Here is a 128,498-nt window from a genome sequence, read left to right as displayed (position 1 = left end):
TCCGACGTTCTACGAGCAAAAATGACGCATCTCATTTCTCAACCACCTATTACACTTTTGAAGGCCCTGGAGTACCAGGACAATGGAATTGCCCATAAAATTACCCCATTTTGGAAAGCAAACACCCCAACGTATAATCTGTGAGGCATAATGAGTCTTTTGAATGGTTAATTTTTTTCCAGAAGTTTTTGGAATATGTGGAAAAAAATTAAAACACATTTTTTTTTTACACAAAATTGTCAATTTATGAGATATTTCTAACACATAGCATGTATATAGCAAAAATTACAACCCAAAACACATTCTGCTACTCCTCCCGAGTATGGCGATACCACATGTGTAGGACTTTTACACAGCCTGGCCACATAGAGAGGCCGAACATTGAAGTAGTACGTTCAGGCGTTCTAGGAGCATAAATGACACATCTCATTTCATTCCTACCTATCACACTTTTGAAGGTCCTGGACCACCAGGACAGTGAAATTACCCACAAAATGACCCCATTTTGGAAAGCAAACATCCCAACGTATATTCTATGAGACATGGGCTGCAAATAGGTACTGGGGTACTCTGATGGGCTGGAGATAGGTACTCTGGTACTCTGATGGCCTGGTGACAGGTACTCGGGTACTCTGATGGCCTGGTGACAGGTACTCGGGTACTCTGATGGCCTGGTGACAGGTACTCGGGTACTCTGATGGCCTGGTGACAGGTACTCGGGTACTCTGATGGCCTGGTGACAGGTACTCTGATGGCTTGGTGACTGGTATTTGGGTACTCTGAAGGGCAGTGACAGGTACTCATATGGACTGTGACAGGTACTCGGGTACTGAGATGAACTGTGACGGGTACTCGGGTACTCAGATGAACTGTGACAGGTACTCGGGTACTCAGATGAACTGTGACAGGTACTCGGGTACTCAGATGAACTGTGACAGGTACTCAGGGACTCAAATGAACTGTGACAGGTACTCGGGTACTCAGATGGACTGGGACAGGTACTCGGGTACTCAGATGGGCTGTGACAGGTACTCGGGTACTCAGATGGGCTGTGACAGGTACTCGGGTACTCTGATGGGCTGTGACAGGTACTCGGGTACTCTGATGGGCTGTGACAGCTACTTGGGTACTTTGATGGGCTGTGACAGGTACTCGGGTACACTGTTGAACCGTGACAGATACTCGGGTACCATGATGGACTGTGACAGGTACTGGGGTACCCTGATGGACTGTGACAGGTACTCAGGTACTCTGATGGACCGTGACAGGTACTCGGGTACCCTGATGTGCCATGACAGGTACTCGGGTACCCTGATGTGCCGTGACAGGTACTCGGGTGCCCTGATGTGCCGTGACAGGTACTCGGGTACCCTGATGTTCCGTGACAGGTACTCGGGTACTCTGATGGGCCGTGATAGGTACTCGGGTACTCTGATGGGCCGTGACAGGTACTCGGGTACTCTGATGTGCCGTGACAGGTACTCGGGTACTCTGATGGGGCGTGACAGGTACTCGGGTACTCTGATGGGCTGGGACAGGTACTCGGGAACAACCCGGTAACATCTCGTTACCACGGTTTGTTTACATTTTAGTGATCGGCTGTGAAAGGATCACAGCCGATCACGTGGGTAAACAACCGGCCAGTGGCTGTTTACCAGCGTCGGTGACGAGCAGTGTTCCCGGGGAACACGCCACCACCGACGTGCACGCGCAGCGCGCTCGCGCGCATGCGCCGTGCACAGCCGGAGTGTGACCATCTGTGATCGCCCGTGACTTCATCACGGCCGATCACGTGGTAAACAGCCATAACCAATGGCTGTTCACCCCCTTCGGTGGCGAGCGGTGTCTCCGTGACACGCCGCCACCGAAGAAACAGGGATGCGCACGCAGGATCACGCGCATTCCCTGTTTAAACAGGAGGCTGTCATATGACGGCCTCCCGCCACAATAGGTGCGCAGCCTGGCCGTCATTTGACGGCCGGCGGTCAGCATCTAGTTAATTTATTGTTTTTCTTTTTTAATCTACAGGAGGTTGTTTGGTGTTGGTGCCCCTTGTTATTCATTTGACTTTGTATTTTTCAAATGTACCTGCCTACTCACAAATAAACTGTCCTTTTTGGAGTAAAACACATACGCAAGTATTTCTTCAACCAAAAAAAAACTTTATTTTGGTGTCAAACAAATAAACAGGAAGTCAACGCTGGAGAAACTGGTCAATTTGGCGAAGCCTTTGGCCCCCAGGGCAGACATGAACTAATTTGAAAATGCAAAATTTGTGGCCTGAGGAGTACATATCTCAGGGAGAGCAGTCTGGTCCAAAAGTCCTAGAGATCAGGAAGAGCAGATGCCATCTATGTCCCCAGGCTGTGGTCCTACAAAAGGCTGCATCTTCTGTCAGACCAGACTGAACCCAGGCCATCGTTCTCTAGTCTTCCTTGGGCACTTCCCTCCAGGCTGTGGCTCAGCTCCTGTAGTTGTGGCAGGAGGAGGAGGGCGATGGTCGACGTCCTGGCTACCACTTGCCACAGCCTCCTCCCGGCTGAGGTCTTCCTGTGTATGAAAATGGGACATAGTTTTAGTTTTAGTTTTTTGGTCATCAATCACACAATTTTGTGCTCATGACTGTTGCAAATTGAATGTTACCAAACATTTTTGGTCACTACTGTCTATTGATATGTAAACCACTTTGATAAATCACAACTTACTGATCAATAATAACATCTAGTTAACATCATTAAATGTACAACAAGAAATATGTTCAACAATGCTATCCCTGTCTCAAGCTGGGCCCCTCCACATGTTGCTTCCTGGAAGGCCCAGGTTGGACATCAGAAGCCTCAGCTGGGGTTGAAGGAAGCCTTGAAGGAAGACTGTAGAGTGGTGGCCTGGGTTCCCCCTGGTCTACCAGAAAATGCAGCCTCTCATAGTACACCATCCTGGGGACATAAATGGCATCTGGAACTCCTGATCTCAGGGAATCCTGGTGCTTCTTTCCCTCCCTGACATATGTACTCTTCAGGGCACCAATTTTAAACATCACATAGGTCATGTCTGCCGTGGGGACCATGATCTTCACCAAAGCAAGATGTTTCTCCAGCGCTGCCTTCCTCTTTCTTCGGTCATTATAAAAGGGGTTGTTCTTCTGCCACAGGCAGGGCACCTCCCTGGGCTGATCAATGAATAGCCCAATAAAATTGTAGTTCTTGAAAGGATCCATCTTGTCTGCAAGACACAACACAAGACAAACCCTAATAATAATAATGCTATGCTAAACTCTCCTAATCTTGTCCCAACATAGGCCTATATAGATGCAGTATAGGCTAGTGATGTACCAAGGTAAAAATTGTACCTTTGTTTGCACGATCAGCGCGTCAGCTCCTCAGTCTGCTCACAGATTGTAGGTACGACGCACGCGTGTTGCGTTTTATCTTCAGTGCGCATGCGTGAAACTCCGCCCACCCCCGATGTTCTTTCTAGACTATTCCCACGCCCCTTCTCTTTCGGCGCAGTGGGGAGAGCACATCGTGGAGAGAACGCAGGTGCGCAGAGTTCCACTAACGAGGAGGAGGATTAGGAAAGCCCGGAGCCTGAAACGTCCCGATCCTGGAGGAGAAGATTTAAGGCCTCAAATATGTATTTTGGAGAGATGTTGGGCATATTGAAGAGGACCGACTATGATGGGAAGTATGGACTTTACCCAAACCCAAATATCAGAAAGGCCAAGATCATGACTAAAGTTGTGAAGTCTTCAGAAGTATTTTGGGGTACAACGATCCAAGGATCAACTGAGAAAACGCTGGTCAGACCTAAAACTGGGGGAGCACAGAAGGATCAAGCGAGCTCTTCAAAAAAGTAAGTAGTTGTCGTGTGTTCATATTATTATTGATTGCATACTGCTCCATGTGCTTTGATTTAATGTTGTACAGTTTAAAATGGCCACTTTCAAGTTCATGGGTTCAATCGTTCGTAATAAACATCGTTCGTTAGCCCACTCCCAAAACTATGTTTTCCCAAATTACTCTTCACTACATTTGTTCACACTGCAGGTAAGTATTCCTGCTTTAGAAAGTGCCCAAAATAATGTTCTCACCTTTGAACTCGGCCAAAAAAATACAATTGTACCACACTTCCAAGCAATGTTTCATATTCCTATTTCTGCCCTCTGTGTGCTAAGTATTCCTTTTTTACATTCTCAAATTGTCACCACAACAGGTGAGTGTCGGAGACCACGTCTTCCGGTATGTATGTATGTCTGCATATTTATAATACATTGTGTGTTTATTTTTGTTTTTTAGGTGATGTGGAAGAACAATCACATTTTACCAGTGAAAATGCCCAGATCCTCATTGGGGAGATAATGCGATGCAATCGCGATTTAGAAAATATACAGAAAAACATCAATGATGTTCAACAGAAATTGAAGAACATCTTTGATGTATTATATATATATGTATATATATATATATTGTGAGGGGGTTCGCTCGGTAGCGGGTGTGTGTGACCCCCTGGATGGGTTCACAACACAAAGTCAGGCACAGCAGACAGCGGTGTAGGTGCAAAAAACAAAAGGTCCGGTTTATTTAGGCTACATGCAGTGATACATATAACAGCCAAACAAAATAAAACAAGAAAATAAATCCTGGTCAGCTTGACCTCTAACTACACACGTAGACTCCCTGTCTAACAACTGGGTGCAGCCTTGTGCTGCCCCAGTCCCTGTCTCTATTGTAGGGGTTTGCCACACAGGCGTTAACTCACCGCACAGAACAGATCTCAGACTCCCCAGTCTATACACACAAAACTGGTTCCAGGATGGAGCATCTCCCTATGCATGCTGGGGTTTTTTGTAGAGGTCTTAATGAGCCCACTTACTTCAGCTGGGCTCATTAACTCTTCCCCTCTAATTGTAAAAGTCTGCATAAAGCCTGAATCTAGGACACACATATTTCCCATCCTGAATACAACCAGGTGATTTTACCTGCGTGCTGCCACATACCCCCCCCTCTTGTTTCAACCTTGGGGTTGTAACACAAGCAGCCAGACACGCATGTATCCGAGACAAAGCATCCACATTCCCCATTTTAACACCAGGGCGATGCTTAACTGTAAAGTTAAATTCCTGTAGGGCCAGGAACCACCTATTTACCCTTCTATTGGTCTCCTTGTTTTGAGCCATCCACTTTAAAGGAGCGTGATCAGTCACCAGGTCAAAGTGCCTACCTAGCAGATAGTACCGAAGGGAATCTAGAGCCCACTTCACTGCTAAACATTCCTTCTCAATCGTGGAGTAATTTACCTCATGGGACTTCAACTTCCTGCTGAGGTAAATGACTGGGTGCTCTTCCCCGTTCCAGACCTGGGATAACACTGCTCCTAACCCAACGTCTGATGCATCAGTTTGTACAACAAAGTCCTTAGAGAAGTCTGGTGAGTACAACACTGGCTGGCTACATAAGGCTGTTTTTAAGGACTGAAATGCTTCCTCAGCCTCTGGGGACCATTTAACCATAACCGACTCTTTCCCTTTTGTCAGGTTGGTGAGGGGCACAGCCTGAGAAGCAAAATGGGGAATGAATCGTCGATAATAGCCAGCGATTCCCAGAAAGGCTCGTACCTGTTTCTTGCTGTTGGGACGTGGCCAACTCTGTATGGCCTCGACTTTATTGACTTGGGGTTTTATCACCCCCCTCCCAATAGTGTACCCAAGATATTTGGCCTCCTCCTGTCCAATGGTACACTTCTTTGGATTGGCCGTAAACCCAGCTTCCCGGATAGAGTCTAGGACGGCTTGTACTTTTGGCAAATGTGAGACCCAGTCTGTGCTATGGATAATCACATCATCCAGGTAAGCTGCAGCATATTTATGATGGGGCCTCAGAATCTTATCCATTTTCCGCTGGAATGTTGCCGGTGCATTCTGTAACCCAAACGGCATTCTCTTATATTGGAATGCCCCATCTGGGGTTACAAACACAGTTTTCTCCTTGGCCGACTCGGCCAGGGGAATTTTCCAATACCCTTTGGTGAGATCAAGAGTTGTCATATATCGGGCTGTTCCCAGCCGGTCAACCAACTCATCTATACGTGGCATGGGGTAGGTGTCAAATTTTGTAACTTTATTTAATTGTCTAAAATCGTTACAAAACCGCCAGCTCCCATCAGGTTTGGGCACTAGTACAATAGGACTGGACCAGTCACTCTGGGACTCCTCTATCACACCCAATTCCAGCATCCTTTGAACCTCCCCACGTATTGCCTCCCGTCGGGCCTCTGGTATTCTATAAGGTTTTAGTTTTACCCTTTCTCCTGGCGGGGTGATAATGTCATGCTCTACGCCAGATGTTTGTCCCGGAAGCTCAGAGAAAATCTCTTTGTTACGAAGTACAAACTCTTTAACCTCCTGTTGTTGGGGTTTCGATAAGGTGTCTGCTATTCCAACCTCAGGAACTAAGCAATCAGGCTGTACTTGTGACAAAGTCTCTGCGACTAGGGATTCCCTATCCCTCCAGGCTTTCAGCAGATTGACGTGATAGATCTGCTCCGGCTTTCGCCTTCCTGGCTGTCTAACCCTGTAGTTCACCTCACTAATTTTTTCAATTACTTCATATGGACCTTGCCATTTGGCCAGAAATTTGCTTTCAACCGTAGGGACTAGCACCAAGACCCTATCCCCCGGGGAAAAAGTATGTGTCTTGGCCCCACGGTTGTACACTCTCTGCTGTGCTAACTGCGCTTGGGTTAAATGTTTCTTTACAATTGGCATTACCTGTGCAATTCTATCTTGCATCAGGGCGACATGCTCAATCACACTCCTGTGAGGAGAACTCTCATTTTCCCAAGTTTCCTTGGCGATATCCAGCAGCCCTCTTGGGTGTCTCCCATAGAGCAACTCGAAGGGTGAGAAACCCGTAGAGGATTGGGGTACCTCCCTAATGGCAAACATCAGATAGGGTATTAGACAATCCCAATTCTTTCCATCTCTATCCACCACCTTCTTTAACATTTGTTTTAGGGTTTTGTTGAATCTTTCAACCAACCCATCTGTTTGGGGGTGATACACAGATGTACGCAATTGCTTCACTTTGTACAACTTGCATAATTCTTTCATAACCCGAGACATAAAGGGTGTACCTTGGTCCGTAAGCAGTTCCTTACAAATACCCACGCGGCTAAAAACAAGGGATAGCTCTTTGGCTATGGTTTTGGCCGAGGTATTTCGGAGAGGAATTGCTTCCGGATAACGGGTGGCATAGTCCAATATAACCAAAATGTACTGATGCCCCCTAGCAGACTTCATTATTGGACCTACCAAATCCATTGCGATCCTCTCAAAGGGGACCTCAATGATAGGAAGAGGTACCAGTGGGTTACGGAAATGTGGCATAGGTGCCGACTTCTGACACACAGGGCAGGAGGAACAATAATTTTCTATTTCCTTCATGACCCCAGGCCAATAGAATCTCTGCAATACCCTCTCTCTGGTTTTCTCTGTCCCCAGATGACCTCCCAGAATGTGTCCATGAGCCAATTCTAACACCAACTTCCTGTAAGGTTTGGGCACTACAAGTTGCTCAATGGTTTCTTCTGTCCTTTGAGCCACTCGATATAGCAGGTCCCTTTCCATAGTGAAGTAAGGATAAGGGCAAGTCTTATCTGGGTTCACTAACTCGCCATCTATTTTCACCACATTTTCCCGTGCCTTTATTAGGGTGGGGTCTTTTAACTGTTCTGTGGCAAAATTTTCCCTGTGAACCTCAAGATCCGAAAACTCCACAGACGGCATGTTTTCATCTGAGGATGTTGGCTCCTCCCCAGTTTCTCGAGTTTCCCCCGCCAATACCGACAAGGGAAATTCAGGAGAGTCCTCACCACTCCCAGAGGAATTCTGGTCATCTTCCTGGTTTATAGGGGCACCAATGGGGGCCTCAGGACAATCCCAGAGTTCCCAGAATTTTGGAAAATCCCTTCCCACAATAGCATCATGTGGTAACTGAGACACTAACCCCACCTGATGGGAGAGGTTACCTTTGGGGGTCTCAAAAAACACTGAAGTTACAGGATACTCTCGGGTGTCCCCATGCACACAAATAACAGCCACCCTGTTCTTCCCAGAGACCTCTGTAGTAACTAATTCAGCTTTTATCAATGTTACCAGGCTACCTGAATCCAGCAACACATCAACATTTCTACCATTAATACACATTTTACATAAATGTTTCTCAGGTCCCCGAATGGCAGTGCATGCAACTGTCGCAAACAGCGACTGACGTCTCTCCCTTATAAAGTCACATTGCATAGGCTCATCCACAACTGGGCAATTGGCTGCAATATGTCCCTCTTGCCGGCAGCAAATAATTTTTTTCGCTGCCTCTTGCAGCATGGGCTTCCTGGGCTGCTCCCGCCAGACCTTAGGTAGAACTCCCACCCTCTCACTCTCTCCACCCTCACCCCTTGGAGTCATCTTACCCGCCACTGGGGATGATCTGGTCTTAGGGGGGAAAGTCCGTGAGTCCCTGGAAGAGGTGGTCAAGTTCTCTGTAGCCAAGTACCTCTCAACCAGATCCACAAGTTTATCTGCATTTTCTGGGTCTCCATGGCTTACCCATTTTTGGATGGCAGTAGGAAGAGCTCTCAGGAAACGATCCATAACCACACGTTCCACAATGTTTGGTGCGGTCAAAATCTCTGGCTGCAGCCACTTCCTGCTCAGGTGAATGAGATCATACATTTGAGACCTGGGAGGTTTTCCAACCTGAAAAGTCCAGTTATGCACACGCTGAGCCCGGACTGCCAGGGTGACACCCAGCCGTGCCAATATTTCTGCTTTTAGCACCACATAGTCTTTTGCTTGGTCAGGCTCTAGGTCATAATAAGCTTTCTGCGATTCCCCAGTTAACAGAGGGGCCACCAGTCCAGCCCATTGCTCCTTAGGCCACTTTTCCCTATCAGCAGTCCTTTCAAATGTGGTCAAAAACACCTCCGGATCATCCTCTCCAGTCATTTTTGTCAGTAAACGGCTCACACCAAAGGTTGCGGTATTATTGTACCCACTTGCTTCATTGGTCTGCGAACGTTGCTGTATTAATGTCTCTATTTGCTGTTGAAAATTCTGCTCTTGCTTCTGCAACAGGTCTATGAAGCGGGCTTCAGATCGCTGCTGGGCTTGCTGCTGAGCTTCCAAACTCTGCTGCAAAGTTGCATTTGTCTGCTGCTGATTTGCATTTGCCTGCTGCTGGGCTTGTTGTTGAGCTGCAAGGCTCCTTTGTAAAGCTGCATTTGTTTGCTGCTGATTTGCATTTGCTTGCTGCTGGTTTGCATTTGCTAGAGCCAGCTGTCTCAGTATCTCCTCCATGCTGGCCTTAACAAAAAAAAAAAAAACTGCCAAAATTCTCCACCAACTGTGAGGGGGTTCGCTCGGTAGCGGGTGTGTGTGACCCCCTGGATGGGTTCACAACACAAAGTCAGGCACAGCAGACAGCGGTGTAGGTGCAAAAAACAAAAGGTCCGGTTTATTTAGGCTACATGCAGTGATACATATAACAGCCAAACAAAATAAAACAAGAAAATAAATCCTGGTCAGCTTGACCTCTAACTACACACGTAGACTCCCTGTCTAACAACTGGGTGCAGCCTTGTGCTGCCCCAGTCCCTGTCTCTATTGTAGGGGTTTGCCACACAGGCGTTAACTCACCGCACAGAACAGATCTCAGACTCCCCAGTCTATACACACAAAACTGGTTCCAGGATGGAGCATCTCCCTATGCATGCTGGGGTTTTTTGTAGAGGTCTTAATGAGCCCACTTACTTCAGCTGGGCTCATTAACTCTTCCCCTCTAATTGTAAAAGTCTGCATAAAGCCTGAATCTAGGACACACATATTTCCCATCCTGAATACAACCAGGTGATTTTACCTGCGTGCTGCCACAATATATATATATATATAACAGAACACACACACCCTGGAATGTTTGGCCTTGGTTTAGACACAGAAGGTGGCACACACAGGTTAAAATGGCAATTAAAGGTTAAGTATTTTAACCACTTAAGCCCCGGACCATGTGGCTGCCCAAAGACACTTTTTGCGATTCAGCACTGCATCGCTTTAGCGGTTGTGTGACTTGGCTCCCAAACAAAATTGACGTATTTTTTCCCCACATATAGAGCTTTCTTTTGGTGGTATTTGATCAGCTCTGTGGTTTTTATTTTTTGCGCTATAAACAAAAAAATAGCGACAATTTTGAAAAAACACATTATTTTTTACTTTTTGCTATAATAAATATCCCCAAAAAATATATTAAACAACTTTTTTTTCCCTCAGTTTAGGCCGATACGTATTCTTCTACATATTTTTTGTAAAAGAAAAAAAATCGCAATAAGCGATTATTGATTGGTTTGCCCGAAAATAGGATTTTTGTACTAACTGTAAAATCCTTTTCTCTGAAGTTCATTGACGGACACAGCTCCTTTAACCAGTTGCCAACCGCCGCACGACGATGTACGTCAACAGAATGGCACGGGCAGGCATATTGGCGTACAGGTACGTCCATGCCTTCCTGCGGGTGGGGGGCCTGATCGGGCCCCCCCGGTGCCAGCGGCGGTCGGATTCCATGCAGGAGCGATCCGGGATGAGGGAGCGGCTATTCATTCATGGCCACCCCCTCGCGATCGCTCCTGACGAATGAAATGGTAGCACTACATCACTTCCTCTCCTGTAATGTAAACACAGGCAGAGGAAGTGATGTAATCACTCCTCGTGTCGGTCTTTTTCGTTCCGGCACCGAGGAGAGAGGATCAGTGAGTTGCACCTAACACTACACTACACAGTAGAACACGCCAGCCACACTTTCAACCCCCCTTCACCCCCTGATCACCCCCCCAATCACCCCTGCACCCCCAGTCACAGTGACACCAATTGTATTTTTATTTATTTTTTTATTATTGCATTGGTGTCATTTGTGACTGCAATAACTGTTAGGGCAGTTAGGGTTAGCCCCCTTTAGCTTTAGGGTACCCCCCTAACCCCCCCAATAAAGGTTTAACCCCGTGATCACCCCCCGTCGCCAGTGTCACTAATAAGCGATCGTTTTTCTGATCGCTGTATTAGTGTCACAGGTGACGCTAGTTAGGCAGGTAGGTATTTAGGTTCGCCGCAGCTTTTTATAGCGTCAGGGACCCCCATATACTACCGCATAAAGCCCCCTGATTGCCCCCTAGTTAACCCTTTCACCAGTGATCACCATATAACTGTTACAGGTGATGCTGGTTGGTTAGTTATTTTTTTTATAGTTTCAGGGCACCCGTCATTTATTACCTAATAAAGGTTTAACCCCCTGATCACCCGGCGGGTGATATAAGTTTGAGGGCCAGATAAGGTCTGCGTCGCCCCAGGCAGCGTCAGGTTAGTGCCAGTACCGCTAACACCCACGCGCAAAGCATACACCTCCCTTAGTAATATAGTATCTGATCAGATCTATATTAGCGTCGCCAGCAGTTTAGGTTTCCCAAAACGCATTGTTAGCGGGATCAGCCCAGATACCTGCTAGCACCTGCAGTTTAGCCCCTCCGCCAAGTCCAGCCCAGCCCACCCAAGTGCAGTATTGATCGATCACTGTCACTTACAAAACACAACACACAAAACTGCAGCATTCGCAGAGTCAGGCCTGATCCCTGCGATCGCTAACAGTTTTTTTTGTAGAGTTTTGATACAGTTGCTGACAGCCTAGGTGCTTTTTTACCTGTGAGTCTCACTAGTGTACCCCTAAATTTAGAGCCCAAAATGGCAAAGCGAAGGTACACTAGTGAAGAGGCCTACACGTTTCTGAGCATGACAGATAGTGAAGAGGAAGTCACTCATCTGTCAGATTCAGGCTCAGAATACGATCCTGTAGAGGACAGCGGCTCCATGGCGACGGAGATGAGGTCCCTGTTAAGGGCAGGTGTACTCGATCCCGAATTTTTTCTGTTGTTCAGGTGCAGGAACCGCAGGTCCCTCGGATGGAGCAGAGACATACTAGAGCCGCTCATCCTTCTGGTGAACTGGCAAGCACCAGCGGCCTAGTACACCCTGGACGTACATCCAGCACTGCAGTAGCACGTGGTGACGTGGCGAGTCCCATAAGTGCAGTTCAAGCTGGCGAGGTGGCAAGCACAAGTAGTGTCCTGCTGCCACCAAGACAAAGACAGGCCCGTCGTACCCATAGTGCCCTTCCTGCAGAATTCGCCAATCCTGATTGGGTGCCCACCACTTCTGCAGAACCCGTACTTCCCCCATTCACTGGCCAACCTGGCATTAATGTGGAAACTGTTGATTTTACGACACTTGATTTTTACTCACTGTTTTTCACCGAAGATCTCTATAGATCTATTGTGGACCAAAGCAATTTGTACGCTGGTCAACACATCGCCACTGTTCCCCAGTCCGCCCTTGCCATACAATGGAAACCAATTACGGTTTCCGAATTTAAGATCTTTCTGGGCCTCTCCCTCAACATGGGCATAACCAAAAGAGTGAGTTGCGGTCACATTGGTCCACTGACCCAATTCGCCATATGCGCGTGTTCTCTGCTTCCATGTCCAGGGCACGATATGAGCAGATTTTGCGGTTCATGCACTTTAGCGACAATGAACTCTGTCGTCCTCGTGGAGACCCTGCATACGATCGGCTCTACAAAATTCGGCCCCTCATAAACCACTTCAACCAACGTTTTGCAGACTTGTTTACTCCCCATCAAGTTGTCTGCGTTGATGAGTCCCTGATTAAGTTTTCTGGTCGCTTGTCATTCAAACAATACATTCCCAACAAGCGTTCCAGATACGGGGTCAAGGTGTATAAGCTCTATGACAGGGCCACAGGCTATACACGTAGTTCTATGGTTTATGAGGGTAAAGATAGTCACGTAGAGCCGGAGAACTGCCCTGACTACATAGGAAGCACTGGCAAGATAGTGTGGGACATGGTGTCACCCTTTTTCGGAAAGGGGTACCATTTATATGTGGACAATTATTACACGAGCGTGCCACTGTTTAGTCACTTGTTTGATCAGCAGATTGGAGCATGTGGCACCGTGCGACTTAATCGCCGGGGCTTTCCCCAGCGGGTTGTAGAGTCTCGTCTTAGGCTGGGGGAAGAGAGCCTGCTTGCGGTGTAATAATTTGCTCGCTATGAAGTGGAGGGATAATAAGAATGTTTTTTCGTTCTTACCTCCCTTCATGCAGACACGACGGTCCAAATTCCTATGGTGACTGGTATTGTGGAGAAACCCCTCTGTGTCCACAAATATAACCAAAATATGGGAGGGGTGGACCTCAATGACCAGTTGTTGGCGCTGTATCTAGTTGCCCGTAAGGCCAGACGCTGGTACAAAAAAGTGTCTGTTTATTTATTCCAATTGGCTATGCTGAATGCTTATGTGCTACACAAAGCTTCAGGACGGACTGGATCCTTCCTTAAATTCCAGGAGGATATCGTCAGAGCCCTTCTGTATCCAGACCGTGCTCCACCTCACCTTCCCCAACCAAATGCAGTAAGCCGGCTGCATGAGAGGCATTATTCTTATGTCCTCCCGAGTACCCCTACCCAACGAGCCCCCCAAAGAAAATGTCATGTCTGCAGAAAGCGCGGATATAGACGTGACACCGTCATTATTGTCCCCGCTGTCCTGACAATCCTGGTCTTTGCATTGGTGAATGTTTTGAACGCTACCATGAACGTTGAGTATTAGCGTAGGGTACAGCATTGCACAGGCTAGGCAAACGTTCACAGGGTCTCCCAAGATGCCATCGCATTTTGAGAGACCCAAACCACTGGAAACGTTACAACAGAAGTGTTAAAGTTACATAAAAAAGTGTTTAAAAAACCAAAAAAATATATAAAATAAAAAAAACAAAAATAGTTGTCGTTTTATTGTTCTCTCTCTCTCTCTATTGTTCTGCTCCTTTGTACTGTATTCTATTCTGCAATGTTTTATTGTTAACCATTTTTTGTTTTCAGGTACGCCATTCAGCTGTAGCGTGGATTTATTTATCTTGACAGCAACAGCGTTTGCTCCCACGATACATAAAGCTGCGACTCCAGCACTGTCGGAGGTGATTTCACCACCACAGTTAAAAAAGAGCATATATGCCGAAGCATGGAGGCATAAGGGGTGGAGGAGCGATTTGCTCCTACCTTTTGCAGGAGGATGCCCCCATGCTTCGGCATATATATATTTTAGGCACAGATTGTGTTAAATGTGTTATTTTTTGCTATTTTTTTTTTTTTGTATTTGCTTTGCAGGTATGGTAAGTCCTACTGTTATACTGTAATGTTACTTTGTTTTATTGTTAACCATCATTTGCTTAGCAGGTACGCCATTCTGCTGCAGCGCGGATTTATTTATCTTGACAGCAACAGCGTTTTGCTCCCACGATACATAAAGCCGTGACTCCAGCACTGTCAGAGGTGATTTCACCACCACAGTTAAAAAAGAGCATATATGCCGAAGCATGGGGGCATAAGGGGTGGAGGAGCGATTTGCTCCTACCTTTTGCGGGAGGATGCCCCCATGCTTCGGCATAAATAAATGGTGCATGTGTGCCCACCATTAGAAGTGGGTGGATGAAGTGAGGTATTCTAATGGTGGGCATACTCACCGATCAATATTTTTTTTTCGTTCAGCCCACAGGCTGCATGAAAAAAAAATTACAATATATGCCCAACCAGTTCCAGCATCATACTGGTATGTTGCTGGACTTTGAGTGCTTATACCAGAATGATGCCTGCAGGTTTAGGTATCATCTTGGTATAATTCTTTTCAGCCAGCGGTCGGCTTTTATGTAAAAGCAATCCTAGCGGCTAATTAGCCTCTAGACTACTTTTACAAGCAGTGGGAGGGAATGTCCCCCCCCGCACCATCTTCCATGGTTTTCTCAGGCTCTCCTGTCCCAACAGGGAACCTGAGAATGCAGCCGGTGGTTCCGCCAGCTGACCATAGAGCTGATCAGAGACCAGAATGGCTCCAATCATCTCTATGGCCTAAGAAACCGGAAGCTACGAGCATTTCATGACTTCGATTTTGCGGGATGTAAACAGCGCCATTGGGAAAGCATTTTATCACACCGATCTTGGTGTGGTCAGATGCTTTGAGGACAGAGGAGAGATCTAGGGTCTGATAGACCCTAATTTTTTCAAAAAAAGAGTACCTGTCACTACCTATTGCAATCATAGGGGATATTTACATTCCCTGAGATAACAATAAAAATGATAAAAAAATATATATATAAATGAAAGGAACAGTTTAAAAATAAAATAAAAAAGCAAAATAAATAATAAAAAAAATAAAAAACACCCCTGCTAAGGTGCAACGTCGAACGCAAGCGTCGGTCTGGTGTCATATGTAAACAGCAATTGTACCATGCATGTGAGTTATCACCACGAAGGTCAGATCGAGGGTACTAATTTTAGCAGCAGACCTCCTCCGTAAATCTAAAGTGGTCACCTGTAAAGGCATTTAAAGGCTTTTAAAAATGTATGTAGTTTGTCGCCGCTGCACGTTTCTGCGCAATTTTAAAGCATGTCGTGTTTGGTATCCATGTACTCGGCCTAAGATCATATTTTTTATTTCATCAAACATTTGGGCAATATAGTGATTTTTAGTGCATTAAAATTTAAAAAAGTGTGTTTTTTCCCCAAAAAATGCATTTGAAAAATCGCTGCGCAAATACCGTGTGAAAAAAAAAAATGAAACACCCACCATTTTAATCTGTAGGGCCTTTGCTTTAAAAAAAATACTTCATGTTTGGGGGTTCAAAGTAATTTTCTTGCAAAGAAAAATATTTTTTCAAGTAAACAAAAAGTGTCAGAAAGGGCTTTTTCTTCAAGTGGTTAGAAGAGTGGGTGATGTGTGACATAAGCTTCTAAATGTTGTGCATAAAAGCCCAGGACAGTTCAAAACCTCCCCAAATGACCCCATTTTAGAAAGTAGACACCCCAAGCTATTTGCTGAGAGGCATGTCGAGTCCATGGAATATTTTATATTTTGACAAAAGTTGCGGAAAAAAGACATTATTATTTTTTTTTTTTTTTTTTTTGCACAAAATTGTCATTAAATGATATATTGCTCAAACATGCCATGGCTATATGGGAAATTACACCCCAAAATACATTCTGTTGCTTCTCCTGAGTACGGGGATACCACAAGTGTGAGACCTTTTGGGAGCCTAACCAAGTACGGTACCCCAAAATCCAAGCACCACCTTCAGGCTTTCTAAGGGTGTAAATTTTTGATTTCATTCCTCACTGCCTATCACAGTTTCGGAGGCCATGGAATGCCCAGATAGCACAAAATCCCCATTTTGGAAAGGAGACACCCCAAGCTAGGTAGAGGTATGGTGAGTATTTTGCAGACCTTCATTTTTGTCACAAAGTTTTGAAAATTTAAAAAAATATAAATTTTTCTTTTTTTTCTTCATTTTCAAAAACAAATGAGAGCTGCAAAATACTCGCCATGCCTCTCGGCAAATAGCTTGGGGTGTCTACTTTCTAAAATGGGGTCATTTGGGGGGGTTTTGTGCCATCTTGGCATTTTATGGCCTTCAAAACTGTAATAGGTGGTGAGGAGTGAAATCAAAAATTTACACCCTTAGAAAGCCTGAAGGTGGTTCTTGGCTTTCGGGGCCCCGTACGCAGCTAGGCTCATAAAAAATCCCACACATGTGGTATCCCCGTACTCAGGAGAAGCAGCAGAATTTATTTTGGGGTGTCATTTCACATATGCCCATAGCATGTGTGAGCAATATATCATTTAGTGACAACTTTGTGAAAAATAAATAAAGTTTGTAATTTTCCCGCAACTTGTGGCAAAATATAAAATATTCCATGGACTCAACATGCCTCTCAGCAAATAGCTTGGGGTGTCTACTTTCTAAAATGGGGTTATTTGTGGGGGTTTTGTGCCATCTTGGCATTTTATGACCTTCAAAACTGTGATAGGTAGTGAGGAGTGAAATTACAAATGTATGCCCTTAGAAATCCTGAAGGTGGTGCTTGGCTTTCGGGCCCCGGTACGCGGCTAGGCTTCCAAAAAGTCGACCACATGTGGTATCCCCGTACTCAGGAGAAGCAGCAGAATGAATTTTGGGGTACAATTCCACATATAACCATGGCATGTGTGAGCAATATATCATTTAGCGACAACTTTGTGTAAAAAAAAAAAAAAAAAAAGGCAAAAAAAAAAAATATTCAATGGGCTCAACATGCCTCTTATCAATTTCCTTAGGGTGTCTACTTTCCAAAATGGGGTCATTTGGGGGGGGGGGGGGTTTGTACTGCTCTGCCATTTTAGCACCTCAAGAAATGAGATAGGCAGTCATAAACTAAAAGCTGCGTAAATTCCAGAAAATGTACCTTAGTTTGTAGATGTGACAACTTTTGCGCAAACCAATAAATATACAGTTATTGACTTTTTTTTACCAAAGACATGTGGCTGAATACATTTTGGCCTAAATGTATAACTAAAATTGAGTTTATTGGATTTTTCTAATAACAAAAAGTAGAAAATATCATTTTTTTTTTCAAAATTTACGGTCTTTTTACGTTTATATCGCAAAAAATAAAAATCGCAGAGTCAGTCAAATACCTTTAAAAGAAAGCTCTATTTGTGGGAAAAAAAGGACGCAAATTTTGTTTGGGTACAACATTGCATGACCGCGCAATTACCAGTTAAAGCAGCGCAGTGCCAAATTGTAAAAAGACCTCTTGTCATTGACCAGCAAAATGGTCCGGTCTGAAAGTGGTTAAATCTTGTTATCATGCCACCTTCAGGAGAGGACTGGGTAGAACATGTAACACATGTAAAAACAGCAAGACTGCATAGCTCCACCCAGGGGGCAGTCCCTCTGGCTATAACCCCTCAGCCTGCTTCCTGCAGCTCAGTACTTCAACAAGCAGTACAATGTAAAATAGGAGGGGTGGATGCTGTGTCCGTCAATGAACTTCAGAGAAAAGGATTTTACGGTGCATACAAAAATCTTATTTTCTCTTTCGTTCATTGACAGACACAGCTCCGGTAAATCTTGACCATAGGGACATCCCCAAGCAGTGTCAAAACGAGGGGTGGAAACAGCAACAAATACCTTCACCCACAACCAGAGGAACGCCGCAATGGAGGAGTTGCCATCTGAAACGGTCGAACCAGAACTGCGACCAACGTATGCATCCAAAATGCGTTTACAACAAAAACGTAACTTTCTTTAAAAAAGCGCAAATTGCAACTTTACACAGCCGCCTGCAAAACTTGAGGCCAAAGAAACCATCTGAAGATGCGCTTACATCAACTTTGTAGAATTTTGTTAAAGTGTGAACGGTGTGAGTCGCCGCCTTACACACCGGGGAGACAGACGCTTGATGACGGAAATCCCAGGAGGTCCCAATTGCCCTGGTGGAATGGGCCGTGACAGGAAAGGGCAGCACTTGCCCCTTCAAGGCGTAAGCCTGGACCACGACCTGTCTGATCCACCGGGAAATGGTGGTCGATGAGACCGCCAAACTTTTTTTCACACCAGTCAGCGAAACAAACAGAATCTTACTTCCGGAAGGGAGCCGTAGTAGACAGATACACCCTCAGAGCCCGGACCACATCCAGGGAATATAGGGCAACTTCTTTTGGATGTGTCGGCTTAGGACAAAGGAATGGTAATACAATGTCCTCATTCAGATGGAATGCCGAAACCACTTTTGGAAGAAAAGAGGGTTGCGGACGTAGCACTGCCTTATCCCTGTGGATGCCAAATAGGGTGACTTGCAAGACAAGGCCGCCAACTCAGAAACCCTCCTGGCTAGGGATGAGCCGAACAACCCCCCGGTTCGGTTCGCACCAGAACTTATGAACGGATCGAAAATTCATGCAAACTTTAGAACCCCATTGAAGTCTATGGGACTCAAACGTTCAAAATAAAAGTGCTAATTTGAATGGCTAATATGCAAGATATTGTCCTAAAAAGGGTTTGGGGACCCAGCTCCTGCCCCAGTTGACATGGGTCAATGCCTAAAATTTTTTTTTAAATGGCAGTTTTTTCAGGAGCACTGATTTTAATGACGATTAAAGTGAAAAAAAAAGTGAAATATTCCATTAAATATCGTGCCTGGGGGGTGTCTATAGTATGCCTGTGAAGTGGCATGCGTTTCCTGTGTTTAGAACAGTCCCTGCACAAAATGACATTTAACAGAAAAAAAGTCATTTAAAACTGCTTGCGGTTTTAATGTAATATCTGGTTCCGGCAGTTCTGGTTCCTGCCCATGACCAGCCCCTTTGGGTCTTGTACGGATATTAAGGGGAACCCCGTACCCAAATTAAAAAAAAGGAAAGGCGTGGGGCCCCCAGGCCCTATATATTCAGAACAGCAGTGTACAGGCGGTGCAAACAAGACAGGGACTGTGTAGGTTTGTTGTGTTAAGTAGAATCTGTTTGTAATTTTGAACTTGTACATTTTTAAAGTGTAGCTCCAGTCAAAAAATCTATTTTTAAGCTTGGGCCATCCATCTGTTTTCATCTCACTTCCTGTTGTCTCCTTCCATTTGCAAGTAGGAGACATTTGTAAGTTGGATGTTTGAAAGTGCCTGTCCTATATGCTCTGCAGAAATGGGGGCCTAAGGTGTTGGTGTTGCCACAACACTGTAAGCCCTCAAAGTGACTCTTGGTGGGCGCTGGAGCGCCCTGCTGTGAACGATTATATCAAGAATTGTAATTACATGCCATTGTTGAACAGTGGTAGAAAAATTGGGCCTTTGGTGGTTGTGGTGCCACAACACTATAAGACCCCATTCACACCTGAGCGTTTTGTAGCTTGACGCCTGAAGCTACAAAACGCTGGAGGGGAAAAAATCCATTATTCTCAATGGAGATGGTTCACATCTCCACTCCAAGTCGCCTGAAGCCCTACGCCTGAAGCTCAAACAAGTTCCAGACCCTTTTTTGTCCCGCGAATCGGGCTGATTTGGGCGTTTTTCTTCTTTTAACATTGGTGAGCTTTTGCCCTGCACAAATTTGCGGCAAATCGCGGTAAAAAAACGCGGTAAAAATGCAGCGAATCGCGGTAAAAACGCAGCAAATCGCGGTAAAAACGCTGCAAAAAACGCTTGAAAACACTACGCTCAGGTGTGAATGCAGCCTAAGTCCTCACAGTTACTCTCGGTGGGTGCAGGAACGGGCCCTGCTGTAAAATATTATATCAAGAATTGTAATTACATGCCCCTGTTAAACAGAGGCTGAAAAATTGGGCCTTAGGCACTGCTTGCTGGTGCCACAACACTGCAACCTCTCCCAGATACTCTAGTTGGAGTGCAGAAATGAGCCCTGCTGCAAAGCATTGCATCAAAAATTGTAATTACATGCCCCTGTTAAACAGGGGCTGAAAAATTGGGCCTTAGGCACTGGTGCCACGACACTGCAACCTCTCCCATAAACTCTAGTTGGAGTGCAGGAATGAGCCCTGCTGCAAAGCATTGCATCAAACATTGTAATTACACGCCCCTGTTAAACAGGGGCTGAAAAATTGGGTTGGTGGCATCACCCAGAACCAAAAATGTTCTTCCAAAATATCAGCAGGATCATTGAGGAGGAAGAGGATAGTCAGTCAGCATAATAGGATAGTCACTCAGCATCAGCATAGGCAGTCTTGAAGGGATGTGACATTTCAAAAAAAATTATTCAGTTACATCAGCTTCAGGTGCTTGGTAGCTGGTGGTGAGCCAAGACTGATTCATCTTTATGAAGGTCAGTCGATCAACCGAGTCAGTGGACAGGCGCACCCTGTGATTGGTTACAAAGCCACCAGCAGCACTGAAGGTGTGTTCCAAAAGAACGCTGGATGCAGGACAGGCCAGTAGCTCAATTGCATACTGTGCAAGCTCTGGCCAGTGATCCATCCTCAAGACCCAGTAAGCCAGAGGATTTTCAGTGGGAAAGGTGTCCAAATCTGACCTTGCCCATAGGTATTCCTGCACCATGTAAATCAGATGCTGGTTGCTGGAACCGATCTGTCAGGTACTCACCAAAGCCGAAGTGCTGAGAGCGGCTTCCCTTGCAGCTGGGTGCACAGTACCCCTGAGGGTGGAACAGTGGGTACAGGGCACGGAGAGGCACGGGTTGCCAGCAGGTGACTTGTATGCAGCAGGTCTTCTGAAGGAAGAGATGCCCGTGCAGAAGATATTGGAACTGGTAGAAGTAAACGCCTGCCAGGGGTTCCAACACCTGGAGTGAAGGCCGAGGGTCAAACACAGGTACAGTCCGTGAGATAAAGAATATTCCAGAGGCAGGCCGAGGGTCAAGCACAGGTATCCGTCCGTAAGCCAGCAAGGCTAAGTGCAGAAAGTCCGTTTAAACAAGCCAGGGGTCAGATCAGGAGAGAATCAGAGTAGTCTTCAAACAAGCCGGGTCACAACAGGAAGTAGTCAACAGGAAACAGGAACCAGGAACCAGGAACACAGGTGAGCTGAGGAGACAAACCAGCAAATACACAGAGCACATTGATGCCTTTTATAGGACTGTCAGGCCAATCAGGTAAGGCCCATAGCCGTGTGCATAGGTTTGCACATGCGTGTACGACATTGTATCGTACGACGCATATGAATGCGTCATTGTGCAGCTCTTCCCCGCAGGCGCACGGGGAAATGCCGACGTTGAAGTCTGGTGATTCTCTGACAGTGCCCCCCCCAAGGGGCAGCCTCCGGATGCCCAATCTGGCTGGTAGCTTGGGGTGTCTCCGGTAGAAATCCCGTATCAGGCGAGGAGCGTGGATGTTACTGGAGGGTTCCCAAGAACTGTCTTCAGGGGGATACCCTTTCCATTTTACCAGGTATTTGGTCTGTCTTCCCCTTCTTCGACAGTCCATTATGGCTTCCACCTCGAATTCTTCCTCACCTTCGACTTTGACGGGTGGAGGTGGTGCCACTTGTCTTCCGGTGAAGGAGCTTGGAATCACTGGTTTTAATAGGGATGCATGGAACACCGGGTGAATTTTGTATGAACTAGGTAGCGCCAGTTCAAAAGCTACTGGGTTTACCACCCTTTTGATTTCAAAGGGGCCAATGAACTTGGGACCGAGCTTCCGAGACGGGTATGGCAATCTCAGGTTGGCAGAAGATAACCAAACCTTATCCCCGATCTTGAAACTTGGGCAACTCCTTCTTCCTCTATTATAGTACACCTCATAGTCTCTTTGAGCCTTCTTCATGGTCTCCTGAATCTGTAGGAAATTGTCCTGAATTGACTTTACCCGTTCTTGGACTGCAGGAGCGGAGACTTCAGGGACGGAATCTGGCAAGAAAGAAGGGTGGTAGCCATAGTTCGCCTAAAATGGAGTTTGGTTGGTAGCGGAATGTACAGAGTTATTATAAGCAAATTCCGCGCAGGGCAGGAGAGAAGACCAATCGTCTTGGGAGCAGGAGCAAAAGCAGCGGAGGTATTGCTCTAACATTTGATTCGTCCTTTCTGTTTGCCCATTGCTTTGCGGATGGTATGCGGAAGATAGAGAGGTCTTGATCTCCAGTGCCTTGCAGAGATTCTTCCAAAATTTGGAGGTGAATTGAATTCCTCTATCAGACACGATATTGGAGGGGACACCATGTAGCCTCACAACTTCCTTGATGAAAATATTTGCTGTAGCCGCAGCAGAGGGAGTGCCACACATGGGTAGGAAGTGTGCCATCTTCGAGAGGCGATCTACTACTACTAGGATCGTGGTAAACTTGTCTGAAGATGGCAGATCCACAATAAAATCCATAGAGATCTCTCTCCAGGGACGTTCGGGAACAGGTAAGGATCTCAAAAGTCCCCATGCTTTGGTGTTAGCCCCCTTATTTGGTTGGCAGGTAATACAAGACTGGACATAGTTCCTGCAATCCTTCCTCCAACCTGGCCACCAGAAAGAACGATAGATCAGATCAGCAGTCTTCTGGACCCCAAAATGTCCTGCCATCTTATGATCGTGAAAGGTCTGCAAAATCCGGAGCCTTACAGAGGGGGGAATGAATATCTTGTTGTGTGCCCATAGTAAACCCTCTTTCTTTTCTAGGGAGGATGCTGTCGTTTCGGAAATTTGACCGGTGGCTTGTTTAATGGCTGATTCTAGGTCTGGCTGAATGATTTGGAGGAAGTTGTGTGGAGACAGAATAGTTGCAGGTTCAGATGGCTCTTCTGCTTCTGGAAACATTCGGGAGAGTGCGTCCGCTTTTCCATTTTTGGAACCGGGGCGGTAGGTGATGTGGAAATTAAACCTGGAGAAAAAGAGGGCCCAGCGTGCTTGTCGGGGTCTGAGGCGTTTGGCAGCTCTAAGGTACTCCAGGTTCCTGTGGTCTGTGAAGATCATGATGGGTTGAGACGCACCCTCCAATAGATACCTCCACTCTTCCAGGGCGAATTTTATAGCGAGAAGTTCTCGGTCCCCGACATCGTAATTCCTCTCTGGAGGACTGAGTTTCCGGGAGGCGAAGGCAACTGGGTGAAGGAGGGCCTTCGGGCCACTCCTTTGGGAAAGAATCACCCCTGCTGCGGATTCGGAGGCGTCTACCTCCAATACATAAGAAAGACTTGGGTCGGGATGCCGGAGGATAGGTGCTGATGTGAAAAGTCTCTTTAGTTCATCAAAAGCTTCCTGAGCTTGCTGAGACCACTGGAATTTAACTTGCTGACGGGTTAGTTGAGTAATAGGGGAAATGATCGTGGAGAATCCCTGAATAAACCTGCGATAAAAGTTGGCGAAGCCAACAAATCGCTGAACAGATCTCTTGTCTGTGGGTGCTGGCCATTCTTGGATAGCTTTGACCTTTTGTGGGTCCATTGATATTCCCCCTGTGGTGATGATGAACCCGAGGAATTGGATAGTGTCTCTTTCAAACTCACATTTCTCTCCTTTTAGGTAGAGCCCGTGCTCTCTGAGGATGAGGAGGATCTTCCTGACGTGTGTTCGGTGTGTTTCTAGTGAGTTGGAGAAAATCAAAATATCGTCAAGATACACAATTACAAAGTTATCTAGATACTCACGGAAAATATCGTTGACGAGGTGTTAGAATGTGGCCGGGGCATTGCAGAGCCCGAAGGGCATCACTAGGTATTCAAAGTGTCCGAATCTAGACCTGAAAGCCGTTTTCCACTCATCTCCATCGCGGATTCGGACTAAATTATATGCTCCCCGCAGGTCTAGTTTAGTGAATACCTTAGCAGTTCTTAGGCGTTGGAAGAGTTCAGGGATGAGGGGAAGTGGATACCGATTCTTAATAGTAATTTTATTAAGTTCCCTGTAGTCCACACAGGGCCTGAGTGAACCATCCTTTTTCTCAACGAAAAAGATGCCTGCGCCAGCTGGAGAAGAGGATGGTCGGATAAATCCTTTTTCTAGGTTTTCATCAATGTAAGAACGCAGAGCTTCCAATTTAGTTTCCGATAATGGGAAGATCCGCCCGAATGGTATTTCGGAACCGGGTAGCAGATCAATCGGGCAGTCATAGGGCCGATGGGGCGGCAGAGTATCAGCTTTCTTTTTGTCAAAAATGTCCAAAAAGTCATGATAAGCTGAGGGGACATGCGGGAGATTATCAAGACTAGTCTGTATTGTCAAGCAAGAGGTGGACTTGTGGGAGGTTGGCCGGAGACAGTGCTGTGAACAGTAGGGAGAAGAAAAGCGTACTTCCTTCTTATTCCATTTAATCAGTGGGTCGTGGGCTTGTAACCAAGGAAACCCAAGGATGATCGGAAACATTGGAGAATGGATAATGTCGAAGCGAAGAAATTCGCGATGGCCAGAATCAGTGGATGTCAAGATTGGTACCGTTTCTTGGGTCACGGGACCAGAGCAGGGTAGGGAGCCGTCAGCCAGGTGGATTTGAAGATGTTGTTTCTTAGTGCAGAGAGGGATGTGCAGTTTCCGAGCTAAAGTTAAGTCCATGAAACAACTGCAGGCTCCTGAGTCAATGATGGCTCCCAGCCGAACCTCCTCTTCCGCCACCTGTAATGAAATCGGGAGGACAAGATGAGATTGGGTGAAACCTGAAATTTGAGAATTCACCGCAGCATGAGGTCAGCACTTACTGGGCCTTACAGGACAGCTGCGCAGAAAATGGCCCGATTCACCACAGTACAGACAAAGATTGACTTGACGCCGACGGAGTCTCTCATCAGGGGTGAGTGGAGCCCAGACTAGGCCCAGCTGCATGGGTTCACTGTCAGCAGAGGAGGAAGGGACTGGAGCAGGTATAGGCAAGGGGGGTACCCGGGGTAGCATCCACGTGGGTTTAGATGATTGAAAGCGCTCAGAGCGACGCTCCCGTAAACGTCGGTCAAGCTTGGTAGCCAACTGGACCAGGTCTTCTAAAGATGCAGGGGTATCTACCCGGGCCAGTTCGTCCTTTAGGGTCTCAGAGAGGCCTAGGCGGAATTGATATTTAAGGGCAGCCTCGTTCCAGTCAGTGTCCCCAGAGCATTTGCGAAACTCTACGATATAGTCCTCTACTGGTCTTTTTCCCTGGGTTAGGGAGTGCAGGATGGCTTCGGCCGTAGCGGTGCGTTGAGGGTCATCATACAATTGTGACATGGCTACAAAAAAGGACTCTACGGAATCGAGAAGGGAGCTCTTCTGCTCCAGGAGGTTATGGGCCCAGGACTGTGGTTCATCGGAAAGCAGGGAGATGATGAACCCCACCTTCACTGATTCAGAGTGGAAAGTCCGGGGCTGCAGGGCCAGGTACAGGAGGCATGCGTTTTTGAACGCCCTAAACTTCTTTCGGTTGCCTGAAAAACGCTCAGGAGTAGGGACCCTGGGTTCCGGAAAGTTCATGACTACTGCAGGTGTAGCACTGCCTTGAATCTGCGAAGCGGAAGAGCTGCTGGCTGTAGAAGGCGAAGGATCCGATGGATTGGGAGAGATCGCCAGGTGCTGTAGCCGGCCTTCAATCTGAAAGTAGCCATCCTGGAGTCGCTGCACTGCCTGAGTGAGGGCTGCAACCTGCTGGCAGAGAGCCTCAAGAGGTGAGCCAGCTCTGTCGGCTTCTGACATTTGGCTGGTTTGTACTGTCAGGTACTCACCAAAGCCGAAGTGCTGAGAGCGGCTTCCCTTGCAGCTGGGTGCACAGTACCCCTGAGGGTGGAACAGTGGGTACAGGGCACGGAGAGGCACGGGTTGCCAGCAGGTGACTTGTATGCAGCAGGTCTTCTGAAGGAAGAGATGCCCGTGCAGAAGATCTTGGAACTGGTAGAAGTAAACGCCTGCCAGTGAGTGAAGGCCGAGGGTCAAACACAGGTACAGTCCGTGAGATAAAGAATATTCCAGAGGCAGGCCGAGGGTCAAGCACAGGTATCCGTCCGTAAGCCAGCAAGGCTAAGTGCAGAAAGTCTGTTTAAACAAGCCAGGGGTCAGATCAGGAGAGAATCAGAGTAGTCTTCAAACAAGCCGGGTCACAACAGGAAGTAGTCAACAGGAAACAGGAACACAGGTGAGCTGAGGAGACAAACCAGCAAATACACAGAGCACATTGATGCCTTTTATAGGACTGTCAGGCCAATCAGGTAAGGCCCATAGCCGTGTGCATAGGTTTGCACATGCGTGTACGACATTGTATCTTACGACGCATATGCATGCGTCGTTGTGCAGCTCTTCCCCGCAGGCGCACGGGGAAATGCCGACGTTGAAGTCTGGTGATTCTCTGACACGATCATACCTTGGGGCTGCGGACTAAAAAATTGTCTGAATCCATTGGTCAGACGGCCACCGCTCCTTCTGTGACTGACCGAAGACTCAACAAAACGTTGTCCAGGACCAGGAGTTTGTAACCTCCCAGTCTCTGGGAACGCATTGCACAGATCTTTCTGAAAGGCCTCCTGGAGATGTCTCATCCTCTGCTCCCTCTGCGATGGCAAGATAAGCTCCGCAACCTTACCCTTGTACCGTGGATCAAGGAAAGTGGCCAGCCAGTAATGGTCCCTCTCCTTGATCCGAAGAATACAAGGATCCTTCTGCAGGCTTTGCAGGATCAGGGAGTGCATGCAGCGTAGGTTAGCTGAGGCATTCAGTCCGGAGTCCTCTGGGTCACTAAGGACAACATGATCCGCAGCCACCTCCTCTCAGCCACGTACAAGTCCACGGGTTTCTTGGGACTGTAAATCATCCCTAAAAGACTGCTGCTGCTGAGTGCCAGGCTCCACCTCCATGCTGACACAAGCCTCCTCCTCCGCCTCGTCCTTTTCCTATTTGATGGGTGGGACAGCAGGAACACTGTCTGGATAAAGGGGGCCTTGTGAGGCAAGGAAGTCCTCCTCTTCCTGCCTCTGTTCTGCCTCAAGTGCCCTGTCCATTATTCACGCAGCGTATGCTCCAACAGGTGGACAAGAGGTGCAGTGTCACTGATGCATGCACTGTCACTATCCTCGTGGCCTCCTCAAATGGTGACAGGACAGTGCATGCCCTACTGGCGTGGTGAAAAAAAACTGAGCTCCCCTGACCCTGTCCTGTTGCTGTAGTCGCACAGGTACTAATTGATGGCCCTCTGCTGCGTGGCCAACGATGAGTTCCACCTGGTGGGCATGTCACATATAAGGCGGTTCTTGGGCAGGTTCAACTCCCTTTGGAACTCAGCCAGCCAAGCACTGGCATTAAATGATAGGTGGAACAGACTTTCCTGGCCTGCTTCAGGACATCCTGTAAGCCCGGGTACCTGCCCAAGAACCGCTCCACCACCAGGTTAAGGACGTGAGCCACACAGGGCACATGGGTCAGTTGTCCCTGTCGGAGGGCGGAGAGGAGGTTGGTGCCATTGTCGCAAACCGCCATTCCTGGCTTAAGCTGGCGTGGCGTCAACCACCTCTCGGCTTGCCCCTGCAGAGCTGACAAAATATCTGCCTCAGTGTGGCTCCTGTCTCCCAAACAAACTAGCGCAAGCACGGCATGGCATGGCATCTTTTTGCCTGCATAGCCCCTTGAACGCCTACGGAGCACCGCTGGTTCCGAGGACAGAGCACTGGAAGAGGCCATGGAGGAAGAAGAGGAGGGGGTGGAGGGGAGAGGCGTGTCACAACCAGTAGTAGCATTTTGGAGGCGTGGTGGCGGAACAACCTCCAACACTACTGCACATTGTCCTGCATCCTTCCCAGCTGCCAGAAGAGTGACCCAATGGGCCGTGAAAGATAGGCAAGGTCCCTGTCCATGCCTGCTGGACCATGAGTCAGCGGTAATATGCACCTTACCGCTCTGTCCAGCGAGGCATGGACGTTGCCTTCCACATGCAGGTAGAGAGCCGGAATCGCCGGAAGGGGGCAGAGTCTACCAACTGAAAAGGCAGCAGTTGAAGTGCTAGCAATTTAGCCAAGCTAGCATTCAACCACTGGGCATGTGGATGGCTGGGAGTGAACTTCTTTCAACGGTCCAGCAGCTGGGGCAGGGAAATTTGCCTGCTACAATCAGACGTGGGTGTACTGCTAGCAGAGTGCCCGCAAGTACTTGTCTGTGACACACCTAATTCTACACCTTCATTCCTCTCAGTGCAGGTTTTAGAGAGGACTGAAGGTCTAGCGGGGTTGGAAATCCCAGCTGATGAGGAGCAAGGAGAGGTCCGCTTTGTTCTTTGGTGTGGGTCTTTAAGGTATGCTTGCCAACAAGCTGCATGGCAGGTCAACATATGTCTGGACAAGCATGTGGTGCCCAAGCGGCTGATGATTTGGCCACCGGAGATACGCTTGAGACATATGTTGCAAATAGCAGCGGTGCGATCTGATGCACTGGTCTCAAAAAAGGCCCACACTAAAGAACTTTTGTAATAACGCGCAGAGGCAGCGCCCTGCACAGGCAGAGCTCTGCAGTGTGATTCAGTCGGTGTCCTACCCCTAAGCTGGCCCCCGGAGGACATCCTGCCTCGTTGGAGATGTGCCTCCTCCTCCTATCAGGCACCCACGTGGAGTCAGTGACCTCATCATCCCCTCCCTCTTCATCACTGGAGCAAAACTGGCAGTATGCTGCAGCTGGTGGAACATGACTGCCAGATTGCTGTCCTTCTTGAGCATCCCCTCTCTCTGTGCTCAAGCTACTGCCTTCCTCTAACTGGGTATCATCATCAGAGCCTTCAAAACGCTGGGCATCCTCCTGGAGCATGTACCCAACACTGTGCTCAAACAGTTCAGGGGACTCCTCAGGAGAACATGGTGGATCTAGGGAAGGAGTGACTGATGACATTGAGACAAGGGAAGAGGACACGTTGGCAGCTGCTTTGCTAGTACCCTAAGCCTGGGTGAGAGAGGATGAGGAGGATGAAGAGGGCTTGGTCATCCACTCTACCAAGTCTTAGTCATGATGTGGCTCAACACGTCCAGCTGCCGAAAATAAGGACAAGCGTGTCCCATGGCCACGTGCTGATGACAGTGCACCGCGTTCATGACCAGCACTGTTGTCTCTAGACACAGAGCCTGCTTGCCCTCTTTTATTGGCTCGTGACTGTCTGCCTCTCCTTGTTGGCCTTCCAGACATAGTAATGGCCTGCAGGGAGATGGGAAAACCAGCAATTGGGCAGTGTATATTGTGCTGGAAGCACACAACTCCCACTGTAAAGGCTGCAGATGCCTGTATTAGAGAAAACCAGCAAAAAAGGGTAGATACAGGTTTATATTGTGCTGAAGGCACACAACACCCACTTTAACTCCTGCAGATGCCTGTATTAGAGAACACCAGCAATAAAGGGTAGATACAGGTGTATACTGTGCTGTGCTGGAGGCACACAACACCCACTAACTCCTGCAGCAGCCTGTATTAGGGAACACCAGCAATAAAGGGTAGATACAGGTGTATACTGTGCTGGAGGCGAACAAAGCCCACTTTAACTCCTGCAGATGCCTGAGAAAAGAACACACTGTCCCTGCCTATCTTGCTCTTTCCCTGCATGCCGGAACACACTACACAAGGCTGCCGTGCTGGCGGCCTTATATAGTGTGGGACGTGTACTAAACCCCCTGAGCTATAATTGGATTATGGCTCTCTTCACTGCCGGCGCTGTGATTGGCCAAGCATGCAGGGTCACAGTGTCACAGTGCATGCTTGGCCAATCATGAGCCAGCAATGCACTGCGATGATCGAGTCTGCGGGATCCGCGACCGGATTCACGGGGGGTCCCCGACCGGCGTGCGAGGGCGCCGCCGGCGGCACGCTCGCGATGGCAGGGCAGCATTGAAGATTGGACATACCTGTTCACCAATATGCCTGCCGGTGCCATTCTGCCGACGTACATCTGCGTGCGCTGGTCGGGACCGGTTAAGGCACGTTTCTGATCCACTCCTCCCTGTAAAAACAGCAGGATTCTGGAAACCGAATAAGTGAGTTTGGAGATGTAGATCTTCCACGTACGATTGTAAATCTTCAGAGAAGAAGATTTCCGTGCCCTCAGCATAGTGGAAATTACCAAGTCCAACAGACCTCGGTCCTTTAGTACCTGGTTTTCAACAGCCATGCCGTTAAAACCAGTGACGGTAAAGCAGGATGGAGTATCGGACCTTACGATAGGAGGTCTTCTCGCATCGGCAACCGCCAAGGAGCATCCGCCACCAGGCGTACTATGTCGGCGTACCAGGGACGTTGCGGCCAATCAGTAATACTGGAATCCCCTTGGCTTCCACTCTGTGTAGCAGACGTGGTAACAGTTTGAGCAGGGAAAAGGCATAAATCAGCCGATACTGCCCCTATGGAGCCACCAACGCATCTGAAACGTCCGCCCAGGAGTCTCTTGTCCTGGACACAAACCTCTGCACCTTTCGATTGAGCTGAGAGGCCAAGAGATCCATGTCTGGTGTGCCCCACCGCAGGAAAAGAAGCCTGAATACCTCCGGATGCAATGACCATTTTCCTGGGTCCAGCATCTGGTGACTTAGGTAGTCCGCCTGCCAGTTTTCTACGCCCGGGATTTAAATGACCGACAGGGCCGGAACGTGTCGCTCTGTCCACTGGAGGATGTAAGTGACCTCCCGTGCTGCAGCTGAGCTCCTTGTTCCTCCTTGACGGTTGACATATACGACTGGATCCTGATCGGACGCCCCTGTAGCCTCGTTGAACATGTGGAGAGGCATAGCCTGATCGCCCGAAGTTTGAGCACATTAATCGGCAGCTGGGATTCTTCCTGTGACCAAAGGCCCTGGGTCGACTGTACCCCCAGCACTTCACCCCAACCGGTCAGGCTGGCGTCTGTTGTGATCACTGTCCAATGGAGAGGAAGGAACGATCTCCCAGTCCTAAGGGCCGGAGACCTTAGCCGCCAGAGAAGAGAATCCCTGACTAACTGGCTCACCCGAATCAGACAATCGAGGGATAACGGAGATTTGTCCCATTTGGACAGGATCTCCTTCTGCAAGACTCGAGTGTGAAATTGGGCATACAGTACTGCCTCGAAGGAGGCTACCATGAGGCCCAGAACTCACATGCAGAAGCGCAGCGACGACCACCTGCGGTTCATCAACTTCATCATGTCTTGGAGAGTCTGCAGCTTGTCTGAAAGGAGAAAAACTTTCCCTTCCACTGAGTCCAGCAATAAGCCCAGGTACTCCAGGCATTGAGTCGGCACGAGCAACGACTTTTTTAGGTTCAGAACCCAACCAAACTCCTGTAGAATTTGCATGGTGATCGCCACATCCTCCCTTAATTCTGAAGCAGAAGCTGCTCTCAAAAGGAGGTCGTCTAGGTAACCCACGATTGCGATCCCACGTTGCCTTAACAGCGCCAGAATTGGAGCTAACACTTTGGTAAAGACTCGGGGTGCTGACGCCAGGCCAAAAGGGAGAGCTACATATTGGTAGTGCTCTTCCCCAACTGCAAATCGCAGAAACCTCTGATGCCTGAGGCATATGGGTATATGCAAGTACACGTCCTGGATATCCAGAGATGCCAGGAAGTCCCCCTGATGGAGCGCAGTGACCACGGAGCGAACTGATTCCATTCTGAACCTTTGCACTTTCACAAAGCAATTGAGGGCTTTCAGGTCCAGGATTGGACGTACCCCTTCCTTTTTGGGGACTACAAACAGATTGGAGTAGAGTCCCTGAAACCTTTCCAGCTGCGGAACAGGCACTATCACCCTGCCTATGAGCAGGTCCTTTACTGCCCCTAACAGGGCTTCCCGGCGAGCTAAGGTATGTTGGAGGGAAAAAATCTGTTTGGTAGACAAGAAAGAAACTCTATCTTGTTGCCCAATGAAACCAGTTTGCAGACCTATTGGTCGGACAGCAGTGAGGTCCACCGAGCTGCAAACTCCCAAAGGCGACCCGCTTGCTCGCAGGCTTACAAAACCAGGGGCGCTTTTGTCCTTCAGCAGACGCCCTGTTGGACTGGGAGCGCTTACCTGTCGTGACGTGCGGGCAAAAAAGCAGTTTCTGAGCGGAAAAGGAGAGCCCTTGCCTACGGCGTGGCTCATTACCCTTCCTGGACTGTGGGAGTAACGTGCTCTTCCCACCTGTAACATTCTTAATAATGTCGTCCAGCAAAGTCCAAATAACCTCTCACCAAGGAAGGGCAAATCTGCCAGAGCTTTTTTAGATGCCTGGTATGCAGACCAGCACTTTAGCCAAATCAGGCGCCGTAGCACCACTGCTGATACTGATGCTCTAGAGAGCAGGGGGACTGTATCCAGGGCCGCATCACAGACATACTTGAGGCCATACACTAACTGGTCTGCTAATTCTACGCAGACCGGGGGAAATTGTTGCTTCTCCAATTCACGGTGCAATAACTTTGTCCACTCAGTAAGCATCTGCAACACCAAGGCCGTGGCCAGTACAGGTCGTAACGCTGACCCCACTACCGTAAACATGGACCAGGCCACTGCCTCGGCTCTGCTGTCAGTAGGGTCCTTAATTGCAGTAGTCCCTTCTACCAGAATCGTGGTTAATTTATTTAACCTGGATACTGGGGGGTCAACGACAGGAGGAGCCGTCAATTTTTTAAGGAGCCTCTCCTCAAAGGGGTAACGCACTGCCATTCTCCTTGGGACTGAAAAGGCCCGTTGCGGGCTTCCCCATTCCTTGTAGATGAAATCAAAAACAGGAAGAAGATCTGGACAGCCTCACTCAAGAACCTTTTTTTGCCTTTTATTCAAAAATTCTTGTGAATAAAAATACAAGCCACAGCAGGAACAGATAGGAACTAACGCAATTCACACTTCGATGTAGTGCTTAGTCATAGCTACTATTCACAGAAATTAACATAGTATAAATACTTTTTCATTGTGTACCATGTGATTAGAACTTAACCAATTAACATTCATTGGTTAATCAGCCAATTAAACTTGATTGGTCACCTGAAATCTACACACATTGTGTGTAACACAAAACAACTGTGAATAATTGATGTGCCCATAAAGAAAATCTAAAATGCATATATATGTGACAAGGGAAAATAAAGTGATGTAAAATAAAATGTAATAAAGTACTAAACCTTTATAAGGCTAGTACTGAACAATTAATAGTGAAAGCGAAATGTGAAAAGTGTGATAGGGGTAAAATATATATAAACATGTATGTGAATACATTGCATTATATATTCAAAAATATAAAAAAAAATTTTTTTAATTAAATCTGAATTGTTGAATTAATGTGTCAAAAGCAATATGTGCATAAAATGTATAAAACAATGTATAAAATGTAAACACGTGTGAATATAGAAAGGAAAGGTCTATATTGTGAAAATTATTAATTATATATTGATATATGTACTATGTGAAATAAGTACAACCATTACCCATATATAGTGCATAAAAGTAATAATAATCTTAAAAATCCCAATCCTATTTGATGTGCAAAAATATAAATATAGATAAAGGTGAGTTTTAAGATTATTATTACTTGTATGCACTATATATGGGTAATGGTTGTACTTATTTCACATAGTACATATATATCAATATATAATTCATTATTTTCACAGTATAGACCTTTCCTTTATATATTCACGTGTTTACATGTTTTTTATACATTTTATGCACATATTGCTTTTGACACATTATTTCAATTCAAATGTAATTAAAAACATTTGTTTTACATTTTTGTATATGTAATGCAATGTATGCACATACACGTTTATATATATATATATATATATATATATATTACCCCATCACACTTTTCACATCTCGCTTTTCACTATTAATTGTTCAGTACTAGCCTTATAAAGGTTTAATACTTTATTACATTTTATTTTACATCACTTTATTTTCCCTTGTCACATATTAATGCATTTTAGATTTGCTTTATGGGCACATAAATTATTCACAGTTGTTTTGTGTTATATACAATGTGTGTAGATTTCAGGTGACCAATCAAGTTTAATTGGTTAATTAACCAATTAAAGTTCATTTTCTAATCACGTGGTAAACAATGAAAAAGTATTTACACTATGTTAATTTCTGTGAATAGTAGCTATGACTAAGCACTACATTGAAGTGTGAAACGCATTAGCTCCTGTCTGTTCCTGCTGTGGCTTGTATTTTTGTTCACAAGAATTTTTGAATAAAAGGCAAAAAAAGTTTTTTTGAGTGAGGCTGTCCAGATCTTCTTCCTTGTTTTGATTGCTATATGCATTGCCAGCACCTGGGCTTCCAAGCTGGATGAGGTTTTCTACTGTCGCTTGACCTACCTGGAGCGGTTATCTCTCTCGCTCTCTTCCTTGTAGATGAACTTAAATAAGTCAAATACGGGAACACCTTAGGTGCATGGCTCAGTTTACGGGACCCAAAAGGGACCGACACCTCAGCAGAAGATCCTGCTGCATCCTGTATTTTCAGGATATCCCGCACAGCGGTGATAAGTGCTCCTACTAGCGCTTTTTCCTGCACTGACCTGGAATCATCCTCACTGTCCGAACGGTCCTGGACTGCATCCTCTGACACATCAGAACAGGGTCCACCAGTCACCGCAGGGCCCGAGTCTGAATCAGAGCTTTTTCCAAAGGACAGGGGGGCAAGGGACGTTTTTTACCCTCCTTGCGCCCACATGCCGCCTCCACCCTAGCAACGTTTCCAGGACTGCCGACAAAGCATCCATAGGCACTGCATTGTTTTCAGGTGAGCCGGTTGCAATTACAGGGATATCTGGGGAAGAAGCGCTAGCTTCTGACACCATGCTGACCCACCTTGCCTGCCACACTTGGGGACCTAGGGCAAGGTACACAATCCCATCCTCCTAGCTGTTCACAGACTGAGCCCAACCACAGGACTCACCGCCGTGACCGAGTGCTGCCGCTGTGTTCTGTGTCCAGTCACAGGTGCCCAGAGTGAAAAAACGCGCTGTTCTGAGGTAAAACGAGCCTGCACTGGAGGTAAAACTGCACTGAAGCTACAAGAAAAAGGCCGCCGGTCATTTTTGCATAGAAAACACCAAGAAAATGGCCGTCAGACCTCTAGAAAATGGCTGATAGCTATGCTCTGCATAGAAACTACAGGAAAATGGCGCCAGCACATTCTGAGGAAAATTTTACACAGGCACCTCACACACAGCAAAAAGGGACAAAATGACAACGAACTGACCCAAACAGCCAGCGCTACCCCTGCCAAGGTACAGAGCCCCCCCCGGAGGACCCTCGGCCCAGGTACATACATCGCACCTCATGCCCAGTCATGCAGTGGCTCCCGTAGGGGGAGGAGGGAAAAAGGGAGGGAAGAGAGAAAAGGGAGAGCGAGAAACCCCCTAATCGACCTCCCAGGGAATGCAAAGCTGCTCTATCCTGCTGAAGCAGGGAGAGCTGTACTTACCCATCCGGTTGGAATAGCTGGATGCATTCCATCGCAGACCCATCACAAAAGCAGTACGGGGTGGCAGCAGCAGCCTGGTCATATGTGTGCCCCGGAACATATACCCTATTTCCCAGAAAATAAGACCTAGCGTGATTGTTGGTGATGGCTTCAATATAAGCCCTAACCTGTTTCCCCCGAAAATAAGATCTACAAGGTCTTTAACTAGGGCTTATTTCGGGGGTAGGGCTTATATTTCAGCAATCACCGACAATCACACTAGGTCTTATTTTCGAGGAAACAGGGTAGCTCATCAGCCACCCCAGGAGCAAAAGGGGCATGCCGTGGCCAACCCAGTGCGTAACTAGGGTCTGCTCATGCACAATGGCCAGGCTGGGGAGACAAGGATCTACATTATCCAGCCTGTCACCCAGCTGGCTATTGATAGTAGATCACAGGATCAAAATCTTGTGGAGCCTAGGTCCTTCTCCTTCACTATGCAGAATAAAACTGAGCTGCAGGAAGCAGGCTGAGGGGTTATAGCCAGAGGGACAGCCCCCTGGGCAGAGCTATGCAGTCTTGCTGTTTTTACATGTTCTGCCTAGTCCTCTCCTGAAGGTGGCTTGATAACCCTACGGTCAAGATTTAAAGGAGCTGTGTCCATCAATGAACGAAAGATAAAGTTATAGCGTCTAAAAAATAGGGGATAGTTTTGACATTTGTATTAATAATTTTTTTTTACTAGTAATGGCGGCGATCAGTGATTTTTATCGTGACTGCGACATTATGGTGGACACATCAGACACTTGGCACGATTTTGGGACCATTCACATTTATACAGCGATCGGTGCAATTAAAAATGCATTGATTACTGTGTGATTGGCAGTGAATCCGTTAACCCCTAGGTGGCGCCGTAGGGGTTAAGTGTGTCCTAGGGAGTGATTCTAACTGGGGGGGGGCAATGTGTGACCTGACACTGATCACCACTCCCGATTACAGGGAGCTGTGACCAGTATCACTAGGCAGAATAGGGAAATGCTTGTTTACATCAGCATTTCCCCATTCTTCGTCTCCATGAGATGATCGCGACCCGCGATCACACTCACGGAAGTCGCGGCAGGCTTGCGCGCAAACCGCTTCTTAAAGGACAACATACAGGTACGTTAATCTGCCTGTACGTGCCCTTCTGCTGACGTATATCAGCGTGAGCCGGTCGGCAAGCGGTTAAATCACAATTAGTGTGTGTATAAATAGTCAATGAGTTTGTTAGCTCTCACATGGATGCACTAAGCCGGCTAGACACTGAGCAATTCAACTATACCTGAACAAAAAAAGAGCTGCATGGTTGAGCTGCCAGAAGGACATCTTTAATGCGCCAATGCTACAAAAAAGCCAATGAGGCATGTCAAAGTGTTGTTGGGCATATTGTAACCAGGCTTTTTTGTGGAACTTGTACAGTAAAGGCTTCTTTATGGCAACTGCATCATGCAACTCTTTTTTTCTTTTTTATCAAGTATCATCGTATTGGGCTTCTTAAAAACAACCACACCATCTTTTGTTACCTGTGGTTTTTTTTTTGTATCCCGAACAGTTCCTGTGGCAGTTGTGACTGAAATCTTTCTTGATCTACCTGGCCTTGGCTAGGTATCAAGAGATCCCCACATTTTCCACTTCCTATTAAGTGATTGAACAGTGCTGACTTGCATATTTAAGGCTTTGGATATCTTTTTAGATCCTTTTCCATCTTTGTAATGTTACATTACCTTGTTACGCAGGTCTTTTGACTGTTCTTTTCTACCTCCTCATTGCTCAGTGTCTAGCCTGCTTAGTGCATCCACGTGAGTGCTAACAAACTCATTGACTATTTATACATAGACACTAATTGTGATTTAAAAAGCCACAAATGTGGGAAATTAACCTTTAATTGCCATTTTAACCTGTGTGCCACCTTGTGTCTGTACCAAGAACAAACATTCCAGGGTATGTACACTTTTGATCAGGGTCATTTCTGTTGTGATTATGATTTAAAAATAGTAAACACAGTTGACTGATGATAAATGGCTTCAGCCAAACACTAATAGCGAGTGAAAGAAATGTTTTTTGTGTTATCATTCATAGTCTCTGAAAAATGGACAAGAAATCATAAATTCTGTGAGGGTGTGTAAACTTATGAGCACAACTGTATGTATTATGTATGCTATTTTTTTTAAACAATCTATTGGGGAGCAACTAGTATGCCCCCATTTTATTTTTTAAATGAAATCAAAGCAATGTGTTTTATAAAAACTTGATGTGTCCTGGCACCAATAAAATCCCCTTTTCTTGTCTTCTTCCTAAAAATACTATTTCTCTGGTATGAAGGTGACTTTGATCTATGGATCTAAGTGATGTGTTCAAATTGAATTCCCCATAGGTGTTCGATTGGGTTCAGATTAGGAGATATACTTTGCCACTGAATAACTTTGACCCTGTTCTTCTTCAGAAAGGCAACAGTGGCCTTAGATGCTTATTTTGGATCATTGACATGTTGGAAAAATGCACGACCACCAAGGGCACGAAGTGATGGTAGCATCTTCTCTTTCAATATAGAGCAGTACACATCTGTGAATTAATGATACCATCAATGAAATGCAGCTCCCTGACAACAGCAGCATTCATGCAGCCACACAGAAGGGCGCAGCCACCATCATGTTTTACTGTAGGCACCATGCATTTTTCTTTGTACTCCTCCCCTTTGCAACACCATATAGCTTTGAAGCCATAAGTATCAAAAACCTTTTATCTTGGTCTCATCACTCCAGAGTACAGAGTCCCAGTAGTCTTCTTTTTCAGTATGGGCCTTGGAAAATTCTAGGCAGACTTTAGGAGAGGCTTCCTTCGTGGACAACACCCATGCATGCCATTTCTCTGCAGTGTACTCCATATTGTGTCACGAAAAACAATCACCCCAGAATAGCTTTCTACTTCTTTAGCTAACTGCAGTAAACTTGCATGGTGATTTTTGTCAACCCTTCTCATCAGAGGATGCTCCTGTCGAGGTGTTAACCTCCATGGACAGCCTGGACATCTCTGTGAGATGGTTGCAGTTCCATCTTTGTTAATTTTTTTTATCACTTTTGCTACAGTATTCTGACAAGTAAAGCTTTCCTGGTCTTCTTTTAGCCTTCACCTTTCTTCTGTAAAAAAATTATTTTCTTTCTCAGGCCTTGCGACTTTTTTTCTTCCATGCTGTGTCATTAATAACAGAATAAAATGGGAGGGATTTTCTTTGGTAAGTAGCGCCCTTTTATAATCAACTGTCCGCTGGACACCTGTTTAATGAATTACACTCACCTGTAGTTGAATTTTTGTTCATTAGGATTTTGTTGTCTAAAATTTAGCTTTGTTTCTAATGCCGGCCATACATGGTTCGAATTTCAAAAGTATCTTCTTTCAAAAATCGTATCTAAGAATTTTAGTAGGAATTTCGTACCATTAATGGGCTGCAGCAATGGCCGATTTTCGTGTGGCAATCAAATTTGAGGAATTGGACATGTTGGAAACTTTTTGAAAAACAAACAATTTTCTAATCAATGATGAATCGTGAAAGAAATGTAATAAGAAAAAAAAATGCGCATGTGCAAGAAAAAAAAATTACGGAGAAAAAAGAATATTCCCATCCACTGTAGCAACATGCGGTGAAACTGAAGGCTTGGTCGGCCAAATTTCGAAAATCAATGGTGGCATCATCGGAATACAAAAAAAAAAAATTCTGATTTTTAAATAAATTCTTCTAAATTCCACGCGGTGAAACTGAAGGCTTGGTTGGCCAAATTTCGAAAATCAATGGTGGCATCATCGGAATACAAAAAAAAAAATTCTGATTTTTAAATAAATTCTTCTAAATTCCACCATTTATGTCCTGCTTAAGACTTTCATTGGGGTGTATTCATTTTTGCACCATGGTCTTGAATGAATTTGTTATAAAAAAAATGTGTGAAAATCAACAAATCTTGGTTGTAATCAATGGCACACGTTTGTGGGAGTATTTTCTAGTATCGTGTCTCATAGAAAATGTTGATTCTGAAAGGAAAGTAAAGGTTTTCTGACAAATCTGTTAGCGTGTACCCATTTACGCTGAGCACCATATATGCGTAAGGGAGGTAAAGATTTTTAGATTCCATGTTACGAATCTGAACGCAGTGAATGTTTATGCAAGCATGGGAATGATTTAATTGAAAATAGTGCTACTGTGCTCAGATTTGCAAAAAATGATAAAAAAAAAAACTTGTAAAAGCAATTTTTTTACAGCCGCGTGAGTGAGGCCCTGTTTACATCTGGTGATTTTAGATCGCGGTCAGAATCACCACATTTCGAAATCGCACTGCAGCAGTGGCAAAACTCACTAAATGTTTTGATGACATTCATTTAATTTTTCATGGCACCTGGAACGAGCAGTTTTGCTGTGATAAATCATAAAGCAATCACATTGTAGAAAGCTGGTCTCCCAAAAAGGAGCTTCTCTTCTGTGAAAAGCTTTGCAAGATACAGCTTGCCGTGATTGCTGCATGACAATCAAGGCAAAAATGCACAGTGTGTAGGTGTCATTAACCACTTGCCTACTGGCCACTTTTACCCCCTTCCTGACCAGGCCAATTTTCAACGATGTCACACTTTGAATGACAATTGCGCAGTCATGCAACACTGTACCCATGTGACATTTTTATATTTTTTTTCCCAACACAAATAGAGGTTTATTTTGCTGGTATTTAATCATCACTGGGATTTTAGATTTTTTGCTAAACAAACTAAAAAAAGACAGAAAATGTTGAAAAACAAAAACATTTTTCATAGTTTGTTATAAGATTTTGTAAAGAGGTACATTTTCTCCTTCACTGATGTGCGCTTATGAGTAAGGATGAGCTCAAGCGTGTTTGCAAAACCGCACGTGTGCCCACCAGGATGTCAGCGCTGCGGATCGCTAATCACAAGCAGTGAGACATTGTCCTGATGTGCGGCAGAGATCGGGAAATGTCTCACTGCTTGTGATTAGGGCTGTGCAGTGCCGACTTCCTGAGGGGCTCTGCACGTGTGGTTTGCGAACATGCCTGAGCTCATCCTTACTTATGAGGCTGCATGAGAGAATGTCCATGTACGCCCTCCTGGTGTTTCGTCAGATTAGGCGACCCATTTGAATTTGTAATGGAAGTGACGTTGCGTCATGGCCATCTTGCTATACCCCATACTCAGCCGCAGTAAGGATACACTGAGAAGGTGGCAGGCGGACATATTTGTACACCCACCAGGGTCTTGCAATTCAGTTATTTTTACCAGTAAACTGAGCTTATATAGTGAAATACAGTATCTAGCAATCTGTCTGACTGTTTAGATATCGAATAGTAAAAGCATCGGTGTTCTGTAGGGTTGCAACTAACAATTATTTTCATAATTGATTAGGTGGCCAATTATTGTTTAGATGAATCGATTAGTATCCTTAAAACAAGTGTTGTGTATAATTTAGCTAATATGTAAAGTCTAAAAAAAATTGCAATTTATTCATAAATATCTCCATGCAGTGGTAAATATAAATAACCAACTATATGGTTAGGGAACAAAATCTCTAATCCACTCTGAGAAAAACAGGAGATATACTGTATATACTATTATATTAGGTTGAATCTGGTTAATATCAGATTCAGAGATAATTTTTTTTTTATTTAAAGAAAAAAAAGTTAAAGAGGAGCTGCACCTAAAAAAAAAATATTAAAAGCCAGCAGCTACTAATATTGCAGCTGCTGACTTTTAATAAAATCACACTTACCTGTCCCAGGTTCCAGCGATGTCGGCGGCAGATGACGAGCGATCGCTCGTCTCGCTGCTGCCACCGCCGCCATCCTCTGTCAGGGAATCGGGAAGTGAAGCATGACGGCTTCACTGCCCGGTTCCCTACTGCGCATGCGCGAGTCGCGCTGCGCGTCTCTTATGGTCCCCCGCTGTGTCTCTGGGAACTGTGTGTTTCCCAGAACACAACGGGGGAGGGAGCGTCTGCGGGGGTCTGGCTGGAAGTGGGTGCAGTTACCTGGATTATCCAGGTAACTGCACCCCCTCCCCCCTGAAAGGTGCCGATTGTGGCACCGGAGGGGGGGAGGGATCAGATTAGCGGAACTTCCCCTTTAGGGTGAAGAACCGCTTTAAAGACTGTTTTGCAGATTTTCAAACAGCACTGTAATATATTATATGCTGGCCATTCAAAAACAATTTCTTTCTTCCAAAAATATGTCATTTCTTGATCATACATCACGGAACACAGGAGCTTATTACATAGTGGGTTATATAGTCACCTCTGGTGATTGGACACTGGTTAACCCCAATTAAGGAGAATTCCTCCCCTATATAACCCCTCACATATGGGAGGCACCTTCGTTTTTTTGCCAGTGTCTTTGGTGGTTGGTCACGTAAAACGTGCTATGAAGAAAGCCCTGTGCAGGTCCCTGCGGGGGCCTAAGGGCTACAACAAACCAGATCCATATCTCAGGCCGATATTTGACTCCCAAGATGGTATGGTACAAGGGCCTCGTCAGCCGAAGAAACAAGGTTTGGCCTGTAAGTCCTCTCCTATTGGAAGACTGGGCTCTGGGAAAACCAGACTTGGTGTACTGTTTACACAGAGTGCACGAAAGTTTCTGGCAGAGTCTTTTACAAGGTCCAGGTAGGAGGCTCTTCTGAGAAAGAGCCCCAGATAAACCTGAAGGTTGGTTAACACTGCTCGCCGTGATGGGTGAAGGCTGGAATTGGTCTGTTTCAGCAATTCCTGCGGCAAGGACAGGTAAGGGAAGTTAATCCTATATTATATATATATATATATATATAATTATATGATGGATTTCTACATTTTGAGTAGTTGTATGTCTTACCTGGTTTCCACCACTAGAGGGAGTAAGAGCAGCCTGATGCATACTTACATGCCTTTCAGTACACACGCTCAGTGAAGCCTGGTTCTCCAGAGGTCTCACGTCTCCACTGCAGTCCCTGCCACAACAAGGTAATACAGGGGTCCCTCATAGTCGGGGGGTCCCACGCAGCTCTGATGAGACTCCTTTCCCCCCCCCCCCCTGGATTCCGGCGGTCCTCGTGCACGCTCCCGAGCTAATGGAGGAGGGGGGAATGTGGTTGTGAGCCGTGCACGTTGGTGTGCACAGCGCTGTACTGCGCAGGCGCCAGTTTTTAAAAGCCCAGAGCGTCAGGGGACTGTAAGTGAGAAACACAGGAGCTGTGGGCAGTAAGCATCCCAGGGGATTGGATCCAGGCAAACCTAGACACCTACTCAGCATCAGGTTGTGCAGTATTAAGCATATATATGTTATTGTGAGACTTTTAGCACAACAGTGATTGCACTTTGTACTAGTACCTCTGCTTTGTAGCTTAGGACTATGTCTCCTCGTAAGAGGGTCTCAGGGGGAGGTAACAAGGGCACTGGTAAATCACCGCCTAGGTCCAGGGGTTCTAAAAATGCCTGTAAGTTACCATCCCCCCCTGCAAGACTGGAGCCAGCCTCACAGGACAAGTCAGTGCCCCTGTCAGATTTTGCAGCCTCTCCTAATGTCCCAGCCCCAGTATATGTCGCTGAGGACTCCCTTAGGGCTACATTGGAGGGTTTTGAAGGGAATCATGGATTTTATTTCTGCTTCCCTGAAAGATAGCAGGAAAAGGGGTAGATCCCCTCCCTCTGCTGAGATTCCTCTCTCAGATGATTCTTCTGACAATGAGGAGAGATCCCTATCTTGGGACAGAGATCTTGAGCAGTCGGAGGAATCGGAGGAAGAGGAGAGAATCCCCTCCTCCCAGGCGCTCAGAAAACAGGTGCAGTATTATACTGAATTGGTGCGTACCACATTCAGAATGCCTGCTGCTGAAGTCGCTACGTCCTCTGTTTCTTCCCTAGGAGTCAGGAAAGCCCCACAGACTGCCTATTCCTTTCCAATTCATCCCTTAATGGATAAATTGATGTATGAGGATTGGGGACATCCCGATAAACTGTTTTCTCCTCCTAAAAGGTTTTCTATGTATTATCCTCTGGAGGAAAGTTTCACCAAGAAATGGGGGGGTCCCATCTGTCGATGCGGCCGTTTCTTGTGTGAATAAAAACATGACCTGTCCGTTGGATAATGCTCAGGTATTTAAAGATCCAACTGATAAGAGGTTGGAAACATTATTAAAAGCCTCCTTTTCCATGACTGGCGCTGTAGTGCAACCTACAGTCGCAGCCGTGGGGTTGTGTCAGTTCCTCAAGGAACAGGTTAAGCAGATGCTTGGCCTCCTTTCCAGTGAGGAAGTGGAGAATTATGCAGAAATACCTGATTGATGCGATTTTGGATTCTGTCCAACAAGCATCTCGTTTATCTCTCCTGTTAGTACACATGCAAAGGGCCCTATGGCTAAAGAATTGGGCAGCTGAGCTATCGTGCAAGAAGCATTTGATTGGGTTCCCGTTTAAAGAGGAACGTCTGTTTGAAGAAGAATTAGACAAATTCGTCCAAAAAATTTCAGGGGGTAAATCTACTCTCCTTCCAGTCAAAAAGAGCAAACGTCCATCATTTAGGCGTTCTCTCTCTCCCGGAGCATCAAGCTCTAAGCAGTGGCGACGGACTTCTCAACCCTCTACAGGAAAGGCTCAGGGCTGGGCCCAAGGGCAGAGAAAGACTTGGGGGCGGAAGCCTGCCAAGCAGAGCCCAAAAGCTTCCTTGTGAAGGGGCGCCCCCCGCTCGGCCGTTTGCGGAAGCCTAGCGGGAAGAGATCCGGGACAAGTGGGTGATCTCTTCGATATCTCTGGGTTACAAGCTAGAGTTTCAGGAGATTCCACCTTCTCGCTTTCTAAGGTCAAGGATTCCCAGGGATCCAGTAAAGCAAAAAACGCTATTTCTGGCCTCAGATCACTTACTATCCCAAGGGGTGATAGTAGAAGTGGACCCAAAAGAGCAGGGTTTAGGGTTTTACTCGAATCTCTTCACCGTCCCGAAGCCAAATGGAAGTGTCAGACCTATCCTGGATCTGAACCAGTTTTTACGCATCCGGTCCTTCCGAATGCAGTCAATTTGCACTGTGGTCACCTCCCTGCAAGGGGGAGAGTTTATGGCATCAATAGACATCAAGGATGCATATCTCCATGTGCCAATTTTTCCCGCACACCAAAGGTATCTAAGGTTCGCGGTAGAGCGGCGCCATTTTCAATTTGTGGCCTTGCCGTTCGGGCTCGCTACGGCCCCTGGAGTCTTCACAAAGATTCTGGACCCTCTCTTGGCAAACCTAAGAGCTCAGGGTATAGCCATAATGGCTTATCTAGATGACTTGCTTCTCATGGAGAAAACAGTAGCGTTCCTGAACTACAGTGTTTCCAGAACACTAGAACACCTGGAACGCCTAGGTTGGATTATAAACCTAGAGAAGTTGTCCCTACAGCCTGCTACCAGGTTGGAATACCTGGATATGTTTATCGACACCGCTCAGGGCAAGGTGTTTCTTCCAAGGCCAAAAGCCTTGGCCATCGGGGATCTGGTGTGCCTAATTCTGGGCAGGAGATCTTCCCCCATTCGGTTATGCATGAGACTGTTAGGGAAAATGGTCGCCTCCTTCGAGGCCGTTCCATTTGCCCAGTTCCACTCAAGGCCTCTGCAAGGATGCATCCTTGCGGCCTGGAACAGGAAGCCCCAATCCTTGGATCTTCCTATGCGTCTATCCCCAGGGACACGCAGGAGTCTCGTCTGGTGGTTACAAACCGAGAATTTGCTGAAAGGCAAAACCTTTCTTCCTCTTCTATGGAAGATTATTACGACAGATGCCAGCCTGACAGGCTGGGGAGCAGTGTTAGAGGAGACATGCTCGCAGGGAAAATGGTCTGCGATCGAGAAGCTATTGCCCATAAATGTCTTGGAGATCCGGGCAGTTTATATGGCTCTCATAAGGTGGTCTTCCAGACTACGGGGTCTCCCTGTTCGGGTTCAGTCCGACAATGCCACAGCAGTGGCCTATATCAATCACCAGGGCGGTACCAGGAGTCTGGTAGCACAAAAAGAGGTGAATCGCATACTTGTCTGGGCAGAAAAGCATGTTCCATGCCTTTCTGCAGTCTTCATTTCAGGAGTGGAAAATTGGCAGATGAATTTTCTGAGCCGCCAGCAGTTGTGCCCAGGAAAATGGGCTCTGCACCCCAATGTGTTTTTGGACATATGTTGCAGGTGGGGTACTCCAGACGTAGATCTGTTTGCATCCAGATTCAACAGAAAACTGGACAAATTTGTGTCGAGAACAAGAGATACACTTGCTCAGGGGTCAGATGCTCTGACAGCTCCCTGGGATCAGTACAATCTGATTTATGCTTTCCCCCCGTGCCCGCTTCTGTTGCGGTTCCTGGGAAGAGTCAAGAGGGAAACGAAGTCGGTCCTTTTGGTAGCCCCGGCTTGGCCCAGGTGACCGCGGTACACAGAGATCATGAAGTTGGCCGTAGGCAGGCCATGGATCCTCCCTCTCCGGCCAGATCTGCTCTCACAGGGTCCAATCTACCATCCTGCTTTACACAGTCTGAATTTGACGGTTTGGGTGCTGAGACCCACTTTCTGAAAGACCGTGGGCTTTCGGGGCCAGTCCTTTCTACTCTGGTTAATGCCAGAAAGCCGGCCTCCAGGCTTGTTTACTACAAAATCTGGAGGGCATATGTTTCCTGGTGTGAACTTGGGATGGCATCCTAGAAAGTATGCATTAGCAGGATCTTGGCCTTTCTCCAGTCAGGCCTAGAAATGAATTTGGCCGTAAGCACTATCAAGGTGCAGATTTCGCCCTTGTCAGTATTTTTTCAGAAGCCACTTGCATAGCATTCCCTGGTGCGGGCTTTCATCCAGGGGGCTATGCGGATAAGGCCGCCAGTCAAACCTCCGGTATGCCCATGGGATCTAAACTTGGTTCTCTCGGCTTTGCAGGGGCAACCTTTTGAACCTTTGCATCTGGCTTCATTCGTTTTTTTGACAAAAAAAATCGATTTTCTTGGTAGCCATTTCCACGGCTAGAAGAGTGTCAGAACTAGCAGCTCTCTCCAGCAAAGAGCCGTATCCAATTGTTCATAAGGACCGGGTGGTCATGCGCCCCAACAGGTCCTTTCTACCTAAGGTGGTTTCGGGATTCCATTTGAATCAAGATGTAATCCTACCATCCTTTTTTCCGGAACCACAGTCCGCAGAAGAAGAATCCTTGCACACTTTGGATGTGGTTAGGGCAATCAGTATCTATCTTCAAGCAACGGCTCAGATAAGGAAAACTGATTGCTTATTTATTTTGCCGGAAGGCCCTAGGAAGGGCCAGTAGGCATCAAAATCCACTCTCTCAAGGTGGATCAGACAGATTATTTCTCAGGCCTATAGTGTTAGAGGAAAAATCCCTCCTTTTCAAGTGAAAGCGCACTCTACTAGGGCTGTAGGTGCTTCTTGGGCAGTGCATCACCAGGCCTCCCTGGCTCAGATCTGTAAGGCTGCAACTTGGTCATAAGTCCACACATTCACCAGATTCTATCAGGTTGATGTCAGAGGGCAAGAGGATATCGCCTTTGGGCGCAGTGTACTGCAGGCTGCAGTTTAGGTCCTCCGGCCCATGGCGGTCTATAATTATGATCTGTGTCTCCCTTCCCTCAATCTGAGCATTGCTTTGGGACATCCCACTATGTAATAAGCTCCTGTGTCCCGTGATGTATGATCAAGAAAATAGGATTTTTATATACAGCTTACCTGTAAAATCCTTTTCTTGAGAGTACATCACGGGACACAGGGCTCCCGCCCCTCTTGGGTTTTACGTGGTTTCCTATTGCTTTGCTACAAAACGGAGGTGCCTCCCATATGGGAGGGGTTATATAGGGGAGAAATTCTGCTTAATTGGGGTTAACCAGTGTCCATTCACCAGAGGTGACTATATAACCCACTATGTAATGAGCTCCTGTGTCCCGTGATGTACTCTCAAGAAAAGGATTTTACAGGTAAGCTGTATATAAAAATCCTATTTTTAAGAACGTTCGTTCGATTTTCTAATCGTTAGTGGGGTCAAATCGACAGTTGTTTTCAACCACAGTGAAGGGAAAATTTTTAAATAATAGAAAACTTCTTAGTAAAGGGCCTTTTCAGACAATGTATGTGGTTTTCATTCAGAAATTACATTAATTTTAAAACAGAATGTGAAAAAATTCAAACAACATTCTTTCATTCAGCGAATGTACAAAGATTTTTTCATCTGAAAATGGATCCATGTGACCAGAATAAGGCTCAGTACACACCTATGCAGTTTGCTTTTTTTGCAGTTCTTTTTGCTGTGCGTTCTGATTCTTGCGCATGTGATTTTGCTGCGATTTGTGTTTTTCATTTTTTTTGGCCAATTTGTTAGGAAGATTAAGAAACACAAATTGCTTCAAAAAAACATTACATGCTTTTCTTCAGCTTCTCCATTGAAGTATATTGAACCAAAAAAGCATTGTTTTGCTTTGAAAAAAAGTCCTCGACTCTTTCCAAATTACACTGAATTAATGCTGAAAAAAAGCATAGATGTGAACGTGTCCCATAGGAAACCATGTTAAATGAACTATAGTGTTTCTGCAAAAAGCACCAAAAATCACATAGGTGTGAACCAGGCTTAAGAAGTTTAGTAACATACTGGGGTTACAAAAAAAAAAAAATGTAGCCCTTTATAGCACAAAAAGAGCAAATAATCCCTACTGTATGGGGTTCATTTTTTTTTTTTTTTACTGTGGAACCATGAAAGTAATATTGACAGTAGTGGTTATTTTTTCTTTTTTGTACTATAAGGCCCTTTTCACATGGACGGCTGTTCTGCCGCAGTTAAAAGCGTATCATTTGTTCTATGAAATTCAAGACTTCAGGCACTGCGATCAGCTGCATTTGTACAGTGTGATTACATGTGGTTGCATTTAGCTGCAGTAGTAATTCCCATAGCAACCCTTTTTTTATTGTTTTTTCTTGGGTCCCTTGAATATACCCATGATGCATTTCGGTCCTCGGCATTTCAAACCATCTATATCTAAACCCTCTATATATTTTTTTTCTCACGCTGCTATCCTCAGGTGAAATTGTACAGTGCAATTACCTGCGGTTATGTGCAGATAGTTGTGCTAAATCGCTCCTGGACAGTCAATTCTATTTTTCTATCCGCACAAAACCACATGTAACTAAATCGCAGCTAAACGCAGTGTGTGAATGGAGCCATAGGAAAGCATAGTGTGCTTTTAGCTGCGATAGAAAACTATAAAATCCGCAGCTAAAAGCACAATTCTATCGGCCCCTGTGAAAGGGGCCTAAAGGGCTAATTTTTGTTTTTTAAATCCAAATATGTTACTGGTCGATTAACCGATTATGAAAATAGTAATCGATTAATTTCATACTCCATTAGTTGTCGATTAATTGATTAGTTGGTTCAGCCCTGGTGTTCTGTCAAATTAGCAAACCTGTGAGATCAGCAGGCTGCTTTTACAATTCAATATCAAAACCGTTCCAAATATTGTTATTTCTCTATATAAGCTCAGTTTGCTGAAAAAAACTTGTGAAATGTAAGGGCCCTTTCACACTGTCGGACCGTTCAGGTCCGCCTGTCAGTTTTGACAGTGGACCTGAACGGGCGACCCATGCTGGTCTATGGAGCGACCGATGTCAGCAGTGACATGTCTGCTGACATCCGACCCGGTCCGATCCGCCAAAAGCAGACGGTTGGCCCTACGTCCGGATCCATCGCTGGCGGATCAGGGTGGGATCTGATGAAAACATGCTGTCCGTATTCATCCAATCTCTCTATAAAAACAAGCGGCGCTCGACAAGCCCCTCCCTGCTCAGTGAGCAGAGAGGGTCCCGTCATCCGCTGGCTCAGCGGAGATCTCCCGCTGAGCCGGCGGACTACGTGCAAGCAGATCCGCCTTGTGAGAATGAGGACTAAGACTCCTGTGGGTGTACACATATGTCCGTTTGCCGCCTTCTCGCGACCGAGTGCGGGGTGTACCAAGATAGCCACAAAGAACCGTCAATTCCATTACAAAATCTGACAAAACACTGGCAAAGCGTCACCTAAACACACATTTTGCCACTGCTGCAGGCAATTTGGAAACGCAGAGATGCTGCCTGTGATCCTAAATCGCCAAACGTGGACAGGGCCCCAAGAAGCTGTATGGCCTTTTGTATCCACATGTGGCCATAACGTGCAGAACCGAGACAGGAATGGGGGGAATGTTGTGGGCTCAGGGGTGTTGAGGTGGTAAAATCCCAAGGACCTGACCCCTCATAAGAATACCATTGTGAACAATATACACGCCCTCAGAATATATAAAGTGAGCTAGCGGCTGAGAGAAGACCGTGTGTCCGGGAAACATTATCCCCGGTTTACGTTGCTCGGCCGTTACCACAGAACTGGTAACACCACCAACCCTCCGCCATGTACGGAGTTCCCTCAACCTCACCACAACAAAGACCACAACTCCCGGCATTCCAAGCGCTCCTCAGCCGCCAACGTCACTCCTGACCTCACGAGCAAACGTCACCAGGGGTCGCCATGGTGACGAGATGACGTAGGAGCTAGTGACAGTGGTGTTCTGAACCGGCATCCCTCTCCGAGGTCAGACTCAGAAGTCCGGATTGAGAGGCGGCCCCTCCTCAGCCAACACTCCGTCTGAAACGGTATCCTGCCGTCTCCCCCTCAGAAACTGAATGGCCGCCAAATGCGCGGGCCGCTTGAGCGGTGTGGGGGCGCGCTCCCTCAGCAACTTCGTCGGGCTCGCGACATTCCAGGGGTTCCGGGGCTGCCGGACGCGAGCGCAGCGTCACCCAATCAGGTGAGGGGAATTCTGGGGGGGCGCGCGGCTCCGAGGCGGGGCCTGGGGGGAAGTCACGTGAATATTGTGTGGTATTGGTAAAATGGAAGCAGGCGTCGGCTGGGTGTATGTGTGTGTGGGCCCCGGGAGGAGGAAAACTTTGTTCAATGTAGTTCCAGGAACATTCTCAGTACATCCCTTCATGTGCGTGTCCCCTAAAACTTCTCCCATAACCTAGGACTCCATATTCCCGAGTAGAAGTGTGTAGAGTAGCTTAGTCTTGCCTTATTGTCAGCTCTCATAGAGGAAGGCCTTGTCTGCACCAGCAGCACATAGGAACATGGAATGTATCCCTCATAGCTCACACTGGCGTGTGTCTGCAGACCTCGTTAGTGTTCAGGTTGTAGCTGGTGGAGTGCACTCATTTCTACCTAACTGTGGCTCCATTGCACTGCAGGGTCTCCTTGGAGTCCATGCCGCCAGCTGGGTCTCTCATTCTGTGGGTACTGAGGTGCCAAGCATAGGGTGTGCCAGAGGGTCCTTTATATGCACAGTGTGCCTGCTTAGGTACCATGGATAAGGGTGCACAGTGTGGCCTGGTACATTGCATTGTGTCCACCTGGGTGCTTAGTTAGGGATGTGCATATGCATTGTGCCTGCTCAGATACCATGGAAAGGGGTGCAGTGTGGCCTGGGTGGGCTGCTTTGTGTTCACCTGGTGCAAATGCAGTGTGCCTGGGGGCATTAGCATTGTGCCTGCTCAGGTACCATGGATAAGGGTGCACAGTGGGGCTGGGGTACATTACATTGTGTCCACCTGGGTGTTTAGCTAGGGATGTTCCTGGGGTCTTTGGCATTGTCTGCTCGGATACCATGGAAAAGAGTGCACACTGTGGCCGGGATACATTGCATTGTGTCCACCTTGGTTCTTGGCTAGGGATGTGAATAGGCAGTGTGCCTGGGGGCATTAGCATTGTGCATGCTCAGGTACCATGGATAAGGGTGCACAGTGGGGCTGGGGTACATTACATTGTTCCAGCTGGGTGCTTAGCTAGGGATGTGCCTGGGGTCCTTAGCATTGTGCATGCTCAGGTACTATGGATAAGGGTGCACAGTGTGGCCTGGGTACATTGCATTGTGTCCACTTGGGTGATTAGCTAGCGGTGTGCATATGCAGTGTGCCTGGAGTCTATACCATTGTGCCTGCTGGGGTACCATGGATAAGGGTGCGCAGTGTGGCCAGGGTACATTGCATTGTTTCCACCTGGGTGCTTAGCTAGGGGAAGACATGCTTAGAATGCATGTTGGGCAAGAAATCATAGTGTTATATCATAGCAATAGCACAGTGTGCGCTCCCCAACTGGAAGCTAAGAAGACGTGGAGCAAGGAGGGCTGGGGATTTTTCCAGGTCTTCCTGAAGCCACTTTGATGCGTGCGCTCCAAGCTGGGTCATACTCATTCTGGGTGTGCTATGGCGCCATGCATAGGGCACACGTGCAGTAAACCAGGGTGTCTTAGCATTACTTTGCTCAGGTACCATAGATAAGGTTGCACAGTACGGCCGGGGGTGACGTTGCATTGTTTCCACCTGGGTGCTTAGGGGAGTGAATGCGCAGCATGTCTTGGGTCTTTATTGTGCTTGGAGCTTGCATGCGCAAGGAATCATGGGAGATGTAGCCCCAAATCATTATAACAATATCACATTGTGTGTGCTCCCCCAGCTAGGGTGAAGTGCAGCAGAGTGGGTACCATGGATAAAGGTGTACAGTGCATTGTTTCCACCTGGGTGCTTAGCTAGGGGCGTGCATGCACACACAGTGTGGCTTGGGTCTTTATTATGCTTAGAGCTCATATGCGCAAGGAATCATGGGACATGTAGCCCCAGATTGTTATAACAATAGCAATGTGTACTCCCCGACTGGAAGCTAGGGTGAAGTGTAGCTAACGGACTGGAGATTTTTCCAAGACTCCCTGGAGCCACCTTGATGTTTGGTTGTTATCATTCTAGGTGTGCTGGCACAATGCAATAGGGCACGCTTGTCCAGTGAGCCTTGTGCCTGCTTTGATATCACGCATAGAGCACACAAGTGCAGCGTGGCCGGGGTTCCTTGGCATTGTATAAGTGTCACTCGTGCAAAGTATCAAAGCAAAATATAAATGTGGGCAAACAAATTCCCACTACTGGAATGCTGCAGCCTAATAGTAAATACTACTGATGTGCTAAACTCTTCTAAAATGTGCTGCTCGTCCTCATAAATATACAGTGTGTTGAACCCAAAATCCAAGTAAAGTGCTGATGTGCTATTTAAATCCAATTATTCATACAACAATATATTCATCAGTTCATATAATACATACGATTACTTATAAGTCGAAAGAAAGTGAAAAATGGATCCAGTGCATAGACTCAAAAGCAAGTACCAGTATGTTGCCAGTGAAAGTAGTGAATAAAAAGTTCATCAAAATGAGCCAAACAAAGTGCTTGTGCAATTGCCACTGCAAATCAAACATATGTGCAGGCTCCCACCAGGGTGCATGCTCACCTGTGGGTGTTGTCCCCCTGAGCTTATGCCAAGGCAGGGCTACAAGGCGTGTGTGTGTGTGTGTCTGTGTGTGTATGTTAGTCCACTCGAGGGCATGGGGGGAGTCCCTCTCATTGAGGCGGGTACATGGGGGGAAGAATAACGTTTCAGAAAGGACATAGGGTGATGCAGTTTTATAAAAAAATGTTAAAAACTAAAAATCCCGCGTCCCCTTGTCAGAACACAACAGCTCAGTAGGGGGAGATCGCTGGACTAACCTTGCATGTTAGTACAGTGTCTCCGACTGGAGCTGTCAGTTTTAGTGTGTCCCTGGCTTAAGTTTGACTGGGCTCTATAAATGGTTTTAGTTGTAGGGTGTAGAGGGGGAACAAAAAAATAACCCTGTGATCAATCACCACTTTTTTTTTTTTTTTTTGACTATGGAATGAATGGAAAAGGAAGTCCCATTGTATGATGAGTCCCTTTGTGAACTAGAGGCTTTTGTATTACTGTTTCCATTGTTCTGGTATTTTTGTTTGGGCACTGTTATCTAACTCATTTAGTCACGTGTACATAAAAGTTCTGAACATCACTTGGTAAGGGGGCATTTCTTAATCCTTTGTGTACCCAGGCATCAGATACAAATGTTTGCTAGGAACCTTTGTCTAGGTATGTATGATTCCAGATATCCATTGGTATATACACTTTAGATGGTGACTGCAGCATGATTTTCCAATACTTCACATTTATTTACAGTATACATTATCACAATTCTAAGGAACATGACGTGTACATAAGATTTAAAGCTGGCAATAGACTTTAGAGAACAGTCAGCTGTGCAAGACCCCTTTCACACCGCAGAGCCTATAACATCGGCGGTAAAACGCTGCTATTTTTAGTAGCGTTTTACCATCGGATTTGTAGCGCATTTCGGCCGCCAGCGGCTGAGAAAGGGTTAAAACCTCCCGCTATAGCGGCGGTAATACAGAGCTGCCCCATTGATTTCAATGGGGAGCAGCGGTGGAGGAGCGGTAAACACACCGTTCCTTCACTACTCCAAAGAAGCTGCTGGCAGGACTTTTCGTGACGTCCTGCCAGCTCACCCCTCCGGTGAAAATAATGGTGCAGCAGTTTGAGGGCGGATTGCAGGCTCTATTTCTAACGCTATAGCACCTGCTAAATGCCCTCGGTGTGAAAGGGTTCAAATTCTCTCTCAAATTCTTTTGGACACAAACAGCAGTCCACGGTGTCTGTTCGGCATATGCAGGAATTACTGAAAGTACTCAAACATGAAATATTTTCTAGGTTATCTGAAACTGCCTGAAGTCTAGTCACATTGAGGGAGATTTACTAAAACTGGAGTACTCAGAATCTGATGCAGCTGTGCATGGTACCCAATCAGCTTCTAACTTCAACTTGTTCAATTAAAGTGGGGTTGCACACACAAAAAAAATCATTAATATTCCTAAAACACTCATCTCTAAATGGCTGTTGCTAGGGGGTCTCTTGTAGTCTGCCCCCTTCAGTGCCTGGGCTGGTGACATCACTTACCCCTCGGCACAGGAAGGGCTCAGCTCTGCCCCCTTCCTCTTGTCAGTCATCTGGGACACGTGACAGGTCCCAGATTGTGCGTCTACTCGCGGCACCGCTCACGCATGCGCAGCTGGGTGCCCACAGTTACAATTCCTGCGCCGCCGAACAGAGGGGGGAAGAGCGGGGCTTCGTTCCCCTGCATTGCTGGACCCTGGGACAGGTAAATGTCCGATTATTAAAAGTCAGCAGCTGCAGTATTTATTTGTAGCTGCTGCCTTTTTAATATATATTTTTTTCTTTTAAATGGGCACACCACTTTTAAGCTTTTGAAGTAAAAAAATCTGGACGCTGATTGGTTTCTATGCACAGCTGCATCAGATTTTACACACTCTAGTTTTAGTAAATCAACCCCATTTGGTCTCCAATATATATCACTATCTGTGTATACTGAGCGTATGATGGCCACTAGCTCAGTATACCTCCTCCCGATGCTTTAGTTTTATTGTTCATGTTGCCTTCAGATATCAATCTCTGAAAAGTTGTATGATTTTTGGTAAAAGGTAATATAAGAGGAAGTATAGGTTTTTTATTTATTTTTGTTGGCTCCAGTATGTAGATGTAAATAGATCAGCTTGATTTTAACAATCTTTGAATTTATGTTAATCCTTTAATAAAACCGTTTCTTTATATAATCTGGAATAATAGTACATAGAAGCAGCCATATTTGCTCATTATATATACTGGCAGTTCCTCCTGCTGTGCAGTGCTTCAAAAGTGGTGTTCACCAGCTGATGAAAACCATGCATTCCTTGTAGCTATCTTATCTCGACAGCTGTAAGTGCCCGTTCACACAGGGGCGACGCAACTTGCAGCGCGACTCAGACGCGACCTGCACACGACTTCAGCGGCGACTTGCAAAATGACTTCTGTATAGAAGTCAATGCAAGTCGCCTGAAGTCGCCCCAAAAATAGTACAGGAACCTTTTTCTAAGTCGGAGCGACTTGAGTCGCTCCTATTAGAACGGTTCCATAGTACAGAACGGAGCGCGACTTGTCAGGCGGCTAAGTCGCCTGACAAGTCGCGGTAGTGTGAACGGGCACTTAGGGAGAGTCATTGTAGTGGCTAAATTACAAATCTATACATTCACTGGACATTGCAGTCTACAGCAATTAAGAGCTATATGGTAGCCCCTAGCTAAAATGCTGGTTTGAAATCATGCAAGTTCAGCTGAACTTGCACAATTTCAAACCGGCCCTCATTGTGAACGTGGGCTAATTTTTTTTTTTTTTATTAGTTATTTTTTATAAATTGCACATTCACCCCAAACCTCCTCTTCTCAGGCCCCCCCCACCGGCACTCCTGGCTCCTCCCTTACACCGATGGCCTCCTATAGAAAGCCGCTTGCTATGGGGGCACTTGTGCAGGTATGTTCCTGAGCCTTACTATCTGCGTCTATAGATGTAAAGTGGTACTCAGCCCCATCCTGCGCTCCCTTGTCACTCACTGGCTTTGATTGCCTGTAGTGGGGGGGCTCTGGCTCCTGCTGCCACAGCAAAACCAGTGACATCAGGAAGTGAGAAGCCCTGGATTGAATGAGTACTCAGGCAAGTAAATTGGGAGGAGGTGGTGAGGGTGGATACTGATGCCTAAACATTTTTACCTTTTTAATGCAAGGAATGCATTCAGGTAAAAAATGTTTAGGTCTTATAATCGCTTTTAAAAGGGACAATTTTTCTTGCGCTTTTGTTGAACTTGAAGGGTGCGTTTTTAGTGTGGTGTGTAGTGTGGAAAAAGCAGTGTGAACAGGGCCCAACTGGTATGAATTTCATTTATTTGAGAGAAATTTTCTATCCCACTCCTTCAAATTTCCTTGTCACTGTGGTTGAAAATGAACATTGATTTGACTCCACTAATGAATAAAAAAACATTTTTTCTTAAAGCTGGGTTCACACTATAGAACGCAGCAGCCTATATCAGGAGTCTGGTGCATCTTCAATCACTGTGTCTGGTCCGATTTCAGCCCGAATCTTGGGCTGAATTCTGACCTGAAAAGGACAGAAAAACGCATAGCACTCCTGTGTAATTAGCCTCAGAGCTGCTGCGGAGATGTGTGAAGTGGCTCCATAGAGAGCTGGTCACAATCTCCTGCTATGCGAATTGGATGCTAGCCCGCAGGTACACTGTGCTACACCCATGGTGTGGTTAAACTGCACTGCATCAGTGTGAAAGGGGCTTAATTGTATACCGTTCCTGGCTGAATTGAACAAGATTCAGCCTAGGTTCACAATGCGATGCGAGAAATGCATCTGTTTCCCGCATTGCAATCGCACAACATCCGATCTGCTGCGGCTGTCAATGTTAGATTGACACGCCAAAATGGCTTGCAAAATGCAATGCGATTGTGTGAACACCCATGCAGTGCGATTTGGGTGTGGAATAAAAAGGGTCCTGAACCATTTTGGTGCGCATGCGATTTGAGCCATACAACATTCTAAATGCACTTGTAATGAAAAGTGGTTTGCCTTTAGTAAATAATCCCATGTGTGTGTGTGTGTTCACAACAGCACGTTCAGTAATAATAAATGTGGGTGGTGTTGCGCAATCCCTATAATACTTACACGCGAAATCAAAGGATAAAAACATACACCTAATAAAAATCAAACTTGAAGGAAGTAACAATCTGAATGTGTGAGGAACAAGTATATATAAACAAATAGTGCTTAAATAATATCGCTAAATATGTGTAGCTAGCAAGTGTCCAGGTGGTGTGTGTGTGTGTATATACAGTGTCTCACAAAAGTGAGTACACCCCTCACATTTTTGTAAATATTTTATTATGTCTTTTCACGTGACAACACTGAAGAAATGACACTGCTACAATGTAAGGCTGGGTTCACATTGCAGCAGTGACGAGAATCGGATGTGATTCGCACCGCACTGCTGTGCAAATCACATCCGATCTCTGCGCGATGCGAGTTCAGCCATACAGATAGTATGGCTGAATTCGCATCGCTCCCGGCCCAAACTCGCACAGGACCCTTTTTTTTGGTCTGCAGCAGAATCAGATCGCATGGGTGTTCACACCATGCGATCCGATTCCTGTCCGAGTTTGGAGATTGCACTGCGATATGCAAATTGATCTGGGGGTGTCATTAACATTTCACTGACACTCCCAGCAGTTCGTATAGGGCAGTGTTAACTGCCGCCGGGAGGCATGCGATGCGGGAACCCGCAGCAGATTCGCAGCGTTCCCGCATCGCTGCAATGTGAACCCAGCCTTAAAGAGGAAGTAAACCCTGATGGGTTTACTTCCTCTTTTTTTCCCTGCAAAGGTAAAGCATAATGGACTACTATGCATCGCATAGTAGCTCATTATGTGTCACTTACCTGACACAGGAGCCAGCGAAGTCGCCGCTGTCCCCTGTAGTCCGCCGCATCCATGTTGCTGGTGGCGTCTCGCAGCTCCGACGAATCACAGCGGCGCAGCCGCGATGACGTCACTCCCGCGCATGCGCACGGAAATCGCGTCTCGCAGCTCCGCCGCTGCCATTCGGCGAAGCCGCGATGAGGTCACTCCCGCGCGTGCGCACGGGAGTCGACAAATTAGGCAAATCCATTCTTGGACTTGCCGCATTTAGTGCGCCTGCGCGCCGCTGTCTACGGCGCATGCGCCATAGACAGCGGTGCCCAATATTGCTTGGACCTACAGGTAAGCCTTAATCTAGGCTTACCTGTAGGTCCAAGTTGTTTGGAAGGGTTTACTTCCTCTTTAAGTAAGGAGTGTACAGCTTGTTTAACTGTGTAAATTTGCTGTCCCCTCAAAATAACTTGACACACATTAATGTCTAAACTGCTGGCAACAAAAGTGAGTACACCCCTAAGGGAAAATGTTCAAATTGGGCCCAATTAGCCATTTTCCCTCCCTGGTGTCATGTGACTCGTTAATGTTACAAGGTCTCAGGTGTGAATGGGGATCAAGTGTGTTAAATTTGGTGTTATCGCTCTCTTATACTGGTCACTGGAAGTTCACCATGGCACCTCATGGCAAAGAACTCTCTGAAGAGCTGAAAAAAAGAATTGTTGCTCTAACAAAGATGGCCTAGGCCAGTGGAGGTGAACCTTGGCACCCCAGATGTTTTGGAACTAGATTTTCCATGATGCTCAGCTACACTGCAGAGTGCATGAGGATCATGGGAAATGTAGTTCCAAATCATCTGAGGTGCCAAGGTTAGCCATCACTGGCCTTGGCTATAATAAGATTGCCGAGACCCTGAAACAGAGCTGCAGCATGCCCAAGACCATACAGCAGTATATCAGGACAGGTTCCACTCGGAACAGGCCTCGCCATGGTTGACCAAAGAAGTTGAGTGCACATGCTGAGAATCATCTCCAGAGGTTGTCTTTGAGAAATAGACCTGTGCGTGCTGCCAGCATTGCTGCAGAGATTGAAAGGGTCAGGGGTCAGCCTGTCCGTGCTCAAACCATACGGCCACACACTTGATCAAATTGGTCTGCATGGCTGTCATCCCAGATGGGGATCTAAAGATGATGCACAAGAAAGCCAGCAAACAGTTTGCTGAAGACAAGCACAAGACTAAGGGCATGGATTACTGAAACCATGTCCTGTGGTCTGATGAGACCAAAATAAACTTATTTGGTTCAGATGGTGTCAAGCGTGTGTGGTGGCAACCAGGTGAGGAGTACAAAGACAAGTGTGTCTTGCCTACAATCAAGCATGGTGGTGGACATGCCATGGTCTGGGGCTGCATGAGTGCTGCCGGAACTGGGAAGCTACAGTTCATTGAGGGAACCATGAATGTCAACATGTACTGTAACATACTGAAGCAGAGCACGATCCCCCTACCTTTGGAGACTGGGCTGTAGCCGTACTTTGTAGCAAAGTGTCATTTTTGTAATATAATTTTGTCTTCAACAAAATGGGGGCCACTAAACTTCCTGTCACCAGTAACTAAATAGTGAGTTAACAACCAATCCGGTTACCCTGAGGAAGGCATGACTTAAAGCAAAGAGGGTGGTCGGAGCAGACAGCGGACCCGAAATGACGCGAGAGGTGGTATCACCGGTGTTTTTTTTTTGTTTTGTTTTTTTATTTTTGCGGTGCGTTTTTTAACTTAATTTTGATGTAAGCAATCACTTTTCTTTTAATAAATGGTAACATTTGAAAAACGTTTTACACTATGGGAGGCATATTGTCTATTTTATTCTAATACATGGACCGGAGAGACCAGGGACACCTAAAGATTAAAGACTCTCTATCCAACACAGAGGAGACGTAGGAGGAAGGGTGCCCTAAGGAAGGATAATCGGATCCATACTGAAATTTGATATTGAGGCTTTTATTAGGTGGAAGTGAGGTGATAATTCTGTGAGCACTGAGGTGACTTGTGGAAGCACAGAGGTGGATTTTCTATACCAGAGGTCTTCAAACTTTTTACAGAAAGGGCTAGTTTACAGCCCTTTAGACTTCAGGGTGGCAATTGGTAGTGGAAGGAGTAGTGCCCCATCGTTGGTGTCAGTAGGAAAAATAGTGCCGCCTCATTGGTGTCTGTAGGAAGAATAGTACCGTCACTGGTAGTTGAAGTTATAGTACCCCATAGTTTGTCAGTAGGAAGAATAGTGCCTCATTATTGGTATCGGTAGGAAAAATTGTACCCCATCATTGGTGTCTGTGGGAGGAACGGTGCCTCGTATTAGTGAGAGGAACAGGGCCCCAAAGACCAGATAAAGGAAACCAAAGGACCAAATCTGGCCTCCTGGCTGCAGTGTGGAGACCACTGGTCAATACCTAAGAAAAACTGATCACTTTATTGGAATTCCAACACATGGACACTTGCTAGCTGTATCTATATGTGTTTAGCCATATTAATTAATCACTATTTATTTATATAAATGTTCATCGCATATTCTTCACATGATTACTTTCAAGTTTGATTGTAAGTAATATAGGAATTGCGCAACACCACCCACATTTATTAGCCCTACATACAAAGATATACATACAGCATTTTGCGCTACATATACAGCCCATTAAAAAAAATATATGAAAAAATTAAAAGTAGATAAATCTATATAAATATAAAAGTTTATGTTGTATAGCAGGGGTATGCAATTAGCGGACCTCCAGCTGTTGCAAAACTACAAGCCCCATCATGCCTCTGCCTCTGGGTGTCATGCTTGTGGCTGTCAGTCATGCTATGCCTCATGGGACTTGTAGTTCTGCAACAGCTGGAGGTCCGCTAAATGCATATCTCTGTTGTATAGGATAACTCCTAAAAGGTGAGAAAATTCCCCAATAAAGTCAATACAACAGTCCTTGGATGTGATAAAAGAAGCTATTTATTCACACAAGAGGTGCCAGAATGGATCCACAACCTTCACTCAGTGTGATAGGATATTGGCTTACCAGATGGACATGACCCCCTAATTAAACAGAAGTCATCTTTCTTAACCTCAGTCCTCAAGTACCCCCAACAGGCCATGTTTGCAGGTTTTCCTTTATCTTGCACAGATGCTTTAAATCCGAGTCAATGGCTTGGTATTTTGGACAGTTATTTTATCTAAGAGAAATACATGGCCTGTTGGGGGTACTTGAGGACTGAGAACCACTGCCAAAAATAGGTAAATGTCACTGGTTCACTTCCTTATCCAATGCAAGGCTGTCACACACCACCCCCCACTGATATCCGGTGATTGTGTATTCAGGCTTATTTGCTGGGATGGATGACAGCTGCAAGGAAAAGGTCACAATCGCAGGGTTCACATAATCAAGCTGCAGGTAATGCGCACTGGTGCATTCTGCTGCCATTTATTTTCAGTGGCACCCCAGTACACCTCCTAAACACACTGGGGTTGCCATGCAGCACTGCAACAGCAATCAATAAGTCTACAGGGGCTGCAGTATTCTTCACTCTGTTTTTATTTTCTCCAGATGGTGTTGTGCTCTGCTACCTGACAGTATCACTAGGACACCATCTAATGAAAATAAATGTATTTACACATCATGCACCATATGCAGAGTGGACCTTATATGTGTGCTTCGTGAGATAGTCAATTGCGGGTAGTGCACCATCTGTCTAATTGCTTCAGCACCTGTCAATACCCAAGAAGTAAATCAGCTGTATAGATTAAGATGGAGTATATATGAATAGGGTGTAGTCTGCTAGGCAACCCTGGGTTCAGAAATCTGGTAATTTATTCCTTTTCCTGCCAACCACCATTTCCATTCTTTGAGAGGGAAAGAGAATGTGTCATTATGGAGATGTCGCCTCTCTGCACCTTCTTCTGACCTCTGGGCTCCTCTTTTCTCTAGCCATTGTAAGGCCTTGTGTACACTGCTGCTGGTAAACGGACGTTTAGGATCAGTTGGGTGTTTTTTTTTGTTTTTTCAGCTGACCCTGAACTTATCAGTACATGTACACATGGTGGTTTATAGTCATTTCTAGGCAGTTGCGTTTAGAAGCATTTTTTGGAAAGCAAAAAAATACGTTCAGGGTGGATGTTCAGAGGCATTTAAACCGCCAAACGCCTGTAAGAGTAAACGTTTCATTTACAGGCTTTTTCAATTTTTGACTATTCGAAAGAAAAAAACGCTTCTTAACACAAACATGGCTTGTAAACGCGGCAAAACTGATGTTTTTAAATGTCGGTTACTATCTGCCAGGTTAAATAGTTCAGGAGAGGTTGTAAAACGTCCCGTGTACATTAAGCCTAAAGCTGGATACACACTATAAAATTTTCTGTAGATTTTTTTAGTTTTTTTTCCTTTTTAGATTTACCAAAACCATATAATAGGTTGAACCTTAAAGGGGTTGTAAACCCTCGTGTTTTTTTTCACCTTAATGCATCCTATGTATTGTATTGGGAGTAACCTCTTCACTTTTGACATGAGACTAGCATGCCACAAAAAACTGATATTCTGTTGTCTGAAAATCTGATCATGTGTACGAGTCTTTAGTGTGGCTGTCTTGGACTGCTACAAGTGAAGTAAGAATTCCTGAACTACATATTCTGTTTTGATGACTTGCAAATGTTTAAGCCACCGGATTGATGTTGGCCATCTCAGATTTTTAAATGGAAATTATATTTACATTAGCGCGCGCTGCCCTTTTGTATTTTTGTATTTTTTTTTTCCTTGCCTCTCATACAAATGTAATTTTTTATTCTTTTTTTTTTTTTTTTTTTTTTTTAGGCAAAGCAATACTTTAACAATTTTCAAGAATCTTTCCCTGCCCCTGCACAGATTTGCTGGATGGCTTGGGTCCTGCGAGAGCCCTGTGACACGCATGCGCCAGTGCGTGGAAACTCGTGTGTGTGCAGATGTGCCAACCGGCTCTGCCTTAAGTGCAAGTGCCAGGCAGAGCCCATGGGCACATCTGTGCATGTGCCATAATGGTTGTCCCCAAAGTGGAGTGGAGACTTCCCCTAGGTAGACTGAACTGCATTAATCGCCCTCTAGTGGCTAACCTATCAATTTGCACATCTACTACTACTACAGTATAAAAAATGGAGGCACAAGCATGTGAAAAAAAAAAAAATCACTTAGGCCCCTTTCACACTAACGTCCCGTTCAGGCCCGCCTGTCAGTTTTTCAGGCGGACCTGAACGGGTGCTCCATAGAGCTCTATGGAGCGTCGGATGTCAGCGGTGACATGTCCGCTGACATCCGACCCGCTCCGATCCGAAAAAGTGTGACGGAGGAAAAAGCTATTTTTCCATCCGTCTGCGGATCGGATCGGATGACGACGGGCACTGCGGTCCGTCGTCATCCGATCTCCCATAGGGGAGAGCGGCGCTGTGACAGGTCCGTCCCTGCACAGTGTGCGGAGACAGACCTGTCATCTCCCTGCTCAGCGGGGATCGGCGGAGTGATCCCCGCTGAGCAAACGGACATCCACGGGGCGGATCAGAACTGATCCGCCCCGTGTGAAAGGACCCTTAGGCTTAATGTACACAGGACGTTTTAAAACCTCTCCTGAATGATTTAATGTGACAGGTAGTAACCAACATCTAAAAATGTCAGTTTTGCCGCGTTTAGCCATGTTTGCGGTGGTGTGTTTTTTTTTTTTTTTTTGTTTTGTTTTTTGTAGATGGTCAAAAATGTATCTCTATTTTAAAAACAGCTGTAAACGAAATGCTGCTAAGTGCGAGTTACAGCATTTAGCAGTGTTCACAAGCTCTTACAGACATTTGGCTTTTGCATTCCAAAAAAATGCTTCTAAACTCAACTACCTATAAACGACCCTGTGTACATGTACTGATAAGACAACATAGAGGAGAGTTCAGGGGCAGCTCAAAAAACATGTTTACCAGCAGCAGTGTACATGGAGCCTTAAAGCAGAGTTCTGCCGCATTATAATAATAATATATATATATATATATTTTTTTTTTGTCAGCTACAAATACTGCAGCTGCTGACTTAAAATAAAGACACTTGCCTGTCCAGGGCGCCCGTGATGTCGGCACCCAAAGCCGATTTATCCCTCAGCTGTCGAGTGCTGCCTAGGTAAGGGAAGCCTTGAGGCTTCACTTCCTGGTTCCCTACTGAGCATGCGCGACTCACGCTGCTCTATCCCACTAGTTCCTGCTGTGTTCTGGGACTCATGTGCATCCCAGAAGACTGCGGGGGGAGGGAGGATGGGAAGTGGCATACATACCTGCGGGTGGCTCGGGTATCTATGCCCGGAAGTGGGAGCAAAATATCTGGGAATTAGATGGGTATCTGCTCCCACCCCTTTCCCCCTGAAAGGTTCCAAATGTTACACCAGAGGGGGGGAGCAACTGGAAAAGCGGAAGTTCCATTTTTGGGTGGAACTCCACTTTAATGAAGCTTCTCTAGTCTGTGTAATCTGCATAGCTAAATGTTCACTTTCAATCCTGATCCAAACAGTTTTTGCCAGAAAAAATGTGCATTTTTGTTTGTTTTTCTTTTTGTGCTACATGTGTAGGGCAGCCCATTCATTTCAATGACTGCCTTGCCCACTAAAAACACTAAATAAGCTTTGTGTGTGTTTTGGCACTTTTTCTTCTAGCCCTTTGTCAGCTGGAGGGAGATTCAATGGAATATGCGTGTGCTGATTACCATATTACACATCCATCTGCTGCGGTGGCAGCGAGGACATGTAGTCTTTTCAGTCATGGATCTGTGGACGGAGCACCACACAGCTGTGCTGATTTTAAATGTGATAGTAGCTGTGAATGGGTGGTGGGGGGAGGGGATGGGTGTGTGCAATGTGAAAGTGGAGGGGGAGGCATTTGCAGCATGGGACAGTGTGAAGGGAGGTATGTTGCACCATAAATATGGAGGGTCTTTAATCTAAAATCTATTTTATTTATTTTTACACACTTGCATATGTTAACGCTATTGGGCAACTTTATTAAGCAAATGTGATTTTCACAAAATATTAATTTACGGTGAAGTGATGTGGTTGCAGGGATCTCCCCTGCTTTGCTATTGTAGTCTGACACTGGGGTCTGTTGGAATACAGGCCTGACCGGCTTCTGTTGAACAGACACGGCTACATACAAATTAAGATTCAGCCAGTTGCTGCCAAACTTTCAATACCTGTATATCCAGCTTTAGCCTGCTGACTCCTGATATGTCAGTTTTCCTCCTGGGCTAATCTACAAATCTCCATTTTTTAATACAATATCAAAAGTATAAAACATACTCATAAAAAATGTCAAAGTCCTAGAAAAATTTACTTCATGGTTAAACATTGCAGTAAAGACTTAATGTGCTCACTAAAAGTACACTATAATTTCCCTTTTTTAGGTTGGTGCCAGCTCATTGCATTAGCCTTTCCTTTAAGTATGCATATTTATTCTTTATACAGAACATTTTGTGTGTTGATCAGATCATGTTTATTTTTCACAGTGACGAGTTCACTTTCCAATTTCCATTTTCCTAAAATGCTTAGGTGGAACCGATTACCCAGTGAAGAAAATAGTTAATGTTTGCTGGCCCTACATGGATCAAAAATCGTTATAATCGCTATGTTGGCTTTTCCTTGCTCGTTCAGTGCTCCCGGGTATAGTTGAATGTGTCTACCATCACTATAGGGCTCGGTTTACACTGCTGCAAGCCCGAAATTGTGTGACTTGCTTGCCACTTTTGTGATTTAACCACTTGGCACTTTCACCCCCTTCCTGATGAGGCCAACTTTCAGCATACAGTGCTGTTGCACTTTTAATGATAACTGTGCTGTCATGCAACACTGTATCCATATGAGATTTTTATCACTTTTTTTTTTTTAACACAAGTAGATTTCTTTTGGTGGTATTTAATCACCACTGTTTTTTTTTTTTTTTTTCTAAACAAACGAAATCCCCCCCACCCCCCAAATTTGCAACAAATTTGCAACAAATTTATAACATTTTGCAAATGGGTAATTTTTCTTCTGCACTGATAGATGCCGATGGGGTTGCACTAATAATCAGTGCCCTGATTATTAGGCCTCATGCACACGGACATTTTTACAGCCGCTTTTTTGAGCGTTTTTTGCAGCTTAAAAACGCCTGTCCATGTTAGTCTATGGCTTCATGCCCACCTAGGCGTTTTTGAGCTGCAAATGGCATAGGCGTTTTTAAGCTGTAAAAAAAAAAAAAACCCAGGACCAGTGCGTTCCGTGGCGCGGAGCCAGAGCTGTAAAAACGCAAATCACGGTAAAACGCGTAACATATTTTCTTTGTTTTCTGAGTGCTATAGCCAAGAGATGTGTTTCTTTAAAAAAACGCTACTTAACGCTAACGCTAACGCTAAAAGCGCAAAAAAACGCCACTGCAACACGCGGTAAAAAATTTTTTTACAGGCGTTGGAGCTAGCTTTGCAGCCAGTTTTTTAAAACGTCCGTGTGCATGAGCACTTAGGCTGCTTTCACACTGGGGCGGGAGCAGCGTCGGCGGTAAAGCGCCGCTATTTTTAGCCGCGCTTTATCGTCGTTTTAGCGGCGGTGTGCGGGCGCTAGCGGGGTGGTTTTAACCCCCGCTAGCGGCCGAAAAGGGGTTAAACCCGCCCGCAAAGCGCCGCTGCAGCGGCGGTATTGCTGCGGTGTCCCATTGATTTCAATGGGTAGGAGCGGTTTAGGAGCGGTGAATACACCGCTGCAAAGATGCGGCTGGCAGGACTTTTTTCACCGTCCTGCCAGCGCATCGCTCCAGTGTGAAAGCCCTCCGGCTTTCACACTGGAGTTAAAGGGGCCGGTTTTTTTCAGGCGTTACACAGGCGCTATTTTTAGCGCTGTAACGCCTGAATACCGCCCCAGTGTGAAAGCAGCCTTAGTGTAAACTATGTGCTGACAGGCTTGCCAGTTAATGGCTCTCCTTTCCTCCCACAGACACATAACTGGCAAGTCTGTTTACATGTAATTAGCTGTGATTGGACACAACTGAACACTACTGTGATTAGCCCTTTACCCTGATCTGGGATCAGCGGTGTCCGAAGAACACAGCAGTCACAGGGCGTGCCCAATGCGCATGGAGTTCTGGGAGGACGTCTATTGATGTCCTCCCAGAACTGGAGGACCGCGCTATAGCGTGGTGGACAAGTGGTTAACATTGCAGTTTATGACCCTTAAATCGTACCAAAGTCACAGATAAGTAGTACAGGAACCCCCCCCCCCCCCCCACGCTCAAACTTAAGTCACATTAAGCGGGCACCCATTGAAATATATTTTCATTTATCGTGCAACTTTGTGTCGCTCCAGTATTCTCCTGTTTAGTGTGGTCAGTTTTTAATGGAAAGCTTAGGGACTGACAGGAATACCAGGGATTTCTCATAAAGGAAGCAATACAAAGCAAATAAGACTTTTTATACAAGGACATGGTACAGCAGGCCCATATTAGAAATATAAAACATTGAGCTAACATGCTCTTCAATTTCTAATGACCGTGTTCCTTTAACCTCCTTAGTGGTATTCCCAAGTCTGGCTCGAGGTGGAATTTCAGAACCAAAAGCGGTAACCCCAAGCCAGACTCGCAGGATCCAGGAAGAGCTTACTTCGCTTGTCCCCTGGATCCTGCGATGTCCTCCCTGCAGTGTGAGTGGCTCGTTCTCCGCTCGATTCATCATGGAGCCGGGCTCCATTCCCTGCGAGCGTTGCGACGCATGGGGACAGAGAAAACGGCGCCAAATGCAAAAAGTGAAACACACACTATACACACAGTACACTGTAATCTTACAGATTACATTGCTGTATGTAAATATTTCACCTCCCTTTTGTCCCTTGTGGTTCCTCCAGTGTCCTGCATGCAGTTTTATATTATAAAAACTGTTCTTTCTGCCTGGAAACTGGAGATTGTCCATAGCAACCAAAAATGTTCCTTTACATCAAAAGTGGTTTTGAACAGCTAGAAAACAGATAATAAATTAGAATCACTCGCAGAATTGAGCGATAGTGATTTGTGGGGAGACCCATCATCCAACACTGAAAAGTAACGACAGCAACATTCTGCAAATGAGCAAATTTCTGTGTTTTTGATTTGATTACATTATTGAATAATTTTTATTATTTTAATATTTGGTATAATTATAGTTATTTATTATATTATAATTTGATTGTGTTTTTTTGAAACTTCATCATACTCAGGATGTCTGCTAGACTCAGTCTGGTGTGGACAGATTTAAGTGAGTTATTCCTAAGAATTGCAGGCCTACAATCTAAAACGCCAAATTTCCATGCAAAAGAATTGTACCGCTTTCAGCACCAAAAATCGGAAATAATCATACCACCAGGGAGGTTAAGGGGACCCTGTCAGCACAGGTTCTTTCTTTCTACCAGGGTGGATTTGATTTAGTAAAAAGGCTTGATTTAAATCATCGTGTTTTTAAAGGGCAACTGTCATCTCTGTCCCACAGCGGCTCCTCCTCTGACCCGCTGTTGCCTCACCAACAGTCCCTTTCACTTTAATGGGATGGTTGGTGATGCGGCGATGACACAACAAGGTGAGGGACATGTCGACAGCAGGTGAGTGGATGCCCACTAACAAGCGCTGCCATGATGAATCTGAAATGACAGGTGCTCTTTAAATATAAAGACTTTCTCTGCTGGTAGTTGGGAAACCTTTGTTTTGTTTGCAAATATTAAAGATTCTATTTGGAGTAAAAGGCTGTCAGGTTAGTTAAACAGCGATATTAGAACCAATTCAATCATACAGTTTGTAGTGTACATAGATTTGCAAAACAGTGGGATAAAGGAATATTCCTGAACTTTGGTTTATCTCATGGTTACTGTGAAATTGTGTAGCTGCTGAGTCCCGCCCACCCCGACATCAAGCTCAAATCTGACAGATCCGCCTCTCTGTTACTTGTAAGTTTCACATCCCGGCTGGGTCCCGCCCATTCCGACATTAAGCTCAATTCTGACAGCTCCTCTGTTGCATTTCAGTGCTCTGTGTGAAACCTGCCAGTGCCATTCAGTGCCACCTGCCACCGCCAATCAGAGCCTCCTGCCAGTGTCAGTGCCACCTGCCGCCACCAATCAGTGCCAACCAGTGCCACCACCATCAATACCACCTGCAACCACCAATCAGTGCCACCACCAACCACTGCCAACCAGTGCCACCTGCCAGTGCCGAGTGTCACCGTCAATCAGTGCTGACCAGTGCCACCTGCCACCACCAATCAGTGCCACCTGCCAGTGCCACCGCCAATCAGTGCCAACTAGTGCCACCACCAACCAGTGCCACCTGCCAACACCAACCAGTGCCACCGCCAATCAGTGCCATCTGCCAGTGACAACTAGTGCCACCGCCAACCAGGGCCACCTGCCACTTCCAAACCAGTGCCACCTGCCAATCAGTGCCAATAGTGCCACCTACCAGTTCCAAACCAGTGTCACCTGCCAATGCCATCTGGCAGTTCCACGTGCCTGCCAGGGGCAACCAGTGCCACCTGCCATTGCCAATCAGTGCCACTTGTCACCACCTACCAGTGCAACCTGCCAGTGACTAGTGCCATCGCCAACCAGGGCCACCTGTCAGTTCCAAACCAGGGCCACCTGCCAGTGCCAGTAATGCCACCTGCCAGTTCCAAACCAGTGTCACCTGCCAATGCCAGCCAGTGTCACCTGTCAATGCCATCTGGCAGTTCCACGTGCCACCTGCCAGTGCCACCTGTTGCCAGCCTTACTCTTTCTGGTCAGCCCAAAACCCTGATGTAACAGCGTTTCATTGGAGTTATTGACTGGGTGCTCCATTGTGAGTTAGGGATAGGGGGTGAAAATGAGTGGCGTTACCCCGGGAGCTGACAATCCATGCCACTCTAAAAAAAAAACTGGCTCCTAACTTTAATTGGCTCCTAAATTCAAAGCAAATTTGTCAACCCCTGTTTTAGCAGGTATTTTATTGTATAGAAGTAATCCTGTGCTGAAGGAGTTGTAAAGGCTGAAGGTTGTTTTTTTTATTTTTTATTTTTTTATATCTTAATGCATTTTATTCATTAAGCTATAAAACCACCTGTGTGTAGCAGCCCCAGCACCCCTCTAATTGCCTACCTGCGCCGATTCTCTCTAGCGATGTCCACGATCCCCTTGGCCATCCAGGTCACTCCTCCAGATTGAGAGAGCAGTGGCCAGTGTCCGTCAGTCAGCCAATCGGGGGAGAGAGGGGCGAGGCCAGGTCAGGGCACAGTGTCTGAATGGATACATGGAGCTCTGACTAGGCTTGGGTGCCCCCTGTAGCAAGCTGCTGGCTGAGGGGCCCTCAAAGGAGGGAGGGGCTTGGAGCAGCAAAGAGGGACCCGAGAAGAGGTGGATCCAGGCTGCTCTGTGCAAAACCACTGCATAGAGGAGGCAAGTATAACATGTTTGTTATTTAAATGCATGATGACCTGCTGCTGCAGTTATACTGGGCAAACCTGGTTTGGCTGCGTGAATCGCTGTCATGATACATTGGTAACCTAGAAGGCCACTAGGGGGCACATGCGCTCCCCCTGCTCGCCCACGGAGCCGATGCAAGTGCCCGGCGGTCACGATCACCACCAGGCTCCCACGATTGCTCAGGGCACACTGAGAACCGGGATCTGTGTGTGTAAACAGCTGTTCATACAGACAGGTCGTCTGTTCATACCCCTCCCCCTTCAGTTGCAGAGTATGAACAGATGATCTGTCAACTCCCCTGCACAGTCCTCTCCCCTCTTCAGTTAGAACACGTACTAGGACACACTTAACCCCTTCACTGCCAGTGACATTTTCACAGTCATCAATGCAATTTTATAGCATTGATCACTGTAAAAATGCCAGTGGTCCCAAAAGTGTGTCAGAATTGTCTGACGTGTCTGCCATAATGTTGCAGTCCCGATAAAAATCGCAGATCGCTGCCACTACTGTTAAAGAATAAAAAAAAAATAATAAAGCCATAAAACTATCCCCTATTTTGTAGACGCTATAACTTTTTGCACAAACCAATCAATATACGCTTATTGAATTTTTTTTTTTTTTTACCAAAAATATTTAGGAGAATACGTATCGGCCTAAACAGGAAAAAAAACATTTTTATATATTTTTGGGGGATATTTTTTATAGCAAAAAGTACAACCACTTTAAGGTTAATGCACGGTATATGAAATGCATGAAGGACCACCACTGCAAAAAATAGTCTTCATTTTTGGTTAATAATTTGCAAAAAGTGTTTCTTTCCCATGTGAGGTACCTTTTTTATGTTGGTGGGATACAGCAACTACTGTACATATACAATGAACAGCAAGTTTTTAATCTGTTTTGCAATAACTTGCAATAAAAGGCAGCCGTGTCCAGGGGTGTGTGGTGTAGGAATAGCCTATTGACATACTGCATACAGTAACCCTATGCAGCTGGAAATTGGGCAATGCTATCTGATAGCTAACCTGCAGCATACCCAGACACATCATGTGAAGATAAAATGGTTTTAGTCAGCTGTTTCAAATTGATTGTGGGGCTGGGGCTGAGAGCTCTGCTATATAAGAAAGAACTTTGACAGCTTTGAAACAGAGTAGCGTGACCTGAGAATCCAGTTACAGAAAATGTCATGTCCTTGTGCATGCATGCCACTGCTTAATCTATGACTTCAAGGAAATCTGCTCTTATGTAAACTATAAGTGCGTACTTCCACACTTCAGAAGATGCAAGAAAAAAATCTTTAATCTAAGTTCGGAAATTTTAAGTTATGTGTAATAAAATGGAATGACACGCGGAAAAAGTTTTGAACACGCTAACTAAAATTTATTTAATACTTGGCACAAAATCCCTTGTTGGTAATTTCATCTTCAAGATGCCTCCTGTATGGAGAAACTAGTCTCATGCATTGCTCAGGTGTGGTTTTGGCCCATTTTTCCACAGTCTTCAAATGTTGAAGATTCCATGGGCCCTTTCTATAAACTCTGATCTTTAGTTCTTTCCATAGATTTTCTATTGGATTAGAGTCATGTGATTGGCTGGGACATTCTAGCAGCTTTATTTTCTATTTTTGAAACCAATTGAGAGTTTCCTTGGCTTTGTGTTTGGGATCATTGTCTTGCTGAAATGTCCACCCTTGTTTCATCTTCATCCTGGTAGATGGCAGAAGATTTTTTTTATCATAAATGTCTTGGTACATTTTTCTATTCATCCTTCCTTCAGTGATATGAAGTTTGCCAGTACTGTATGCTGAAAAACACCACACCATGATGTTCCCACCTCCAAACTTCATTGTTGGTAAGGTGATTTTGGGGTGATGTGCAGTGCCATTTGACCTCCAAACATGGTGCGTATTATGGAATCCAAAGAGCAGTGGCATTGCTATGGGGTGCGGCCCGCACCGGGTGACAAGCGCCAGAGGGGTAACACCGGGGCTGCCGCTGAACACTTTAGCTTGCAGCACAGTGGTGCAAGCAGGGCATTCAGCCATGCAGGAGAGGCTCAGGCTGCCTATAACCCTTCCCAGCTGTCACTCAGGGTCCGATCTCCAATATCTCCCGAGGCAGCCGGAGTAGGTGGGTGGAGCTGGGGGTGTGGCCGCATCATCCACACCTCCCACAGACCTGTTCACGCTGAGCCTACAGCTGAAGGAGATGGAGGCGAGGACACAGCAGCCTCTAACATCCGCTGGGGTCTTCATCTGCAATTATGAGGTATGCTATAAGTTACTGCACAGCACACTGTAACTACAAACCTGCCTGTGCCACCCCAAACTGTCATTGTACTACTCTATACTACCCTAACCTGCCCTATACCATCCCAACCTGGCACTATACCACCCTAACCTGTCACTATACCACCATATACTATAATTTACAGAGGCCAGTTTGGGGTGCGCCCCGTGACTGTGCGCCGCCTGCAGGGTGCTGGGCAGCCTAGACAGGAGGGGGGTGACGCCATGTTTTACCGCACCAGGTGACACCAACCCTAGTGACGCCACTGCCAAAGAGTTCAACTTTGGTCTAATCTGAAAAGACTATATTCTCCCAATATTTTCACAAGCTTGTCTAAATGTTGTGCAGCAAACTTTAAAGAAGCCTTAATATGCTTTTTCTTCGGCAATGGAGTCTTGTGTGGTGAGCGTGCATACAGGTCATGGTGGTTGAGTGCATTGCTTATTATTTTACAGTTATACCTGCTAATTGTAGGTCTTTCTAAAGCTCTCCACAAGTGGTCCTTGGCTCTTGGACAGCTCTTCTGATAATTCTTTTTTTTACTCCTCTGTCAGAAATCTTGCAAGGAGAACCTGGTCGTGGCCGGTTTATAGTGAAATGATGTTCTTTCCACTTCCAGAATATGGCCCTAACAGTGCTCACTGGAACATTTAGAAGTTTAAAAGGTCCTTCTGTAACCAATGCCATCAGTATGTTTAGCAGCAATAAGGTTGTGAAGATCTTGAGAGAGCTCTTTGCTTTTTACCCATCATGAGATGTTTCTTGGGTGGTAAGACACCTTTTTATAGGTCATCAGTTGATACTGAACCAGATGATATTAATTTGTACTGACAAAGGGGCGGGATTGCTTTCTAATTACTGATAGATTTCAACTGGTGTCTTGGCTTTCCATGTCTTTTTTGCGCCTCCCTTTCTTCCTGTGTTCATTACTTTTTTCATTTGTCATTCCATTTTATTACACATAACTTAATTCCTGAACTTATTTGTTTTGGTTTCTTTGTATGTATGGGTGGTTACTGACCTGTGGTGAAAATTTCATGTCAATGGCACCTTTTAGAAATAGATTAACCCTGAAAGATGGTTATGTGCTCAATACTTATTTTACCCGCTGTATGTCATTTTTTTTTGTTTTTATGAAGAATATTTTCTATTAACTTTGCGAATACACTGACAGTGGTTGTAAACCCTTACAGACCACTTTTACCTACATCATAGATTAAAGGCTTACCTGTAGGTGCAAGAAATATCTCCTAAACCTACACGGTTTAGGAGATATTTGCAAAACACAGGCACCACTGTCTACTAGACAGCGGCGCACTGAGCGTGCCGTTGCTAACGGCGATCATGCTGTTAGAGGCTCCCACCAAGTGACGTCCTCGCGGCTCCAGCCAATCACAGCGCCGGAGCCGCGATACCCGGAAGGAAGATGGACACTTCGTGGAAGAGGGGACAGCGGTGACATCGCTTGCTCCTGTGTCAGGTAAGTGACACATAATGGGCTACCATGCGATGCATAGTAGCCCATTATGCTTTACCTTTGCAGGGAAACAAAGAGGAAGTAAAACCCATCGGGGGTTTACTTCCTCTTGAAAATGCCTGTGTTGTGCTTGCTGTGTATTTTCAGGTACTTGCTCATTGACAGTTAAAAACTGGTATGGAATGTGCTTCATTAGGACAAACTGTGGTCATAAATTCCAGTTGTATCCTGAAAGGAAACCAACTCTAGTGTACTCTGCCCTGTCAGATTCCATTGATGTTAGTAACAGTGTTTGAAAATTCTGAGATGTGAATAACTCATTCCAATTGGAAACCCTCTCACATGTGTACCTCTGTTCCATCTTAAGCCCCATACACTATTAGATTTGACCTCCCATATTATATGGTTTTGGTAAATCTGAAGACTAAAATCTGCAGAAAATCTAATAGTGTTTATGGGGTCTTAGTGGGGGATCCGTAGACAGATAACCCTGCTGAGTCCAGAACAAAACCGAAATGGATGGCAAATATCCCACATACATGTCCGTTTTAGTTTCTCCCCCACCTTGTAATGGAGGAAAACCAACCTATGAAATCCCTAGGGGGCAGCTGGAAGTAAATGGATGTGCGTCCATTTATAGCCATTCACATCTGTTCCTTTACATTTTAGGTCTGCAAAACCAGAGCTGGATGCAAATGGATGTTACCCATAGGTGTGCGTTGCAGTCCATTTTTGATCTAATCAAGAGTTATACCATTTTTTTTCCCCAAGCAGTCATTTCAAAGTGATTTTAATGTTGTGTGTTTGATTTAAAAAAAAAAACTGGTTATACTTGCAACTCTCTGCAACAAGACACAGATGACAAAAATGAACCTTGCACAGTTATAATCCTCCCTTACTCTATCCAAAATGGGAGACTTTTTTTTTTTTTTTGCTATTCTACTTTAATTTATTAAGGCAAACAAATTCTGCCTTCAGAACCACTTTAAGAAGAACTGAGAAAAACTTGGTGCTTTTAATATATATATATATATATATATATATATATATATATATATATATATATATATATATATATATATATATATATATATATATATATATATATATATATATATATATATATATATATATATATATATATATATATATATTTTCTTTTGACTTTTCCTGGTCCGTAGAGCAAGATTACTGAAGGATATAGTTATCTGGTTGGTCTTTTTTTTTTTTTTCCTTGATATAATGTAACGTATTCTTTAAGCCTTCGTTCACACTGGTGCAACTTTTGACAGTTCCAAAATGAATGACAAGTCACACTCTATTGCCGGCAATGGAACTCGACTCATGTCGCAGTGATTATAAAAGTGTCCTTCACAAATTTTACCAATTTTATTGCAACTTGAATAGACTTCTGTTAAATGAAGTGGCAAGCCACAATGAAATCGGCAGTGTAAATTGCACTGATGTGTGGATTTGGAATTGTGCTGAAGTAGCCCGATTTAATAGCCCGACCGGTGTGAACCAGGGCTTATTGTCACAGAAATTACTGTGATTGAGACCCTTTGTTTTGATTTTTTATGTCTCCTATTTTTTTTTATTTTTATATGATCATAATTCCAATCAATGATGGGGATTTCTCTACTCATGGGTCATTAAGCGTAAGCCCAAGTACACACGGTCGGAGATTTTGCCAACCAAATCCGTCGGATTTTGCCCCTCGGATTTAGTCCGACGGATTGTGTCCGAAACTGTTGCATACACACGGTCGGGCCAAGTTGGCGAAAAATCCGATCATTCAAAATGTGATGACGTTATTTCGTTACGATGGGACTACATTCAGGCTAGTAGCCAATAGCTTTGATGTAGGAATTTGATCTGAGCATGTGTGGCGCTTGGTCCGATCAAAATCCTCTACACATGATCGGATTAGGTCCGTCCGGCCCAGTTGGTCGGGAAATATTTCCAACATGTTGGAAAATTGGGTCGGACGGAGATTCGGACAAAATCGGTCCGATGCATACCACACACAGTCGGATTATCTGACGACACGGTCCGATAAGACTCATTCCGACAGATTCTCTGACCGTGTGTACAAGGGCTAAGGAATGTTAGACATTGCTTGAGATCAGGGTACATACAATACACTTCAAGTGGTTGTAAAAGCTAAGGTTGCATTCACACATATGCAAATTGTTTGAAAATATGTTCTTTTCAGTGGCTCTGGTTCACATATGTGCATTGCATCTGCATTGCACGAACCCAGACTAAAGGTTTTTTTTTTTTTTTTTTTTTTTTTGCCTTAAAGAGGAGTTCCACCCTAAAGTGGAACTTCCGCTCATCGAAACACCCCCCCCCCCCCTCCGGTGCCACAATTGGCACCTTTCAGGGGGAGGGAGGTACAGATATCTGTATAATACAGGTATCTGCACCCACTTCTAGGCATAGATATCCGCAGAATCTGCGGGTATTTACACCACTTCCTGCGGGGCCCCCGCTGTCTGCTGGGAAACACACGGATCCCAGAGACAGCAGGGACCGTCCTTGTGCGAGTCTTCACTTCCTGATTCCCATACCCAAGATGGCGGCAACAGCAGCCAATCGACGGATCGGCTTCAGGTGCCGACATTGCGGGCGTGCTGGACGGGTAAGTGTCCATATTTTAAGTCAGCAGCTGCAGTATTCGTAGCTGCTGACTTAAAAAATTAAATGGCGGAACTCTCGCTTTAAAGTAGAACTATAGGGTAAACCTTTTTAATTTTTTTTTAAGAGTAAGGGAGGGGTTATAACCCCTGTCTGACTTTTTTTTTTTTTTTTCTCCTATCTGTGTCTCTTTGGGGAGATTCACTTTCTGTCCCATAGCCAAAACAGGTAGTGAGAGGAAATCCCTGCAAATCCTACTGGCTCTCCCAGGTTAGCAGAAGTAATGTCCCCAATTGAAGATTCTCCTCTCTGGGTCGAGCCTGTGTGAGTACCTTGCTGGGGGTTGCTCTACTTGGAAGACAAGATGAGCCAGGAGTGCCTTCGGGACACTGTAGAAAAGGTGAAGCAGGGTTGCTCTGTTCAAAAGCATTGCACGGAGCAGCTTTGTATAACATGTTTAGTTATTACAAAAAAAATCCTTTACAATGACTGACTTTAATACTATATATATATATATTGTTGACAGTGGTTTTCAAATTACTATAACCTTACTGTATGATTACTCTTTTTAGACTGCTGATATTTTGAAATGTTCTTCATTTGATATTTTATATATATATATATTTATCTGAATCTGTGTATAACATCCTTCTATGCATAATATATGGAACAAAACTTGGAGCGGGAAAAAAAAAAAGAAAAACGATTGAACATTTCTTAAGGCATCTGTCAATGAAAATGTAGACCCTTGTTAGTAAATGTTTTTTTATCAACAATAGCTGAGTTGCAGACAGGGAACATAGTGGTCAAATGAGGCTTTCAGGAAGTCATAACTTTGTATCATACCGTACATGCAGAGCTGAAAGATTGCTAGGACGTGCAATGCTGCCAGCAAGGCCTTGGCTTGTAAACATGGCTGTGTTCAGAGTACGTGATAGACAAAAGGAGGGCCAAAGGGCGGGGATGTTACTCCCTAGCCTCTGCACTGTGTGTATTTGAAATGACTGTGAAATATTACATAATCATCTGTGACTATACATTGGGAGGTAGTGAAAAGCCTTTGCTAACTGGAAAAGTACATACTATCTCTCAGGTAGATTATGTATGTATGTATGGATGTGTGCTTTCTTATAGTAGATAGGTGTGAAAGGATTGCAGCTTCCCTTCATTAATCTGTGGATGAGACCTGTGAACAATACTGAAATAATGGTTCCACTGCCGCTTTAATACGTTTTAGGCTCCATGCACAATGGACGTTAAAAATAATGTTATAAAAATGCCAGTAGCTTTGCAGTGAGTCTTTCAAAGTTTTTTAATGTTTTGCAATAACGTTTATTAACCCTTTTTCAGTGGATCAAAAAAACGTTGGTAAGCCAAGTTTTTTGAGTGTTTATGAGCGTTTGGCGTTTTTTTTTTGTGGTCAGAAAAACGACTCCTGAATGCGATTTTATGTCGTTCAGAAAACAGCCCATAAACTCTACTGCTGACAAATGTACAAAAACGTCCATGTGTGCATGGACACATAAGATGACATAGCGGGGAGTTTATGGGTTGTTAAAAAAAAAAAAAAAAAAAAAAAAAGCCCAAACTCCCAAAAATGGCCGTTTTATGAGCTTCAGCGTGTATTGGAGCCTTAGGCTACTTTCACACTGGGGCGTTGCGGTCGCTAGCGGTAAAGCGGCGCTTTATTTAATGGCGCTTTACTGTAGTTTTAGCGGCACTATGCGGCCGCTAGTGGGGCAGTTTTAACCCTCGCTAGCGGCCGAAAAAGGGTTAAAACCACCCACGCAGCAGCGCTTTGCAGGTGGGTTTGCAGCGCTGCCCCATTGTTTTCTATGGGAAAGGGTGCTCGGAGCTTGGAGAGACAGCAGCAGCTGTTTCAGGGTGCTTTGCAGGCGCTATTTGTAGCACCTGCAAAGCGCCCCAGTGTGAAAGGGGTCTCATACAAACCCGTTTGGTCTGTATTTCTGTCTGCAGTGCAGCTCTATTATCAGATTCTCCCACATAGCAGTAACTAGAGGTCACATCAAGGTGAGGTGACCTGAATAGCTGATATTGTGCCATGTTATGTAATACCTTTCCATTATTTCACATAAAGCCAGTGTTTGCTGAATACTGCAGACTTCTGTTCTTTGTTCTTTTCTGTTCAACTGTTTCATTATGCATACAGTATGCTTTGCTTGCATACATTAAGGATTTCCTGTTACAAGTCTTTGTCTTGAAGTTATTTACCGGCAGAATTGGCATGTTTTTGGTTTGTACCCCTTAACCACTTCAATATCTGGCACTTTCACCCCCCTTCCTGCCCAGACCATTTTTCAGCTTTCAGCACTGTCGCACTTTGACAATTGCGCGGTCATGCAACATTGTACCCAAATGCATTTTTAATCGTTTTCTTCACACAGCGCTTTCTTTTGGTGGTATTTAATCACTGCTGGGTTTTTTATTTTTTACAAAAGAAAGAAGACCGAAAATGTAAAAAAGTTTTTCTTAGTTTGTCAGTAAATTTTGTACATGAGTAATTTTTATCCTTTAGTGATGTGTGCTGATGAGGCTGCACTGATAGGTGGCACGGATGAGGAGGCACTGATGGGTAGCACTGGAGGGCACAGATGGGAGGCACTGATTGGTGTCACTGGGGGGCTTTATTGTAATTGGGGCACTGATGATAACCTGTCTGGGTGTCCCCTGCAAGGAAATGCCGCTGATCGGCTCTGCTCGCCACACACTGTCAGTGTGAGGCGATGAGAGACAATTACTGGCACTTCCGCATTTACATGTGACCAGTTATGATTGGACACAGCCGATCACGTGGTTAAAGAGCCGCGTCATCTGCGCTTTACAGAGATCGGGGTCCCACCCTGTCCTAGGAACGTGAAGCAGCCTTTCTGGGGCAGTGTCATGACGTCCACCCAGAACGAGAGCTGCCATCGCTCCTCCGTCATTTGATGATGTGCGGGTGGCAAGGAGTTAAATAGTGTTTGTTTTTTGTTTTTTTGTTTTTTTTGTTTTTGTTTTTTTTTCAAACACAACTGATTACTCAGGGCTCTGCGAGAAAAGAGCTAGTGAATGAACTGCGATCCACAGGAGACATACAGCCAAACCAGCTTTGGCTGTACTTCTTCTTTAAGGCTAATAGACAGGTAGATTTATTTTTTTCGCTTCCTCGTTGCTCCTGCTGGGTGGATGGAGGGATCCCCCTCACCAGAACGTTGTATTCTGGTAGGGGTAACTGCTGTTCTATCAGAATACACTAATGGCTGATGCTTAGTTTAAAAAAAATAATAATAATAATTTAACCTCAAACTACAAATACAGCAGCTACTAACTTTAAAGGCCAGTTCACGTCACAATTTCTGCGTTCTGAATGCGTTTTTTGCATGCACATTTTTAATGCATTACGATTTATTTATTTATTTTTTTCATCTCAATTGAGGATGTGTGCATTTTGGTTTTTGATGTGTTTTGCCATTTTCCAGATGCGTTCTAATCTATACACAAAAATACAATATATATATTGCACTGTGAACTAGGGCCATTGGAATCCATGTGAAACACTGTCCATGCATTTTGCAGAATAAAAATTCACTGGACTGCATCTGGAACCAGCCCTTAAACAGGTACTCAAAGTCCAGGAGTCCAGCATTGTCTTCACCCAGGCCAGTGACACCTTTTATGACTGGAAGCCGACTGTGAATTCCAGATGTTTCACAGCTGGCTCCCCACTTTGCATGTGTGAGATCATGCTGGGCTGATGGGGCAATCAAGTAATTTTATTTCCTTCAACCACGGGTTGAAGGAAAGAAAATTGCATAATGTGTGGCCTGCCTAACTGCCTCCTTAATCTAATTTTCATGAGATATGTGAAGACAGAAGTTAATTGTCCAAACGCATGATAGGAGGTGTGAACGTTTATAAAACCACCCGTTATAATAATTTTTTTTTAACTATCACTGCAACGTAAAGGCATAATATGCTAGTATGCATCACATACTAGCACATTATGTGACACTAGGGCTGAAACGATTAATCGATATTATCGATAATGAAAATCGTTGTCAACGATTTTCATTATCGATTAGTTGGTCCGCACCATGTGATCCGCGGAGCGGGCCGCGGCCTTAGGAAAGACCGAGGCTTCGGCCTAGCTCCGGAGCTGGCGGCCATCTTGGTACACCCTGCGGCGGTGCGCTGCACGCTGACGACACCCCCAGCGCGGCGTTCACTGTATAATTGCTCTGGTGTTCTATTATTGTTGTTTACACTTTGCCAACACATTTGTTTTATGAAAGATGAAAGCAAGGCAGTTACATGGCGTACTGAAATGTATCATCTAATCTGGACGTTGACTACATTAGTCACTTTCTTTATACAGTAATCCTTTCCAAAAAAATAAGTGAATATGTCTGTTAAAATTAAACTGGCAGGCTGCTTATGTCCTGTTCTGTGTAAAATTTGAGGTCCCTAAACGCCTAACCACCAGAATGTTAAAATCATTATGGCATGTTAAACCCGAATTCAAACTATTACATACACAAATGATATACATATGTGAGGGCAGTTTTACCTGGCAAAGAATTTGTATTTCTCTACATCCTGTTCTGACAACTACATATTCTGCCTCACAACACAACCCGGTTGATGACACCGCTTACAGTTTAGGACCCGAGAAAAGTGCTTCCCTTTCAATCCAATGGGACTCTTCACACCACTGCGTTACGGGGGGGGGGGGCGGGGGGTGCGTTTTGAAAAGTCCTGCGTGCTGCATCTTTTGTGTGGTTTTGAAAAATGCACCAAAAACCCAGCTTTCCATTGAAATGAATGAAAATTGTAGTAAAAACGCACCGCGTTTTGCGTTTTTAAAATCGCATTTTCATTTTTCATAGGTGCTGGCAACCCAAAAACACGCTAGGAAGTTCCACCATGAAGGGGTGAGAAAACCAGTGACACCAGAGGGGGGGGGGGAGAGGGGAGCACTGAGAGGAGGTGGGGCAGTGACACCATGTGAGAGGGGAGGAATGTGTCATCTATACTGGGGGGGGGACACGTGTGTGTGTGTGTGTGTGTGTGTGTGTGTGTGTGTGTGTGCGCGCGCGCGCATATGTGTGTGTGTATATATATATATATATATATATATATATATATATATATATATATATATATATATATATATATATATATATATATATATATATATATATATATATATATATATATATATATATATATATATAAATTTCTCCCCTTTTTTTCAGTTTTTTTTTTTTTTTATCCGATTAATGGAAAAAATAATCGGCCGATTAATCGATTATGAAAATAATCGTTAGTTGCAGCCCTATGTGACACTTAACTGGAAACGAAGCCCGTGTCGTCCCCGCACTCATCTTCGCCTGGTTTCCCTCTGAGGCCGCAGACTCCGGCTGTGTGACTGGCCAAAACCCCGTGGCATCAATCTTGTGAGGGAGCTGCCGGTTATGGCACACGCTCCTAAAGAAAAGGCTTGGGCGGCTGTTCCTAAAGAACGAATGCGACAATGACATCAGCGGTGCAGTATACATATATTTACAGTACCTACAGGTAAGCCTTATTCTAGGCTTACCTATAGGTACAAAATATACAGGAGGGTATACAACCTCTTTATGTCTGAGACAGGTATTAATCATTCAAGTTACATGACTGGAGGTGTTGAACTGCCAAGTTGTCTATTTTAAAATCTAATTTCACTTATATTCACCGACCGGCACAGCTCCTCTCTGTAACTAAATGGGTTGTATAGCCTGCTATTAGGAGAACTAGGCAAAATTGTTACACAATACACAGAACTTTTAGTCCCGTCCCAGGGGGGTGGACTCTGTGCTATCAACCCTCCCCACTGCTCCCAGCAGATTCAGTTTTTATTTTGCCTAGTAAGGAGAATGACCTAGGAACCCTGTGGGCCCTCTCGGTCCATGTTTTTGCTGCAGGTTTGATGTTTTTTGCGCAAGATGAAAGATCCTGGGATCTTCTATCAACTGCCGGCTGGTTAATGATTATCCTTGTAGTCTGCCCAGTCCGGTCATCGAGCGTGAGCAGGCCGCAGCTAAGGCTCGGCTCGGCAGGCCATGACATGCCTCAGCTCCTGAGGGGGTCGGTGAGCTTAAATGCTCCGGGATATACATATGACCGGGCTACTGCTGTCTGGATCACAGTATACGGGGCCAGCAGCTACCCTGTAACTGCGCAGGAGTAGGTCTGTGATGGAATGTCTCCCAGCTCTTCACAACTGGTAAGTACGGCTCTCCCTGCTTCGGTGGGGTGAGCAGCTGGGCATTCCCTGGGGGGTCGATTCGGGGGGCCACCTCGCCTCCCTATCTTCTCTTCCTAGTCCCTATCTCACCTCCTTCCCCCCTCTGAGGGGGGTGGCTGCATGCGCTGCGGGCGGTGTGTGTGTTCGCTGGTTTCTCACCTGTGGGGGCTCTGTGCGGCTGGCGTTGGTCCTGGTCCCAGTCTGGGGGGGTCCCAAAAGGGTCTGTGGAGGTTATTCTGGCTGTAGGCAGGCAGCACTGTTCTAGGTTTGTTCTGTCACCACATGGTGCTGTCCGGCGGCCATCTTGGATGTGGGAAAGCCTGTATTCCCCTTGTGAGTTTCAGCAGCCATCTTCTTTAGGATCTCCTATTAGTCACATTGGCGGCCATTTACTTGAAGCCTGAGCGCTCTTTTCGCCGCAGTTCTCTTGTGGCAGCATTGCATGTGCTCTCACTTGCTGTTTCCTGTGTCCACTGTGGTACAGGACGCTGGATGGCTTCTTGCTGAACACTGAAGCTAGCTCTGCAGAACGTTTCACCGCTGTTATAAGCAGCTGCTGCTGACACAGTTTTCTCCTCTCTGCAACTGGGAACCTCCTAGGGACTACAGGCACTCACAGAGGCCCCTGGGTGGTGAGTTTAGCGCTAAGTACCCCCCCCCCCACGGGGCGGCAGCAGGAGGGCGGGACCTTCACTGTCCTTCCTAAGTCCCCTTGCAGGTGGCAGACAGGCTAGGGTCAGCATGGCTTCAGAAACTGGTGTTTTCTTCCCCCGAAATCCAGGCTATAGCAACCGGGTCACCTGCGGATAGCGCAGTGCGCATGGACACCCTGACGGCGGTCCTTGACTCTTTATTGCTAAGATAGAGGTGGCATGTGGAAGGAAAGGTGCACGTAAGTGGCTCCTGCCCCCCCCCCCCCCTCTGGGGAGAGCTCTGATGCAGACTCGGGCCCTGCTGCGGCTGGCGACCCCTGCTCTGTCCTATTGTCCTATCAGACGAGGCTGACCAGGACCGTTCGCACAGTGAAGATGATTCCCCGTCCGGGTCCAGGCGCAACAAAGCGCTTGTTGGAGCACTTATCATAGCTGTGCGTGATACCCTGATGATTCAGGAGCCAGCGGATCCCTCTGCTAATGTACCGATCCCTTTTGGGTCCCACAAGCCAGCACGTTCACCTAAGGTGTTCCCGTATTTGACTTATTTTGACAAATTTATCTACAGGGAATGGGGTCGCCTGCAACTGACCTTTTTCGCTCCCCAAAAATTTGGCGGTGCGTTACCCCTTTGAGGAAAGCCTTCTCAAAAAGTGGTCGGCTCCTCCGGTCGTGGACCCCCCAGTATCCAGGTTAAATAAAGTAACCACGGTCCCGGGCCGCAGGCAAGGGCCCCCTTTTTCCACTCGCAAGCGGCTTTTTCGTCCGACTGGTGCTTCGGCAAAACTCCCCCAGCCCGACAGGATGCCCATGGACGGTCAGAAGTGTCCCTGGAACCGCAAGCCTAACAAGCCTGTGACCAAAAGTGCTACCGCATGAAGGTTTGCCCCCACCCACTTATCAGTTGGGGGGTCGTCTTCGGGAGTTTGCAGCCCAATGGACCTCCCAGTTATCCAACCAATGGGTCTGCGATCTGATTTCCACAGGCTACAAGATGGAGTTTCTCTCTTGGCCGCCAAACAGATTTTTCCCCTCCAGCATACCTGTGTCCCCGGTTCGCCGGGAGGCCCTGTTGGGGGCAGTAAGAGACTTGCTGAATCAGGGGGTGATTGTACCGGTTCCAGAATCGGACTGCTTCCAGGGGTTCTACTCAAATCTGTTTGTGGTTCCCAAGAAGGAAGGGGTACGTCCAATCTTGGACTTAAAAGCCCTCAATCACTTTGTAAAGGTGCAGAGGTTCAGAATGGAATCCGTTCGCTCAGTAGGTGCTGCACTCCATCAAGGGGACTTCCTGGCGTCCTTGGACATCCAGGATGCTTACCTGCACATACCCAGTTGCCTTCGGCATCAAAAATTTCTGCATTTGGCAGTAGGGGAAGCCCACTACCAGTTTGTGGCTCTTCCTTTTGGCCTGGCATCAGCCCCCCAAGTCTTTACCAAATTACTGGCTCCAGTATTGGCTTTGCTGAGGCAGCGCAGGATCGCGATAGTGGGTTACCTAGACGATCTCCTGAGAGCATCTTCCGCCTCAGAATTAGAGGAGGATGTGGCGATCACCATGCAGACCCTGCAAGAATTTGGGTGGCTGTTGAACCTAAAGAAGTAGGTGGTTGTACCAACTCCACGTCTGGAGTACCTGGGTTTACTATTGGACTCCAGGGAAGTGAGAGTTTTTCTCCCCTTGGACAAATTGCTGACTCTCAGGTCTGAGGTCAAGCTACTGATGAAATCGCAAGTGGTCGTCGCTCCGCTTTTGCATGCGAGTACTGGCACTCATGGTGGCCTCCTTCGAGGCAGTACCTTATGCCCAGTTCCACACCTGAGTCCTGCAGAAGGAGATTTTGACAAAATGAGACAAAGCTCCGTTGTCCCTGGATTGGCAGATTCAGGTGAGCGAATCAGTCAGGGATTCTCTGATCTGGTGGTTGAGGTCCCCAGTGATTCAGTCCGAAAAATCGTTTCTTCCTCTGAACTGACGGTGATCACTACGGATGCCAGTCTGTCCAGCTGGGGTGGAGTGATGGGGATTGTCGGCTCAGGGCCTCTGGTCGACGGAGGAATCAAAGTTGCCGATCAATCTGCTCGAATTGAGAGCGATCAGGCTGTGCCTTCACACGTCGACGTGTCTTCAAGGGAGTCCGACCAGGATACAGACTGACAACGCCACGGCTGTGGCGTACATAAATCACCAAGGGGGAACAAGAAGCTCGGCCGCTACTCGGAAGGTCGCTCACATACTTCGGTGGGCAGAGAGACACGTTCCGGCCCTGTCAGCCATTTACATCCTGGGGGTGGAAAATTGGCAGGCGGACTATTTGAGCCGTCAGATGCTGGACCCAGGAGAATGGGCGTTGCATCCGGAGATATTCCAGCTGCTGTGCCTGAAATGGGGCACGCCTGATGTGGATCTCTTGGCCTTCCGTCTCAATTGGAAGGTGCAGAGATTCGTGTCCAGGACGAGAGATCCGTGGGCAGACACGTCAGACATGCTGGTGGCTCCGTGGGATCAGTAACAGCTGATCTACGCTTTTCCTCCCACTAAAACTGTTGCCCCGTCTACTTCGCAGAGTGGAAGCCAAGGGGATTCCAGTAATCCTGGTTGCCCTAGATTGGCCTCAGCGGCCCTGGTACGCAGACCTGGTGCGTCTGGTGGCAGACGATCCCTGGCGACTGGACCTTGAGATAGGAGGTCCTTCCGCAGTGGCAATCTTTCACCCTGCTTTACCATCGCTGGCTTTAATGGTATGGCTATTGAGAGCCAGGTGCTGAGGAATCGGGGTCTGTCGGACTCAGTGATTCCAACTATGCTGAGGCCGCGGAAATCTTCATGGAAGATATACCATCGTACCTAGAAGGCCTACATCTTCATGTGTGAGGAGAAAGGGTGGCATCCGCGCTCCTTTTCTATATCGAGGATCCTGCTTTTTCTTCAGCATGGAGTGGACCAGAAATTGGCGTTGAGCACCATTAAGGGGCAAATTTCAGCCCTGGCTGTCTTTTTTTCAGTGACCCCTGGCGTCTCACTAATTTAGTGAGTACCTTCGTTCAGGGGGTACGACGTAGTCCCTCCGGTGCGTCCTCCGTTACCCCCATGGGATTTGAACCTGGTGTTGTCGGTGCTTCAGAAGCTGCCGTTTGAGAATATCAGGGAGATTCCCCTGTTGACCCTTTCACAGAAGGTGGTCTTTTTAGTGGCCATCACATCGGACAGGAGGGTTTCGGAATTGGCAGCCTTGTCCTGCAAGTCGCCTTATCTGATCATCCACAGGGATAAGGTGGTGTTGCGTCCGCAACCGTCCTTTCTACCAAAGGTGGTTTCGGCTTTTCATATCAATGAGGACCTTGTATTACCATCGTTGTGTCCTAAGGCGAAGCACCCCAAGGAGGTAGCCCTTCTCACTATTGATGTGGTTAGGGCTCTGAAGGTGTACTTATCTGCCACAGCTCCCTTTCGGAAGTCGGACTCACTGTTTGTTTCGGTAGCTGGTCCTAAGAAAGGCATGGCGGTCTCGTCGGCCACCATTTCCAGGTGGATCAGACCGATTGTAGTCCAAGCCTACGCCTTGAAAGGGCAGGTGCCCCCCCTTTCCAGTCACGGCCCACTCTACAAGAGCAATCGGAACGTCTTGGGCCTTCCGACACCCAAGTGTCTGTTGCTCAGGTGTGTAAGGCGGTGACCTGGTCATCTGTCCATGCGTTTACCAAGTTCTACAAGGTCAACGTCTGTGCATCGGCTGATGCTTGTTTTGGCAGCAAAGTTTTGCAGGTGGCCGTGTAGTTGCAATTTCATTTTTTTCCTTGTTTTTCGATAAAAACACAGTACTGTTTTTGTTAATGCACTGTTGCATTACTTCCGCAATGTTGCGGTCTTGAGGATCACTCCTGTTGAGGATGCCCGGTTATATGGTGGAGTTTTTCCACACACTGCTGTTTTTTTGTGGGTTTAGTTTCACTAGTTCCCACTTGCCATGGTGGATGAAGTTTTTATGCTGTTTTTTTCCCACCCCTCGTTTGGCACTGCTTGGGGACGTCCCATTTAGTTAGAGAGGAGCTGTGTCGGTCAGTGAATATAAGAGAAAATAGGATTTTTGTACTCACCGTAAAATCCTTTACTCTGTAATTCACCGACCGACACAGCACCCACCCCTCCTTTTCTCTACGTTATACTGCTTGTTGACGTACTGAATCTGCTGGGAGCAGTGGGGAGGGTTGTTGGCACAGGGTCCGCCCCCTGGGGTGGGATTAAAAGTTCTGTGTATTGTGTAACAATTTTGCCTAGTTCTCCTAATGGCAGGCTAAACAACCCATTTAGTTACAGAGAGGAGCTGTGTCGGTCGGTGAATTACAGAGAAAAGGATTTTACGGTGAGTACAAAAATCCTATTTGGGTAACAGATGGTGTCCAAGGCTCTCCACACTGTTTAGGATGGCTGTTACAAATTAATGTAGATGGCCTTTTTTATGCCTCTTGCAAACCATTTGTCTTTTTCTGTCAAAATGTGCAGCTCACTGTACTTGAAAGACTATTGCTTTTCGCTAATAGGTAGGGTGACTGCCAAGTCCTGACCTGCAGAGCTCACCCTCCTATGTTGATGCATCAATGTGTCTGAGGTTATTTTGTCTACCTGTGAAGACTGTTTGGATAGGCAGTGAAACGTTTTCAGCATTACAGAGCAAGTCCAATTGTATGCCGCAAACTATTATATCATGACCTGAATAAATGAGCCCCCTAACAAACTATATTAAGGGTTTCTTTGGGGGTTCTGAAGAGTACAGTGGGATTTAAATGGTTCCTGAGGTTTACAGTATTTCCTTTTTAACCTTTTCATTGACCTGTACTTGTTCCAAAAAAGACCCTTGTTTAGTTGGTGGCTTCAACAAAGCCATTGATCACCACAACGTCACATGGCTTTGATTTCTTCTTGTTTTTTCAAGCAAATTTCAATCCACATGTCAATATTTTAAGAAACTTTGAGTCTATAAAAAAACAAACATACTCAGGTGGATGCAGCATTGCTCCCCCGCTGCAAGAACTGAGCGATCAGATTGCTGATTGCACTTGCATTGTGATATGCTGTGATGAAAAAAGTACAGCATGTCCTCTTCCCCCTTTTTTTTTTTTATTTTTTTTTTTTTAACTTTTTTTTTTTTTTTTTTCAGAGCACACCACTGCAACGCAAAACTGAGCTCTTAGGATATAAGGCCGATTGCCTTGTCTGTGTGTTGGGCAAGACTGCTTAGCATGATGTGCATACCCTTATGGTGGCCATAGACAGATTAAAATTCAGCTGGTTCAGCAGGGATCTGACTTGTGAGACCCCAAGTCACAAGACGTGTCAAATTCAATGTTTCCTCATGAGAGCCATCCTAACTGACACTACACAAATCGCTCCGACTTTAGAAAAGATGCCTGCACTACTTTGGTTGGACTTGAATGTGATTTCAGACCTAGCATCCAGATCGTAAGGAAGTCGCAGACAAAGTTGTAAGACTTTGCTATTGTAGTAGTGTGAACTGAGCCTAAGCCCTGAAGCCGCTACCCACTATGTGTAGGTGAACCATACATTGTCTACAATCCTGCCAGTTAGTGCCCCACAATATAGAAGATTTTTATTTCTGCTTACAATCTCATTGGGGAAAATTTTCCTCACTTGCTGTTCTGCGACACCTGTGAAAGAAATGTGAAGGGGCAGACTGCAAGCTGAACAAAACTGCATCAAAAACCGATCAGTGTGAAAGGGTCCTGAAAACATTGTCAGAAGTTGTAACCTTTTCACTTTTTGTCCTGAAAGGAGGAGAGGGGAAAATCTCCCAATGCCTATTTTTTTGGGCTGTAATTGTATGTTGTAATGATTAATATTGATGGAGTATGTAACAGTTTTTTTTCACATGGATTAAATAAATCCTATTCATTCTTTTGAATGTATAACAATGGACTGGTGTAAACTATAATTTTGGTAATCAGGCAGAGACCGTTCCTTAGACTGCCCAGCTGGCAGCTGTCCAGGTTCACTATTCCTTTGACTGCCCAGCTGGCAGCCACCCAGCTTCACTATTGGCATACAGCCTCACTGAGAAATTCTATAACCAGGCTTTCAGATGATATGAAATACCTCAGCCTTGATGTTTTGCTCGTCTGACTCACCAATTCTTTTCTTTTCAGACATTTGTCTTCGTGTGGCATTCTTATGGCTAGAACACCAAAAAGGATTTTGCAGGATGTTGGTGACCCTTGTATCCAGCACTGTCGGGGCTTTCTGGGATTCACTGGACCATTCACTAATAAGAGAAAGGAGTACTCAGAGAGGAGAATCATTGGGTAAAAAAAATCTATTGGTTTCATCTTTGTCCATTACTTATCCATCTCTTTTGTAGTGTTTGCTTATTTATAAATCATGTTGTTGTGTTTAAATATATTTATTTTTTGAGTAAACCTAAAATAGTAATTTGATAGTGCAAATATTATGGCTGATGCCCTCCTAAAGTGAACCTGTGCTTTGTCTTTGCATAGCAACCGGTTCACTTAATTGCCCACCCGCCACTAATATTCACCTTGTATTTGTAATGTCCCCCCTCCCTGCCTGTTTAATATCCTGGACAAAGAGAAATACCTGAATATCTGGTGCTTCTGAGTATTAGAAGCCTTTGACTCTCTTCCCTTCCTAGTAATGTAGCACTGGGTGCCAGAGTAACCGGTCGCTTGCCCCCAGCCCTGACATGTAGGAGCAGGGAGAGTTCACAGTCTTATCTAAGCCTGACAGGAGGAACTTGGAATTTTATATAGGGCTTGTATAAGTAGACAAGGGGTGGCATTTAGTTAAACCCATTTCTTTGCCATGCATGGAAGGAAAAAGCTTGAAAAAGAAAACTAATGTAGCCACTACACCTAAAGGATTAGTAAGCTCAAATATATTACATTTTTAGTTTTGCGTTTAACGACTTCCCTACCACGCATAGTCATATGACGGCGGCAGGAACCCTTTGTCTCTCCGGGCCACCGTCATGACGTCTTTTCTTCTGAGCCTCAAGGGGGCGCGTGCGCCCGCCTTGTCGCTAGGCACCCAATGCATGTGCTCTGTGGCCCGGAGGGACCTGCGATTGCCTATGAACACTGCAGGACCGTGGATCTGTGTGTTTAAACACACAGATCCACGTCCTGTCAGAGGAGAAGAGACCGATTGTGTGTTCCCAGTACAGAGTAACACTGATTGGTCTCCTTCCCTGGTGAGTCCCCGCCACCTACAGTTAGAATCACTCCCTAGGAAACATAATTAACCCTCTCGATCACCCCCACGTGTTAACCCCTTCCCTGCCAGTCACAGTTGCACAGTAATCTGCATTTTTTTTTTATAGCAATGATCAATGTAAATGTGAATGGTCCCAAAATAGTGTCCAAAAGTGTCCGCCGCAATATCGCAGTCACGATAAAAATCGCAGATCGCCGCCATTACTAGTAAAAAAAAAAAATGCCATAAGTTTATCCTCACTTTGTAGACGCTGTAAATTTTGTGCAGACCAATCAATGTATGTCTATTGTGATATTTTTGGTATTAAAAATATAGAAGAATACATATTGGCCCAAACTGAGGGAATTTTTTTTTTTTTTATGGGATATTTATTATAGCAAAAAGTAAAAAATTGTTATCTTTATTTATTTTTTTCAAAATTGTCACTCTTTGCTATAAACAAAAAAAAAAGTAAAAACCGCAGAGGTGATAAAATACCACCAAAAGAAAGCTCTATTTGTGGGGAAAGAAATTATCAAAATATCATATGGGTACAGTGTTGCATGACCGCGCAATTGTCATTCAAAGTGTAACAGCGCTGAAAGTTGGTCTGGGCAGGAAGGGGGTGAAAATGCCCTGTATTGAAGTAGTTAATACCACTTTAATTCTAATGAAAAGTCATTGCAGTTTTGCCCTCTAATATGTCACTTCACTGTGAACATCCCTGCCAACCTCACACAGGAACCAGCTAATTTAATGCATAAGTAAAATCCATATAAAAAATTCACAAAAAATATTTTTCTTAACTTCTGGTGTTCAAATTTTTTTCACTCCTTACCGTCACCTCCCTGTGGCCCTTTTTAAGAAGATCTTGGCGCCAGGAGACGAAGCAGTTTTTCCAGTTACGTGATTGGCTCTCAAAGCGAGAGCTGTGACGGCTCGGTCAGTACCCAAACCCCCATTGAGTTAGAGTTGCATATATGCATTGTGATGGTGGGAAAAAGGTTAATAGAAATATTTTAAAAATTCTCTCTTCCTTTGGTGTGCTGTCATTCACAAGGGTCTCCTGCATTTGTTTAGAGTACAAGAGAAATTGATCTTGGAATTATAAACCTACTTTCCATAATAATTTATCTTGCCTTTAAATGTACCTGCGTGTATACATGTGTTTTTGGTGCATTTAGACATAAAATTGCCCCCTCATTTCTAACCAGAATGCCCCTAACTAAATACACAGACTACATTATCCCATTTAAAATCATTACATGCATTTATACACAGAAATGTCCTATAAATGCAGAGAGACTCTAGAGTTCATACAGGTGGATTTGAAACAGAAAATGAAAGCACTTTTGACATTTTGCTGACCAAATTTTAGAGCCTGTGGTAGATACTGATAAGCTTGTGAAGCTTGTAAATGTTCTACTAATCAGCTTATGTCTGCATAATTTTTTTTTTTTTTCTGACTACACTTGTCTAGTACAGTTTTTGCTTTGTCATGTTTAATGTTGAGACCTCCAATACCACTTTAACACCACCTAATAGTGCTCTGGTGCTGTCATCTTAGGACAGTCTAGCAATGATCATCTAGCTTTTCTGAATGTTTCTGGCTTCGTCATGTGTTTTGGAATTCAAGTGATGTGCATGATTTGGAATCCCTTTTTATGTCTTTTCTCGTGTCACAGGACAAAAGTGCAGCTGACCCTCTTGCAAAAATGTTTTCAATCTGTTATGAAATCATTGAACAAAATTCACAATCTGCCTGTTCAGCAACCTCTAACTTGGTGTATGCAGCTAGCAAAATAACAGAAATTCAGTACAGTTCAGTTCTGCTACACATGCACATTTTCCCTGTGTTTTTTTTTTTTTTTGTTTTTAATCTTTTTTTTTTTTTTTTTTTTTTTTTTTTTTTTTATATATTTTTTTTTTTTGGGGGGGGGGGGTTTAATTCTGCACATACAGAAAAATACTAATTGATCTGCCAGGAATCAAGTTTTCTCCTAGTAACCTCTTCTTCAACCCTGACAATGTTGCCTTCGCTACACTGAAATCCCAAGCAGTATTGTTGGCTCTGCTTTGTAGACTGCAGAATTCTTGTGTGTCCATTTCCACATGCATACAGTGATATCTTTCCTGTTGCTGCCTTGATTCCTAAGAGCCTACCTACATCCAGTGTGTAGCAGAAGTGCTCTTGGGAGATGTAGTTTTTATCAGTAGAGACCGACATCCTATTGGCTATTTCTGAATAGTGATGTGACAGGGAGTAATAAAACAGTTTCTCCCTACAAGAACAAATTAACAAAAAAAAATGCTCTTGTTGGGTGAGGGAGGTTTTGGGGATAAATCTAGGCAATACCTGGGCATACATTTTTTTTTTTTTTTTTTTTAAAGCCCTGTCAGATTATATGAAAAACCTCCAATTTCATAGTCTCACCTCCACTCTTATTGCAGCAATTGTGCAGGGTGTTTGAATATGTCTGTGCAGTTCACAAAGCTGGGAAAACACAACAATATTCCCTCAGTGGGTGGCCCTGTTGGACCCCTCCCACCCAACATCCCTCAGTATATATTTAATTATACCGTATTTATCGACATATAACACACACACTTTTTTCCCCTTAAAATCGGGGGGAAAATCGTGGGTGCGTGTTATACACCGATCCCCCGCCAATTGTCAGCTTCTCTGCTTTTTTGGCCGTTCTCTGCGGCTTTCAGGAAGCCGAAAGCTGCCGAGAATGGCTGAGAGCTACTTAGTGCCGCCAAGATACACAGGACATGCGCTCTGTATCTCGGCAGCGCCATTTTTAAAAAGAGAGCCTGCAAAAGCAACTGACAATGCTGCAAATGACACTAACAAGGCTGCATTGATGGGCATTTAAATGTAAGTTTTTTTTTTTTTTTTTTTTTTTTTTTGGGGGGGGGGGGGGTTCCTTTAAACTTCCCTCCTAAAAGTTTTTTTTTTTTTCTTTACAATTCCCTCCTAAACTTGGGGTGTGTGTTATACACCGATAAATACGGTAATTTATCATTTTGACTGCAGTAATTGTATTTTACAACTCCAATGCCCCAAAAAGTTGGAACGCTGTGTAAAAGCTACATAAAAACAGAATGCAATTATTTGCAAATCTCTTAAACTCATGTTTTATAGAAAATAGGTAACATATCAAATGTTTTTAAACTGAGGAAATGTACAATTTTAAGAAAAAAATAAGGTAATTTTGACATTTATGGCAGCACCACCTCTCAAAGTTGGGACAGGATCCTATTTACCACAGTGTAGCACCCCCCTCTAATTTTAACAACATGGTAAGTATCTGGGAACTGGGGAGGCCAGTTTTAAGAGATGTCCCATTTTTGCCGTGTTTTTGTTGTGCTTTCAAAAAAAGAAATTGTGACTCTTTGTAATTGAGGTTGTACTAAAGCTTTTCTAGTATTAAAGTGTATACAGTTAAAACATTTTATTTTAGTTTTGGATTGATTAGGTAAGGGTTGGAACCCTTGTCAGGTTTTTATTGCTGTTTGTCTCTTCTGGTGAGGTTCACCCTCAATATTGGGCCCTGGTGATCATTGTCTCAAGTAGAACAATCCTAAAACAGGAGATGAAGGGAAGAAATTTGGTAGCCTCTAAGGGGGAGTCCTCTTGCTTTGGAGGGCTCTCATCTCACTTCTGTTGGTATCTCTGGGACAGGTAATGATTGGAAATCTGTCTGATGGGATGCAGACTGCAGAAAAAAATCACAAGGGTCTTAACCTTTCTCTTCTCTAGCCAAAGCTTAAAAAAAAAAAGAAATGTTATATCATCCTAGTTAAACTTTCTGGGCCCTAATGACTACATACAGTACATTTGTAAAACTCCGTCTGCTGCTGTGAGTCACAAGACAAACTGGGGAAATGAAAATATGTCACTGAACTTTTATATTTTTTCCAGCTACTCCATGCAAGAGATGTATGAAGTGGTGTCCAATGTGGAAGAGTACAAACTATTCGTACCGTGGTGTAAAAAGTCTACTGTTGTCTCTAAGCGCACAGGATATGCAAAAGCACAGCTGGAAGTTGGCTTTCCACCCATCCTGGAGAAATACACATCCATTCTCACACTGGTGCGCCCTCATCTAGTAAAAGTAAGTAAATTTATAATGTGTACATCCCTGTCCATTAAAAGAGTAAAATTTACAAGGATTACTAATCCTATCCATGCCTTTTGAGTAGATTGTCTTCTATGTTTTATTCAGAGTCTATGAGATTAGAGTAGATACCACTTGTTGCTCTGTTACACAACATAGGGTGTTATTTATGAAAAGGTTAAAACCACTTTGCACTAAAAGTAGGGCTCCAACTAATGATTATGAAAATTTGTCGATTATTGTTTCGATTAATCGGTTAATAACCTTTAAAAAAAAAAAAAAAAAAAGTGGGTCAAATTGATGTTCATTTTCAACCACAGTGATGGGAAAATTTGGAAATAGAAAACTTCTTAGTCAAAGGAATTTTCAGACAGTGTATGTGGTTTTCGTTCAGAAATTACATTCATTTTAAAAACAGAATGTTAAAAACAAGTGAAAATTTCAAACAAAATTCTTTCATTCAGTGAATTTACAAAGATTTTTCATCTGAATATTCTCATATGAAAATTGATCCATGTGGCCAACATAAGGCTCTGTGCACACCTATGCAGTTTGCTTTTGATCTGTTTCTGCAGTGCTTTTTGCTGTAATTTTTGATTTTTCCGCACATGATTTTACTGCAATTTTGCATTTTTACATTTTTTTTTTTTGGGCAGATTAAAAAACACAAATTGCTGCAAAAACACATTACATGCTTTTCTGCAGTTTCTCCATTGAAGTATATTGATCCAATAAAGCACCATTTTGTGTTAAAAGTCCCTGACCCTTTCAGATGTGAACGTGTCCCATAGGAAACCATGCAAATGAACTGTAGTGCATTTCTGCAAAAAGCACCAATAAACACATAGATGTGAACCAGGTCTAAGATGTTTAGTAACATAATGGGGTTAAAAAAACTAAAATGAGCCCTTTATAGTAGAAAAAAAGCAGATAATCACTACTGTAAGGGGTTTATTTTTTGACTGTAGAACTGTGAACGTAATATTTACAGTTGAGATTATTTGCTCTTTTTGTACTATAAAGGGCTCAATTTAGTTTTTTTTAACCCCATTATGTTAATGGCCGATTAATCGATTATGAAAATAGTAATCGATTTAATTTCATAATCGATTAGTTGTTTCAGCCCTAACCAAAAGTGCACTTGGAAGCTGTGGATCTGAAATGAGGGGAAGCTCTGCTAATTTTATCATCCAATCATGTGCAAGCTAAAATGCTCTTTATTTTCCTTGCATGTCCCCCTCAGATCTACAGTTCAGATCAACTTGTAGTGCAAAGTAGATTTGCCTTTTGTAAATAACCCCCTATGTCTGATAAAGTCATTAGTAAGAAAGTAGTCTGACCAGGGGATCTGGATCCCGCATTTTAACAACCTCTAGTTGACAGTGATACCCCAAAGTATCTGTCTTTTTTGTTAGTTTTTTTTCTAAACCTATTATTATTGGGTGTGTATAATGTACAGTGATCAATTTAATTTCTCTGAACTCAGTAGTGAGAGGTAATGCAAGTTCATTTAAGGACAGTTGTTGTTAATAGTAGGTCTGTTGCAAATAATTCTTACATGCACAGAAACGCATGCACACATACGTGTATAGATTACCAACAGTGGAGGCTCGTTTAGGACTGACAGAAATCTGCATGTGTGTTGACCCAAAAAGAATTTATGCAGGTGAATAAGGGATTCCCTGGCAACCAGCATCCCTGTAAAATGAGGCTGCCGCCATGGATGTCCAAGTCCTGTTGAATACTGGGCTGCCTATTGGAAACGAGCATTGGGTGGCCTAATCTGCCGGTGTATGGGCAACTATACACCGCAGTGAAGTTGGACACCCTTATGCACAAGATTTTTTCCGTTTTGGAATATGTTGCTAGCTTTGAGAATGTGTTAGTTTTAAATCAACTATCCTTCCTCCTTTTTTATTTATTTTTAATCTTTTGTTCATTTTAACATTTTCCCGAGAGAAACACATTAGCCATCACTGAGCAAATTGCCTGGCTGTGATGCTCTGATCCAGTGACTTCAATACTTTGTTGGCTGCTGGCCAGGAACAAGTATGCAGATCAAAACTAACTTCACTAGCTGTCTTTTTTTTGTTCTAGTATAGAGATAATACTAAAAAATATTTAACTCCAAAAATGTCCTTGACGGCCAGCTAAAAAGTTTTTTTTTTTTTTTTTTTTTTTTTTTTTTTGCTTATCCTACATATTTGTAAGTGTTGATATAATACAGCATCCCTTTAACACATGTGGTAACATGTATGGGTATTAAAACATACACAGCCACACTGAAATACTAATTAAAATGAGTTAAAACACCTTTTTGTAATTGTAGCAGTGCACATATGCCCTTAGCACTATCTATCTTATCACCAGATTTTCAAAATATCCAGGGATGCCCTACTGAGTATACCCACATAAACCACACCCTGGTTTGTAGTCACAATCTCAAGTCCACGCCCCCATTTTTAACCCTTCTCTCAAACAATAGATCAGACTTTTGGAGTAAGAAGCAAACATTCAAAGTATAAGAACAAAGTGCCACGGGCACTGAGTAGAGGAATGATGTAGGGTGCATAAGCAGATTGGATAAGGTCAGATTGCGATAAGTGTAAGGGAAGTGGTATGGTTAAATAAAACGTTGGCCTACTCTGCACCAAGAGTAAGTAACGCACTAGGTGCAGAGTGTGTAATGCCCAGGGTGTGGGGGTTGGGAGTATGTAAGGCCAAAAGTGCAGGAGTATACTTTCATACAGCTCCCTAGAATGAGACCCCAAGTTAACTGTATCTTAACATTATAGTATAGGACACAGGCTGAATATTTGTAGAATGTTCGTAGACCTTGGGTTATAGGCTCCTGTGTTCAGGTGATTAGATACTGCCAAACCCTTTGGATGCACCCCTTCAGTGAATACCAATAACCTTACCCCACTTTGTGGGACCTCAGTTTTTGCTAGTGTCCTTTAGGTGATGGACCTCTTCTCCCTTTATGGAGAAGTTTCTATGCTTAACTAGTTCTTTCTTTAAATTCTTCAGTCTACCGTTCAATCAACCTCTTCACTGTCTTCTTCTACAGCAATAGAAGCGACCTTGGGGACTTGATTCTGTGGGTGCTCACACAGTGCAGTGTTTGTAGTTAATTGCAGGGTGCTACACAGATACAGGATCCCTAGACCCTGAAGTCCCCTCCAGGTGTATGCTTACCATGACAGGCAAAGCCTGGACCCATACAGGAACCAGCAACATGAAACATTAAGACAGGTTCAAACTGTTATCTGATTAAAGCAGTTCTTCACTGCATCTGAACACTACAAACCAAAAAAACTATTTAATTCATTTTTATTTATCGCAAACTCGCCCATCCACTCATGTCTCCACATTTTATTTTGTTGAGAAATCATTTTGAAAAACACCCCCTAGCATTTCTGGCTGTGGCCATCTTTATAAGGGAAAATTATTCATTCATGTAGCTTTTACTTCCTTGAATCCATCTGCCCTTGGCTCTCCCCCCCACCTGAAGACTCCTGAGATGTAGGACGACATTTGCCTAGGCTGCTGGTGCTCAAAATTTTGGGGGGCGTAAACGAAACTAAAACATTCTGAAAAATACTGAAACAACCCGTCGCATACAGCCACTTGTGCCCCTTCATATGCAACCACTTGTGCCCCGCCAAATGCCGCCACTGTGACCCCCGCCCACTCACTGACTGCCTGGCACTTACCCCATCTTGATGGGGGATCAGGCAGTGGGTGATGGCGGCAAGCTGTGGGATGGTGAGATGAGCAGTGGGTCAGGCGGCGGCTCCTGTGTCCTCTCGTTAGACCTGTACCTCCTGATTGGCTGAGAGGCAGTTCAGTGTTAGAAAAGTGAATATTCACTTTTCTAACACACCTGGGGGGGCTCCGAGCGCAATGCTCTGCGCTCCTAGTCCACCTTTATTGAAGCCTATTAGAGCCTATGGTGCCTATCGAAGCCTAATCGGGTGCTTCACAAATACACACCCGCTGCTGTAATTCAGGTGCCCCACTTTGAAAAGGGGCCGGACGCCTGAATAGGGCGTGGCTACAGTGGCCATGGATAGATCTATGCTATGCATGAATTTATCCATTTTACACAGAGGGGGCGGTGCCTGGGTGCCACTGCCTCCGAGAATCATTGCAGAGTTATATTCAGTGGAAAAAGTATTTGCTACCTTTTTTTTTTTTCTTAGTTAATGTCTTCCTTACCTGCCCTGCCCAGTGATTTTTGCACAGAGCAGCCCAGATTCTCCTCTTATCGGGTTCCTCTTCAGTGCTCCTGGCCCCTTCCTCCTGTTGATTGACAAGCCGCTTGCTATGGGGCACCCAAGCTGAGCCACAGCTCCCTGTGTCCATTTGGATATGGTGGCCTGGCCCGGCCCCGCCCCCTTTCTTTCCTCATTGGCTGACTGACTTTGATTCACAGCAGCGGGAACCAATGGCGTCGCCCTGCTGTCTCGGGCAATGAGGAGGGGAGTCTCGGGTGGCTAAGACACTCCTGCAACATTGCTGAATTTAGATGGGCACAGTAAAGTACTAGGGGGGCTACTGCTGCTGCACACAGAAGGCTTTTTATCTTAATGCATAGAATGCATTAAGATAAAAAAAATCCTTCTGCCTTTACAACCCCTTTAAGGATTCTGCAGAGAGAAAATGTTAGATGCTTTTAAGTGCTGTCTTTATTCTTGCAGGTGCAAGCATGTTAGCGTTAAGCTCCCTAAATATGGGTGTTGCATGACATGCTGCAAAAGGTGAATTTTTCCCTTTTAAGGTTACTGAGTGCTTACACAATCTTTGTCTGAAAGATTCATCTCCCTCACAACTGTCTGCAAACGTCCAAGGACTATCCAAGATCTCCAGGCTTTTAGTTGGGTGATCATCTGCCAAAATTTTGCTCTCCAGCCATCCGTGTCTGGAATATCTAGGCCTTATCCTAGACCTAGATAAACCCCAAGCAAAAGTTTTTTTTTTTCTTCTGCCAAACAAGCTATCTCTAAGGTCTCGAACCTTAATATCCAAAAAGACATCCCTCTGTGAGATTTTATACGCGTGTTCTAGGCCTCATGGTTGCCTCATTCGAAGCTGCTCCATTTGCTAAAGTTCCACTCAAGTTCCTCTTTTCTGTTCTTTTTGTTACTTTGCATTGCTTACTAAAAAAACCTAGGTTTTAAAGTGGTTGTAAGCCCATTACAACCACTTTAACATACGGGTAAGTCTAGATTAAGGCTTACCTGTAGGTGCAAGCAATATCTCCCAAACCTAAAAGGTTTAGGAGATATTTGCAGAAATGGTGGCACCGATGTCTACAGGGCATGCGCCCTAGACATCGGCCGCAGGCGCACTGAGCGTGCCGTTTCTAACGGAGATCATGCCGTTAGTGGCGGCACCAGCGCACATGCGCGGGAGTGACGTCATCGTGGCTCTGGCCAGTCACAGCACCTGAGCGGCAATACCCGTAAGTCACTCCGGGATAGATGGCGGCGTCAGAGGAGGTGAACGAGGGTCAATGTGTGGGCTTCGATCTCGGGTAATTCATAATTAACTACTATGCTATGCATACTTTGTCATTATTCCTTTTGTCTTGCAGGGTGTATTTTTTTTTTTTTCAGAGGCTTTACTTCCTCTTTAACAAGTGGAGTTGGGTTATAGGGGTACACCCATTGGGGCGTGTTCAACCATCTGAAGATAGCATATTATAACCAGGGTCTAAATATCCAGCTGTTCTGTATTCCAAGATGAGGAATTTACAGATAAGACAAAATGTGTCTTTCTAACTAGCCCAGCTTCACTGCACAGGTGCAAGGACAATATGGGTGCCCCTGTGTAGTGTCTTTTTGGGTGGTGCCTATGCAGTTTAAGAGCTGGAGAAAAGGAAGGCCAGGCTGCCGCTCAGGGGGGAATTCTGCACATATGCAAATGGAGTTACATGTGGCCAAGGGTTGGCAGTGGCACCTGTGCATGAAGATTGTTATGCTGATCCTTGCACCTGCTGGGGATGATTTTTTGCCAGGGACAGAGACCCCCTCATAACAGGAACGAATGGTAACCATGGACATTTACTTGTTGAATTTTGTGTGTGACCAAACTTCTGGCAGACATTTGATAGTCCAATTTTGTATATAATATTGGTAACCTAGATTTTGTGTATATTGCTATGATATATGGCTGTTTTTAGGTGACCTTGGTGTGTGGAAGATCTGAGTATTTATATTAGGTACATGCATACGCAACTCTGCTGTTGTGTGATATCGTCTCTTCTGTTCATAAATCTAAATTAGTCACTGCCAGGCTGGATACACGCCAGATGGTTTTCTTTTAAAGGGTAAGGTAGATTTCAAGGTCAAAAGACATGAGAAGAGAACATATTACTAAAGATTACTTCAGGCCAGGAAAGTTACAGCTGGGGAATAATCACTTTAAACAATATTTTTTGAAAACATTTTTTTGTATGTGCAGCCTGACAGGTAGGGAGGAATAAGAACAATTAATTTTATTAGTACAGTAGGGAAGGCTGAAAACCCCACCAGCTTTGTTGCATATTTTATAATAATTTAATTCTAATTTCTGGTCTTGTAAAATGGTTGCCACTGAGATAAAAAGTAGGACAAAATCTGTTAAGGAGCCCTGGATAACAGTAAAAATGCTACCTGCTAAAACTAAGCAAGTTATGGCCGGACATGCACATAAAGTGCAAGTAAAGCCACAGGCTGCCAAATAAAAAAAAAAATCATCCTTTTAGTCCTCTATCTAAGCACTGGGGGCGAGGGGGCTCAGAGCCAGTATTGATGATCTGCTTTTGCAGGACTGCTGAGAGAACAAATGACCGCAAGGCTCTATGAAAAGGCCACTGTCAATAGCTTTGATCCACACTTTGTGAGTATGCTGCCTGTGACAGAGACAGTAGGGTGCATCAAGGGGCACACTAAGCCATAGACATGGCACCCCCCCCCCCCCCCCAATCCAGAGCATGCATAATGTAGTGGCGATACTGCAGAGTGTAGACGCGCATTTAGTTGCCACAACAAGGCAGGCAGAATGAGTCACTCACAGGATCAACAGATATTTTCAACATATAAAGAAAGCACACAATGTTATTAAATTGTATTTGATAGATTTTTATGCGTGTTTAAATGTTCATATTGCCTAGATGAATAATACAAATAATTTTTTTTTTTTTAATTTATTTATAGGCTATCTGTACAGATGGTCGACTTTTCAACCATTTGGAAACCATTTGGCGCTTTAGTCCTGGCATCCCTGGCTATCCTCGTACCTGCACTGTAGACTTTTCGGTATGTTATATTTCATAGTTCTAACCTTATTGAACTGGACAACACTGTTTTCAAAGTGATTTTATTTAAGGATCAAGCTAAGCAGCCAGTCTGGTTATTGCATGTTCTGTGGCATTGGAAGATCTCAGAAGTATGGCTATACGTTTCCTAATTCTACCCCTATTAGGCCATTATACTCCTCTTTTGAGGACTGGGCCATTTAGGGCTCCCCACGTGGAGTGATAAGTGATTTTTGATGTCAAAAGAATTTGCTGTTGCTCACAAAGACTCTCTAACTGTAAGACAGAATTTTTTTTATTTTTATTTTTATTTTTTGGGGGGGCCACAGATCCAAAATGCTGTTGGTGGTATGTTGTGTAAGTAAAGTTCTGAATTAGTTGCTACAGATCTTTTGGTGTGCTGGTATATATCTTTGCTTTTGTCTGCAGTGCCACTGATTCTGCACACCTGCTCTTTCTTTATGGCCTGTGATTATGTGCAGTGTGAATTCTTCTATTTATTCTTCTAATTTAAAGCCTGTGTGCGCACCACTTCTTACCATGGGACAAGTCATGTGCTGGGGCCAAATATGTTTCCCTTTTCTGGTATGAATTCTCCATATATTGCTGAAAGCTCTAAAAGGATAAGTTCACCTTGTCTCTTCCGTAGCCTGTGTGTGAGCCGATCTCTTCTCCTCTCCTTTCTGTGTAATTATATTCCCTGCAGCTGCTCCAGTGCTTAATAAGTAAAGAAATCTATAATCATTTCTTTGATCCTCTTGGTGTTAGGTCCCGGTTCAGTACAGTGCGTCTTCCTAAAGTTGTAATGCTTAATACCTTATTTGCAGAGCCCTGCTATGTAGTAATGTGACCTCCCTCTGCCAGCTTGCATTCATCAGAGGGGAATCTCAGCCCCTCCCACTGTACTCACATTGGGAAGGAAAGCAGAGGGAGGTCACATGACAGGACAGCAGAGCTCTGCAAAGAAGGTATTAAGCATTATAATTTTAGGAAAACACACACACGAGCGCACTCACTCCTTGTACTGAACAGGGAGATGTGTATAAAATAGATTAAAAGTAAGTGAAATGAGTAATTAAAACTTTGAGAACCTGGTGTAATGGGCTACTCGCATGTTGCCCAACACAGTCTAAGGGCACTTTCACACACAAGAACAAAGCCATATTGCCTTATGTCCTCTTGCTTCAGTTCACATTAATGTGCTGTGTAGGTGTGGGCTTAACAAAAAGTAGGACATTGAATTGTTGTGCAGCACATTCTGGTACACTGTAATACCTTTACCATGCCATTGAAGTAAAAAAATACATTTGCAAATAAAAAGCACTGCATCGCTTGTTAATGAAATACGAGCTGTGGTGTGAATGGGTCTCGGTTTTTTTTTTACTACCCATGTACCTAGGTAGGAAGACACTACTGTCTACAAGGGGCTCCAAGTGCCCTACAAAAAGGGCCAAAGGGCCGCAGGTTGGGCATCGGGGGGTAGATTTCAGTGTTTTGCTGTTCTAGACTAATATGGAATGTTTATGAATTTTATTTTAATACAGTTTACATATGGGTTTGGTGTCCCCCTGTGCACTTTTAATGTGTATTTCTTCTTGATCATTTCCGTTAGGTCAGGCATGTCCAAAGTGTGGCCCGCGTTCCAGATTCGAATAGGCCACCTGGTAATTTGGACATGTATATCTTTTGTGGCCCCCAACAAACCCCTGAGCACCGGGGGTCACAAAAGATATATATTATTATTATTTAATGTACTTGTATAGCGTCGTCAGCACTTTACATATGCATTTTACATTCACATCGGTACCTACCCTCAAGGAGCTTACAATCTAAGGTCCCCAACTCGCATTCTTGTACTAGGGCCAATGTTGACAGAAGCCAATTAACTTACCAGCATATCTTTTGGAGTGTGGGAGGAAACCCACATAGGCACAGGGAGAACATGCAAACTCCAGGCAGGTAGTGTTGTGCCCATATATGCTGGCTGCCTGAAAGGGGATAGGGAGGGGGTGGAATGAGTGCCGTACATACATTGAGCATTCCCTGTTTACACGGAGGCCCCTGTAATAGTAAGTCCTGTTTCCTGCACTGGCATTGGACGACTGTTCTGTCCATCATAGGAGGCAGAGCTTTGTATTATAGAGGCCACAGAGAAAACAGGAGTTTCTCATATATGTAATCTGGCACTCGTCCCGCCCCCTCCATGTCCCTTCAAAGGCTGCGTTCATGGCAATGGTGGGCCTGCATTCATGGAAATGGTGAGGCTGCATATGGGCACTGATTAGGCTGCATTCATGGGCACTGACCCTTATTTTGCTTCACACAGCTCTTTATACAAATTTTTTTTTTTCCCCTGAAACTTCCCTCTTAACTTTAAGGTGCGTGTTATACGCCGATAAATACAATATATCCAAATAACATGCCCACGCTCATCCTTAGATTCTTCACACAGCCACAAAAGCAGGAGAATTCTGGTTGGGCAGAGTATTAATGCTCGGAAGAACACACTTAGACTGAATTTTAATGGTTTAAAGAATGTCAGGCAAAATGGTCGACCCTCATGCATGTTCACTTCATCAAATCTGGCCCTCTTTAAAAAAAAAAGTATGGACACCCCTGTGTTAGGTAATCTGAAATGAATTGGTCATAGGTTGTAAGGTTCACTGTGATCAGAATTGCACAACCCACAACAGTAAAATCAGTCTGTATATGCATTTTGCATGCTTGGTATACTCCCTGTGGAACCTAAGGGGTTAATCCTCCGCATTGTGTGGAAAGGCTGTTTAATCCTGTCTCCTTCTGATCCTCCCCTTCTTTTACTGTCCCCAATCCATCTGCTGATAGAACATGCTTAGTTTGGTGTGTATTGCTAGATAGTTGTTTTTTTTTTTTTTTTTTTTTCTTTCCTCTTGGGAGAGTGCCTGTGATCAGCACAGGGTCAATCGGCACTGTCGAGACAGAGGGTAAGGGGTCCTGCAGCCTCATAGGACAATCGAGGAGAACGTAAACTCCTCCTACAAGCTTTAACCAGACACTGATATAAGTTACAAGACTGCTATATACTACTGATGAGAAAAGGTTTTTAGGGGTTTATATTTACTAAGACTATTGCATTTCCATGATCTGTGTACTGTGGGAAACCAGATATAGTGAGTGAAGGGTCCTGGGTTTAGTAACACTTAAAGCTATTCTATCCAGCTAGGGCGTCCAGATTTTTATAAAGGTATAAGCTGTTGGTTACCAGTCCTTGCAGCTCCTTTTACCAGTCATTTGGTAATCTAGGATCGCCTTTTGTTTACTTATTTTAAGGGCGAATAGCTAATCCTAAATGCATCCACTTCAGGCTATTTCACTTATGCAGAATGTCTGACCAAAGACGTTCTCCCAGCCACCAGTCCCGTTCAAACCTGCCTTAGAAGGCTGAATCTGGTTATTATATATTGAGCAGAATGGGAGGAAGTTACATGGCATAGGCTTCATGAAGCAGAACCGCCTTTCCGCATGTAAGAAGAGTGGTATGCAATTTGGAAATCGGAATAAATGATAAATATAGAAAAAGACTACATTTTTCAGTATTTTCTGGATAGCGTTAGCAGATTAGTGTCACGTGTTTCCTGGGACTGCTCTTTATTGCTGACTATATTTAATGCTAGTAGCTTCTGCAAGTGATGCAGCAACTTCAAACACTATGTAATGGCTTGGAATGTAAGTTTTGTAAACAGCTTGTGTCAGTGTCATAGGTCTTCCAGTGTTGGAATATTTGTGGTTTAAGCACTTAACAAGACAAAAATAAACTCGCTCTCTTGAATTGGAAGAGCAAAGCTTTTTTCGGTAGATCTTTCTGTCAGATATTATTGATGTAAAAATCTACCTATGCAGGGCCGGCTGTTTTTTTAATTGCTTTTTTTTTCCTTGTAAAATGTGTGTTTGTTTGTTTTTTTGTTTTTTTCTGAATTAATTTGGCAGCCTAATAAATACATGGGTTTTGGTAGCATTACGCTTTCATTTAAAGTGGTTCCAAAGGCTCTTTTTTTTTTTTTTTTTTTTTTTTTTTCCCGAGCCTTCTGTGTGCAGCACAGAAACCTTTCTTATTTGCCTGAACCCTCGCAATTCAGAGATGTGCATGAGAGCCTTGTTTCTCTGGGGACTCTCCCTCTTCATTGGCTGAGACATGCTCTCCATCACAGCCAAGTGAGCCAATGAGGAGAGAGAGAGGTAGATGGTCTGAGCTGCTGCTGTGTGTGAATGAACACACAGAGCAGCGGCTTGGGGAGCAAACCTGCTTGGATGCCCCCAGAGCTTGCTCTGGGGGCACTTGGCAGGAGGGAGGGGCCAGGAGCGCTGATTGGGAACTCAAGAAGAGGAGGATTGGGGCTGCTCTGTGCAAAAATGCTTCACAGAGCAGGTAAGTATAGCATGTTTGTTTAAAAAAAAAAATGCCTTTTAATATAACTTTATTACTTCTAAATTGCTGTCAAAAATTTATGTCAGACCTTGTGCATATGAGTAACAAAATAAAATTGTATTTTTAATTTCACTAAGTTCAAAGTGACTTGTGGCACCTTCTTGTGTTTGCAAAAGTGTATTGAAGCTTTTTCTTGGGGGTGCATCTGGTTCTGATAAGCGTGGACGGCAGCGTGGATCTGTGTTGCTGCTTTCCATGTGCTCATCTGCTTCCAGCTCTTTTCTACTAAAAGTGAATGTTTTATATATGAAAATAGTGCAAAGCCTAATCAAAATTACATATCTTTAGATCAGTTGAGTTAAATACTTATGGTTGCATGTGTTTTGTGTTTTGTTCATAATTTCCTAATTTTTTTTTTTAATAAATTTTTTTTTTTTCTATAAATCTTTCAGATATCCTTTGAGTTTCGTTCTTTGCTGCATTCCCAGCTGGCCGCCGTCTTTTTTGATGAAGTTGTGAAGCAGATGGTTGCGGCTTTTGAGAGACGGGCAGGGAAGACTTATGGTCCAGAAACGCCCATACCCCGTGAGCTCATGTTTCATGAAATCCATCAGACGTGATGACCACATACTGGCTACGCTGCCAAGGGAGAGACCGTGATAGGACATCCGTGCCAGCCAATCCAAAGTCCACATATTGTATACTGAACATGAGTCTCAAAACTTTGTGCACTCACTGGGACATAAGAGCTCAGAACCACACCTAGGTTTATTTTTGTTGTTGTTTTTTTTTTTAAACAAATATTTATTTCATTTCACATATAGTGCTGAAAAATATATGTATAAGTTATCATCTGTGTCCGGTGGGAGGAGTGAGGTGAGCATGCTGCAGCTGTGGAGGGTATTTTATGTGTCTGATGATCTACTTTTTACTTTTTCAATCTCCAGAGGGGGGCTATGTAGTTGGTGAAATGACTTTTCATATGCAAAAATAGCACACTTTAGGAGAGCGGGGCTATGTGCACGCTATGGTAGACCTTTTTTTAATTTTTCTTATTTTTTATTTTTGTTTTGTTTTTTATAATTGCAGTGCGGCAATCAGGTTTGCCTGTCCTGTGCACTGTTCTTAGCCTTAATCTGCTTGTTCACATAGCACCTCTATCCGTTTCACTGCATATAATAAGATTTTATTAAATAGTTTCTGTCCCAGCCCCCCTGAATACTGAGATTAAAAAAGTAAACCTAGTGATTCTATAATCTACACTCTTCCACTGAATCTGCAATAGTTATACTTGCACACTTTTTCATTAATGAGTACACTTGGAATGCCCTAAACTACTACTGTAATTGAATTATCTTGAAAGGATACACAGTATATGTGCATGGTGGCCCTGCCCTATAATGGATACAATCTACAGTAACACAGGGATGCAATACACAGACTTTTTTTCCCCCCTGACCGTGTGTGACATGAAACAATCTATGCAATAGGGTGCTATAACATCGGGGTGCTATAAACAGCTGGATGCCACATGCTGGGAGACATGGGGCCTTGTGCCAAATCGACCTTTGCAGTTACAATGCTGGATTTGGGGCTAGATGAAAGACTAGTAGTGACACAATGTGCCACTGCCCAATACTGTATGCATGGGAGCCTGCAGCTGGAATCCAGTTGACATTAGAGACTCCAAACTTGCTGCAAATTGAATATAAAAAAAGGGTTTGGTTCCCGGTGTCTTGAGTGTGAAGTGTAGTTGTGATGTTTATAAAAGTTAGAGAGTATGTATGTATGATGAGGTATAATGATCACATTGGATTAATGGAAACAAAGCTAACCTTCACCTTGGACCCAAAAGGCACAAATGGATATGCAAAGCTATGGGTGATTGTGGCGAAACCGTTTACAATGGAGTGCAATACTGCCCATTCAGCTCCTGATGCTGCCTGAGCCTCGAACTTGCAGAATGAAAAAAAAAAAAATCATCCTTTTAAATGCTTTGGTATGGTTTTTGGTAATGTTCTTTCTGTATGGTGGCAAGGCTGACTAAGCAACATTGTGGAGAACATTTGAGCTCTGTTTTAGAAAGCGGTGACCAGGTGTTGCCTTGTCCTAGGTGCAAGGAGAAAGCAGGGACCACTTGTCTTCAATTATTCTGCCTCAAGCCTCTCCCTGACAATAGCAGAGGTCATGTCTGCTTTTAATGTGATGGCAAAAATAGATCAGTGGTCCAGCCATGTCCTTGTGAGACATGCTGTGTCTTCACCTCTAGCCTATGTGCCATTGTCATTATTCCTGTCATGTTTAGTCATTGGAACATTTGCTTATCAGAAATAGAGCTGTAAAACAAACCAACAGGGACAAGCATAAATAAAATGTCTGTAAACATTACATGTGGTGGGGTAACCTGTTTCTTTTTATTAACAAAACTGCTCTGGCTCCAACCATATTAGAAAGCACAAGCCTTGCAGGCATGAACTATCCGGGGCTAACGGGCACACCATTGCATGTGTTAATGCAAGTCTTTTTGAGCGCTAAGACCTTTTGTGTTAAAGGCCCGTACACATGATCAGAATATCGTACAAAAAAAAGTGCTTTCAGGGCGATTGTATGATAATCTGATCGTTGGTACACAGCTTTTGAGATTCCGATCATGACATTTCATCCAATTATTATCCAATCAGACAAGCATGAAGATTCTTTTCATAAGATACCAGATCATACGATTTTTGTTTAATGACTACAGTTGTTCGAAAATACAGTAAGCTACAACACATTACATCACTCCTGAATTTTTATTCAATGTAACTACAACACACAAGTGTAAATCTACCCTAAATAATCTGTTTTCTCAGCCATACCCTCTCATAGAGGGTGCTCATACTTGCTCATGGCATATGAATCAAAAATAACTGGACCAGAGTGATGATTGTTTTTGGTAAATTTAATCCGTACATGCAGTCCTGTTGTATATTTGCAGTGATAACTGTACAATGGACATTTTAAAACTGAATAGACTACTGTGAAGCTGCCTTTTGGACATTAATTGCTTCAAGTAACACACTTTATTATTCAAAGCATTATATATAATTTCACAAATGTTGTGTTTATAAATGACTTTGATCATTTTGTCAGTTTTTATGATTACTACACTATGGTTGGTGACCTTGTTTGTTCTTGTATTTGTGTAGTAATCTTATCTTTATCCCTATAAAACATTCTGTGCCGTCTATATACTGCACAGAATCCCCACTTGGCTGGGTGCTGCAGCCATACGGGACTTATGAGAATATTAGTAAACCTGGGTACACAGTTTGACGTGTTGCAGGTTCAGCAGGGAACAGCTGCGTGTAGCCCTCTCTGTTTGACAGAAGCTGATTGTTAGATTGGCTTCTGTCAAATGGAGCTACTGCAATATTTTTTATTTGATTAGTGGCTACAGTGCTGATCAATGTATACTGACAAGTGGTGTCCTCCCTATCAGATTACAATGTTCTGGCAGGGGGATTCCTGCATGCACCTCGCTGCAGGAATGTGTGTGTGTGTGTGTGTGTATATATATATATATATGTATGTGTATATATATGTGTATATATATGTGTATATATATATATATATATATATATAATTATAATTTTTTTTTTTTTTTTTTTTTTTTTTTAAAGCCTGGCTTTAGTTTTCAATGGTAGTATTTGTATAGACTGGAGCTCAGCTTTATCTTAAAAAGAGTTCACAGATGGGTGACAGCATGGTCAACCTAATGATGAAATTGGTGAGAGGATCACTCTATGAAATATAAATAAATATATATATAATATTATCCACCACCACTCATTCAATGATTAAGTGTCAAAACAGCCCTGATTCATCAAGACACAGATGCCACTAGACCTCTGAAGGTATGCTGTGGTATCGACCACCAAGCCATCAGTAGTAGCCTTTAAGTCCTCAAAGTTGTGAAGTGAGACCTCCATAGATTGCACTTGTTATCCCAGTGATGCTTGCTGGATTAAGATCTGGAGGCCAAGTTAATACCTCAATGTTGTGTTCCTCAAACCATTCTTGACCCATTTTTGCATTGTGACGCGGCATGTTATCCTGCTGAAAGAGGCCATTGCCATTAGGGAATGCGGTTTCCATGAAGGGATGGACTTGGTCAGCAACAATGTTTAGACAGGTGGTACATGTCACAGTAACATCCACATGAATGGCAGGACCAAGGTTCTCCAGCAGAACATGGCCCAAAGCATCACTCCCTCAAGTGCATCCTGCTGCCACCTCTTCTCCAGGAAAGCGATGCACCCCGGCCATTCACATGATGTAAAAGAAATTGTGATTCATCAGACCAGCCCATCCTCTTCCATGCACCACCACTGTTACTCATGTGTCCATTGTAGGTGCTTTTGGCTGTGGACGTGGGTAGTCAAGGGCACTCTGACCAGTCTGCAGCCCCATACACACCAAACTATGTTGTTAATTTGTTTTCTGTTTTCAACACATCAAAGTCAGACATGTTTACTAGCTGTCTAATATATTCCTGCTGACTTTCAGATGCTATTGCAAAAAGATAATCAATGTTATAACGTTATGGCTGGAAATATATGTAGGAGTGCTGCCAGCATTGCTGCAGAGGTTGAAGGTGGGGGGGGGGGGGGGGGGAGTCAGCCAGCCAGTGCTCAGACCATACGCCGCACACTGCATCAAATTGGTCTGCATGACTGTCTTCTCAGAAGGAAGCTTGGTGGTGGGAGTGTCATGGTCTATGGCTGCATGAGTTCTGCTGGCACTGGGGAGCTACAGTTCATTGCGGGAATCATAAAATGCCAACACGTACTGTGACATTAGGAAGCAGAGCATGATCCCCCTCCCTTCAAAGACTGGACCACAGGGCAGTATTCCAGCATAACAACCTCAAACACACCTCAAAGATGACCACTGTCTTGCTAAAGAAGCTGATTATACAAGCTGTACACTCACTACTTTACATTATAGCAAAGTGTAATTTCTTCAGTGTTGTCACATGAAAAGATAAAATATTTACAAAAGTGCACTTTTGTGAGATACTGTGTGTGTGTATGTGTGTATGTATATATATATATATATATATATATATATATATATTATACACACACAGTGCCTTGCGAAAGTATTCGGCCCCCTTGAACTTTTCAACCTTTTGCCACATTTCAGGCTTCAAACATAGAGATATAAAATTTTTATTTTTTGTGAAGAATCACCAACAAGTGGGACACAATTGTGAAGTGGAACGAAATCTATTGTATAATTTAAACTTTTTTAGCAAATAAAAAAACTGAAAAGTGGTGCGTGCAAAATTATTCGGCCCCTTTACGTTCAGTGCAGCAAACTCACTCCAGAAGTTCAGCGAGTATCTCTGAATGATCCAATGTTGTCCTAAATGACTGATGGTGATAAATAGAATCCACCTGTGTGTAATCAAGTCTCTGTATAAATGCACCTGCTCTGTGATAGTCTCAGGGTTCTGTTGAAAGCGCAGAGAGCATCATGAAGACCAAGGAACACACCAGGCAGGTCCGTAATACTGTTGTGGAGAAGTTTAAAGCTGGATTTGGATACAAAAAGATTTCCCAAGCTTTAAACATCCCAAGAAGCACTGTGCAAGCGATCATTTTGAAATGGAAGAAGTATCAGACCACTGCAAATCTACCAAGACCTGGCCTTCCCTGTAAACTTTCAGCTCAGACAAGAAGACTGATCAGAGATGCAGCCAAGAGGCCCATGATCACTCTGGATGAACTGCAGAGAACTACAGCTGAGGTGGGAGAGTCTGTCCATAGGACAACAATCAGTCGTACACTACACAAATCTGGCCTTTATGGAAGAGTGGCAAGAAGAAAGCCATTTCTCAAACATATCCATAAAAAGTCTCGTCTAAAGTTTGCCACAAGCCACCTGGGAGACACACCAAACATGTGGAAGAAGGTGCTCTGGTCAGATGAAACCAAAATCCAACTTTTTGCCCACAATGCAAAACGATATGTTTGGTGTAAAAGCAACACAGCTCATCACCCTCAACACACCATCCAAACTGTCAAACATGGTGGTGGCAGCATCATGGTTTGGGCCTGCTTTTCTTCAGCAGGGACAGGGAAGATGGTTAAAATTGAGGGGAAGATGGATGCAGCCAAATACAGGACCATTCTGGATGAAAACCTGTTGGAGTCTGCAAAAGACCTGAAACTGGGATGGAGATTTATCTTCCAACAAGACAATGATCCCAAACATACAGCAAAATCTACAAAGGAATGGTTCACAAATAAACGTATCCAGGTGTTAGAATGGCCAAGTCAAAGTCCAGACCTGAATCCAATCGAGAATCTGTGGAAAGAGCTGAAAACTGCTGTTCACAAACGCTCTCTATCCAACCTCACTGAGCTCGAGCTGTTTTGCAAGGAAGAATGGGCAAGAATTTCAGTCTCTCGATGTGCAAAACTGATAGAGACATACCCCAAGTGACTTGCAGCTGTAATCGCAGCAAAAGGTGGCTCTACAAAGTATTAACGCAAGGGGGCCGAATAATTTTGCACGCCCCACTTTTCATTTTTTTTATTGGTTAAAAAATCCAATAGATTTCGTTCCACTTCACAATTGTGTCCCACTTGTTGGTGATTCTTCACAAAAAATAAAAAATTTATATCTTTATGTTTTTATGTTTGAAGCCTGAAATGTGGCAAAAGGTTGAAAAGTTCAAGGGGGCCGAATACTTTCGCAAGGCACTCTGTGTGTGTGTGTGTGTGTGTGTGTGTGTGTGTGTGTGTGTGTATATATATATATATATATATATGTGTGTGTGTGTGTGTGTATATATATATATATATATATATATATGTGTGTGTGTGTATATATATATATATATATAATAATTTCCTGACTGTCTCACATACATTTACTGTGGCATAATGGCAGCGCTGAGGGGTTCCTTTAACCACTTTCAGACCGGACAATTTTGCTGGTCAATGACCAGAGGTCTTTTTACACTTTGGCACTGCGCTGCTTTAACTGGTAATTGCGCGGTCATGCAATGTTGTACCCAAACAAAATTTGCGTCCTTTTCTTCCCACAAATAGAGCTTTCTTTTGATGGTATTTGATTGCCTCTGCGATTTTTATTTTTTGCGATATAAACGTAAAAAGACCGCAAATTTTGAAAAAAAATGATATTTTCTACTTTTTGTTATTAGAAAAATCCAATAAACTCAATTTTAGTCATACATTTAGGCCAAAATGTATTCAGCCACATGTCTTTGGTAAAAAAAAAGTCAATAATTGTATATTTATTGGTTTGCGCAAAAGTTGTCACATCTACAAACTAAGGTACGTTTTCTGGAATTTACGCAGCTTTTAGTTTACGACTGCCTATCTCATTTCTTGAGGTGCTAAAATGGCAGGGCAGTACAAACCCCCCCCCAAATGACCCCATTTTGGAAAGTAGACCCCCTAAGGAAATTGATAAGAGGCGTGTTGAGCCCATTGAATATTTTATTTTTTTGCCTCAAGCGATTGAATAATGACAAAAAAAAAATTTTTTTTTTTTTTTACACAAAGTTGTCACTAAATGATATATTGCTCACACATGCTATGGGCGTATGTGAAATGACACCCCAAAATAAATTCTGCTGCTTCTCCTGAGTATGGGGATACCACATATGTGGGACTTTTTGGGAGCCTAGCCGCGTACGGGGCCCCGAAAACCAAGCACCGCCTTCAGGCTTTCTAAGGGCGTAAGTTTTTGAGTTCACTTCTCACTACCTATTACAGTTTTGAAGGCCATAAAATGCCAAGATGGCACAAAACCCCCACAAATGACCCCATTTTAGAAAGTAGACACCCCAAGCTATTTGCTGAGAGGCATGTTGAGTTCATGGAATATTTTATATTTTGCCACAAGTTGCGGGAAAATTACAAACTTTTTTTTTTTTTTTTTTCACAAAGTTGTCCCTAAATGATATATTGCTCACGCATGCCATGGGCATATGTGAAATGACACCCCAAAATAAATTCTGCTGCTTCTCCTGAGTACGGGGATACCACATATGTGGGACTTTTTGGGAGCCTAGCCGCTTACGGGGCCCCGAAAACCAAGCACCGCCTTCAGGCTTTCTAAGGGCGTTACAGTTTTGAAGGCCATAAAATGCCAAGATGGCACAAACCCCCCCCAAATGACCCCATTTTGGAAAGTAGACACCCCTAAATTTAGGGGTACACTAGTGAGACTAGGTAATAAATGGCGGGTGCCCTGAAACTATAAAAAAATAACTAACCAACCAGCGTCACCTGTAACAGTTATATGGTGATCACTGGTGAAAGGGTTAACTAGGGGGCAATCAGGGGGCTTTATGCGGTAGTATATGGGGGTCCCTGGCGCTATAAAAAGCTGCAGCGAACCTAAATACCTACCTGCCTAACTAGCGTCACCTGTGACACTAATACAGCGATCAGAAAAACGATCGCTTATTAGGCTGGGTTCACACTGGAGCGATGCGGGAACGCCACGAATGCGCGGCGGGTTCCCGCATCGCATGCCTCCCGGCGGCAGTTCACACTGCCCTATGCGAACTGCTGGGAGTGTCAGTGAAATGTTACTGACACCCCCAGATCAGTTCGCATATCGCAGTGCGATCTGCAAACTCAGATCGCATGGTGTGAACACCCATGCGATCCGATTCTGCTGCGGGCCAAAAAAAGGGTCCCGTGCGAATTTGCGGCGGGTGCGGCGAATGGCTGAACTCGAATCGCACAGAGATCGGATGTGATTTGCACTGCAGTGCGGTGCGAATCACATCCGTTCTCATAAACCGCTGCAATGTGAACCCAGCCTTAGTGACACTGGCGACGGGGGGTGATCACGGGGTTAAACCTTTATTGGGGGGGTTAGGGGGTACCTTAGAACTAAAGGGGGCTAACCCTAACTGCCCTAACAGTTATTAGTCACAAATGACACCCGCCGGGTGATCAGGGGGTTAAACCTTTATTAGGTAATAAATGGCGGGTGCCCTGAAACTATAAAAAAATAACTAACCAACCAGCGTCACCTGTAACAGTTATATGGTGATCACTGGTGAAAGGGTTAACTAGGGGGCAATCAGGGGGCTTTATGCGGTAGTATATGGGGGTCCCTGGCGCTATAAAAAGCTGCGGCGAACCTAAATACCTACCTGCCTAACTAGCGTCACCTGTGACACTAATACGGCGATCAGAAAAATGATCGCTTATTAGGCTGGGTTCACACTGGAGCGATGCGGAAACGCCGCGAATCCGCGGCGGGTTCCCGCATCGCATGCCTCCCGGCGGCAGTTCACACTGCCCTATGCGAACTGCTGGGAGTGTCAGTGAAATGTTACTGACACCCCCAGATCAGTTCGCATATTGCAGTGCGATCTGCAAACTCGGATCGCATGGTGTGAACACCCATGCGATCCGATTCTGCTGCGGGCCAAAAAAAGGGTCCCGTGCGAATTTGCGGCGGGTGCGGCGAATGGCTGAACTCGAATCGCACAGAGATCGGATGTGATTTGCACTGCAGTGCGGTGCGAATCACATTCGTTCTCATAAACCGCTGCAATGTGAACCCAGCCTTAGTGACACTGGCGACGGGGGGTGATCACGGGGTTAAACCTTTATTGGGGGGGTTAGGGGGGTACATTAGAACTAAAGGGGGCTAACTCTAACTGCCCTAACAGTTATTACAGTCACAAATGACACCAATGCAAAAAAAAAAAATGACATTGGTGTCACTGTGACTGGGGGGCAGGGGTAATTGGGGGGGTGATCGGGGGGTAAAGGGGGGGTGTGAGTGTGCCTGGCATGTTCTACTGTGTGTGTAGAGTGTTGGTGCAACTCACCGATCCGCTCTCCTCCGTGTCGGAACGAAAAATACCGACACGGAGGAGAGAATACATCACTTCCTCTCCTGTGTTTACATTACAGGAGAGGAAGTGATGTCACCGGGGATTTCTATTCGTCGGGAGCGATCGCGAGGGGGTGGCCATGAATGAATGGCCGCCCCCTCGTCCCGGATCGCTCCCGGACGAAAACCGACCGCCGCAGGCACCGGGCGGGGGCCCGATCGGGCCCCCGACCCGCGGGAGGCAAGGGACGTATATGTATGTCCTTATGCCTGCCCGTGCCATTCTACCGTCGTACATCGGCGTGCGGCGGTCGGCAACTGGTTAAGAGCCGCCATATGTAGGAACAGTGAAATGTCTCCTCTCCTACTCAGTCCTATCCCCTTACAGTTAAAACACACTTTTAACCTCTTGATCGCCCCCTAGTGTTAACCCCTTCCCTACCAGTGTCATTTACACAGTAATCGGTGCATTTTTATAGCACTGATTGCTGTATAAATGTCAATGGTCCCAAAAATGTGTCAAAAGTGTCCAATCTGTCCACCGCAATACTGCTAAAAATCGCAGCTCACCGCCATTGCTTCGGCACATAGGGCGACCCATCACATTTGGCTACCCACTGGACTGCGCATGCGCGATTCCGCCCGACTCCCAGTTCAAGCCCCACCATCCAAGTGGACATAGAGTTTAATTATATTTATGCTGAGTGAAGGGAGCTCGCAAGGGGCCCTGTGTTGGAACACATATGGAGGTGTCGCGCATGCGCACTTTAGCAGGTAGCAAAATGTGAGGGGTAGTCAAATGTGGCGTGACACCATTACTAATAAAAAAAAAAAATTTAAAAGATTTTCATAAATTTTTCCCATAGTTTGCAGACACTATAACTTTAGCGCAAACCAATCAATATATGATTATTGCAAAAAAAATTTTTTAACAAAAATATGTAGAAGAATATATATTGCCCTAACCGGATGAAGAAATTTGTCTTTTAAAAACATTTTTTGGGAAATTTATTATAGCAAAGAGAATTTTTTTTTTTTTTTTTTTTATTCTTTTTTTTTTTTGTTTTGTTTTTTTGTTTTTTTTTTTTTTCCGTTTTAATTTTTTTTTTTTTTTTTTTATTCGTTTTTTTTTAAATTCGTTTTTTTTTAAATTCGTTTTTTTTTTTAATTCGTTTTTTTTTAAATTCGTTTTTTTTTAATTCGTTTTTTTTTTTGTGTATAGCGAAAAAAATAAAAACTGCAGAGGTAATCAAATAGCACCAAAAGAAAGCTCTGTTTGTGGGGAAAAAAAGATGCAAATTTAATTTGGGTACAGCACTGCATTACTGCAAAATTGCCAGTTAAAGCGACACAGTGCCAAATTGTAAAAAGTGCTCTGGTCAGGAAGGGGGTAAAACCTTCTGGGGCTGAAGTGGAGATTATATATACAGAAATGCATACATACCCTCTCACCAACTAGTACACAACTATGCATTCTTTTTTTACATTTTGTTTCCTAAATGACTCCTAGAAAACCTTCTCTATGATATGGGATAAAAGGTATAAAAATACATGACTGCCCAGTGCCTGTTTGTGGAGGGGGGCTATACTTAGATCTTCAAGTACGAACTGTACAGAAATATGATATCAGGCAAAAGGAGGGGAAAGTCATGCGGTAGTTTAAACCATCGTGAACTTATCTGTCTGTTTAAATTCCATTGCCCCAGTCCTCCAGTAGAAATGTCTACAGAGATTCTAAGAAAATCATGATGACAAATTACTGCAGATCAGAAGTTTGAATTGCTATTAGGGATTCACCAATACCTGTATCGATGCCAGGCATTTGAATGAGTATCGGTACTCGCCCAAATGCTCCTGATACCAAAAGAGATAACTTTGCGGTGTGATTTGAGTCGATACAAATCACACTGCAAGAAATTGCATGCAATTTGAATAGGAACATGGTGTGATTCCTGTCTGAATCGCATGTGTCTCCCAACCCCCCCCCCCCCCCCTCCCATTTATGTGTATGATGCATGTTTGTATGTGTGTGTGTGTGTGTATATATATATATATATATATATATATATATATATGTGTGTGTGTATATATATATAATATATATATATATACACACACGTGTGTGTATGTATGTATGTAAGCGCCATCTAGTGCGCAGTTTAGAACTCACAAAATTCAGCAGAGGGAGTGCTGTTCCAGTAGGTATGTAGAGGAAGTTTAGAAGTTTGAAGCAGCAATCGATTATTGGAAAACTGGAGCTCCTGGGAGTGGGCGGTGAGCCCAATGGATGCCGGATCGATGGATGTCCTCCTTGTTTGCCCGCACAGTACTGTCTCCATAGTTGAGCACTTCCACACATTCCTGGCATTTCTCCTGACCACAGCTGTCATTTCCGGGTGCGCCAGCCTTTGCCGGCTCCATCCATCAATCTGGCATCCATTGGGCTCACCGCTTGCCCGCAGGAGCTCCAGGGTTAGAGGTAGCCGTTCATTCCACCAGGCTCAGTGGAGTAAACTACGGAAACCGTGAGTCACAGTGCCTCACTGACAGACTACCCTGTTTCCCCTAAAATAAGACCTAGCGTGATTGTCGACGATGGCTGCAATATAAGCCCTAACCCCCAAATAAGCCCTAGTTAAAGTCCTTCTATGTCTTATTCTCAGGGTAGGGCTTATTTTCGGGGAAAGAGGGTGGGGTTTATTTGGGGGGTAGGGCTTATATTGCAGCCATCACCGACACTCATGCTAGGTCTTATTTTAGGGGAAACAGGGTACCATCTCCCTGCATGGGCTTGTAATCTATTTACTTAAGGTCATCAGGCTGTTCAGTTTTCCAATAAATGATTGCTGCTTTGAACCTCTTATGCTGCGTACACACGACTGTAATCCGTCAGACAATTCAATCGTGTGTCGGCTCCAGCGGACTTTTTTTCCCCAAAAGTTCAACGGACCTAGAAATGAAACTTGTTTCAAATCTATCCGACGGACTAAAAATCGGGAAAACCGTTTGTCTGTGTTCTAGTCCGACGGACCAAATACAACACAAGGGCAGCTATTGGCTACTGGCTATTGAACTTCCTTGTTTAGTCCTGTTTGTCATCACGTTTAAAATGAACGGACTTAGTCCGGCCGTGTGTGGCCAAGTCCGTTTAGTTTAGAAAGTCCTTTGGACCTCCGCCGAAAGTCGGTCGGGAAGACCGTCAGACCTAGTCCGTCAAAAAGTACGGTCGTGTGTACACAGCATAATCTGTCTCTACCTACTTACTGGGACAGTGCTCCCCCTGCTGAATTTTTTGCATTCTAAACTACCCACTAGATGGCGCTTCTATGTACACACAGGGAAATCGTATGTGATTCTTTGCAGTGCAATTTGTGCCACTTTTTTTTGTGTTGACGCAAAACGCACCGTAAAGTATCAGTATTCTGTATCGAGGAGTACGTGACCGAAAGTATCTGTACTCTCCCTCGTCCATAAAAAACGGTATGGGTGCAACCCTACTAATTATCATCATTGTTTGTGTTAATAGCAGCGTATTTCATGAAAACTGAGCATTTTTAAAACCAACCAGGTCTATAGAAGCTGAGCCCTGCAAGATATGGCTGAATGATTTGTCATCTCCTATGGCAGTGATGGCGAACTTCGACACCCCAGATGTTTTGGAACTACATTTATCATGATGCTCAACTATACTGCAGAGTGCATGAGCATAATGGGAAATGTAGTTTCAAAACATCTGGAGTGCCAAGGTTCGTCATCACTGTCCTATGGGGGTTTTGAACGCAGTGGGTCTCACAAACACCACACTGCTGGCATTATAGGAGAACTTCATAAGTACATGTATCGATATGGGGACTGCACTTGTACACTGACTACAAACTTTACAGGTTAAAAGGAAACCTGTATGGAGAGAACATGGCAGATACCTTTGCTGACCTGCTTCTGAAAATGCTAGTTACCTGGTTGTCAAATTGGTTCAAAGGTTTCCATACATTATGTCACTGCTCTGGAATAAGTATGCACATCATACTTTTTCCCAGTGAAGACCTGAAACTATCCAATGAATATGATCATGACATTTTTTTTTAACCACTTAAGCCCCAGAAGATTTTACCCCCTTCCTGACCAGAGCTTTTTATTCCGATTCGGCACTGCGTTGCGTTAGCTAACAATTGTGCAGTCGTGTGACGTTGTACTCAAACAAAATGGACGTCCTTTTTTTTCCAAAAAAAGAGAGCTTTCTTTTGGTGGTATTTTTTGAGCTATAAACAAAAAAAGGCAATATTTTTTACTTTTTGCTATTATAAATATCTGCAAAAAAATATAAAAATAAATAAATAATTTCTTCCACAGTTTAGGCCGATATCTATTCTACATATTTTTGGTAAAAAAAAAAAATCGCAATAAGTGTATATTGATTGGTTTGCGCAAAAGTTGCAGTGTCTACAAAATAGGGGATAGGTTTATGGCATTTTTAGTATAATTTTTTTTTTTTTTACTAGTAATGGCAGCAATCTGCGATTTTTATCGGGACTGCGACATTATGGTGGACACATCGGACACTTTTGACACTATTTAGGGACCATTGTCATTTATACAGTGATCACAGCTACAAATAGCCACTGATTACTGTATAAATGACATTGGCAGGGAAGGGCTTTAACACTAAGGGGCGATTAAGTTAAGTGTGTGCTAAGGAGGGTTTCTAACTGTAGGAGGAATTGGCTTAGTACAACATGACAGTGATCACTGCTCCCGATGACAGGGAGCAGTGGATCTCTGTCATGTTGCTAGGCAGAACAGGGAAATGCCTTGTTTACATAGGCATCTCCTCACCCCAATCACAGGCCGCTGGTGAACATCGAGTTTGCGGGCACGCTCCCGCAGCGTGTGGCGGTTCGCCCGATAGGCGGCAAATTCAAAGGTACCCCCATTTGCTTGCCTGTGCCTTTCTGCCGACGTACATCTATGTGCGCCAGTCAGCAAGTGGTTAAAAAAGTTACGAGCAGCTTTCATATTTCCTCAATGCAGGGTTTTAGGTTCATGTCGCATCTATTTTTTTTTTATATTTTGTGTTGCTTAATATTCATGTTGCTTATTTTGCCTTTAAGGCTCCATTCACACTTGTGCAACTTTGGACATCAAAGTTGCATGACAAGTTGTTCTCCATGTTTTCCAATGATAACCATTCATTTATGCGTGACTTAAAGTTGCAGCAACGTCAAAGTAGTTCATGAACTACTTTCATTGGTCCAACTTTCATGCAACTTGAGGGCCATAGGCTTCAATGTTAACCCTCAGACGTTGCATAAAAGTCGTACCTGAATGTTATACAATGCAACTTGTGCGCAACAGTTCTCCATTATCACTGGTCAAAGCCAAAGTTGTATGCAAGTTGAAACAAGCCAAAGTTGCTCTCCAAAGTCTGCGCAATGTTGGAGTCATTCAAATGAAATAAATCCCAATTGAAGTCTCTTCAATTTTATGTCCTCATTGTTCTGTACCCCCAGGGGGTCCATTAATGATTTTTGACTAAAAATACCATTCTTTTCATTCATTAGGGGACATGGTAGCAGAAATAGATCAGAGACGAATGAGTTATACTGATGACTACAGGAGGAATTGGACACTGGCAAATAAAAAGTATAACTCCTCCCACTACGATCATGCTTTAGTTTTTGTTAGTGTCCTAGTAGAGGGAAAGATTTTTTTTTTTCTCTTTGGAAAGAAGTTTAACCAGTTTTACTAGCCACTTTTTTTTTTTTTTTTTTTACTGTGATCAAGTCCTCATTCTGCTGAGTTCTTGGAAACCATACCTGAACCCCTAGGTCCCACAGACCTCTCCAGCTCATGATCCACTAACCACTCTTGGAATGCCCACAACATTCCTTCTAAAGGACCTGATGCCAATAGCATGGATTGTTGTTCCCTGCTTGAGTGCCCATACACCTTGACCTCTTCCCCAGCTCCCTTGGTTGCATCCCCCTTCTCTGCATTATCTACAACAATGCTAGATGTTAAATAACAAAATCACTGCCATGATAGCGGACTCGGAATGCAGGGGCCTATAAGCATACTTTTACACCTACACATTCCTGTAGCAGCCTTTTAACATTCAGCTTAGGATGCTCTCTTTGTTAAAGGAGTCTCATAACTCCATCCTTGATACCTTTGTGCCTGAGCAGCCTCATAGAATTCCTATGCTTAAAACTGAGGTCCACCCTAAAGTGGAGCTTCCGCTCATTGGAACCCTCCCCCCCTCCAGCGCCACAATTGGCACCTTTCAGGGGGGAGGGGGTGCAGGTACCTGTACAGTACAGGTATCTGCACCCACTTCCGGCGTAGATTCTGCAGAAGCTACGCCCCTTTCCGAAGGTCCCCTGCTGCCTGCTGGGAAACACACGGATCCCAGAGACAGCGAGGACCATCCTTATTGCGCAGCGCGACTCGCGCATGCGCAGTAGGGAACCGGGAAATGAAGCCGCAAGGCTCCATTTCCTGGTTCCCATATTCAAGATGGCGGTGGCAGCACCCGAGAGACGATCGAGAGATCGGCTTCGGGTGCCGACATCGCGGGCGCGCTGGGCGGGTAAGTGTCATTATTTTAAAAGTCAGCAGCTGCAGTATTTGTAGCTGCTGGCTTTTAAAAAAAAAAAAAAAACGGCGGACTCCCACTTTAAAGAGCCTCACTCTCATTTCACCTTATTAAAGAAACAGATCACTCCCATTTTTTGCACGTTCAACTTTTTTTTTTCTCTTTTTTTTTCTGGGAGGGCAGAGAGAGAGCAAGTACCTTTTTCAACAGGTGCTTGCTCCCACTTCCTTATTTCCTGCTTAGGCCAGGGTGATGTCTCTGCTAGCTTTGCCCCCCCCCCCCCCCCTGCCTGCAGCCTTCTGGGAAATGCATGTTGCACATTCCAGAAGGCCACAAGACCAGCCTCTGCCTCATGCATGCACAGTAGGGGAGTTGGCTATGGTTCATCAGTAAGTCACACCCGGATCCCAAATCTAAGATAGTAGTGCAGGACCTGAAGGATCAGAGAAGACTTTAGGCTGTAATTAGACTGTTACCATACCAGTTCATACTGATTCCGTACGTTTAAAACCAGAACAACCTGTGTGTAAAACTACTATTACCTGTCTAGGCTCCCTTAAAGGTTTTAAAGTGTAAAACTGGAGAAAAAGAAAAGAAAAGTGCTGACAGGCAGGATTTTTATGGAAGAAGAGACCCTAGATGTCTTCTGCCATAAATGTACAAAAATTTGCAATAACCACCATTTTATTCTCTAGGGTCTCTACCTTTGCTCAATACTTTGTTGAAGCACCTTTGGCACCAGTTACAGCCTCAAGTATTTTTGAGTATGATGCTACAAGCTTGGCATACCTATTTTTGGGTTATTTCTTCCATTTGTCTTTGCAGGACCTCTCAAGCTCCATCTGGTTGAATGGAGAGCGTTGGTGCACAGCCATTTTTAGTCATTTTTTTAATCAGGTTCAAGTCTGGGCTCTGGCTGGGCCACTCAGACATTAACAGAGTTTTCCCATAGCCACTCTTTTGTTATCTTGGCTGTGTGCTTAGGGTCGGGGTCCTGTTGAAAGATGAGCCTCCTCCCCAGTCTGGAGGTCCAGAGTGCTCTGGAGCAGGTTTTCATCAAGGATGTCTCTGTGCATTGCTGCATTCATCTTTCCTTCAATCTTGACTAGTCTTCCAGTTCCTGCCACTGAAAAACATCCCCACAGCATGTTGCTGCCACCACCATGCTTCACTGTAGAAATGGTATTGGCCAGGTGATGAGTGGTGCCTGGTTTCCGCCAGACATGAGGCTTGCTATTCAGGCCAAAGAGTTCAATCTTTGTTTCATCAGACCAGAGAATATTGTTTGCATTGGTCTGAGAGTTCCTCTGGTGCCTTTTGGCAAACTCCAGGTGGGCTGTCATGTGCCTTTTAGGGCCGGTTCACACTGCGACGCGAGGCGAGGCGACACGGCTCGCCTCGCCTCGCTCCCGCAAGTCGCCCCCATTCAGTGCTATGGAACCGTTCTGAGAGGAGCGACTCGAGTCGCTCCGACTCAGAAAAAAGGTTCCTGTACTACTTCGGGGCGACTTCGGGGGCGACTTGCATTGACTTCTATGCAGAAGTCCTCTGCAAGTCGCCGCTGAGGTCCGTGCAGGTCGCGGCGAGGCAAGTCGGAGACGCCTCGCCGTGCATCGCTGTGTGAACCGGCCCTTACTGAGGAGTGGCTTCCATCTGGCCACTCTACCATATTGGCCTGATTGGACAAGTGCTGCAACGATGGTTGTTCTTCTGGAAGGTTCTCTCTCCACAAACGCTGGACCATCAGGTTCTTAGTCACCTCCCTGAGTAAGACCCTTCTCCCCTGATCGCTCAGTTTGGCCAGGCAATCCGCTCTAGGAAGAGTCCTGCTGATTCCAAACTTCTCCCATTTACAGATGATGGAGGCCACTGTGGTCATTGGGACCTTCAATGCTGCAGAAATTTTTCTGCACCCTTCCCCAGATCTGTTCCTCGATCACATCCTGTCTCAAGGGTCTACAGACAATTCCTTGGACTTCATGGCTTGGTTTGTGCTCTGACATGCACTAACTGTGGGACCTTATATAGACAGGTGTGTGACTTTCCAAATCATGCCCAATAAACTGAATTTACCACAGGTGGATTCCAATTGAGTTGTAGAAAGATCTCAAGGATGATCCGTGGCAACAGGGTGCACCTGAGCTTAATTTTGAGTGTCATGGCAAAGGCTGTGAATACTTATGTAAACTTCTTTTACACTGTCATTATGGGGTATTGTTTGAAGAATTCTGAGGAAAATAATGAATTTTATCAATTTTGGGATAAGGCTGTCACATAACCAAATGTGGAAAAAGTTGTGAATACTTTCAGGATGGACTGTATATACAGTGCCTTGAAAAGTATTCATGCCCCTTGAAATTTTCCACATTTTGTCCATGTCCAACAACTTAAATGTATTTTATTGGGAAAGGAAAATGATAAATGGTTTTCAAGGTTTTTTAACAAATAAATATATGAAAAGTGTGCCATGCATTTGTATTCAGCCCCCGAGTCAATACTTTGTAGAACTACCTTTGGCTGCAATTACGGATGCAAGCCTTTTTGGGTATGTCTCTACCAGCTTTGCACATCTAGAGAGTGAAATATTTGTCCATTCTTCTTTGCAGAATAGCTCTAGCTCTATCAGATTGGATGGAGAGTGTCTGTGAACAGTAATTTTCAAGTCTTGCCACAGATTCCTTATTGGAATTAGGACTGGGCCATTCTAACATATGAATATGCTTTAATCTAAACCATTCCATTGTAGCTCTGGCTGTGTGTTTAGGGTCTTTATCCTCCTAGAAGTTGAATTTCCACCCAAGTCCCAAGTCTCAAAGATTGCCCTGTATTTGGCTCCATCCATCTTTCCATCAACTCTGACCAGCTTCCCTGTCCCTGCTAAAGAAAAGCATGCCCACAACAGAATGCTGCCACCACGTTCCATGGTGGGGGATGGTGTGTTCAGGGTGATGTGCAGTGTTAGTTGCACCACACAATGTTTTGCTTTTAGAACAAAGTTCAATTATCGTCTCATCTGACCAGAGCACCTCCTACCACATGTTTACTGTGTCCCCCACATGGCTTCTCGCCAAACTGCAAACAGGACTACTTGTGACTTTCTTTCAACAATGGCTTTCTTCTTGCCACTCTTCCATAAAGGCCAGATTTGTGGAGTGCATGACTAATAGTTGTCCTGTGGACAATTCTTCCCACCTGAGCTGTGGCTTTCTGTAGCTCCTCCAGAGTTACCATGGGACTCTTGGCTGCTTCTCTAATTAATGCTCTCCTTGCCCGGCCTGTCAGTTTACGTGGATGGCCATGTCTTGGTAGGTTTGCAGTTGTGCCATACTCTTTCCATTTATGGATGATGGATTGAACAGTGCTCCATGAGATGTTCAAAGCTTGGGATATTTTATTTTATAACCTAACCCTGCTTTAAACTTCTCCACAACTTTACCCCTGACCTGTCTGATGTGTTCTTTGGCCTTCATTTTGCGGTTTGTTCACTAAGGTTTTCTAACAAACATCTAAGGGCTTCAAAGAACAGCAGTATTTATTTAAACATGCGACGCAGATACAAACATAAAGATAACTTTGCATTGCATATAAATGGTAAGGAGCGCAATATGCACAACCCTACAAGACAATTGCTTGTGAATCAAGGGAACCACTCAGTCAAGCTCAAAACACTAGCTGAATTCTAATACAGGGTAAATATATGCTTCTGTGCCCATCACTTTTTGTTTTTTTTGTTGAAAAGGAGAGCTGGAAAAGAAAGAGAAGAAGGAAAAAACGAGAGAGGGAGAGGAGGAAAAAAAAAAGGGGGGTGGGTGTTACCCGCAGGGAGCCAAGATCAGTGACACTAAACAAGCAATAGGGATCCTAAATGGTGGATCCTGTGTGTTGGAGGAATTTGTCAGAGAAGTGAAAGAGAGCCCAATAAAAACATCTGGACTTAATGTTCCTCTGACTTATCTGGCAAAGCATAGGTCAGATCTTTTCATCTGCTCAATGTCCTTAACCCTTGGAAGTCATTGGGCCACCGTTGGTGTGGACTGTTGCTTCCATAAAGGTTTGATACAGGCGCATGCAGCATTAAGGGGATGTTTGAGAAGGGATTTATGAATTTTCCTCGATAAGGGGGTAAAGGTTAAGTAGGACCGTGGCTGGGTTATCTTGTAAGGAGATATCTGTGAATTTATGCATAAGCTTAAAGTGGAAGTAAACCCTCCTATCGTTTTCAGCCAAGGAAGCTGCCATCTTGACCTCTGTTTAATCTTCAACTGTCATGATGCTGCACATGTGATCAGTTATGACACCAGCCATTGGATGGTTTGACAGTTTGGTTGAGAGAACAACCAATGTGACAGTTAGCATTTCTGGCATGCCGGGATTGTAACTGTTTTTTTTAAACTATTAAATCAATGGCTTTACTTCTGCTTTAACCACCGGTTGCCAAAAAGTTTGGAGCACAGGGCAATCCCAGAAAATATGTAAGAGGGTGCATCGGAGTGTAGGCTGCAGCACCAACAATGATCAGTTTGTAGAGGAAATATCTTAGCCAGAATGGAAGGGGTTCTATACCAACGTGTCACTATTTTATATGTGGTCTCTTGATATTTGCTACAGAGATTTCTGTGCGAAAAACAGTATGCATTCTTTTTGGGGTTTGGCAAAGGTGACTTGCAAGTCCCTCTCCCATTTTGCCACTAAGGGGAGGGGCTTCCGTGGTGTGAAGATCTAGCAGGGATTTGTAAGAGGTTTATAGGGACCTCCGGATCAGTCCCTCACCCAGGCAAAGTTCCTCAAAAGAGTGGAGCTTTTCGGGCAAAAAGGGTTGGTTTAGGCAGTGAGCCGAGAAAATTTGATAGTTGATTAATCCTCCAGTGATCTAGTGAGAGAGGCGCCCGACCAGAGAGCAAGCCCCCTATTGTTAACCAACCGGAGGAACTTAAAAACAAAGAGGCCCTCATGAGTCCCTGAGGGGCTTGCGAAAGAAAAGAAAATGTGCCAATGCTTATTAATGATGTGCTTTATGCTATGGTGTTGATTGGAAAAATTAGTCATGAAAAGAACTCCATTACTATCATTCCTATCCTGTAAGAGAACTTTCTCCCTTAACAGGTCTGCCCTATCCATTAGTGCAACTTGGTTTAAGGTATCCGCCAGTGAGTGTTTCTCATAACCCTTCTCCACAAATTTTGAGGTTAGTGTCTCGGCCTGT

General features: G+C 44.7%; 1 protein-coding gene across 1 annotated transcript; it reads left to right on the top strand.

Annotated features, from left to right (window-relative positions):
* The first annotated feature begins 50,267 nt into the window (after window positions 1-50,267).
* COQ10A (coenzyme Q10A) lies at window positions 50,268-109,209 on the top strand. The gene is made up of 5 exons (XM_077483376.1): window positions 50,268-50,552; window positions 89,927-90,082; window positions 94,918-95,110; window positions 102,316-102,417; window positions 107,274-109,209. Exons 1-5 carry the CDS (start codon window positions 50,428-50,430, stop codon window positions 107,439-107,441), a joined length of 744 nt encoding a protein of 247 aa, XP_077339502.1. The 5' UTR covers window positions 50,268-50,427; the 3' UTR covers window positions 107,442-109,209.
* The last annotated feature ends 19,289 nt before the right edge of the window (window positions 109,210-128,498 follow it).

Source organism: Lithobates pipiens, unplaced genomic scaffold (genome assembly GCF_037356315.1).
Source record: "Lithobates pipiens isolate NorthernLeopardFrog02 unplaced genomic scaffold, aLitPip1_a1.2 Scaffold_16, whole genome shotgun sequence".
NCBI lineage: Eukaryota > Metazoa > Chordata > Amphibia > Anura > Ranidae > Lithobates > Lithobates pipiens.
The sequence above is the reverse complement of the archived record's forward strand: the minus strand, read 5'-3'. Positions and strand labels throughout refer to the sequence as shown.

What these genes read in the sequence shown, in the direction of transcription:
- COQ10A (XM_077483376.1), top strand. Translation starts at nt 50,428, where the DNA reads ATGGCCGCCAAATGCGCGGGCCGCTTGAGCGGTGTGGGGGCGCGCTCC. An exon ending in GCGCAGCGTCACCCAATCAG is followed by an intron (nt 50,553 to 89,926) that starts GTGAGGGGAATT and finishes TTTTCTTTTCAG; the next exon opens with ACATTTGTCTTCGTGTGGCA. An exon ending in CCTGCACTGTAGACTTTTCG is followed by an intron (nt 102,418 to 107,273) that starts GTATGTTATATT and finishes TAAATCTTTCAG; the next exon opens with ATATCCTTTGAGTTTCGTTC.